Source organism: Bufo gargarizans, chromosome 3 (genome assembly GCF_014858855.1).
Source record: "Bufo gargarizans isolate SCDJY-AF-19 chromosome 3, ASM1485885v1, whole genome shotgun sequence".
NCBI lineage: Eukaryota > Metazoa > Chordata > Amphibia > Anura > Bufonidae > Bufo > Bufo gargarizans.
In genome coordinates this window covers 323,754,425-323,898,603 of record NC_058082.1, presented here as the reverse complement: position 1 = coordinate 323,898,603, position 144,179 = coordinate 323,754,425, and positions in this window count along the sequence as shown.

Sequence of the window (144,179 nt, the reverse complement as noted above, 5' to 3'; positions counted from 1 at the left end):
CCACATAGTGTTGAGGTGGCAGCAGCATGAGGAGACCACAGAGTGATGAGTTGGCCACAGCATGAGGAGACCACAGAGTGGCCCAGTGACAGAGTGGTGAGGTGCCAGCAGCATGAGAAGACAACAGAGTGTTGAGGTCGCAGCAGCATGAGGAGACCACAGAGTGGCCCAGTGACAGAGTGGTGAGGTGGAAGCAGCATCAGGAGACCACAGAGTGGTGAATTGGCAGCAGCATGAGGGGACCACAGAGTGGCCCAGTGACAGAGAGGTGAGGCGAAGCAGTAGGAGGAGACCACAGAGGGACCCAGTGAAAGAGAGGTGAGGCGAAGCAGTAGGAGGAGACCACAGAGTGGCCCAGTGAAAGAGTGGGGAGGTGGGGTGCAAAAGCCTAGCCAGTATCAGCACAAGATGTTGGGTGGCAGTAAGATCACCTGGCAGCAGATGTGTGGCATCAGGCAGGTGGAAGCATCAGAATAGTAGCTGAAGCAGATAGCCAGTTGAAACAGGTCTCTTCTGACAAAGTTTGGGCGTGGCACCATGGATGATGTAGTCTGATGCATCAGGCACTGGTTTGTGGGAATCCTGGCTGATCCACACCTGATTCATCTTCACAGAGGTCAGTTTCTCCACATCTTGGGTAGAAAGGTATAACAGAGACTGCTGTGCACCGCTGCTCCCCTGCTTACTGCCGAAGTCCCAGGTGCTGTGTTCAGTGGTGATCTGCTGCCAGTGCTTCCTTTCAGCCCTGGCCACAGCATGCTTGCTGCTTGTTTCCTGCAGGCACACGTCACTTCCTGTGCTTTATGGGTTGGATCATGTGACCTCGCTGACCAATCCTAACCCTCCTGCACATATATAAGTAGCTCAGCCCTCTTCCCAGATGCCTCAGTGTCAAGGTCCTTGTGTCCTGTTAAGGTTCCTGATATCTGCTTGTGTTCCTGACACATACTTGTATTCCTGGACTCTGCTACCTGTTTGATCTCTGCCTGCTTGCCATGACTCTCCTGTTGCCGAACCGGATTGCCTGACCTGTACCTGTGCCTCCTGCCCTGACCTGTTGCTTGTTTTACTTCGCTTTTGCTTCATCCTTCGGTTCTGCACTGTTGCTTCTGGTTACAACTCAGCCTGCTAACAACGCCTGCACCTCTGGTACCTTTCTCAGGTATCTGCTGGTCCGCCTGGACCAGCTGCCTTGTGTGCCAATCCTCCTCAAGAGGTAGCGACCTGGTGTTCCCCTCAGGAAAGTCTCTCCCCACCATCAGGGGTACTGTGAAGATGGAGGGGTTCACTTAGTCAACGCCCTTAGAGGAGGTAGGACACGTGGCAAAGTGGGTTCACACCCGCTGGTTCATAACAGAAGGCGAGTTCTCTTTGGGGTAATTATAGCCCCCACCACACTAAACACCTGCTCTGATGCCACACTACTGGCTGGGCAGGAAAGCTTGTCCATGGCAAACTCTGCCAGTTGTGGTCACAAATTTAGGTTTGCTGCCCAGTAGCCATGGGGATTTTTGATGTGGGGTGGCAGGCAGTGTTGATCACGAATATTCGAATTGCAAATTTTTATTGTGAATATAGGCACTTTGAAAATTTGCAAATATTTAGAATATAGTGATATATTATCGTAATTTTAAATATTCGTGATTTTTTATTGCAAATTTTTGGAAAAAACATGATTACTCCCTGCTTCTTGCTTGTGGGCCAATGACTCATTGGCCCACAAGCAAGAAGCAGGGAAAAATCATGACTTTAAATGGGAAAAATGATAAATATTCTAAAAAAAAATAATATATAGCACTATATTGAATATATTAGTTTTTTTTTTTAATATTCGTAATATTCTAAAACAAGAATATATAGCAATATAGAGAATATTCGGAAAAAAAGAACATAGAGCAATTTAGCTAATATAGTGCTATAATCTTCTTTGTCTAATAGTTGTAATTTTTTTTCCTCATCTGAAGTTCAGATTGGAAAAAAAATTACAACTATTAAAAAAAAAGATTATAGCACTATATATATAACACATTCTCACTCCATTGGTCGACAAGTGTGACAAGTGTGACAACGTCCGCCTCTTCCTCCTCATCCTTCACTAAATTGCTCTACGTTCTTTTTTTCAAATATTTGCTGTATTGCTATATATTCTTGCTTTAGAATATTACGAATATTCTAAAAAACTAATATATTCGATATAGTGCTATGACTCATTGGCCCACAAGCAAGAAGCATGGAGTAATCATGTTTTTGCTCGGCAATTAAAAAATTTGCATATTTCGCGATCATTAGCGTAGAATATAACGAATATTTGAATTTGCAAATATTCACCGAATATTCTACAAAATATTCGCAAAATGTTGTGAATTCGAATATGACCCCTGCCGCTCATCACTAGTGGCAGGGTGCAGTCCAAGTATGCCACCACCTGCTGGTTCAGGTTCTGCTCCATGACTAGCTGCTGCTGCTGGTGAGTACTTTCTTCACTATGCGGGTGAAGAAAGCTACTTATCAGAGACAATAGACTTAAGTTGCTGCTGATGGAGCTGGTACTGCTCCTGCCCCCCACCCCCCCAGCATCCATTGCAGTGGAACGTGAGTGCTGAGGGCTCCGGTCAGACCTTTGTGAGGTTTGGCGATGGCGCACATAGACAGCGGCTAACTGACTACATCGGATGTCTTTATAGTAGTTAAGTTTGTCCTCCCTCTCAGCGGGTGGAAAAAATTTTGGACCGATAGTGAGGGTCTAACATGGTGGAGAGCCAGTAGTCATCCCTCTGTCGAATGGTGACAATTCGGCTGTCACTACGCAAACAAGTAAGCATGCATCAGTTATTTGTGCGAGTGACCTGGACTCCCTGCCTCCATCTCCACTGCATACTGCCACAGTGTGTCTGGGTACTCTGCCACATCTTCCTCATCGCCCTGTAGCTCCTCTGGCTGCTCCTCCTCTCTTGTCACCTATGTAGAAAAACCACCTATTTCGCTACACATTGCTTTTGGTCCAATGTCCTCCTCCTCCTCCAGTTCAGCCCCCATATGGCTCATGTGGCCTTGAGATCTAGGCACCACGTCTCCAGTCCCTTGACCGTCGAGATTTACCAGCATCTGTTCCAGGACATAAAGCAGTGGAATGAAATTGTTCTTCCCGTAGTCCTGGTGACTGACAAATAATGTGGCCTCCTCAAAGGGCCTGAGCAAACTGCAGGTGTCACGCATGAGTTGCGACTGGCTGACTTCGAAGTTACACAGGGGAGTACTCCTGTCCACTTGGATCATCAAAAAATCATTTATTGCCTTTATCTGTTCGTATATTCAGTCCAACATATGGAGGGTGGAATTCCAACCGGTGTAAACGTCACATATCAGCCTTTGTTGGGGACGCCATTCTGCTGCTACAGCTCAAGGAGGGTGTGCTTTGCGGTACATGAGTGGCTGAAGTACATGCAAAGTTTCCTCGCCATTTTTAGGATGTCTTGTAGATGGGTGGAAGACTTCAGGAACTGCTTAACAACCAGATTGAACACGTGCAGGATGCAAGGCTCAGCCCTCCTCGATGCAGCGTTGACACCATGTTCTTCCCGTTGTCGGTCACCATGGTTCCGATTTTTGAGTTGTTGCGGAGAAAGCCAGGATTCGATTAATGGTAAAGGACAATTAGCAGTTCCTCCCCTGTGTGACTCAGTTCGTCCAGGCAAACGAGGTGCAGAACAGCATGACACCGCCGTGCCCTGCATATGTGGTATGCTGGAGGGGCACTATGAATTGTCCCTGCAGTGGAGGCTGAGGACACGGTGAAGGATGAGGAGGAAGAGGCGGACATTGTCGCACTTGTCAACCAATGGAGTGAGAATGTGGAGGCGGAAGCGGCGTCACCTGGCCAAGTTGCTTGTGTGGCTGTGCAAGAACCACATTCACCCAGTGGGCCATATGCATTGTATTGTCCCTGACCATAGTTACAGCTGCACACATCGGTGCTGCCGTGCAATTTCAAGGTTCAAGGACTGGCTTACCTTCTGTTCTACACATGTGTGCAGGGCTGGTACTGCCTTTTTGGCAAAGAAATGATGGCTTGGGACTCTCCACCTCGGCTCCGTACAAGCCATCAGTTCTCTGAAAGGTGCAGAGTCCACCACTTGGAAAGGGAGGGACTGCAACTTGGCCAGGGGCACATTCAGCTTCTGCGCTGTTGGATGAGTGCATGCATACTGTTGTCTCTTGGCAATCTCTTTGATGATCGATTGCTGATGAAATGACTGATGAGGCGTAGGAGGAGGAGAAGGAGCATCAGGACCAGCAGATGATGGGAAGGACAGACAGATTATTCTGCTCAGGTGGTGGAGCCTGCGGTTGCTGCGGCAGGCTGGACCACCACATTGGAGCCACTTCTCCGAGGCCACTTTATGATGATGCTGCATATGTTGATGCAGGGCCGTGGTGCCAACATTGGCACCCTGGCAACGCTTCACCTTCTGCCCACAGATTCTACAAATGGCCATGTTCACCTCCTCCAGCGGCTTAACAAAAAACTGCCACACAGCTGAGTAGATGATTTTACCCACAACACACTGCACTGACTGACTGCTACCGCCGCTGCTTCCGTGTACCGCTGCACCACTACTTTCCGGGCAAGTAGCCTCCTGCGAAGCGGCTGGTCAATTCCGGGCATGTTTGGCTCGTGACCTCCCACTGCTGCCACCCTGCTGACTCCCGGCCAAGCTAGCAACTTGCTGGTTCCGCCGCTGCCTCACGGGAAAGCTGCCACCCTCTTCTGATGATGAAGCCCCTAATTCACCCAGCTCCCAAGTGCTATCAGCTACATCATCATCATCGCGTACTGTCTGCACGTCACTGATGTCCTCCTCAGTGGTCTCTGGGTCAGGGCGGCTTGCAACACCAGCTCCCACGCCACTCTCCCATCATTGATGCAGGGGAAGAGAAAGAAAAGTCCTGGGTGGCACTGCTCGGTACTGTTACTGCCAAGCAAACATCCAGCAAACCTTATATATGCAGTGTGCGTGGTGCTCAGCTCAGGGACACACAAGATGAAACTTGATTGTAGGTACTCCCCACTGCAGTTAAAATGCTTCTTTTTTTTTCCATCCAACACACATGGACACAAAGTAAGGGCTCGGGCGGACATCAGATCAGAGTGCCGAAGTAGCGAAGGCCGGTCAGTAGCCAGAAGCGCAGCAGCGCAAAACGGACGTCGCTACTTTGGCACTCTGTGATCTGATGTCCGCCCCAGCCCTTACTTTGTGTCCATGTGTGTTGGATGAATAAAGAAGCATTTTAACTGCAGTGGTGAGTGCCGCCTGTCATTTCTTGTACGTACAATCAACTCTCCTCATCATTATTACTTGCCTGCCTACCGGAGAAAGCGGAGGATGTCTCCTCCACATCCTGGCTGCCCAGTCGCTGCTGACTGTCCTCTAGTAACTCGTCCTCGCTGTATAGTGGAGCTGAGCCCACAGCATATAATACTTCTCTGGCTGAACAGAAAGGGACAGAGGCAGGTTGAGGATAGGTGAGGGCACAGGGCCTGCTCCCGGGCCCTGCCAACTAAGAGTTGTGTCTGACTAACCCACAGACTCTTGGCTGGGGGTGTCTGATGTCACTTGGGACGAAGTGGATGACCGAGTCAACCATTCAAGAAAAGCTGGGTTTCTGGTCAAGACACAACTGCTAGATGACACTGGGAAATCAGGTCTCTTGCTGTGACTCCTGCCACCATGTCCCCTTACTCTGCTGTGACTCGTGCCTGCGCCAGAAACATTTTGGCATCTCGCACTCGCCTGTATAGGGCCTGGCACGTCTCTGTCTGATATACTGTTAGATCAAATAAATAAATAAAAAGGAAATTAAAACACCTTAAAAAAGTCTGTAATTTTCTCATTTCACCACACAATGGCTAATAAGCACTTTTTTTCCCACTAATACACGCCAAAGAAGGCTTTAGAACATATAACTGCACCGCTGAACGGCAAATAGGCTCTTACATTTTTCCATTTATACTCTCCACAAAAGGCTTTAGAACATATAACTGCACTGCTGAATGGCAAATAGGCTCTTACATTTTTCCACTTATACTCTCCACAAAAGCTTTAGAACATATAACTGCACTGCTGAATGGCAAATAGGCTCTTACATTTTTCCACTTACAGTGGAGGAAATAATTATTTGACCCCTCACTGATTTTGTAAGTTTGTCCAATGACAAAGAAATGAAAAGTCTCAGAACAGTATCATTTCAATGGTAGGTTTATTGTAACAGTGGCAGATAGCACATCAAAAGGAAAATCGAAAAAATAACTTTAAATAAAAGATAGCAACTGATTTGCATTTCATTGAGTGAAATAAGTATTTGAACCCTCTAACAAAAAAAGACTTAATACTTGGTGGAAAAACCCTTGTTTGCAAGCACAGAGGTCAAACGTTTCTTGTAATTGATGACCAAGTTTGCGCACATTTTAGGAGGAATGTTGGTCCACTCCTCTTTGCAGATCATCTCTAAATCCCTAAGGTTTCGAGGCTGTCTCTGTGCAACTCTGAGCTTGAGCTCCCTCCATAGGTTTTCGATTGGATTAAAGTCCGGAGACTGACTAGGCCACTCCATGACCTTAATGTGCTTCTTCTTGAGCCACTCCTTTGTTGCCTTTGCTGTATGTTTTGGGTCATTGTCGTGCTGGAACACCCATCCACGACCCATTTTCAGTTTCCTGGCAGAGGGAAGGAGGTTGTCGCTCAGGATTTCACGATACATGGCTCCGTCCATTTTCCCGTTTATGCGAATAAGTTGTCCTGTGCCCTTAGCAGAAAAACACCCCCAAAGCAAAATGTTTCCACCCCCATGCTTGACGGTGGGGACGGTGTTTTGGGGGTCATAGGCAGCATTTTTCTTCCTCCAAACACAGCGAGTTGAGTTAATGCCAAAGAGCTCTATTTTGGTCTCATCAGACCACAGCACCTTCTCCCAGTCACTCTCTGAATCATTCAGGTGTTCATTGGCAAACTTCAGACGGGCCTGCACATCTGCCTTCCTGAGCAGGGGGACCTTGCGAGCCTTGCAGGATTTTAATCCATTGCGGTGTAATGTGTTTCAAATGGTTTTCTTGGTGACTGTGGTCCCTGCTAATTTGAGGTCATTAACTAACTCCTCCCGTGTAGTTCTAGGATGCTTTTTCACCTTTCTCAGAACCATTGACACCCCACGAGGTGAGATCTTGCGTGGAGCCCCAGAGCGAGGTCGATTGATGGTCATTTTGTGCTCCTTCCATTTTCGAACAATCGCACCAACAGTTGTCACCTTCTCTCCCAGCTTCTTGCTAATGGTTTTGTAGCCCATTCCAGCCTTGTGCAGGTCTACAATTTTGTCTCTGACATCCTTGGACAGCTCTTTGGTCTTTCCCATGTTGGAGAGTTTGGAGTCTGCTTGATTGATTGATTCTGTGGACAGGTGTCTTTTATACAGGTGACTAGTTAAGACAGGTGTCCTTAATGAGGGTGACTAATTGAGTAGAAGTGTCTAACCACTCTGTGGGAGCCAGAACTCTTAATGGTTGGTAGGGGTTCAAATACTTATTTCACTCAATGAAATGCAAATCAGTTGCTATCTTTTATTTAAAGTTATTTTTTCGATTTTCCTTTTGATGTGCTATCTGCCACTGTTACAATAAACCTACCATTGAAATGATACTGTTCTGAGACTTTTCATTTCTTTGTCATTGGACAAACTTACAAAATCAGTGAGGGGTCAAATAATTATTTCCGCCACTGTATACACTCCACAAAAGCTTTAGAACATATAACTGCACCGCTGAACGGCAAATAGGCTCTTACATTTTTCCACTTATACTCTCCACAAAAGGCTTTAGAACATATAACTGCACTGCTGAATGGCAAATAATATATATTATTTTTTTGCCACTAATACATGCCAAAAAGGGCTTTAATTTTCTAATTTTGCCGCACAACGGCTAATAAGCCATTTTCCCACTAATACAACCCAAAAAAATGCTTTAGAACAGGCATGCTCAACCTGCGGCCCTCCAACTATTGTAAAACTACATCCCACAATGCCTGCTGTAGACTGATAGCTGTAGGCTGTTCGGGCATGCTGGTAGTTGTACTTTTACAACAGCTGGAGGGGCGCATGTTGAGCATGCCTGCTTTAGATAATTGCACCGCACAAGGGGAAATAAGGCTACTTTCACACTTGCATTCGGGGCTCCGCTTGTGAGTTCCGTTTGAAGGCTCTCACAAGCGGCCCCGAACGGATCCGTCCAGCCCTAATGCATTCGGAGTGGATGCGGATCCGCTCAGAATGCATCAGTCTGGCAACGTTTGTCCTCCGCTCCGCTCAGCAGGCGGACACCCGAACGCTGCTTGCAGCGTTGGGGTGTCCGCCTGGCCTTGCGGAGGCAAACGGATCCGTCCAGACTTACAATGGAAGTCAAAGGGGACGGATCCGTTTGAAGTTGACACAGTATGGCTCAATTTTCAAACGGATCCGTCCCCCATTGACTTTCAATGTAAAGTCAGAACGGATCAGTTTGCACTATCATGAACATCGGTTTGTTCATGGTAATGCAAACGGATCCGTTCTGAACGGATCTAAGCGTTTGCATTATAGGTGCGGATCCGTCTGTGCAGACACCAGATGGATCCACTCTGAACGCAAGTGTTAAAGTAGCCTAAGACGTAGAAATATTTCCTTGTAATAAACCCTGTTAATGGCTGTATCACACAACACTTGCACCCCAATAACAAGAACGGTTTGCCGGAATTACAGAGCTGTATAATGGCAATTTGGATCCGCAGTCAGTGCAGCAAGGTGTAATAGGATTGTTCCTATTACCCAGGCTGTAAACTCCCCTACTGAACCCTGTTCTGCTTCAATACTGTGGAATGATTCCTCCCTATCCTTTCCTTGAACTTCTATACAGCAAAATAAAAGTTTTAAAGTCTTTTCTAGCACTGTCCCTAGCGCCTTCTGACTTCTCTCCCTGCACTAAGTACACTGGAAAATGGCTTAATCCAAAATGGCTGAGGCTATTTATAGGGCTGTGACATCACAGAGGCTGGCTGCTGATTGGCTGCATGCATGGCATTGTGGGTGATCCCTCCACCCCAGAGTTCCTTGCTCCATGTCCTAACACGTGCAGAAGACATTTTAGGAAAAATGCGATTCATTACCACGAAGCTTTAGGAAATTCGGATTCAGAGCGAATTGATTTTTTTCTTGAAATTCTGATCAAATTCCACTTCGTCAACTTTGATTCGTTCATCTCTAATTATAGCATGTATTCCCATTGTAAACAATGAGTAAATGATGTAAGGCAGTTTTAGCCAGGGATGTAATGCCTTTTTTCATATATAACTTAACATCATCTTATTATTGGAGCTGAAAAAAAATGATCACCGTATTCAACCCATTTATTGCTTTTGTAAATTAAGCAATGACAAGACTTGACATGAAACAAAATATCCACCAAAAGTTGCTTAACTAACAAACTTGAAATTCAGCTTAGTTTAAGATCCATCTAAAACTTTAAGACTAAGTAGCTCAGAAATATTTAGGGCTGATACAACTGAGATTCAGTTCACAGAAGTACCCCAAGGGTACCCGGGTGCATTCAGTTTGTATTTACTCAAAAGGAAATTCTTATACTTTACATTGAAATGTATGCTACGAGGTTTCAATTAATTGATGGAGTGAGCTTCTGGACCACTGAAGGGAAAAATCTGCCAATCATTTTGGTATGAAAAGAGCAATAATCTTTTTTCTCTGCTCTTTTGCCACTAGAGATTTGGCAAGTTCTGTTCAAGAGATGCTTTTGATTTCAGCAGTCAAAGAGGTCAAAGTTCAGAGATATAGAAGAACCACTTTAGCAGGGTGAAGGGGGACTGAGGAGGGGTGCATTTACTAATTATATCTCGAATACACAGTATAAAGAAGCCTCGAGTTTAAAAGAGAATTGCAGTGCTTGTGGCTTAGCCCTTGTGCCCTTAGCTCTCGCTGACGCCTGCTCCGATACATTGCAAATATCATCTAGATAAACAAGAAAGCAGCTGTGATGTGCAGCATATAGCAATGTTAGATATAGCTAGTTATTCCACATGTCACCTGTGTCATCCAAGAAAATTTCAAAAGAATATCTAAGTACAATGAAATACATTTCTTTTGTTCTTGCTGAGCGACAGTCACTGGGATTCCCTCACCCACTGTAAATAAAACATTTATTTTATACTAGATTAGTTCTTTAAACCTTACTGCCTACATTCATACTACATCAAATGGGCAGCTGAGTCTGTCCATCTAACGTATAGGTGAAGAGAACTCCTCAATATACTTCAAAGTGTCCATTAACTCCATTAGCTGAAAGTACAGATGTACCATGGTTAGCACTCCCGCTGTTAACTCAAATTTCATAACTCATTTCATTATCTTGAGACAAAACCCATTGAAAAGCAATTTAAGGTGTTTGCTTAGATTAGATAACCAAACTCAGAAATCTCAGAAAAAAAGGAGTGCTAACCATGTTACATCGGTATATAAAAAGAGTGTCCTTTTCACATCAGGCACTGTCCTCACAATCTAAGGCTAGTTTCACATCTCCATTTACCTGATCCAGCATGTTGTTCTGGCAGAGGAACAGTCTGCTGGAGTTCACCGTATCCGTCATAGCTGGATACTGCTGTCCACCGCCAACCTCATTGACCTTAAAGGAATCCAGTGGGGATCTGTCCAGTTTGGGCCAAAGAAAAAAAGGTGCATGCACCAGTTTTTGTTTAGCAGTAAACCATCCGGTTAGAGCCAGATCTGAATATAGTCAATAGGGTCTGGCGGTATGGATGAGCAAAGCAAGCTACGGATCCTAGATCTGAAGTCGCTTTGCTCAAAACATTGTTTTAATGCTGTATGGAGATTAATCTCCATACAGCATTAAAATGTATGGTCTCCAGCGAGGCAAATTCGTTATCACCGAAGTCTCGCAGGACTTTGGTGAAAAACTTCAGGATTTGGCTTTTCAACTTGAAAAGCATTTTAAAACTTGGTTCCAAAGTCAGCTTTGGTATAGAGGCACCAGTTGGCACTGAAGCCAACCTGTTGTAAATGGATTTCAATTTTAATAATGAAATGCCAAAGTTATTATTTGTGGTTCCTTCAGTATATTTACAGTCTCCCATAAGGCACAGTCTTTTAATTATTTTCATTCCACATTTACAGTCAATCAGCTCAAAGGGGACTTACTTGATCCAGTCAGGATGGTACAGGTCTCTATGCCTCAAGTGCATTAGCTCAGAGTCTATCATTCTCCTATTGCAACCTATCTGAAGAGACTTCCTCTCCTCCCATGCTTGCTCCTCACAGCCTTCCTCTTCATTGCTGCACAGGAACTTCAGCCTCTATCACAGGCTTGCAGGGAGAGATATTCCCTCTCCTTTCATGCTATGTGTGCTACTACCACCATCTTCTAGACACTGCCTGTCAGCCTACCTAGCCAGAAACTTCCATTAGACCATTTAGGTCTTATCCCCAGTTTGAGCCACACCTTCATTTCATGCACCCAGCAAGGAGAAGCTTGTTGTTCCAGGTGTCAATGCATCAATTTTGTGGATTACACTTGCAGTAGGGAGACTCCCTTTCCTCTTGCTACCACAACTTCTTCAGCAGGAGTACAATATCCTCTCCTCTTCCAGGCTCTGCTCTTTTCTTACAGAGCATGTATGCAAGTATTAAATTAGTATTCGCTCCACCTAATGCCTCCCTGCGTGGGTGACATGCTAGCTTTTTACAGAAGGAAAGTGTAGGACAGTGATGGCTAACCTTGGCACTCCAGCTGTGGTAAAACTACAACTCCCAAGATGCCCCCCTTGCTTGGCTGCTCTCAGAACTCTATAGAAATAAATGGAGCATGCTGGGAGTCGTAGTTTCACCACAGCTGGAGTGCCAAGGTTAGCCATCACTGGTGTAGGATGTCCATATAAACTCCAGGCAGCTTTGAAACCAGCACCCCAGTGATACCTGGCAACAGTGCTAACCCCTGAGGAACTGTACTAAGTCGCAAATAAAGTCTGCAAAGAGATGGCCATTATAATAGAACAGTGCTCTCATAAGGCACTTGGTATTCAGCATAAAAAATATTACAACTATGAACTGCATAATCAAATGACAATATGATAGTAGAGTGACGCTGTCATGTGTCATCCAGAAGTTTCTATAGGAAATACTCCATGTATCACAACCATTACTGACCCTGTATATAAACAGTAACCAATGTGCCTACATTAAACAGGTATGCAGTGTCCCTATGTCTCAGGGGTGTCTTTGTAACCCCTGAAGAACCAGAGCCAGAGGGTGACGGCTTACTCTGCACCCCCTAGAGCCAGCCCCTGCATGCATGGTCCCCCTACTGTTTTACAAACAATGCTACCTTTTTCTTTTTACATACATTTCAGAGCATGAGCAATAAGAATGAATAAGGAACACTTCCTCCCCATTACAACAGCTGCATGTTTTTCTTCTATAAATGGACTCCTCAGAGGTTATATGTTAATTACACTCTTGGGCTCCATTTTTTGCAGCTAAAGATGGCAAGTCTTTGAATTGGAAGTGCTACAAATAGAAAGAAATGCAAGTTATAGGAAAGTAGAATTCCACAGTCCCTGAGGAATGTTCTTTTGCAAAGGTGAAAGAAGTCCTCTAGTGCCATCTTCTGGTGAATGTGCACTACAGCAAGAAGCACTGACCACAATCTCTCAATAACAGGGGTACTGAAAATGCTGTTTGACTCTGATGATGCTGTTTGAATTTTTTTTATTTTTGATAATAGCAATACATATTATTAAAGACAATAATGTAATTTGCTGCAATAAAACATGGTTTTCTGCTTATATTGCCCAGTTTGTACTTAATAAGGGACAGGAAGGCTGAATATAGAATTGTCCTACGTCCGTAAAAATAAAAAAACATTGGGAGAAATTTATCATGGCCAGTGTTCTGGAGTAAAAAAAAGGCAGATTTGCACAAAAACTCTGCTTTAGGTGTTTTTTACTCTCCTCATGACTCCTTTTAGGTTGGTGGGGCTTAGCATGAGGGGTGGGCTTCCCACATTCTTACAGATTTGCTATAATTTAAATGAGAACCTGACATAAAATATAACGCACATCCGTAGATTTCCTATTTATTTTCTCACAATCCAGGGCTGTTGTAATTTGCACTATAATTTATGGCAAATTCTTTCATAATAATAATTCTGTCAGACCAAAGGTGGCCCCACATCCTCCCGTTTAAAGGAGCTGCCTGACCCCTAACTCAAAATGAAATAATGGCCGGAATTTGTGTACAGCTAAAAAAGGAAGCCACTCAACTCTTCTGAGCAGCTCCATTCCAGCCCCAATGGTCTCTTCCTCTCTGCTTCCCTGTAGACATCTCGTCCGTTGTTACGTCCACTGCTAAAGCTACTCAATGGCCTTTATGATGATGTGTCCCTAATCAGCAAGGATGGGATTGTCCCTTTGTCTTTTTTTTATTACACATAGGTTTGAGCAAACCCGAACTGCAAAGTTTCGGTTTGTACCGAACTTTGCGAGTTCAGGTACCCAGACCCGGACTTTTTCACTGAAGTTCGGGTTCAGGTTCGGTGTTCAGCTGATTTTATTATTTTCTGTTATAACATGGTTATAACGGAAAATAATAGCATTCTTAAGACATAATGCTTGATAAAATGGCCATTGAGGGGTTAAAAATTGTAATTAAAAAAACCTCACCTCATCCACTTGATCGCACAGCCGGTATCCTCTTCTTTCTGCAGGATCTGCAAATGGACCTGCGATGACGTCACCTCGCTCACCATGTGGTGAGTGCGATGACGTCATCGCAGGTCCTGCTGAATGAAGAAAGAAGGACCTGCGGTGATGTCACCGTGCTCACCACATGGTGAGTACGGTGACATCATTGCAGGTCCTATTGCAGGTCCAGCAGAAAGAAGAGGATACCGGTGAGTTTTTTAAAATTATTTTTAACCCCTCAATGGCCTTTCTATTTAGCATTCTGTCTTAAGAATGCTATTATTTTCCATTATTGCAGGGTGGTAACCATGGAAATGTGCAGTGTATAATGTGATAGAAAATTGAATCCAGCCAGCAAAGGAAGCAATATGGATAATAACAATATATTAGTAAGTGGCTTGTATTAACTTTCTCTATATGATAAATGCCACTTACTGAAGTGAGAGACAACCCCTTTAAATGAAAATGAACTCAATGAACACAATGAAAATGAGTATGAAGTCTTGATGACTTTAATCACACAGGATTCTGCACCCCAAAAATATTTTCTCGCAGCTCTCATAATGTAAAACACAGTATCCATAAGTAATGAAAACAATATTTTCTTATACAATGTGTAATGCATAATGCCCATCCATAGTGCCCATACAGTATATACTGCCAGCTGTAGTGCCCAAATCTAGGCTGTGTAGGGGTATAATCATTAGAACACTATCTAGACGTTTTTCCTTGGTCTCACATCATATTTCTAATTATTAAAAATTGCAAATGGCAAATACACCTAAGGCCTTATTCACATTTGTACATTCTGGTCAATATTTGCTTTTGTATTTGTAAGGCAAAGCCATGTATAGATTGTACTGGAGAGACCCAAATATTTCTCTATTTCTTTTCTCTATTTATTCTTCACTCCTTGTTTGACTTATACTAATGCTTGACAAATACTCATAATACTGCTATACAGTACTTGAAAAATAGCAAAATTATGTTCATTATGGTGCAGATTTCACCCTTTGTAATACTCAGTTTGAAATCCTGGAGAAAAAATGCAACATAATGCATAAGCTACAAATTTGCTGTGGATTTATTACAAAACCCATGGCAAAAATGATCTGCTGTTTCTGGACCAGCCATATAAAGAAATAAAAATAATATCTGCTAAAGATATTGATCTATTTGCTTTAAAGGGGTTTTCCTGGCTTTTTTTTATCGATGATCTATCCTCAGGATAGGTCATCAGTATCAGATCGGCGGGGGTCCGACACCTGGCATCTCCGCCTATCAGCTGTATGAGGAGACGGCACTCGCAGGGCACACGTACAGTCTCCCTTCTCTCTTACTGTCCGGTGCTGTCCCATGGACATACAGTAGCAAGCAGAAAGAGAGAAGGCAGACAGCATGTGTGCACTGCTTGCCGTCTCCTCATACAGCTTATCGTCGGGGGCGCTGGGTGTCGGATCCCCGCAGATCTGATATTGATGACCTATCCTGAGGATAGATTATCAATAGAAAACGCCTGTAGAACCCCTTTTAAAGCTATTCCACCATGTGAAAAAAAAATTGAGTCCCTCCTCCGTGTCGGTCCTGTGGAGGGAAGCATACTACTCCTCGCCGCTTGGTTCCGGCTCCTTTTATTTTCTGTCCCCACTTGTTAACTTCTGGCATGTACAATGTTTGCCTTTGCAGCCAATGACTGGCTGCAGTGGTAAGTTTTTTCCCCAAAGCAGTATGTCACTAGGTCACATGCCGCTTGGTGGACACATCACAGCAAGACATTGACGGCAACAGTACACGTGACTCCCATCCATTCCAGAAGTTGATAAGCAGGAACCAGATCACCACAAATGGAATGAGCTGGACCTGAGAGGCATGGCGCAAGTAAGTTTGCTTCTCTCCACAGGTCTGGTGGGAATTAGTTCTAAAGGTGGAAAACCCCTTTAAGCTTTGCCTTTTTCTACTCTATTTTGGAGAAAGGTTTATTGGTTTCAGTGTCAGTCTTGCCAGGAGCTGATCAGAGTAGAGGCAAAAGTTTATATAAGAATTTATTCAAGAATGGATGGCAGACATGAGGATATTGACGTGGTCACTGCTGCTCAGTTTTATAATTATTGGACTGGGCAGGGCTTCCAAACCAGAGTTTCCTAGAACTAATGCAGGGGTTCACTAGCACACATTTACAGTATAGATGACAAACTGATTTCAGCTTGGTCAACACATAGCCAGAATACAGTAGTAACAAAACGTTTTGAGTGCTTTACAAACCTCAGCACCATACTTCATTGAGGCATTAATGGGTTTATGGGTTCCACAAGAGTGAAAAAAGTGTTCATGGTTACTTTCTGGTAAATGGCTTGGGAATAAGGGGCTCAAGGAATATGTAGCCTGATCCCTGGTGATCCTGAGGGGAGATTTATTCCATGGAAGTTCTGTATGATGTCCAGTAAATGCAATTTTTGGGATCCTGTAGATGTCAGCGCTCTGTACATCCCATATCTTTCCTTGGTCAACTAGGTCTGTGATGGCTAACCTCCGGCACTCCAGCTGTGGTAAAACTACTACTCCCAAGATGCACATTTGCTTGGCTGGTCTCAGAACTCCATAGAAATGAATGGAGAATGATGGGAGTCGTAGTTTCACCACAGCTGAAGTGCCGGAGGTTAGCCATCACTGTCCTAGGTCCATTCTAGAACTGTGAAGAATATCTCAGACTACTGGAGCAGTGCAAATAGGGCAGTCAGAGAATCTGAGGTGCATTTTAGGGCATCAAGAATCAGGAAATAAAAAAACAATATCATTTTAATATAATTCAGCATAAAAAACAGCTACTTTTGTCATTTCCTTTTTGTTACAAAATGCCTAGTTTTGAGCTATTCCCTTTATTATATTGGTCACCTTAGTATTAATCTGTATAGTAAAGTGCACATCCGTTTATTGAGCTGGAAAACACACATGCTCAATTCCATCCTTCACCTGCCACCAGCAATATCTACTGCTAGAAGTTGTGACAGTTACAGGGACACCCTACAGCAGAAAGAACGCCCCTCCCTGGGCTGTGATAAAGAGCGAGCTGTAGCAGAAAGTACACTGGGAAAGAACATGTCCCCTCAGCTTCCAGCCTAAAGAAAATCTAGCAGAGCAAATGGAGCAATGCATGGGCAAATCTGTGGAACTGTGAGGTACAAGGCTGGTTCTAGCTTTGTTAGAGAGAGAACGTCATTAACTACAGGGAGTGCAGAATTATTAGGCAAATGAGTATTTTGACCACATCATCCTCTTTATGCATGTTGTCTTACTCCAAGCTGTATAGGCTCGAAAGCCTACTACCAATTAAGCATATTAGGTGATGTGCATCTCTGTAATGAGAAGGGGTGTGGTCTAATGACATCAACACCCTATATCAGGTGTGCATAATTATTAGGCAACTTCCTTTCCTTTGGCAAAATGGGTCAAAAGAAGGACTTGACAGGCTCAGAAAAGTCAAAAATAGTGAGATATCTTGCAGAGGGATGCAGCACTCTTAAAATTGCAAAGCTTCTGAAGCGTGATCATCGAACAATCAAGCGTTTCATTCAAAATAGTCAACAGGGTCGCAAGAAGCGTGTGGAAAAACCAATGCGCAAAATAACTGCCCATGAACTGAGAAAAGTCAAGCGTGCAGCTGCCAAGATGCCACTTGCCACCAGTTTGGACATATTTCAGAGCTGCAACATCACTGGAGTGCCCAAAAGCACAAGGTGTGCAATACTCAGAGACATGGCCAAGGTAAGAAAGGCTGAAAGACGACCACCACTGAACAAGACACACAAGCTGAAACGTCAAGACTGGGCCAAGAAATATCTCAAGACTGATTTTTCTAAGGTTTTATGGACTGATGAAATGAGAGTGAGTCTTGATGGGCCAGATGGATGGGCCCGTGGCTGGATTGGTAAAGGGCAGAGAGCTCCGGTCCGACTCAGACGCCAGCAAGGTGGAGGTGGAGTACTGGTTTGGGCTGGTATCATCAAAGATGAGCTTGTGGGGCCTTTTCGGGTTGAGCTCAACTCCCAGTCCTACTGCCAGTTTCTGGAAGACACCTTCTTCAAGCAGTGGTACAGGAAGAAGTCTGCATCCTTCAAGAAAAACATGATTTTCATGCAGGACAATGCTCCATCACACGCGTCCAAGTACTCCACAGCGTGGCTGGCAAGAAAGGGTATAAAAGAAGAAAATCTAATGACATGGCCTCCTTGTTCACCTGATCTGAACCCCATTGAGAACCTGTGGTCCATCATCAAATGTGAGATTTACAAGGAGGGAAAACAGCACACCTCTCTGAACAGTGTCTGGGAGGCTGTGGTTGCTGCTGCACGCAATGTTGATGGTGAACAGATCAAAACACTGACAGAATCCATGGATGGCAGGCTTTTGAGTGTCCTTGCAAAGAAAGGTGGCTATATTGGTCACTGATTTGTTTTTGTTTTGTTTTTGAATGTCAGAAATGTATATTTGTGAATGTTGAGATGTTATATTGGTTTCACTGGTAAAAATAAATAATTGAAATGGGTATATATTTGTTTTTTGTTAAGTTGCCTAATAATTATGCACAGTAATAGTCACCTGCACACACAGATATCCCCCTAAAATAGCTAAAACTAAAAACAAACTAAAAACTACTTCCAAAAATATTCAGCTTTGATATTAATGAGTTTTTTGGGTTCATTGAGAACATGGTTGTTGTTCAATAATAAAATTAATCCTCAAAAATACAACTTGCCTAATAATTCTGCACTCCCTGTATATGATGTCTAATTTTCATTTGTTACATCGATCATGGCATAACCCCTTTTAACGCAAAGTTTCATGATGAACCAGAGGGTCGCTTCAAGTGTATACAAAGGACAGTAGCTGTTTTATGTATAGATGTAGCAGATTTCAGTGGTTATTTGGCACAACTCACTATAGTCCTTGTAATTTACTGTGGTCCTTGTGAGTTGTCTTAAAGGGCATGTCCAGCAGTATTAGTTTTTTTTTCCTCGAGAATTAAACTAGGACCAGGATGTATTGAACAGCAAGGACTAGAGCAGCTTTGGAACTTCAGCGGTGGAAGAGGTTGAGAGTGAGTTTAGCTTCTTTTTTTCTTTTATTTTTAACCCACTTTAAACCATACGTGACCAAAATGAATAGTGCTGACCAACTTCTTTAACTGAGTTCTTCTTGAGTTCTTCTTTATGGGACAGGCTTAGGCTACTTTCACGTCAGTGTTTTTGGTTCCCGGTTTTGAGTTCCAGCATAGGATCTCAAAACCAGGCCAAAATGGTTCAGTTTTATCCTCATTCATTGTCTATGGTGACAAAATTGATCGGGATGTATCAGTTCTGTTTTGTTCCGTTTAGTAACCGGACAGTCTGCGAAACTGAACAATCCGGATTCGGCAGGAAAATCAATGTAAGTCAATGGTGCTGGATCCGTTTTTCTTTTTGTTTTTTTTTGCCAGTGATTTTCATGCCAGATCCGGTTTATTCAGTTTCTATTTAATACAACCAAAATGGATTTATCCGGTTGTATTAAATTAAACAGAAGCGTTTTTTATTCAGGTTTAGAGATCCTGTGCCGAATCTAAAAACCTGAATAAAAACGCTGATGTGAAAGTAGCCTGAACTGGATGTATGTATGTCGCTTTTTAGCCTTACAAACTAACATCCAGGTCAATCAAACGTAATAGAAGAATATTGATGGAATGGTATATTCTTTTGTTCATGAAAATAAAACGCTATGCTAGATTCTTCCAGAATAAATAAGGGTTGCCAAGTTGGCTTGGTTTTGGAATAGTTTTCTGTTTGCCTCTTTTAGCATCAGCTCTCTATTAAAGAGCTATTGTTTCCATTGACAAGTAGAAATGGATTGCCTTCGAGTGGTGTGTGCTGGACAAGTGTTGGAGCTATGCTATGAGAAACGGACAAGATGAATGCAGTAGATATGTTAATTGAAAGCTTGCTTTTAGGTCAAAAAGAATCTCCATGTATAAAAGAGCAAGATTTCCCTCTCCCGATCTACTTTAGATCCAGAACAGATTGCAAATTGGAAATAATGAATCATTTTTGACAATGCCAGCTAGAGAGGAATTGCCAGCAACAATGCTTTCCTTTACTAGGTTTTAGCCACCATCTGAAAACTAATTTCCACCAGCTACACATTCAGTATACAGCTGCAATTAGAGAAAAGGGAGGAATTCCAGAGAGCCATTATTAATCCCGGCTGTCACAGCTATGAAAACTAATAATGACCCAGATGTAATTGAATCTGATTTTATATTCTGGATCAGGTTCTCCAGCTGGACTAGAACAATACCATATTATGGATGTGCAGCAAATGTCTAGGATCCTGAATAGTGCTTTATCACAAAAATACAGAATTATATATGGGGTAACCAGTCAGGATTTTAAGATACATTACATGCTGAGGTCATTTAACCCTTACATTGTTCACAGTGTTTTTTAGACTGTATATGCCTGTATACACTGAATGCAATAATATCTATTATATAGCACTTTTTTGCACTTCAATGAGTGATTTATTTTTATTTTTTCATCGTTGCCTTCCAAGAGCTATAACCTTTTTTTTATATATTTTTCTGTCTATGTAGCCGTATGAGGGTTAGTCTTTTGCAGAACACACCGTAGTTTGTAATGGTGCTGTTTTGGGGTACACATAACTTACTAATTAACTTTGATTAACTCTTTCTGGGAGGGGGTATAGGAAAAAACTGTAATAATTAAAGATGAGCAAATTTCTAAAAATTCGATTCGGCCGGGTTCACCGAATTCTCCGGAAAAATAAAAAAATGCATTAGAAACTGCTATTTCTGGGCTGCATAGAGCCTTTATATGGGTGTAGAACGCTGTGCCTTGCAGTAACACGCATAGGGAGTGCGTTGGGGTAGTGAAACAATAATGTCAGTCAGTATGACATGCAGATGACAGGCGTCGCTACACTCCACTTATTTGGGCAGTCACGTGGGCCAAAAGTGACCAAATAACTCACGTATGAACTCAGCTTTACAGGTCGATGTTAGCGCCAAGAAGAAGCCCATCCGTATTACACCGTCATCAGCTGATTCCACATAGATGTCTACAGAACATGTTCTATTAAACGCTTATACAAGTAGAGCCCCCCTGACATAGTGGAGAGGGTGTCAGCAGTAAGTTTGTGTTTCATTATTTTGCCCTTCCTCTGATCCGTCAGTGTCTATTTTTCTCGTATTGTACTGAACTGACAATAAATGTTTTTAGAGTAAATAACACCAAATGTGAACAGCGTGTATTTTTCTCGTACTGTACTATAATAGGGCACTAAACACTTTCACCATATGTAACTGCAGAAGTGAACAGAGTATATATTTATCTTTTTCCACAGATATAAGTCACTAAAGGCACTTGCACCACTACAACAAATTGCTGGAATGACAGAGCTGCATAATGGCTATTTGGATCCCCAAATAATCTTTCCCTCACTTGTAAATCATATTTTTTCCCCCAATGATGTCTTCTGTATGACTCGCAGTAGCCTCTGCGACGTCTGTCCCTGCACTTAGATGCTGTGAAATGATTCCTCCCTATCCTTATCGTGCACTTATAAAACGCTTTTTTTTTCACGATGAGGTTTTCTTTCACTCTCCCTAGCGCCTGCATAAATGTCTGTCCCTGAACAAAGTACGATGGTGAATGGCAGAATCTAAGATGGCTGGCGTACTTATCGGGCTGTGACATCACCGGGCTGGCTGGCTGCTGATTGGCTGCATGTATGGCATTATAGGTCATCCCGCCTTCCCAGAGTTCCTTACCCCATGTCCTCACACGTGTAGCCGCCATTTTAGCCGCCATTGTAGCCACCATGTTAGCAAAAATTGCGTTTCGTTACCACGAAGCGCGAGGAAATTCGCATTAGTTCAGAATCAAATTTTTCCTGAAATTCGGAGGGAATTCAACTTCATCAGCTTTGATTTGCTCATCTCTAGCAATAATGCCACTGAGTTTTTACTTTTCTTGCGGCATTAATTTTGCAACATAAATCCCATGATAACTTTATTCAATGGGTACAATTATAGCGATACCAAATACCTATGTTTTTTTTTTACAGTTTACTACTTTTGTGCAATAAAAATCCTTTTTTTAAAAAGAAGAAAATATTTTTGCTTCCCTGCATTCCAGGGCTTGATTTTTGCAGGATGCCTTGCAGTTTTCATTGGTATCATGTTTGGGCACATAACACTTTTTGATCTCTTTTTCTTCATTTTTTTTGGGGGGGGGGGGGGTAAAAGCAAAGAGCAGCAATTCTTAAATGTTTTTCTTTACGCGTTCACCATATAGGATAAATTACATCATAATTGCGTAGTGTAGGTCATTATTTACATGGCGATACCAAATATGTGGAGAGGTAGCAGAAGTCCACAGCTCATGTCTGCCACCAGCAGTAATTCTAATACGCTGAGTCTCTCAGAAGTGAACCAGCATATTAGAACTGCAGTTCCTATGTTGGTCAGCAAGTAGCAGGCCAACATAGGATTAAAGCAATTGGAGCTTTTACTGTGGTTCTATGGAAATACATTATAAGCTGTAAGAAATAAGTAGTGCATATTGTAGCCTCCTAATGGGGCTACAAAAAAGTTAAAAAAGTAAAAAATATAAAAAAAAATTAATCACCCCTTGAATAAATAAAATACATAAACAATAAAAAATATAAATATCGTGGACACCGCTGCACCTGAAAACGCCTGTACTATAAAAATATTTATCACAAATTGTGTAACTGAAAATAATATCAAAATAGCGAATTCACCATTTTCTGTGATAAAAAAGTCATACGCACTCCAAAATGGTATCAATAATAACTACAGATCGACCCGGGAAAAAAAGAGCTCCCACACAGCTCAGTAGATATAACTATAAAAAAGTTATGAGGGTCAGAATATGGCAATGTAAAAAAATAAATAAAAAATATTTGTATTAAAACGCTAGTCACAAAGCACATTTCTTTGTAAGTAGCGGGCACAATGACGGGGAACGGCGATTGCACCGCTCCCTGTCATTGAACCCCTCAGAAGCCACATTCATCACCGATTGTTGCATCTGAGATAAAAAATTAGGGTTTTCAGGGGTTAATCAGTTAAAAAAATAATACTCACCTTATCCATTTGAGCGCAAAGAGGCCACTGCAGTCATCTTGATTTAAGATCATGCATGATGACTTCATTACATTGGTCAGCGTGGTGACGTCATACATCACTGTGCACGAGATTTTGTTCAGGACCTTCAATCACGATGGCCACAGCAGGCCTCTACGCTTTTAAATGGATGAGGTGAGTATGATTTTTTTTTTTTACCACCAATTCTGGGTAAATTGATTTGTCGCCTCGAAGCACGAGGAATTTCCCTGAAATTCCGATTGAAGTCCACTTCGGATACTTCGATTTGCTCAACACTAGTTGTAATATTGGAACTACTGTAGTTATGTTTACACTGATATTTATTCATATGATTTTTAAAGAATAGTGTGAGATTAAACTTGACCATGGCCTCTGCTTGTCCATGGCTGTCACCTCTCCTGACATGTCTGTTGTAGTAACTTCTTGCATTTCCCATCTATTCCTATAACTCTATGATGTGCCATTCATTTATTATTTCTGCTAAAAGTTATGAATGAATTGCCAGCAGCTTGCAGTAAAGGTACAGAAGGGTGTTAGCAGTTGGGGGGTTGTCTGACTCTGTGTGGAGGTGGGGAAGCTAGCCACCAAGTGTGATCTGCTGAATTCAGAGAAAAAGAACTGTATAGGGTGTGAGAACTGGTCAGAAAGCAACAAGCTGAAGTCACATTGTAGAGCCAGACCACAACCTGTGTGCCTGCCCCATAATAGAGAAGTGAATTGTAATAGTGGAGCAGCGTGTAATCAGAGTAAGCACTGGATAGGAGCCCACAGTGAGTACAAGTCAAATGGGGACCTGGTGTAAGGACTGTTGAACTGTATCCTATAGAAGAATATTTATTGCTGTGCATTTCTGTGGCTGTCCCTGAGAACTGAATATTGTTTCTCGAGACTGTTCACAAATAAAAGTCTAAGAGATATTCCGGTTGTGTGCTGGTTGCACTTTTCACATAATTCGTTGTATCATAGTGTTATTCAGTAAAAAATTGCAAATTGCATTGCCTGCCTTAGTGCTGTTTTCGCCATCTGCCTGCAACATTATAGGCACAGAGTATATTCAGCTTTATGATGCAGACCAGTATGGACCAGGTGTGCTACTGTACAATACACTGGCACTTGACTTTACTAATAACCTATCCTCCTCTAGTTTTCCTGGAGAGAAAGCTGCAGTGATTATTCGAGCACCAGTGACTTCTAAAACTGCTGAACGGTGGCTGTCAGACCCCCAGGTGGGGGTCTGACAGCCACCGTTCAGCAGTTTTAGAAGTCACTGGTGCTCGAATTATCACTGCAGCTTTCTCTCCAGGAAAACTCTGGAGAAGGCCACTGTACTACTAGTGCCGCTGCCTTCTTAAACAGCTGATTGTGCGGGTCCTGTGTGTTAGACTCCCACCAATGAGATACTGATGACCTATCCAGAGTTAAATAAAATTGGAAAACCCCTTTAATACCTCCATAAAGTGTAGGTTAACCCTTGAACACCACTATCCAGTTAATATATAAATATAAGCATTACATAAAAATTTGTGCATGTCTATTGGTCAACAAAGTTATTGTCAGAACTGAGAACTGACAATAAACTTAAAGGGGTTCTGTACTTTGTTTAAACTGATGATCTATCCTCTAGATAGATCATCAGCATCTGATCGGCGGGGGTCCGACACCCGGGAACCCCCGCTGATCAGCTGTTTGAGAAGGCAGCGGCGCTATAACAGTGCCGCGGCCTTCTCACTGTTTACCAGCTCGCCCAGTGACGTCAGGACTAGTAGCAACTGGCCTGGGCGCCGCTAAGCTCTGTTCACTTGAATGGAACTTAGCCCAGCCCAGGCCAGTTGATACTACTTACTACTCGTCACTAGGCCAGCGGTAAACAGTGAGAAGGCCGCGGCACTGCTATAGCACCACTGCCTTCTCAAACAGCTGATCGGCGGAGGTCCCGGGTGTCGGACCATCGCCGGTCAGATGCTGATGATCTTTTCAGAGGATAGATCATCAGTTTAAACAAACTGCAGAACCCCTTTAAAATATCAGCATTTATTTCCTAACATTTCTGTACAATTCCAGAACATAAATCTTGAAGATTTCAGCTCTGAAGCTTGCATTATTGTGAACACCGCTCCTATGTAGCAACTCCTAAGCAGACAAATTCTATACATGAACTATGACTGGTCATCAATGATGGACCTACTTTCTAAAGTCTTTAATGAAACCCCATTAAGCTATTTGAGTTTGACATATTTCTTCAAAGGTCTATGCTTGTTTCTCACAATTCAATGAAACAGACTCTGTAGAAAGACCTCTAGCTAGCATCATAATAGCGTTAGTTCGCTTGGCATCTGCTGCAGTTGATTAATTTAAATTGATCTTATTGATCAGACGGTGCCCACTCTGCTTTAAATTGACGTTACCACATTACTATTGATCAGATTGGATTGCTTTGGCTAATTATCAGAAATTGGATGACCTGCTTTGTGTGTAATGAAGCACGCTGTTCTGCTGTCAAAAGACACGCTGGATGCTGGGTAATAGGTATCTAAGTAAACCGTGTTATAATCAGACTAATGTTGTCTATTGATTTGTGACGACTCCTGTTATGTGAGTTGATCACAACATAGGAATAACATAGAGTGCAAAATTATGGAGTCGTAATGTGTTCACCAGCTGACATACAGAATATACCTGCAAGGAATTGCAAAGACATCATGAAGCATTGAAAACCACTGAGGTAATGATTTTCAATGCAGTAATATTTGAGAAATAAAAAGTCAAGATTAGACATCTGTATTTCAGGACAGTATATATATATATATATATATATATATATATATATCAGGGGTATAGTTTATTCTTCTGGAGAGTGCCAGAGCCTGCATAGGGAGTCTTATAGGCTAGGCAATGCTCTCTAGGAATAAGTATATTAAGATTAGCTCACTTCCAAGAGAAATAAAACTGTCTCTGTAGTGGAGATAGCTACCCTATAGTCAGTGCCCTACCCTTTGCCTTGCAACATGACTAAGGATATTAGCCAAACCAAGTCCCTTCTCCAAAAGGCTTATGCAGGGTGTGAATCTCTTTAAAGAGACCGATCTTGTATGGAGAACTACTGGAAGTACTCCATGTATGAATACTTATTAACAGTACTCCAGGGGAAACAAATATGCAAAGAGGTAACTCCCAAAAATGAGAACAATCTTCCTAGTGCCACCTATTGGAAATGACTCACTCAAGTCAAGATTCGACTTTCCCAAAAGCCTTAGAAATTCCCAAGACGTGGTGGAAAGTGTGGTCTTGACTCATAGAGAGACACTTCTGATAGGTGGTGCTGGCAAGATGGTTGTCTTTCTTGGGAGATACCTTTTTGCATCTTCTCTAAAAGTAAAAGAGACCCAGCTGCAGATGGTATCATGGTTTTTGCCCTACATCAATACAAAGCAAAATGCTTGGTTGACAGAAAGTCCTTTGTTGTAGGGCTTGGGGGTACTGTTTCTCCAGAGCTGGCATAGTGAATTTTCAGTCCTTAAGCATATATATATTTATGGCTGAGACAAATGTATATATCATTCTGAGAATTACAAATGGTACTCTTTGCCAAAGATATGTCAACATTTCTGAGCCTCACTGTCGTATTATATAGTTATCCGTTTTATAAGACAGAAAGTGGCCTCTAGGAGTATGCTTGTCTGAAAGCTGCTGTAAATAAAAAGAAACCCTTGAAGTCTGAATGCTTGGTGTAAAATGAAAGATTTCTCAGACAGCATAAAGAAAAATAATATTGAGTCGAAAGGAGCCACCAATAGCAGTGGTAACAACAATTCTATCTCTTTAATGGCACCATAAGTAATCTGTGCTCAGTAAAAGAGGAACAGTCTTACCACAGTCTTTCAAAGTGGTGCCACCACTGGGGTCTCCATTATTACAGTTCTGGTTATCTGACCCTTATCTTACCCTACTTGACCTGGGCTTATACCTGTCAGAGAAGCACCATGATCACCCTACTAAGGGTGACCCCAGTGGATAAATAAAACTCACCTATCTGGGTATCCCTACCAATTCCCCTATGCAGCCTAGTGACTGCCCAGCTTCATCAATAGAGGTGGGGGAAGACCCCAGTGTCAGACCTGTTCATCCCTACGCCTTTCACTGGCCGTCACCAGATCATCAGGTGACCATAAATCCAGGCTGAGTCTAAGTAGTAAGAGCATGAGACGTGTAGTGCAGGATTTGGAAGCCGGCACCAGACATACACTTCTGCTAGTGACTCCAGGCAAACCTATGTCTGGAGCTGGCTTCCAAATCCTGCTCTATAGGTCTGATGCTCTTACTACTTAGACTCAGCCTGGATTGATGGTCCCCTGATGATATTGTGACGGACAGTTAAAAAGGGGAAGGGACGAACAGGTCTGACACTGGGGTCTCCCCCCACCTCTGTTGACGAAGCTGGGCAGTCACTAGGCTGCATAGGGGAATTGGTAGGGATACCCACATAGGTGAGTTTTATTTATCCACTGGGGTCACCCTCAATAGGGTGATCATGGTGCTTCTCTGACAGGTATAAGCCCAGGTCAAGTAGGGTAAGATAAGGGTCAGAGACCCAGCACTGGAATCATGGAGACTCCAGTGGTGGCACCACTTTGAAAGACTGTGGTAAGACTGTTCCTCTTTTACTGAGCACTGGTAATTTAGGCACATTTGTGCAGCACATATTCTTGTCTATTTTTGTATTTATGAGCTATTATTTTATATCTAGTGTTGATTAAAAGTTAAGCTTTAACAAGGTCATCCATTTTGTATATTCTGCTGAGAGGGTTGACCAACATTTATTACTTTTGACCCAGTAAGATAAGGTTTGTTTTCATCATCGCCATAAGTAATCCACTAGAATCACAAGTGGCAGATTTGTGGCAGACATATGGCTTGTAGAAATACATGCACATGTTGCAGAAACAACCCCATTCAGATGAATGTGTTGCAATTCCCAGACACATACATTGCTTCCATCTGTGAACCTGCTCTTTAAATGTGAAAAATGACTTGGATGATTTGCTTTACAGAAAGCTTTAAAATGATGCAATTATAATTAATTGGTAAATGCCAAAAATCAAACATAACGACACTCCAGTGAAAACATATCCTGTGTCATGTCTAGTACAGGATTGAGGAGTTGCTGCATGACACAGCACAAACTTTATTGAAATAGAAGCTGGTATGTGCGAACTGGGTGAAACTTAAAATGTATGGATCTTCTCCTTGGTGTTTTTTGAATCCATGTGTCATACACCCCTAAGACCCTGCACTAGTCAAAATCGGCACCGATTTACTAATAGTTAGACAGCACAAACATGTAGACAGGAAGTCTTTTAGTTTTCTTACTTTCAGATTGTTAAGGTAGAAATTTTGGTGTGTTTTGGTTCAGAAAGTTGCATTTTTAAACCACGTACCTTTCCTGATTATCCAACCACCTATCCAATACACCCCCTTATCGAGAGTGGTAGAAAAAAGATTTGACTTTTTATGCTAAATTGTTTAAAACATTTTGACAAAATCAAGACAGAGGCAATTGTGAACCTGATCTACAGTATATTTTGTATGGTTTATTTGGTAACAAGGCCATGTTCTGACACCAAACTAAGTAAAAATGCTGGGATTTGGTCAATATTTTTAAAGAGTTTTTGCAAACCAGAACACAGATGGGATACACATAGTTAATCTTTATAATTTTTCTGTGCTCTGGCTTGCCAACTCCGATCAAAGATACTGACCAAAATGTTGTCATGCCTTATGGTAATATATTTTTTTATTTAATTTCATACTGAGCTATAAACATACTCCATCAGACTTTGCACATACGAAGGTATTCTTAGCAAGAAGTGCACATTTACACATGTAGCCCAAAAAAGCTTAAACCTGATCCTATTCAACAAATCAGCAATATTAATAACAGAAACAATAAATATTTATGCCATGCAGGTTCATGTAACGGGAATGGGCGTGGACCCACTGTGAAAACTAGCAAGTTTGAATTTAGGCTAAACTTAATGTTGTCCTGGAAGTTCCCTGGTATCCACCCTTTATCCCCTGTACATGGATCTAGACTTTGCTGCAGGGAACCAACCTGGCCGCTACCTCCTGGAGTAGTCATTGTGTAGTTGACAGCTAACCCATGGGGGTCTGAGACACTTGTGTAAAGCACCAAGGACTCAGGCTAATGAACACAGTCCTAGGTCAGGGCAGGTGGCAAAAATCAGTAGACAGGCAGAGTACAGTACACAGGAAGTCAGAAAAGAGATCACACCTACACTGGGTACAAGAAACTAGAAAACCACAAACTTAGGCAAAGAGGTGAATCCATAACCTAGTTAAATAGGAAGGCTGATCAACATCTTAATCTGGACAGAGAGCAAGAGGAAAGGATTAACTCCCACGGTGCTGAAAGGAAGTTCACAGAGCATTGGTTCCAATACAGACAGGGGGAGAGGAGCAATGCCTGTGCCTGCCTAGGGTTCATGACATGCTATGACATAATCATAATTGTATATCATAAATATCTAGTTAATATTGGAAAAAAGTTGATGGTTCTACTTGTAGTTGGCTGGGAGCAGAACATGGCAGATTATGCAATTGTGGAGCTGTATGGATCTGTGATGTACGGATTGAGAGAAACTTCAGTCATGATGGTTACAGTTTTCCCAGTTAAAGTGTAATTGTTAGATTCTTTTTCATAAATGAACGCCTCTTATCAGGCTGCTTTCCTTTTCCCCTTCTCTTCTCTAAATGTCAATTCACTGCTCAGATATGTCTCCAGTGAAGTCCATTGAAGTTGGGTGACCTGCTCACTGACGGATCAGAATGCATCAAAGTCTATAGAGAGGGAGGAATAGGAGGAGCAGGGTTGGGGGGGTTGCTGCACGTAGGCACAGGCAAACAAGACTTGTACATGATTTACTCTCTTTTTTCACTGCTGGATTCACACCTTAACTAATTCTGCTGTATTATGTCCTACATTACTGCTTCTGCTTCTGAGAGTATGCTACACAGAGTATGCAGATTATCTTGTTTTTCCATATCCTGAGTATGGGCAAATATGATACCAGCTATTCTCCACCCTGAAGATCTGGGGAAAAAATGAGAATTACAGACAGATTGTAGAGAGAAAACATTCAAAAATTCCAGACACAAATTACAGACAAGTCATATAATGGCCACAAATATTGTTATTCCTCATGTAAAATTACCTGAAACAACAGTTACATTTTAAGCCGGAGGGCACACTTGAGCAACAGTTGCACAAAACGGTATGGTGGTTACCCCTTGTTCCAGAGTTCAAGCAACACGGAGCTCAACTGGTCCCAGCTTTTTTGAGTCCCTCATATTGCTCTGAACCTTCCACACCTCCTCTAGCTGGTGTTCCCTTCACTGACTGTACAAGGTGACAGTTGTCCAGGCCTTTTACTTTGGGCCAATCCTTCTCTCTACCATATCTTTCTGCAGGAACTTCATTTAGGGCTAACAAGTATGCTCTGCTACCTGGGCACCACTACATCAGCTACACTTTACAGCGCAACAACAACCCCATTTACGACAGACTCCTTTTAGCAGCTCCAATTTCCTGTTCTACTAGCTAGTTGCATCAATGCAAGCAGTTTTTGGCCACTTACAGTCTTCCTCTTCTATGCTACTGGCATATGAAGAACCACCATTATGTATTCCAGCAAAAGTTTAACATTTTTTCACAGTTAACCCACAGTTAACACTCGTTTATCCATATTTACACAGAAAAAAACTTATAAAAATAATGAAATTCATAGGTGACTGATCAATGAATCGTTAGAATTAAACAATATTATTATTTATTTTACCTAGTGGAATTGTTATAAATCATTCATATAGGCCAAGTGTTTCATTTCCATCATGCTGGAAAACATCATACATATTTGCTTATTTGCCTCACCTAATGTCAAATTAGTGAGAAAAGTATTTCGCCTTTTCAGCAGCAAGAAAAATATCTCCTTCTAGAAAATCTTGTTTACTGCGTTTTCCGACACCAAATGTTAATTGCTTTTTCATAGAAGAGTTTTACGCATCCCTGTTTAATCCGAAAATGCTGCACGCACAACAATTTAAAGTCTTGCTTGTTTTCTGCGTGCCATTGAAGCTCCATCTGCAGGAAACATACAAATACTCTTCTTATTAATTTCTTTGTGATGATAAAAGAAGAGAAAGGCTGAGATAAGACGTAGTTCAGAAATCCTATCCACATGAAAAGCTACACAGATAAATGTAATTTTTCCAAAGGCAACAGACTGCTTTGGTCTTGACTAAAAAGACTGCAGTGGAGATAATGCAATGAGGCATCACTATGTATTCTTCGCCGGCAGCTTTGCCTAAAATATGTTCAAAGAGGCAGCAGCATTATCACAATTCCCAGTATTAAGTGAGACAAAGGAGGGAGGATTTGAGGCCTGGGTAAATGGGTAAACATATTTGCTATTGTTTTTATTATTATAATTTTTTTTTGTGTTTAATACATTTTCTTAGGCTAACTAATCAGGAGGTATTTAACCGCTACTTATAGCTGTGCCGTCACAGGAATATGTTAATTAATTTTAGCAGTCACATTACAAAAGATCCATTCATTTAGAATGTTAAAATTATTAGTTTATCAATAGAAGGCTACTGTGCTAAAAGGTTTCATGTAGAAGGTATACTTTTTTTTTAGGTATTCCTCTCTATGTGAAAATTCATCGGTTTGCATTGGGTCATATCAGAGCTCAGGTTTTTTAGGTTTTTATAAATCTATCCCTGAGTTTAGAAATGTGTATATGCATTTTGCACATGGAAGTCAGTAGAATGGGACAAAAAATGAGGTTGCTATATCTGGAGCAGCCATTATATGTCATAAATAAAAATGAAATAGGAGTAGCACTCTGTTACCTTAAACAAGGTTCTAGTCCATTCATGTATAGCAATCCTCAAATGAGAGAGGTGGGTGCACGCGGCATCAGGCCTTGGCTTGATGGTCCTTGGCTTGAGATGAATCCTCAAATGATAGTTTCCAAGCAGTGAGAGTGTTTATTCACTAGGTAACATCATAAAAGAGCAACGTTTCAACTCAGAAGAGTCTTTTTCAAGCAAAAGACTGCTTGAAAAAGACTCTCCTGAGTCGAAACGTGGCTATGTTATGATGTTGCCTAGTGAATAAACAAACTCACTGCTTTGAAACTGTAAGGAGTGCTGTGGATAATTTGAGAAATAATTAAAAATGGACATATTGCTTTGCAGCACTGTCTGTATCCCAAATAATGTAAGTGAATGGGGTCATGTTGCGACCCACAAGTATCAACCCAGCAAGTAATCTGATAGTGTTGGATTTTTCACTAGCATTGGGTCGTGGTCACACTAACTTGAGGGTCCAATTCACAAATATTACTTGTGATTAGTGTTGATTACAAATATTCGAATTGCAAATTTTTATCGCAAATATCGGCACTTCGAGAATTTGCAAATATTTATAATATGGTGATATATATTCGTAATTTCGAATATTCAAGTTTTTTTTTAAATCAGTACATATGATCCCTCCCTGATTCTAGCTTGTGGGCCAATGAGAAGGCTGCAGTATCTTTGACTTAAGGAGTAGTGTTGATTGCGAATTTTCGTAATGTAAATTTTTATCGCAAATTATTCAATTGCCGATTTCCGCAATCAAGAAAATAATGACTAGAGATAACGAATTCTCGAATTTGCTAATATTTGGCGAATATTTGCTCAAATATTCACAAAATATCAGAAATTTGAATATTGCCCCTGCCGCTCATCACTACCTGTGATACAGGCATTGTTATACAGTGATCTTTGGTCAAGTGATGCTTGTCACGGTCAAACTCGGATGTAGCCCCAGTCTTACCTGATCTTCATTATTGAATTTCCCTCATTCCAGTTATTACTTTAGTTGCCTTCCTCTGAACCCTCTTCAGCTCTGCTATGTCTGCCTTGTTCACAGGAGACCAGAACTGCACACAGTACTCCATGTGTGGTCTATCTAGTGATTTGTAAAGTGGTAGGACTATGTTCTCATCACGGGCATCTATTCCCCTTTTGATGCAACCCATTATCTTATTGGCCATGGCAGCAGCTGCCTGACACTGGTTTTTACTGCTTAGTTTGCTGTTCACTAAAATTCTTAGGCCCCTTTTCATGTCAGTGTTACCCAGTGTTTTACCTTTTAGTATGTACGGGTGATTTGCATTATTCCTTCCCATGTACAGAACCTTACATTTGTCAGTGTTAAACCTCATCTGCCACTTCTCTGCTCAAGCCTCCAATCTATCCAGATCCCTCTGTAGTAGTATACTGTCCTCTTCAGTGTCAATTACTTTACACAGTTTAGTGTCATCTGCGAAAATTGATATTTTACTGTGCAAGCCTTCTACAAGATCATTAATAAATATATTGAAGAGGATAGGGCCCAATACTGACCCCTGAGGTACTCCACTAGTGATAGTGACCCAATCTGAGTCTGTACCATTAATAACCACCCTCTGTTTTCTATAATTGAGTCAGTTACTTATCCACATACAGACGTTTTCTCACAGTCCAGGCATTCTTATTTTATATACTAATCTTTTATGCGGTACAGTGTCAAATGCTTTGGAGAAGTCCAAATATACGACATCAATTGATTTGCCGCTGTCAAGCCTAGAACCTGCCTCCTCATAAAAACTGATTAAATTAATTTGACATGACCGATCCCTCGTGAAGCCATGCTGACATGGTGTTATTTGCTTATTTTCATTGAGGCTCTCCAAGATAGCATCTCTTAGAAAACCTTCAAACAGTTTACCCAAGACTGATGTTAAACTTACCGGCCTATAGTTTCCGGGCTCTGTTTTTGGACCCTTTTTGAATATTGGCACCACATTTGCTATGCGCCAATCCTGTGGAACACTATCTATCAGTATAGAGTCCTTAAATATCAGAAATAAGGGTCTGGCTATGTCATTACTTAATTCTCTTAGGATACGGGGGTGTATGCCATCTGGTCCTGGTAATTTGTCTATTTTAATCTTTTTAAGGCGCCGCTGTACTTCTTCCTGTGTCAGACAGGGCACTTTTAATGGGGAATTTACTTTTACATTCTGCATTTCATCTGACAGTTTTTTTTCTTCAGTGAATACAGTGGAGAAAAAAATATTTAGCAGCTTTGCTTTCTCCTTATTGCTCTCTGCAACTCCCCTCTCATCGCTCTGTAAAGGGCCGACACCTTCAGATTTATACTTTTTACCATTTATATAATTGAAGAACATTTTAGGGTTAGTTTTTCTCTATTTGGCAATTAATCTCTCTTTTTTTCCTTATAGTTTGTCAGTGCTTCATCTCTACACTCCTGTTTTAGTGATTTAAATGCTTTCTTTTTGTCATGTATTGCTTTCTTTACAGTTCTATTTATCCATATTGGTTTCTTCTTGTTCCTTAACCTTTTATTCCCATAAGGTATGTACCGCTCACAATTAGATTTTAGGATGCTTTTAAAAATATCCAAAATTTGTGGTTATGCTGTGATTATGGCCTTTTGAATTTCCTATAGATTTTTATCTGACACCTGGTACGAGTATTTTTACAGCAAAAATGCAACAAACACCAGAGTCTCAAAACACACAATTAGTCCTCATGCACACGTCCGTTGTTTTATTCCGCGCCGTTTTTCGTGATTTTCAGTGGACCCATTGATTTTCAATGGGTCTGTTGAAAACTCGGCTAATGCATCGTTTGCCATCCGCGTCCATGATCCGTGGTTCCAGTCCGTCAAAAAAATATAACCTGTCCTATTATTTTCACGGAAAACGGTTTGCAGACCCATTCAAGTCAATTGGACCGCTAAAAAACGCGGAGGCACACAAGATCGTCATCCGCGTCCGTGTCCGTTTTTTTCCTATCATTTGCATGGCAAACCTGTCTTAGACTTTTTTTTTACATTCCTTTATTTCTGGTGGTCCTCCAAAAATACAGGAAGACACACAGAAACAAAAAGGAAATGGATCATGGATCAACGGAACCCCGTTTTGCAGACCGATAAAAACAACTGTCATGTGCATGAGGCCTTAAAAATATACAAATGCTCAAAAACACCATTACAAACCTATAACCACCCTTAAAGCTGTACAATAAATAAGGGATAAATATTCCACAAAGAACTGCATATTTTTCATTTTGTTTATTTGGGTCCCGTTTGTTCTGATATCTACAGTATATGTTTTTTTTTTTTTTCAGATACTGTATTTAAATACAATGGTGTATTTAAATACAGTATCTGAAAAAACAAACAAACTTCTATTCTCATTGGGGGAGGGATAATTCCTCCTCTAAATGACATTTAACCTGTTAGGTGTCTAAATATCCTGCTTCTAAATAATACCACTGTCTATTACTAAATTACAAAAAATTCTGATGTAAAATACATGCTACAGCATGCTGGACAGAATATTTAGTGTCCACTACTTCTCAGGGTCCATTCACACGTCCACAAAATGGGTCCGCATCTGGGTGTGCAGCACGCCAGACCTGCGGGGTATAGCGACAGTGAGGTCACGGTATGGGCAATCGAGGGTTACTCACTTTTTGGAGGACCCTGGGCAGGCATGCAGCAGTGAATGAGAGGCAGACACTAGTTCCTCTGGGGCACACTCTGGGTGTAGAGACCTGGCCTGATGTTGGGTGAGGTGTCCTGGTTGTTGCAGGTGTTTAGAGTGCCTGAGGCAAGGTCCCTTTAAGGATCGTGACGCCACTGCCTGTAACAGTGGCACACCGGTTGGTAGGAATAGTAATTGAGGTACACAGATTGTATGGTAAACCAAACGTAGCTTTACTTGGAAAACAGTCCAACTTTGTACAGTCAATTACAGTGGTTAATGATGATGATGCAGTCCCTTGAACAATATGTCCCAAGCAGGCTTACTTCACAATGATGGCAGGTATTAATCATGCAAGATACTTGGAGGGCAAACAGTTAATGCTTTGCAGTGCAATGCTGCTCTATCCCCTCAGCTATTGTAGCTGGCTGGATCCCAAGGACCGGATGCCTAAGTGCTGGCTTAAATCCTTGGTATAAATTCCTTCCTCCAGTATAGACCCTTGCTCTTCACTTTATAGTGTTCTGCCCATCAGGTTACTTATCTGTACTTGGTTGTATTCTCCTCTCTTGGTACGGAAACTGCAGGTTTCCCCCAGGAGGTGCTCTCCTACTACTTGGGGTATCTCAACTGAGCTATGCTTAGCCTCAGGAGCTTCAGGCTGACGAGGTGACTCCTCTAGTCCCCTGGAATACACTGCCTCTCCCCTGTCTGGGCCGTCCTATATATAACTAGGGCTCTCTAGCTCCCTCTAACATCTGAGAGGCTAAACTGCGCCCTGACAGGCCTGACACCCAGTTAACACAGGGAAATGCATACACATGACATTCAATGCGATAAAACACATTAACCCCTTTTTGTGTAGTGCCCACCTTTACCTAGTGGGACACTACAGGTGCAGACCTATTCATTTTCAATGGGGCCAGAATGTGCTGTCCGCATCCGCATTTGCAGATCTGCACTTCCGCATCTGTGCTTCCGTTTCCGCAAAAAAATAGAACATGTCCTATTCTTGTCCGCAATTGCGGACAAGATTAGACATTTTCTATTATAGTGCCGGCGATGTGCAATCCGCAAATTGTGGAATGCACATTGCCAGTGTCTGTGTTTTGCAGATCTGCAATTTGCGGATCTGCAAAACACTTACGGATGTGTGAATGGACCCTCACAGTGGATTGTGGGAAAACTCAAAGGAAAAAAAATCTGAAGTCTGGTTTGAAGTTGTCTTAGAGCAGCACCTATATAAGCAGACAGAAATAAATATGAGTTTATGAGCGTTCACGTGTTTGATTGGAAGTGTTTTTGTATTAAGTGTGTGACTTAAGATTAACTGACTTTAGATTCCAGGACTAGATTCCCCATTAACAAGTATGTGTTCCACTATTGACAACGCACTCTAGTGCACATCTTGTCAAATGTATTCAGTCCTGGAACAGCAGATTTAGGATACACATCTTTGTTCAAAATGTGAGCAAATTGTACGTTTGTAATTGCACATTCTGTATGTAAGCTAAAAAAATTTGACACAGTGTTGACAATTTGGAAAAGAGTTTCAGCACTCTATAGGATAGACGCAGAGGAGAGTGGTAGTATGGAGGATCATGAAAGTGAGGTAGCTAGCTGGGTAACAGAAAGCAGGGTAGAGGGAAGAGTGCTATTGAGGTTATCCCTGATCCAACACACCCCAACAAGTTTGCAACGTTGGCAGATGAGTGGGGGTCAATTCAGGGAGCAAGACACTTCCTCTGCCAGTCAGGGAAATGCCAGCTCCAGTAAGCAGGGGATGAGTAGAGCAGGGCAGGCCAAACAGGTGCTGGTAGTGGGAGACTTGATTATTATGGGTAGGGCGATCTGTCACAAAGAGCGGGATCAGTGAACAGTTTGTTGTCTTCCTGGCACTCGAGTTTGACATGTACGCCACTGCCTGTACATTAACCAGCCAGTCATAGCTATCATCCAGCCATGTCTCTGTTATTCCCACTATGTCATAGTTATCCTCAGACATTACTACTTCCAGATCATCAGTTTTATTAGTTTGGCTTCTAGAATTAGTATACATACAATTAAAAAGTTTTTGTATATTTTTTATCCTACACCTTAGGCTACTTTCACACTAGCATTTTTGCTGGATCTGGCAGGGTTCAACAAGAACTCTTCCGTTACTGAAAATACAACCATCTGCATCCGTTATGAATGGATCCAGTTGTATTATCTGTAACATAGCCAAGAGGTTGGGGGGCCTGGCTAGTATTAGAGTCTTAGTTTACACAGCAGCAGAGGAAGGGAACATCAGTGGCGTACTGGAGGATGGGGAGGTGGGAGAAGTTCCGCCCCGGGTGCCGGCTCTCACTGAGGGTGCCAGAAGCAATGACCACTTCCATCAATACAGATGGAAGCGCTCATTGCTGGAGAGCTGGAAGCTGCGATCCTGTCACTGACCGCTCCGCTCCCAGCTCTCCTGTTCCCTCACTCCCTCTGTGAGGGAACTCCCTCACAGAGGTCCCTCATGACCTTGGACATAAACGGGGTCCTTTGGTCAGTCAGAACCTCCTTAGGCAGACCCACTCGAGAAAACATCTCCATTAACTCCTTAGCTATGAGTTTGGCTGATGTATGATGCAGCAGCACCGCCTCCGGGTACCAAGTGGCATAGTCGAATACGACTAAGATGTGTTGGTGCCCTCTAGCGGACTTTGGTACTGGGCCTATGAGATCCATAGCGATCTGCTCGAATGGAACCTCAATAATCGGGAGAGGGACCAGGGGACTACGGAAATGTGGCTGGGGGCTGGTTATCTGCCAAGTTGGGCAAGACTTGCAATACTCTTCCACCTCTTTGAACACACTGGGCCAATAGAACCGCTGTAGAATCCAGTCCTGCGTTTTCTGTTGGCCCAGGTGTCCCCCAAGAACATATTGGTGGGCTAAGTCCTTAGTCACCACCAGCTGTTCAATATGCTCACCCCGAAGTTGATTTACCCGGTACAGCATCTCCTGTTAAACCACAAAACGGGGGAACATAGACTCGGCCCCCGGTTGTTGCAGCTCACCCTCAACTACTACCACATTTTCCCAGGCTTGAGATAGAGTCGGGTCCTGGTGCTGTGCTGTACCAAAGTTATCTCCAGAGACGTTGAGGTCTGCCAACTTCGCACCCGGCGGCAAGTCCTACACGTCTACCACCAGTGGGGTTATCTCCCTCTTTTCCACCAAAGTGGCGGTCACCCCTACCGCTGACCCTTCGGAAAGATTATCAAAATTAGGGTTATTCACTTTAGAAAAAAGGGGAGATCGAATTACTATGTATAAATATATCAGGGGTCAGTACAGAGATCTCTCCCATCATCTATTCATCCCCAGGACTGTGACTGTGACGAGGGGAAATCCTGGAGGAAAGAAGGTTTGTACACAAACATAGAAGAGTATTCTTTACGGTAAGAGCAGTGAGACTATGGAGCTCTCTGTTTGAGGAGTGGGTGATGGACAATTCACTAAAAGAGTTTAAGAGGGGCCTGGATGTATTATTGAAGTGTAATAATATTAAAGGGTATAGTTGTTCAATTTTTGAAGAAGGGTCATTGATGCAGGTGGTTATTCTGACTGCCTGATTTTCCCCTAAAATGAGGAAAATTGGCTTTTAGCTTTTGCCTTACTCTGGAACAACTTGCAGGATAACAGGCTGAACTGGATGGACGGATGTCTTTTTTTTTCAGCCTTATAAACAATGTTACTATGTCCCTTTTAATCATGCTGATGCTCATGTGAACAAAGTACCAGATAAAAAAAAAAAAGTGTTTAATATAGAGAAAGGATACCAGGCTGAATGGATCCCTGACTAGGGATGAGCGAATCGACTTCGGATGAAACATCCAAAGTCGATTCGCATAAAACTTTGTTTCAATACTGTACTCCTTACAGTATTAGAATGTATTGCTCCGATGAGCCGAAGTTATTACTTAGCGAAGTCTTGTGAGACTTTGCATAATAACTTCAGAAACTAATTTATACTGTAAAAAACATTTCCCGAACTCTGGTTCAGCTGCAAGGAGTTTATGAAATAGTTTATTACAGTATAAATCAATTTCTGAAGTTATTATGCAATGTCTCGCGAGATTTCGCAAAACATTAACTTCGGCTCACCGGAGCCAATACATTCTAATACTGTACAGAGCGCTCTCTCTGTACAGTATTGAAATGAAGTTTAAGGGTCCATTAACATGTCCGTATGTGTTTTGCGGATCCGCAAAACACGAACACCAGCAATATGTGTTCTGCATTTTGCGGACCGCACATCGCCGGCACTCTCATAGAAAATGCCTTTTCTTGTCCGCAATTGCGGACAAGAATAGGACATGTTCTATTTTTTTGTGGTTCTATTTTTTTGTGGAACGGAATTGCGGATCCGGAAGTGCGGATCCGCAAATGCGGAAGTGGACAGCACATTCTGGCCCCATTGAAAATGAATGGGTCCGCACCTGTTCCGCAAAATTTCGGAACGGATGCGGATCCATTTTGCGGACGTGTGAATAGACCCTTATGCGAATCAACTTTGGATGTTTCATCCGAAGTCGATTCGCTCATCCCTATCCCTGACCAACAATTACCTATGATTGTAATGTTTGCGTTTTAGCACGCTTATTATGATCACCTTTATTTATTATAATGACAGAAAATTAAGATGATAGGATTTATTTTCAATACATGAATTCCTCAAATTACTTCTAATGTTCCAGTATATTTCAATAGTCAGTGAATGGGATGTGTACATGAACAAATCAGAGTGTTATCTATGGTGTAGCAGCAGTGTCACTTAGTGTACAATTATAGGTACTGCATGTTGCCTCATATAATGTAAGCCATTTGCTCCATTCTTGGTACAATATTTTAAAGGAAATGTGTCTTCAAAATGTTTCTCTGCCAGCTGAAACCAGATAGCAAAACATATTTTTTCCTAATTTGTTTTTATTTTCTAATTACAGAATTTTCTATACTATTTCTGATCATGATTATAGGGCCTGCCACCTTTCCTAAGCTGTTCTAAGTAGCTATTCTGCAAATAAGTAGTCGGGTCTTGACTCATAGGGGGCCACTTCCAAGAGATGGCGCTAGTGAGTTGGTTCTCTTTCTTGGGATACCTCTTTGTATATTAGTTTCCCAAGGATCATTGTCAATAAGTATCCATACCCTGGAATACTTTGAGTACGTTTCTATACAGGACTGGTATTTTTAAGGAGATCCAGCAACCTACCTAACCCTCTTCCAAAGCCAGCCAGAATTCTTCTCTGTGCTGATTAGTGACAAGCACCCTGAAATAGCTGAATGTGGATGGATATGGATGGAAGGCTTGTTAGAAAATTGCACCCTGAGTCTCCATACCCTGGAGTACCTCTAGTAAGTCTCCATATAGAACTGGTCTCTTTAAGGAGCTTCAGAACCCTGCCTAAGCTGTTAACATTTAGAAAGCATTTAAAGAATTGCTTTATGTGGGCCATAGACACAATGGTCAGAAGGGGACCTCCTTGACTTCTATGGGACAGTCTTCTAGGCTTTGTCTGTTACCTGTGCAGCAGTCATTGTACAATCAGGAAGTAGATAACCTTTGACAATTATCTACTGAAAATGGAGGATCCTTTGTTATCTATAGGAAAGAAAAACAAACGAACCAGCACCTCCATAGTTAGAAGCTCTTTGCGCATATAATTGATTAAAAATATGTAGGGCCCATCTACCGAACGACAAGGTGGCTTCTCATCAGATGGGGCCTTCTCTAACATGCCTCTCCTGGGCTTACAGCCTACAATCTGGGCACCAGATGGGTTCGACATATTTTTGATCAATTATATGCGCAAAGAGCTTCTAACTGCCTTTGCAGTAAGTATGGCCACAAAGCAGTTTATTTTTCATTTAGTATTTGCTTAAAGGGGTTGTCCCACTTCATAAAATAGCTTTTATCTAATCTATTTACCCCCAAACAACAAATCTTCCTATTCATGTTATAAACCAAAAGCTACCTTTCCTGCAAAAAATCATGAAAAGCGATTCCTTTGTTGTTTTCTGTCTCCCTGGGATACGGCCACTTTCCTCCGGCCGAATCGCTGTGCCGCGCCTGCGCACAACGGCCCTACAAATTATCGTGCCGCCTCTCCCTTCCTCTGAGTACGCGCACGTTCGCGCATGCGCTGTTTATCCCGTGTGTCGGAGATAGCGCAGCGCATGCGCGAACATCCGAACAGTTCGGGCGAGTCTGCGGAGCGAGAGGACGGACGTCGGAGGCTCTGGATATTTCATAAAAGGTAAGTATAAGATCTAGTGGCCCACTCACCACCGAATATTGAGTATTGGACAATAAAGGGGGCATTTTTAGTGACACTGTGGGCAACAATATAGGGTTTTTAGTGACACTGGGGGCAACTATCTGAATTTTAGGGACACAGGGGGCAACTCTATGAATTCTAGGGACACTGGGGGCAACAATATAGGGTTTTTAGTGACACTGGGGGCAACTATCTGAATTTTAGGGACACAGGGGGCAACTCTATGAATTCTAGGGACACTGGGGGCAACAATATAGGGTTTTTAGTGACACTGGGGGCAACTATCTGAATTTTAGGGACACAGGGGGCAACTCTATGAATTCTAGGGACACTGGGGGCAACAATATAGGGTTTTTAGTGACACTGGGGGCAACTATCTGAATTTTAGGGACACAGGGGGCAACTATATGAATTCTAGAGACACTGGGGGCAACAATATAGGAATTTTAGTGACACTGGGGGCAACTATATGATTATCAATATATGTCATATAAAGAATGGTGGAGAGATATTACAGGTGTAGGACTGACATAAAATGGATATGTAGCAGAGCTAGGTATGCGCTGGTACATTCTCAGTGATTGGTGAGGTGGGGATTATCAATATATGTCATATAAAGAATGGTGGAGAGATATTACAGGTGTAGGACTGACATAACAGGGATATGTAGCAGAGCTAGGTATGCGCTGGTACATTCTCAGTGATTGGTGAGGTGGGGATTATCAATATATGGCATATAAAGAATGGTGGAGAGATAGTACAGGTGTAGGACTGACATAAAATGGATATGTAGCAGAGCTAGGTATGCGCTGGTACATTCTCAGTGATTGGTGAGGTGGGGATTATCAATATATGTCATATAAGGAATGGTGAAGAGATAGGGTAATACACTGATATGTGGCCGAGTTCCATATAAGCTGGGTAATAGGTCAGTGATAATATCAGACACCGGGAAAGCTGGGTAATAAGTCTATAAGACTTATTACCCAGCTTTCCCGGTATCAGATATTATCACTGACTTATTACCCAGCTTTCCCGGTATCAGATATTATCACTGACTTATTACCCAGCTTTCCCGGTATCAGATATTATCACTGACTTATTACCCAGCTTTCCCGGTATCAGATATTATCACTGACTTCTGACTTATTACCCAGCTTTCCCGGTGTACAATATTATTACAGACTTATTACCCAGCTTTCCCGGTGTACAATATTATCACTGACTTATTACCCAGCTTTCCCGGTATCAGATATTATCACTGACTTATTACCCAGCTTTCCCGGTGTACAATATTATCACTGACTTATTACCCAGCTTTCCCGGTGTACAATAATATTGTACACTGGGAAAGCTGGGTAATAAGTCAGTGATAATATTGTACACCGGGAAAGCTGGGTAATAAGTCAGTTGTACACCGGGAAAGCTGGGTAATAAGTCAGTGATAATATTGTACACCGGGAAAGCTGGGTAATAAGTCAGTGATAATATCTGATACCGGGAAAGCTGGGTAATAAGTCAGTGATAATATCTGATACCGGGAAAGCTGGGTAATAAGTCTGTAATAATATTGTACACCGGGAAAGCTGGGTAATAAGTCAGTGATAATATTGTACACCGGGAAAGCTGGGTAATAAGTCAGTGATAATATCTGATACCGGGAAAGCTGGGTAATAAGTCAGTGATAATATCTGATACCGGGAAAGCTGGGTAATAAGTCAGTGATAATATCTGATACCGGGAAAGCTGCGTAATAAGTCTGTAATAATATTGTACATCGGGAAAGCTGGGTAATAAGTCAGTGATAATATTGTACACCGGGAAAGCTGGGTAATAAGTCTGTAATAATATTGTACACCGGGAAAGCTGGGTAATAAGTCAGTGAATATATCTATCTATATCTAGCACAGATCATATGGCTACTAGCTAACATGCATTTGGGCTGTAGTGATTTATTGTTTTTGCTGCACAGAATGGGTTTGTAACAGGTTTTATGTGTAAAAGTGTATTAGAATGCAGGACAGCCACAAGTTACTCCATTAGTTCACTAGCATTGGTCAGTGGTCACTGAGTGATTCCCCAGCAGGGGGATGGGCTTTACATACTCTGCAGGCTGCCAAACTGATGACTCATCCACATGAACGAGCACGCAAGGACTGAGCTCTGAGGGTGAGTCATTAGGAGGCGTGGCCTTCACTCAACTGCCTGAGAACCAGGAAGTTATCAGGACATTTACTGCTGGTAAGATTGAAACAGCAAAGTGGGACAACCCCTTTAAATCTTCTTGCAATTGACGAGCAGTGTGCTGTTACTTGTAGTTCTACTAATCACCTTTGTTATCTATAGTCAGAGGGGATATATGCTATTCTAAATCTGCTTATAATGATGAGAAGATACCTGCAATAAAGTGATCCATACAGACCAGAAGTGGTGCCTATTAGTAATCCTAGTAACCAGTGTGAAAACTGCAGGATTTTATGGTTTTTGGTTAAATATAGATATTAACATGGAAAATTAAAAATAAAATCAACAAAAATTAAAAATAAGTGTTTTAACCTGTTGTGGACCCATGACGTACTTAAGGACACATGACGCACCAGTACGTCATGTGTATTTCTGATCACCGCCGCGCGGCAGGTGGTGATCGGAACTGGGTGCCTGCTGGAATCTATCAGCAGGCACCCTGGGACAATGCGCAGGGGGGAAGGGTCCCAAACAAAACTCAATATTTATGGCCCTGATTCTGTAGTTTACAGAAACACCCCATATGTGGTCATAAACTGCTGTACGGGCACACGGCAGGGCGCAGAAGGAAAGGAATGCCATACGGTTTTTGGAAGGCAGATTTTGCTGGACTGTTTTTTTGATACCATGTCCCATTTGAAGCCTCCCTGATGCACCCCTAGAGTAGAAACTCCAAAAAAGTGACCCCATTTTAGAAACTACACCCCTTAAGGTATTCCAAACTGATTTTTACAAATGTTGTTAACCCTTTAGGTGTTCCACAAGAATTAATGGAATATAGGGATACAATTTAAGAATTTCACTTTTTTGGCAGATTTTCCATTTTAATAATTTTTTTCCAGTTACAAAGCAATGGTTAATAGCCAAACAAAACTCAATATTTATGGCCCTGATTCTGTAGTTTACAGAAACACCCCATATGTGGTCATAAACTGCTGTACGGGCACACGGCAGGGCGCAGAAGGAAAGGAATGCCATACGGTTTTTGGAAGGCAGATTTTGCTGGACAGTTTTTTTGACACCATGTCCCATTTGAAGCCCCCCTGATGCACTCCTAAAGTAGAAACTCCCAAAAAGTGACCCCATTTTAGAAACTACGGGATAGGGTGGCAGTTTTGTTGGTAGTAGATTAGGGTACATATGATTTTTGGTTGCTCTATAGTACACTTTTTGTGAGGCAAGGTAACAAGAAATAGCTGTTTTGGCACTTTTTTTTCAACACGTATGACTTTTTGATCGCTTGCTATTACACTTTTTGTGATGTAAGGTGACAAAAAATGCCTTTTTTTACACCGTTTTTATTTTTCATTTTTATGGTGTTCATCTGAGGGGTTAGGTCATGTAATATTTTTATAGAGCAGGTAATTACAGACGCGGCGATACCTAATATGTATACTTTTGTAAAGTTTTACACAATAACAGCTTTTTTAAAACTAAAAAAATTATGTTTTAGTGTCTCCATATTCTGAGCCATAGTTGTTTTTATTTTTTGGGCGATTGTCTTAGGTAGGGGCTCATTTTTTGCGGGATGAGGTGACTGTTAGATTGGTACTATTTTGGTGTGCATAGGCCTTTTTGATCGCTTACTGTTGTACCTTTTGTGATGTAAGGTGACAAAAAAATGGTTTATTTAGCACAGTTTTTATTTTTATTTTTTTACAGTGTTCATCTGAGGGGTTAGGTCATGTGATTTGTTTATAGAGCCGGTCGATAAAGATGCAGCGATACCTAATATGTCAACCTTTTTTTTTTCCCTTATTTTTTACCACATTATTTTTTACTTTATTTGGGGGAAATTAAGTTTTTGTTTTTTTTACTTGAAACTTTTATTTTGGGGGGGGGGAACTTTTTTAAAAAACTTTTTTTTAATTAAATTTTTTGTCTCATTTTGGGACTTCAACTTTTGGGGTCTGATCCCCTTTACAATGCATGTATTGGAATGCATTGGCTGTATGAGTAATACAGTGTGTATTGCTCATACAGCCTCCGCCTGTGAGATCTAGGGGGCTGGATCTCACAGGCTCGTCACAGGAATGCAGCACCGATGCCTAAGGAATGCACCGCACTGCCTTTCATACCATCGGGTCCCCCCTGCAGCCCCACGGGGACCCGATGGCACCGCCACCCGCCGCAACCTGTAAAAGCCGCAAACTGCAGGTCTGAATTGTCCCCAGGTGCCTGCTCAATGATTTGAGCAGGCACTCAGTTCCGATCACCACCCGCAACGTGGTGGTGATCGGAAATTAATAGGATGTACAGGTACGCTCTATGTCGTTAAGTACCAGGATCAGAACTTCACTTTTTTGGCAAATTTTCCATTTTAATCCATTTTTTTCAGTAACCAAGCAAGGGTTAAAAGCCAAACAAAACTTAATATTTATTACCCTGATTCTATAGTTTACAGAAGCACCCCATATGTGGTCATAAACTGCTGTACGGGCACACGGCAGGGAGCAGAAAGAAAAAAATGCCATTTGGTTTTTGGAAGGCAGATTTCACTGGGATATTTTAAGTTGCCATGTCACATTTGAAGACACACTGATGCACCACTGAGTAGAAAGTCCCAAAAAATACCCCATTTTGAAAACTACGAGACAAGGTGGCAGTTTTGTTGCTACCATTTTAGGGTACATATGATTTTTGGTTGCTCTATAGTACACTTTTTGTGATGTATGGTAACAAAAAATTGCTGTTTTGGCACCGTTTTTATTTTTTGTTTTGACAGGTTAGATCATGTGGTATTTGTATAGAGCAGGGTGTTACGAACGTGACAATACCAAATATGACTTTTTTTGGTTGTTTGTTTCAGTTTTACATAATAAAGCATTTTTGAAAAAAAAAATTTTTTTAGTGTCTCCATATTCTGAAAGCCATAGTTTTTATTTTATTATTCTTTTTGCGACTGTCTCAAGTAGGGGTTCACTTTTTTCGTTATGAGATTTCGATTTGATTGGTACTATTTTAGGGTGCATATGACTTTTTGATCACTTGGTATTACACTTTTTGTGATGTAAGGTGACAAAAAATTGCTTTTTTTACACCCTTTTTTATTTTTATTTTTTAAGGTATTCCCCTAAGGGGTTAGGTCATGTGGTATTTATTTTTATAGAGCAGGTTGTTACAAAAATAAAATCATGTTTTAGTGTGTTCATAATCTGAGAGCCATAGTTTTTTTATTTTTTTGGCGATTCTTTTAGTTAGGGTCTAAATTTTTGCTGGATGAGATGATGGTTTGATTGGTACAATTTTGTGGTGCGTATGACTTTTTGATCGCTTGGTACTACACTTTTTGTGATGTAAGGTGACAAAAAATTGCTGTTTTGAATTTTATTTTTTATGGTGTTCACCCGAGCTGTTAGTTCATGTGATATTTTTATATAGCAGGTTCTTACAGATGCGGAGATACCTAATATGTATACTTTTTTATTTATTTGTTTAACACAATAACAGATTTTTTTTAAACAAAAAAAAATCATGTTTTAGGGTACTTTCACACTAGCGGCACAAAACTTAAATTTTTTTATTGTTAAAAACTCTTATTTTTACTTTTATTATTTTTTATTTTTGTCCCACTGTGGTACTTCAACATTACAGGGTCTGATCCCTGTTTCAATGCAGTGTAATACACTGATAGTGGGCCTCATAGGCCTCCATACATGCTGGGCCCCAAGGCCTTGGAATGGCTTCGGGCTGCCATGGCAACCATTGGGTCCCCTCCACCATACTGAACACTCAGTATGTTCTAGCATGAGTCAGACATGGCCAGAGTTAACAATCTAGAGCTTAGGGTGTGGGCTGACCCCACTTCTTATTTCCAGAAGAATCCAGTAAGTCTATCTGTAGAGAAGTAGGAGGAAGGGGGCAGTCCTCCATGTGCCTCTCTCCCCCATACTCAAGCTTCAAGTCCTGAACCATCTGTCATCTCCATGAGCCCTAGAAGATGAAAGCAAGTAAGAACTAAAGGAGAAGGATTTTTTTTAAACACAGCCTGTATATTACACCCCAAACAATCATTTCTGTACTTTAGGGTAATAACAGGTATGGAGAGGCAGTGTTAACTCTGCTCGCAGTAGGTAAATTGTTCCGGCTACCATTATCAGGTGCCGTGCTGTACAACACAAGGGTCTCAGCTTCAGGCTGGAGTGTATGTAACTTTATTTCATGCTAACTGTATTTTAGAGCTGTAGGTTATATTGCTGTGTTTCAGTAAATACGTTTTTGTTTGCAAAAAAAACGCTGTCTGTGTCGCTTTCCTCGACTGTGACTTCACTGTATCCTTGGGAGCCCACCCTGTTACACAGCTTACAACAGTAAACAGACTCTTGTTAAATCCAATCTGGCTTGGTCTCTGGCTACTGTATTTTTTGCCCCATAAGATGCACTTTTCCCCCAAAAAAGTGGGGGGGAAATGGTAGTGCGTCTTATGAGGCGAATGCTGCAATTTTTATATCGCTAACACTGATACATCGCCGGCTGCAATGCTGCACATAGCAGCCTGCAATATATCAGGAGAAGAGAGGAGGGGCTGGAGGCCGGCAACTGTTGGAATCATGGCGGGTCCCAGTGGAGTCACTGTTCTCTATTACACCGGGCCTTCTCCTCAAAAACCTAGGTGCGTCTTATGGGCAAGGGAGTCTTATAGGGTGAAAAACACGGTATCCTAAACATTAGCACTGGTACCTTGCAGCGCTGGGGTCCTAGGTTCAAATCCAACCAAAGACAACATTTGCATGGAGGTTGCATGTTCTCCCTGTGTTTGCGGGTTTCTTCTGGGACATACTGATAGGGAACTTACATTGTAAGCCCTATTGGGGACAGCTTGATGCTAATCTCTGTAAAGCGCTGTGGAATATAAGTGGCTTATGGAACAGTGGTTGGTGAGACTGGCACCATATTTTATTGGAGAAGCCTAGCTGGCATATAGCCACATGAATATACAGAATGCAAATAACTGACATGGTTAAGGAGACCATTTTAAGGCGATATGACATCAGTGAAGAAACCTACAGACAAAGGTTCAGAGAACTGAAGTATTACCACACAGATAGTCCAAAAGAGGTGTTACACGGTGTGATGAATACCGCACCTCGAGGCCCCTCCTGATGTCAACGACCTTGAGCTCACGTAAGCTCAGCTTAATACAGTTTACACAGACACCTCCTGTCCACGTGGGAAAGAAATGCGGGGGGGGGGGGGTGGTGAGAGATGGTGGTCCACGAGGCCTCTGGGGTTACTCCACACTCGCACACAACCCTGACAAGCTGAGAGAGCCTTTTCACTGATCCAGTGAAACAGAGCTTTCTCAGCCTGATAGACTGCCACCAGTTCCTCGTTTGATATAAGCCCGGTCCGCTAACGGGATTATATAGGGTGAGAAACCAACCTGCAGTAGCTTATAACTATGCCAAAAAACGAACAAGGGCATTCGTGGACCGAGATACAAGAACAGCACAAGATTAAATTATATATTTAATTGCCTTAAGGGTGCACTAGACAATACACGATACACACTTAGAATATATATATATATATATATATATATATATATATATATGTATATGTCACGGTAGGTGAGGGAAGGGAAGCAAACCAAATACAACAAAAGCAACACACACCAAGATAGGCCCCAAAGCTAGGGAACAGGGAAAGGTCACCACCTGACAACCCTTGAGCCTTTCCCTGACTGCTGACAACCTGAGCAAATCCTTAAGGTGGAAGTGCTCATGCGCTGGAACCGAAGGCCTGCTGAAACTAAAACAAACCCTCAGCTAGAGAGCTGGAAATAAGACAACCGATTTCTAGCACGTGGTGCAGGAACCAGCGTCTTCCTGAGGCCAAGCCAGAACACACAACAAAGGGGAAGGAGTAGGACTTAGATTAAGACGGATGGGGAGCAGGAGATCCACCAAACACCAGCTGAGAGCTCCAGAAGAAAATATAAACCGCAAGTGCTATAGTGAGAGGCTGGTATAAATAGCACCACTAAATAGCTAATGAGCAGAACCTGAGGGGAGGTGGGATCCTGCCCAAAACCATAACAAAGAGAAACAGAACAATCTGTCAGACAGACTCAAGTCTGTCAGATCTTCTCAGGCCTCTCACAGGGTAGGGTATGACAATGTACAGTGGTCGGATGTGCAAATACAGGTGGTATGATACAACAGAGTTAAGCAGAGGAAGGGGCAGTTACCAGATGGATGAGTTGTCCTTTGGGTTATGATGAGTTCTGGGTTGCTATAGTGCTTGGCTGTAGTCACATGGGGCCAGTGATGTCAGCAATTTGTCCACTGTCCCTCCAAACACATTACTCGATGTGACCCCCTTCAGAGGAAGACGCTGACCGTTGGCCTGCATGGGGCTTTTCACCTGTAGTCGGTCACACCCCTCCCTCCCTCTGAGAGGAATCCACCCTTCCTTCCTTGTCCTGGTAGCCAAAGACTCACAACATCCATTATGGCCCATAGCTCCAGACCGGAAGGTCACAGGGAGATGGTTCTGTCCGCCCCCGGGTTCTGGCTACAGATGGAGACCAAACATGGTGCCGGTATTAAGTTCCTGCTGAGAGATCTCTGTATCTCCCCTTCCCAGCACCCAACCCCCAAACTATAACCAGGGGCTAGTCCGTCTTGGGCCCCAGGGTCGCAGATATATAACTGGTTTATGCCTGGGATGGACGGGCAATTCATAATTCCTTTTGAATCCCCGATTTCATGATGTCTGATGGATTTGAGTGATCTGGTTAATAGCTGAGACCCGCTACATTTTTTTTTTCCTGTAGGATAAGTTGGCCTCCGTGCTGGCTGAGTCAGGTGTGAATTGTACACATGTGGCCTGCTTGAAGCCAGGACCCCTGCAGAGTTCACTCCCTCTGCAATCTGACAGCAAATGGCTGGAATTAGATCATGGCTGGCATTAGATCATAATTCCACATTCCTCACACATGCCTACAAGAGTTAGATATTATAAAATGGATGAAATCAAACATAAAAACAACTGAATAAATCAGGGAAGTAATCATACTTGAACAGTTTCTACAGATTCTTCCAGTGGATGTTCTTGCCTGGGCAAAGAAAAATCCACCCAAAAATGCTGACAAAACTATTTCTCTGGCAGATGACTTTGCTTGCAAAAATAGACATAAGCAGATCTGTTAATTAAGAATACTACAAAAGGAAGCATATTGGATATTTCGCTTTAATACGATATAGCTACATGGTTTGAACATGACATAGGAATGAATTTTCCATTATTAAATGGGTTTTCCCTCCTTGTCATTTTTAAAAAAAATTGTTTGTCTGCTTATATATACATGGTAGTCCTGGCTTGCTCTACCCATGTATTCACTCACATGTTGTATTTCTTCCAGCTGTATTTTTTGCAATGTTACTGCAGTTTCTTGCTGCTTTTAGTATGTATGGTATTCATACGGTTTTTCCATGAGATAAATTGGTCTTGTATAACAACTTTATTGTTGCTAAATATTGATATAATATTCAGAATGACATTGTCCAATAATAGATCTTGTCTTGAAATACCCCAATTATGTCATTATTATGTTTTAACTGTGTATACACTATGGTGTATTTCCTTCTGGGTTTTCCTGATTTAAATGTCCAGATTTTGTATTTTGCCTCTTGATTAGAGTTGAGCGGACACTTGGATGTTCGGGTTCGGCCGAACTTCAAAAAAAAGTTCGAGTTCGGGACCCGAACTTGACCCCAAACCCGAACCCCATTGAAGTCAATGGGGACCCGAACTTTTGAGCATTAAAATAGTTGTAAAAACGTAATGGAAAGGGCTAGAGGGCTGCAAATGGCATCAAAATGTGGCTAAGAGCATGGCAAGTGCTCTGCAAACAAATGTGGATAGGGAAATGACTTTAAATAACATATAATATGTACAATAAAAAAATAATAATCTTAATCTAGGAGGATGAGGTCCATATGGAGTAAGAGGTTTAGGAGGCGGTGGATGTAGCGGTGTATGTGGAAGCGGCAGGGGAGAAGGTAGCCTACACTGCTTTTTTTGTTTTAAGTGTTAAGCAAAGAACTTTGCTGAATTTGTGGGAGGGGAGGCTGATTATAAGGCTACTTACATGCACCTATGGGCCCAGGCTGGCTGGTTACTAGGCTATTTATAGGCTCCTGTGGGCCCAGGCTGACGCTGATTCAACTACCTCTGGGACAGCTCTAGGATACAGCAGCATGGTGTGGAGGCTCCTTACGGCTGGGCGATGGCAGGATCGGAGTGGTTTGCACGGGACCAACGCTGTGGTCTGCGACATGGAGCGCTCTGGGATGTAGCAGAGTCGGGCGCTAAATGGTTGAGCGATGGTTGTTAGTTGGTTCAAGATATGCATGCTGTGTTTTGCGTATCAATGGTTGATTAAAAAAAAAAAATATGCTGTAGAATTGCACTTGTTGGCACGGGACCCACAGTGCGGTATGCGATTCGCAGTACTCCGGTTCAAAGCAGAGTTGGGTGCTAATAGTCAAGTGACCGTTGTTATTTATTTATTTATTTTTTGGTCCGGCTGTTTAGGGGCTTGTTGGGGGCTATTGCATATAGTTATTGGTGTAGCATGCGCCTAGAGTAAGTATGGTCGCATGTTTTCTGATATCTGCTTAAAAAAAAAAAAAAGTGTGTGTTTTGTTACCTGTTTTACATGTGGGGCACATCCGCAGTTAACACCAGACATGCAAGGTGTTGGGGAATGTATATCAGTGGTCTGTATATGGGGACTCAAGCAGATCAGTCTAGGCGCCTGTATTTGAGTTCTGATGCTCTTGTATGTAAGTGTATTTAATCTATAAACTGTATGTTATGGGCACGCATGTGTCAGCGGTTCTGTGCCAGGTTATAGGTGCACTATATGTTGATTAATTGGCGTTGCATCAGGGTTTATGTTCAAACACGTTTATGTTTCTTAGGTGGTGTTGTGGCGACCATCTTAAAAAACAAAACAAAAAAAACTGCAGCATTATGTGGAGGTTTGTTCACACCTGGGTAATGGCAGAAGGTGCATTGGCATTCATGGTAGGATCGGACTTGGATACACCATTAGTGACTTGTAGTGCTCTGGGGTGAGGGGGGTGGGGCGCTAATGGTCGAATGATCATGGTTAGGTTCGTTACCTTCAAAAGCTACGTCCATGTGTCTGCATTTACAATTTTATACTCCATTTACTACCAGAGCTGCATTCATGCGTTGCTGTTGCATCACATTAATACCCTGTCACTTCAGATTGCATTCATACAGCCGCGTTATACCTTGCTCTTCATGCTCAGAGCTGGGCCCATACCATGTTTTAGGCACTACTCACATCTAGACCTGCATTCACCCACCTGTTCTTACATCAGTTGTTACATTCGGCTTCCACGTAAGGCTGCTTTTTCATTTCGTTGCTACATCATGGTTACTCAGTATTTCTCTAGGGCAGTCAGCGCACCGCTCCGATACTGTTCTCCCGATAAACATAGCTGCTTTCTTTCAGGTTACGTTTCTCTCCTCGCTGGTGGTTACATTATAGGCCTACTTTTTCTGTTTCACTTCGGGGAAAAAAAAATGATTGTGCTGTTCTTTAGTCCTGGTTCGCATTCACTCCCCAGTTCACCATGCAGTCCTCAGCGGTCAGTGGGCTAATAGGAGTAAGTCTACTACTATGTTTCACAAGTAGTTCTTTCGTTATCACGATAAGGGTCTTCTCTTAGCGAACTGTAATGCCTCTGGCTCTTTTCTCCCATCTGTTTATTTCACGGTTGGTTAATGTTTTATTTAGGCACGTGGTTCGGTTCACTAACGTTGATGCATATCCCATCAGGTCTAGCTCACATTTAATTACTTATCGTCACTGCAATGTCATCTAGTTCAGTCGTGGCTGCGGGGGCCCGATGACCTCTCCAGCCTCATGGCCCCGTGGGGCCTATGACCGTTCTTCATGTTGTTTGTTAGGGGTACAATATAGCTGTAAGCTGGTTAATGTCCTAGGTTTACTGTCGCAGGGGGTCATGGTTATGCGAGTGGTTTAAAAAATATAAATAAATAAAAAATATATATAAAAAAATAATAATAAATCGCCATTAGTTTCGCATTCATGGCTACGCCATTAGAGTCTCTGACGCATTGCTTCTCAGTTTAAGTTTGACGCGCATGGCCCCGCCATTAGTGTCTCTCGCGCATGGCCCCGCCATTAGTGTCTCGTCTCTCACGCATGGCTTCTCAGTTTACATTTTACACACAACTCCGCCATTCGAGGTCGGCTGCGTGGTCCCGCCACAGTAGATTTCATCTCTTTTCTGCATTCAGGCCCGCTCGCATGGCTCAGTCAGCTGTGGCTCGCGTTACAATTCTTCTCATGGTTGCTCGTATGCGTGGCTTTGCCATTAGAACCTCACTCACTTTATTTGTTGTAGGTCATTGGGTCTTCATTGTGTTCTTTTCAAGCAGTCATCCTAAGCCTTCCTTTCGGACATCACCTTCTCCCAGGTTCGCATTTTCTCACATTTACCCTCTCTAGGTTCTTGCTTCCCTCGCTCCCCGACTGTTCCTTTCTATTGCCTGTCCTTGTATTATAGACTTATTCTCCCAGCAAGCTGACCCTGTGGTCTCATTTTATTTTTTTTATTTTTTCACGTTTCTCAAATTTCCGCTTCTCAAGGGGTCGTTCAGTAAAAAAAAAGGAAACAACTATACTATGACATCAGGTTCGTCCACAGGGAGTCCTGTCACGACTACAGGCGATTTACGAAGTCTGTCACGACTACAGGCGATTTACGAAGTCTGGCACGTTTACTGACACGATAACTCCTAGCACGACTACAGGCGCAGCATACGTAGTCTATCATGACCTTAAGCTCGTCCTGTCATAGCGGTAGGCATTGTGTGTACATTATGTCTTCATCTTCAAACTCGGGCTGTGGGTGTTGGTGTCGCACCTTGTTCCGGGTACCGGTCCATCTTCCAGTGGGAGGTATAATAATAAGGCACAATATATGTAGTCTGTCACGCCTACGGACACGACAAGTCCTATCACTATTACAGGCGCAGCATACATAGTTTATCACAATCTTAAGCTTATTTCCTGTCGCAACTGCTAGTATAGTGGGTACGTTTTTGTCCTCATTGCAGGCAACATTAGCTCGTTAATTTCGACCAGCCATGTATTCGTGCTTATGGTCCTCCAGGCCTGGTGAGTCTACACATTTCACTTGATCCATTACTAGAGTTAAACGGCATACGCCATCTTCTAATTTTAAGGTCCTTTATAAAATTAATAATTAAAGCGGTGGCCTGGGGAATTAGTATAGGTGAAGTATTTTGCTACCAGTAACAGTCGGTGTCCGAGCAGGGCCCTTAGCGAATGGTTGGACTTCATTTAAGCCCTTCCATCAGATTGACCATTGTTGTTTCAGTCTGCAGCTCTTGGGATTCAGACCTTCTCGTAATATTTTCATATGTTGGTCAACATAGGAGTAAATGGTTTCTGATCACCGACCACTCTTTCAAAAGCATCAACTTTAGCTACCTCCAAGAACAATGTGCCGTCGCACGTGACAAAGAGGTAAGGTACATAGAAGTCTCTGATATGTATGGTATATTCCGCACCTTCATCGCGTAGTGTCTTTTGCGTTCAAAGCGGGTGCCGCATGATATGTATATGTTTTACTCTAAACTAAGGTCTACGCTTTTTGGCCCCTTTAGGCTGCCCTACCGCAGCAGTTATGGCAAAATTCTACTGCTTGGTGTAGATGGGTTAGATAGGTTAGGTACACCTTTCTGATAGCCGATCCGACCACAAGTGTTAAGCAAAGAACTTTGCTGAATTTGTGGGAGGGGAGGCTGATTATAAGGCTACTTACATGCACCTGTGGGCCCAGGCTGGCTGGTTACTAGGCTATTTATAGGCTCCTGTGGGCCCAGGCTGACGCTGATTCAGCTGATTTCACCCACCCTGCCACACCATCTTACAGTCACTTCATATTAGGGTGGCCCCCTTTAGGCTGCCCTACCGCAGCAGTTATGGCACAATTCTACTGCTTGGTGTAGATAGGGTTAGATAGGTTAGGTACACCTTTCTGATAGCCGATCCGACCACAAATTTATTCATATTTTTTAAATTAGGGTACACCCCAAAACATTGGGAAATATAACCTGTGATAACCCACTCCAGTTGTGCTAAACACACGTTCAGACAATACACTGGCTACAGGGTAGGCCAGCACCTCCAGGGCATAAATGGCAAGCTCAGGCCATTTGCCCAATTTGGAGACCCAGAAGTTGAAGGGGGCAAACCCATCATTCAGTACGTGTAGGCGTGTGCACACATAATGCTCCACCATATCACACGTCCCTGTGATGTCCACGATCCAATTGGATATCTTCTCTATCAACTTTCAATGTTCTTTTATGCGCCTACCATGGTGATCACGGGTGGTGGGGAATCAGTGTTCCAGGCCGAAGAGGGAGCCTGAGAAAAAGATACCACATCCAAGGGATGACAATGGATGAAATTAAATGTAATCGACCGAAAAATGTGGGACAAAGTATTGAAGCATAAGCTTCCAAGTTAAGGAGGGGTCGAGCAGTAATTGCCCACTCCCGACTCGGGGAGGTAGTGATGATAAATAACAATACAGGACTCTTAAGATGCCATGTTATTTAAATGTTTAATAAAAAAATATAGGGAATGTCACTGGGGTATTTTGGATTTGGAAACGTTAGCCAGGAGAGGCCCTGCTGCCGCTTTGTTGACTCTAGATAACTTCGACCATCCATTTGGATATCATCTCTCTTAACATTCAATGCTCTTTTCTGAGCCTGCCATGTTGATCACGGTTATCGGCGAATCGGCAAATCAGGGTTCCATGCCAGAGAGGGAGCATGAGAAAGGGAGTCCTCATCCAAGGGATGTCAATGGCTGCAATGGGATGAAGCAGAAATGTGGGACAAATTATTAAAACAGAAGGATCGAATGAAAGATGAATTTTAGAAATTTAAGTCCCTGTCACCTATGCAGAGCAGGGTTTTTTTATCGCCAGAAATGGGTTAATGTTACCCACCAATGGAACAAATTATTTTAAAAAATTTTGGTCACCTATGCAGAGCAGGGGGTTATTCATGGCAAAAATTGCAAAATGTCAACCCAAGAATGTAAATGTAAAATTTGTGAAATTTATTAACCTGTCTACTAGGTAGAGCAGATGTCTCTCACAGCCAAATATTGTTGAATGTCACCCGGAAATGTAAAAGAAAAATTAGGTGAAAAAATAAGCTGTCAACTAGGTAGAGCAGGGGTATCTCACAGCTAAAAATTATTGACTTTCACCCAAAAATTTAACACACAAATTAGTGATTTTTTTTTTTTAACATGTCTACTAGGTATAGCAGTGGTATATTACACCCAAACATTTTTTTTTTTTTTACCGGTCTACTAGGTATAGAAGTGGCATATCACACCCAAAAATTGGGGAATTTCACCCGAAAATTTAACAGAAAAATTTGAAATGACATATAATAAAATCCGAAAAAAAAATTGATTTATGAGGTGGAGATCCATATGGAGTAGGAGTTTGAGGAGGCGGTGGACATAGTGGTGTAGGTGGAAGCAGCGGTGGAGGAGAATGAGGTAGCCAACACATTTATTTATTAGGGTACACTCTAAAAGAGTGTCACCCTAATAAATCCAAATATCCAAAATACAAGAATGAGCAATTGTGCTGTAGTATAACAAGGACTGGTTAAAGCCTATATACATGTCTATTCTGCACAAGGTAAGGGCATGTCCTGAGGGATCCATGCCTGGTTCATTTTAATGAACGTGAGCTTGTCAACTTTGGCGGTGGAAAGGTGGCTGCGCTTGTCTGTGATGATGCCCCCTGCCGTGTTAAACACACGTTCAGATAATACACTGGCTGCAGGGCAGACCAGCACCACCAAGGCGTAAAGGGCAAGCTCAGGCCATGTGCCCAATTTGGAGACCCGTCATTCAGTATGTGTAGGCGTGTGCACACATACTGCTCCACCATGTTGGTTAAATGCTGCCTCCTGCTAAGACGTTCCATATCAGTTGATGGTGCTGGTTGTAGTGTGCTGACAATGCTTTTCCACATTTCGGCCATGCTAACCCTGCCTTCTGAGGTGCTGGCGGTGCCCCAGCTGCATTGGCGACCTCTTCCTCCTTCTCTGCCTTCACCTTGTGCTTCCACTGTGCCCCAGCTGTCAGGTGGGAATGCCACCAGCAGCGCATCTACCAGCGTGCGCTTGTACTCGTGCATCTTACGATCACGCTCCAGTGAGGGAATTAAGGACCGTACGTTGTCCTTGTAACGGGGATCCAGCAGCGTGGCCACCCAGTGATCAGCACAAGTTAGAATGTGGGCAACTCGGCGGTCATTGTGGAGACACTGCAGCATGTAATCGCTCCTGTGTGTGCCAGGCTGCCCAGAGGCAACGAAAAGCTGTCCTCTGAGGGAGGTGTATCGTCTGTGTCCTCTGTATCCCCCCAGCCACGCACCAGTGATGGCCATGAGCTGGTCTGGGTGCCACCCTGCTGTGAATATGGTTCCTCCTCCTCCAACTCCTCCTCCTCATCCTCCACCTCCTCATCCTCCAGAACTGTGCCCTGGCTGGACAATTGTGTACCTGGCTTTTGTGGGTGCAGGAACCCACCCTCGGAGCCAAAAATTTGTGTTTTTTCAAAGCCAGAAAAATATTGAAGTATTTCAAGCTTGTTTTTAACAATCACAGATGCAGCAAAGGCTGCAATATTAAGTATTTTGCCCAGAAAGGGTGTTTTTTAATAGAAGAATATGACAGCTGTATATAACGCTTGAATTTCACACGTGCAGATGCAGCAAAGGCTGTAAATTTGTATATTTTGCCCAGAATTTGTGTTTTTTTAACCACTTCAGCCCCCCTAGCTTAAACCCCCTTAATGACCAGACCACTTTTTTCAATTCTGCACTACACTACTTTCACGGTTTATTGCTCAGTCAACTTACCACCCAAATAAATTTTGCCTCCTTTTCTTCTCACTAATAGAGCTTTCATTTGGTGGTATTTCATTGCTGCTGACATTTTTACTTTTTTTTTATATTAATCGAAATTGACCGAAATTGTTGCAAAAAAAGACATTTCAATTAAAACTACATTTCTATATAAATTTTTCTCTAAATTTATTGTTCTACATGTCTTTGATAAAAAAAAAATCAATAAGTGTATATTTATTGGTTTGGGTAAAAGTTATAGCGTTTACAAACTATGGTGTAAAAATATGAATATACGCACTTTGACTTTCTGAGCACCTGTCATGTTTCCTGAGGTTCTACAATGCCCAGACAGTAGAAACAAATGACCCCATTTCAGAAAGTAGACATCCTAAGGTATTCGCTGATGGGCATAGTGAGTTCATGGAAGTTTTTATTTTTTGTCACAAGTTAGCGGAAATGTATTTATTTATTTTTTCTTACAAAGTCTCATATTCCACTAATTTGTGACAAAAAATTAAATTTTACATGAACTCACCATACCCCTCATGGAATATCTTGGGGTGTCTTCTTTCCAAAATGGGGTCACTTGTGGGCTATTTATACTGCCCAGGCATTTTAGGGGACCTAAAGCGTGAGAAGTAGTTTGGAATCCAAATGCGTAAAAAATGCCCTGTGAAATCCTAAAGGTGCTCTTTAGAATTTGGGCCCCTTTGTGCACCTAGGCTGCAAAAAAGTGTCACACATGTGGTATCGCCGTACTCAGAAGAAGTATGGCAATGTGTTTTGGGGTGTATTTTTACATATACCCATGCTAGGTGAGAGAAATATCTCTGTAAAAGACAACTTTTCACATTTTTTTCATACAAAGTTGTCATTTTACAGAGATATTTCTCTCACCCAGCATGGGTATATGTAAAAATACACCCCAAAACACATTGTTCTATGTCTCCTGAGTACGGTGATACCACATGTGTGACACTTCTTTGCAGCCTAGGTGCGCAAAGGGGCCCAAATTCAAATGAGTATCTTTTAGGAGGGCATTTGTAGGCATTTGGATTCTCATGCTATAGGGCCCCTAAAATGCCAGGGGCCTTTTTTTTGTTTTTCTCACATGTGGTATCTCCGTACTCAGGAGAAGTAGGGCAATGTGTTTTGGGGTGTATTTTTGCATATACTCATGCTGGGTGAGATAAATATATCTGTAAATTGACAACTTTGTATAAAAAAAAATAAAAGTTGTCATTTACAGAGATATTTCGCACACACAGTATGGGTATATGTAAAAATACACCCCAAAACACATTGCTCTACTTCTCCTGAGTACGGTAATACCACATGTGTGACACTTTTTTGCAGCCTAGGTGCGCAAAGTGGTCCAAGTTCCAATGAGTACCTTTTAGGAGGGCATTTTTAGTAATTTGGATTCCAGACTTCTTCTCACGCTTTAGGGCCCCTAAAATACCAGGGCAGTATAAATACCCCACATGTGACCCCATTTTGGAAAGAAGACACCCCAAGGTATTCCGTGAGGGGCATGGCGAGTTCCTAGAATATTATTATTATTTTTTTTGGCACAAGTTAGCAGAAAATGATTTTGTAAGAGAAAAAAAAACATTTTCCGCTAACTTGTGCCCAAAAAAAAAATTGAGGAACTCGCCATGCCCCTCATGGAATACCTTGGGGTGTCTTATTTCCAAAATGGGGTCACTTATGGGGTATTTATACTGCCCTGGCATTTTAGGGGCCCTAATGTCACGACTATGGTTGTGGTCGTGACTCCTTGGTTTGCATGCTGTTGTCAGCGGTTTGTCTCAGGTTGTCTTCCACAGGTGCGGGCTCTGTATCTTGCCTCACGTGTGGTTACCGCTGGCAACATAAGGTTGTTGGCAGTGGAGTGGCCTGAGCGGTTGCTAGGCGCTCGCTGTCACGGCATGCGGTTGCCTATGGCAACGTGTGGTATTAGTGTTCACTTTTTATGTTTGGTGAAAGGGAGTTTGATGTCTGTACACTTCCCCTTTAAGTGACACTTACCTGGTTTGGTGATGGAAGGGTTCAACTCCTTTCCTAGTGTGTGGGTGTGGCCACTTGGGCTATTTAGCTTCCTGCTAGATGGCAGAAGCTGGAGTGGTACTCCAGGCATGTTGCTGGAGTCGTTCTCCTGGTATCCTGTTACCATGTTACCATCCTTCCAGTAAGGGCCTCCCTTGCGGTCATAAAACTTTGTCTGGTGTTAGATTATGTCTTTATGGTCTATCTGTTTATTGCAACTATGGATGTTCTGGTTACCTGTGTGATATGTGTTGTGTGCTGTGTCCCTTAGTGTTTTGTGGACATCAGTAGTCATGCACGGGTTCCAGTCAGCGTGGCTGTGGCAGGTAGATTTTGAACTGCTTTAGTTCTCCTGCCATATCTATATGTTGTATTTGTTCCCCTTTCATTGCAGCTTGGCCTGTGAGACTCCTGTTCGTCCGCACCTAGGAGGAACAGGTCGTCTTACCCTGCTCCTAGTTCAGGGCCACCCTGAGGGCTAGTAGGGACCCCAAGGTTTCCGGTGTATGAGCCCTCCCACCATCAGGGTTGGCTCATACGGCTAGGAGTCAGAGTCAGCATTAGGGACGCGATAGGAGGTGACCTGATCCTGTGGTCCTGGCCAAGCAGCGACCAAGCATCTTCTGATACAGCACGGCTGAGGGTTTCCCTCATCCTCAGCCGTGACACCTAAAGCGTGAGAAGAAGTCTGGAATAAAAAAGTCTAAAAAAATTTGCGCATTTGGATTCCGTGAGGGGTATGGTGAGTTCATGTGAAATTTTTTTTTTGGTCACAAGTTAGTGGAATATGAGACTTTGTAAGAAAAAAAGAAAAATATAAATTCTGCTAACGTGTGCCAAAAAAAAAATCTTCTATGAACTCGCCATGCCCCTCAAAAGAGATCTTTATAGCACTGCAACAATTTTACGGTGTTTTTGCAGTGATCAGCAAAAAAAATATTCTGTCACTGCGGTGGGGCGGACTGAACGTGTTCACACAAGATCAGGCCTGATCGGGCAAATACTGCGTTTTTTGTATAGCCTATAGAACATGTCCTATTCTTGTCTGCAATTGCGGCCAAGAAAAGGCATTTTCTATATAGTTCTAGCAATGTGCAGATCCACAAAATGCGGAAGCACATTGCCGGTGTCCGTGTTTTGCAGATCCGCGGTGTCCGTGTTTTGCGGATCCGTGGATCCACGGATCCACAAAACACATACGGACGTCTGAATGGAGCCTTACAGGGGGGTGATCAATTACAGGGAGGTGATTAGGGGTTAATAAGGGGTTAATAAGTGACAGGGGGAGTGTAGTGTAGTGTGGTGCTTGGTGCTACTTATTACAGAGCTGCCTGTGTCCTCTGGTGGTCGATCCAAGCAAAAGGGACCACCAGAGGACCAGGTAGCAGGTATATCAGATGCTGTTAACAAAACAGCGTCTGATATACCTTTCAAGGGTTAAAAAAAAATCGCATCTACAGCCTGTGTCACAACCAGACATCTGAGAAGCTCTGACAGATGCCTTTCAGAACCTCCTCCTTGAGCTTTCTTTGTTTTGGTTTTCAGTTCCTCATCTCGTTAGCCTCTCTCAGCTGTCTTGTAGTTGGACTGATTGCATCCCTTTAAATTCCTCCCCATAATGCATTAGTGTGCGGTTTATACAACTTCCTGGAGTGTGTGTGCATGCTGATCCTATTTCCCAGTCTTCTACAAGATAAGTGTTGTACATTCATTTGTGATTTTATGTTTGCTGGATCCCAGGTGACCCTGACTCCCTCCGTGTCTAGCGTAGGGAGCCAGTGGTCGTGTCCCCTCACTATTGTAGGGTGTTCAGGTGTTATATAGTCGAGGTACGAGGATATGCGATCATCCACCATTGGGGTGTTCGCATAGGCTGAGCAGAGTCAGGGAGAGTGCCAGGTCTTATGCAGGGGTCTCCCTTTTGTTCCTTAGTTTTGGATCCAGTGAGTCATATATTCATTTTGCATTGTCTTGTTTCCTGTACACCTTCGGTGACAGCCTGCCAGCGAATGATCGCCGCTGGCAGGCTGTAGATCCACTGGTTTACCGTCCGATCCCGTGAATGCGCGCTCCTGTGTGCGCGCGTTCACAGGAAATCTCGGCTCTCGTGAGAGGACACATCAGCGCGTCCAGGAGGAACAACAGGGACGCCGCCAGGACGCAATCCTGCGTTTGGCGGTCCTGAGATGGTTAAAACCCAGAAAATTATAGCTGTATTTTTAGCTGCAATTGCACACTGACTAATGCGGCAGAGGCCCAAAAAGAAGGTTATTGCCAAAAATTGATGCTTTTTCAAAGCCAGAAATGTATTGAAGTATTTCAAGCTTGTTTGTAACAATCACAGATGCAGCAAAGGCTGCAATATTAAGTATTTTGCCTAAAAAGGGTCATTTTGTTTTACTAACAGAATATGACATAAAAAAATAAAAAAAAAACTTTTTGGACTGTAATATAATTGCAGTTAGTTGCCTGCAAGCGTGTGTGTCAGGCCTACAGTGTGTACTGTGCCAACCACTGCCAGTGCACAGTGCCACCTGTGCCACTCATATCTGGTGTCACAGTAGCTTTCATTTAAATAAAAAAACAAAACAATTTTGACTGTAATATAATAGCAGTTAGTTGTCTGCAAGCATGTCTGTCAGGCCTACAGCGTCTTCTCTGCCAACTTCTGCCAGTATCACCAGTGCATTTCATATCTGGTGTCATAGTAGATTGCATTTAAAAAATAAAAATAAAATTTTGACTGTAATATAATAGCAGTTAGTTGTCTGCAAGCGTGTGTGTCAGGCCTACAGTGTCTACTCTGCCAACTACTGCCAGTGCACAGTGCCACCCCTATCTGGTGTCACTGTAGATTGCACGCATAGTACAACTAAACTAATAAAAAAAAAATGACAGGCAGAGGCAGGCCACCCCGCAGGGGCCGTCGTGGTCGTGGTGCTGTGATTCCCTTTGGCCCTAGAATAATGCCCAGTGTTCAGAGGCCACGTACCCTGAACTCGAAAAGTTCCGAGGACATAGTTGACTGGCTAGCACAGGACACCCAATCTTCTACAGCTTCCGCTCGGAACTTTGACGCACCATCCTCCTCCAGCTCAGCTTCAGGCACCTCTAGTTAACACTCGCCTGCCCGCCGCCACCACCAAAACTAGGACCACAGCTGCCTAACTTGATCTGTCAGGAGTTATTTACACATCAGTTGGAAGAAATGAGTGATGCGCAACCATTATTGCCAGAGGATGTAGATAACAGAGATATGTCTCAGTCAGGCAGCATTACACACATGGACGTACAGTGTGATGATGATGATGATGTTGTACCCGCTGCTGCTTCCTTTGCTGAGTTGTCAGATACAAGTGAAGCGGTTGATGATGATGATGATGATGTGTCCGTGGATGTCATGTGGGTGCCCGCTCGAAGAGAAGAAGAACAGGCGGAAAGTTCAGATGGGGAGACAGAGAGGAGGAGGAGACGAGTTGGAAGCAGGGGGAGGTCGTCGCAAGGAGCTAGTGGCACAGTCAGACAGCATGTATCGGCACCCGGGGTCAGCCAGACAGCACGCCAATCAACGCATGCTGTTGCCACCACCAGAATACCGTCATTGCAAAGCCCAGCAGTGTGGCTTTGCAATCCAACACCCACCTAGGTACAACTGCTTTGCGAAGGCACATTGTAAAGGGAGAATATTAATCACCAATATTATGCGAATATCGATAATTAATATTCCTAAATAGGAGGAGCCGTCTAGTGATGACTCCGCCTATTTGTGCCTTTATATAATAATAATAATACTTTCGCTATGCTTTACACTAATCACTACGCTAGCTGCATGCGCCTTACTCACTACCGCTAACAAGTACACACTACACAAAGGGTACAAATATAACGGTATTTATTACTTACAATACACTACGCACGCAATACACTAACAGTACAGCACTAAATATACAATCCTAAACTACACGTTCCCAAATTCCACCCACAAACTAACTATACAATAGCAGGGGTTGCCACCAGGGGTTAATCAGGGAACAGGAAGGGGTTAATGCTAGCAGGGGATCAGGGAAGAAGGGGTTAATGCTAGCAGGGGGTCAGGGAAGGAGTTTTGGGCAGGACAGGGGAACAGGGCACTGAAGGGGTTAATGGGGCAGTGCTACTTAGCCATCCAGATTCTCTTTTCTCTGGAGCAGGTCGACTGCTCGGTCTTCCCCTCCTCTGGTCTGGTGGAGAATGCAGAGCAGCTAGTGTGGACTGCCTGCATTCCTCTTTATGTCCGGAAGCGCTCTCTCTCTCTCAGGAGGGGGGGGTCGGGGTTCCCGTGTCCCAGCGCAGCGAAGACTCCTGAGCGCAGAGCACAGCGCTTTGCTGGGATGTGCTCTCCTTCAGGGGGGAAGGGGGATCCGGTCTCCTGAGCGCAGGATGCGCTCTCCTTTAAGGTGGGGGGTCCCGATCCTCCCTCCTGAGTGCTGGGGCCGCCGGATATTTATCCCCGGCGGCCCGCACTCCCGCGCGCGCCCCCATCATCCACGTGGGCCGGCGCAGTGATATGACGTCACTGCGCCGGCCAGCACATCGGGGACGCGCTGCAGACAGGCGGGAGACGCCTTAGATCTCCCGCCTGCAGCACCTAGCATTCCGGACAGTGCGATAGTAATCACACTGTCGGAATGCGCATAATAGGAGGAGGGGAGGCTTCTCCCCTTCTTCTATCATGCGTAATTATCTCCAGCGGCGCTGAAGATAATTACAACAAAGGGCTCAGATTCTGTTGAATCTGAGCTCTTTGTATCCATCAGGATGACCGGACCCTTGTCTGGTCATTCTGATGCAGTTAGCCAGATTGCATTGGTGCGAATGCTTGGGGCACATTCACACCGATGCACCTGGTTTCAGGTGTATGAGGGGGGAATATATATAATATACATGCGTATGGATGCTTGGGGCACATCCATACACATGTATACATTAATATTAGGAACATGGGGATATATATCTAAAGGGGGCACATATGATAATATAAGGAGGCACAAGCCCCTACATTATAAAGGGGGCACAGCACATATATCCCACAGGGGCCACTATGAGCCCCTGGGGATCACCATGGGCAGACGTGCGCAGATGTTGGGCACATCTGCGCACATCATCCCATGATGCTGTGGTTAATGTATGCATATATACCATACATGCCCGCACGTGGTTGCAGGCATGCATGGATATATATGCATACGTCTCAACCCTTCCTCAACACACATGATCTCACATCACAAACGCCTATGAGATTAACACATGATGACGAGTACAAGCAGCACACAAGCTCAAAGCCACCATCCTCCTCCTGGTCCAGCATCTTCAGCCACGTCAACCACTGCTGTCCTCCTTGCCCCCTCTCAACCATCCGCCACTCCGTCTCTCGCCTTGAGCAGTTCCTGCTTATCTGCCCACAGTCAGGTGTCTGTCAAGGAAATGTTTGAACGTAAGAAGCCAATGTCACAGTCAACTCCTTGCCCGGCGTCTGACAGCTGGCTTGTCGGAACTCTTAGCCCGCCAGCTTTTTCCATACAAGCTGGTGGAGTCTGAGGCCTTCAAAAAAAAAATTGCTATTGGGACACAGCAGTGGAAGGTGGAATTTCTTTATACAAAAAGGCAATCCCCAACCTGTACTCGATTGTGCAAACGGAAGTCATGGCATGTCTGGCACACAGTGTTGGGGCAAGGGTCCATCTGACCACTGATACCTGGTCTGCAAAGCACGGTCAGGGCAGGTAGATCACCTACACTGCACATTGGGTAAACCTGCCCACGGCTGCCAAGCATGGAATGCGTGGCTCTGCAGAGGAGTTGGTGACCCTGCCACAACTTGCAGGCAGGCCTGCTGCCACCTCCTCTACTCCTCCTACTCCATCCTCTTCCATAACCACCTCGGCTGAGTCCTCTTCTGCTGCTCGTCTTGCTCCACATCAACGGCACTCCCCCAGCTCCCCAAGGGTAATTCCACATCCCAGATACCACAGTGTCACGCTGTCTTGGGTTGACTTGCCTGAAAGAAGAGAGTCACACCGGACCAGCACTCCTGTCCATCCTGAACGCACAGGTGGATCAGTGGCTGACTCCGCACCAACTGGAGAACGGCAAAGTGGTGTGTGACAACAGAAACAATTTTTTGGCGGCATTGAATTTGGGTAAGTTGACACATGTGCCGTGCATAGCACATGTGTTGAATCTGATTGTACAATGCTTTGTGCATAAGTACCCAGGCTTACAGGACGTCCTCAAGCAGGCCAGGAAGGTGTGTGGCCATTTCAGGCGTTCCTACACGGCCATGGCGCACTTTTCAGACATTCAGCGCCGAAACATGCCAGTGAGGCACTTGATTTGCGACAGCCCGACATGTTGGAATTCAACACTCTTAATGTTCGACTGCCTGCTCCAACAAGAAAAAGCCGTCAACGAGTATTTGTATGACCGGGGTGCTAGGAGAGCCTCTGCGGAGCTGGGAATTTTTTTGCCATGTTACTGGACGCTCATGCGCAATGCCTGTAGGCTCATGCGTCCTTTTGAGGAGGTGACAAACCTAGTCAGTCGCACTGAAGGCACCATGAGCAAAATCATCCCATTTGTTTTCTTCCTGGAGCGTGCCCTGCGAAGAGTGCTGAATCAGGCCGTAGATGAGCGTAAAGAGGAATAGGAAGAGTTGTGGTCACCATCACCAGCAGAAACAGCCTTATCAGTATTGCTTGCTGGACCTGCGGCAACGCTGCAAGAGGAGTCTGAGGAAGAGGAGTCAGAGGAGGAATGTGGCTTTAAGGAGGACGACCAACCACAGCAGGCATCTCAGGGTGCTCGTTGTCACCTATCTGGTACCCGTGGTGTTGTACGTGGCTGGGGGGAAGAACAGACCTTCAGTGAGATCAGTGAGGATGAGGAACGGGTCATGAGTAGCTTGACATCCAACCTTGTGCAAATGGGGTCTTTCATGCTGTCGTGCCTGTTGAGGGAACCTCATATAAAAAGGCTAAAGGAGAACGACCTGTACTGGGTGGCCACGCTACTAGACCCCCGGTATAAGCAGAAAGTGCCTGAAATGTTACCGAATTACCGGAAGTCGGAAAGGATGCAACAGTTCCAAAATAATTTAAAAAGTATGCTTTACACAGTGTATAAGGGTGATGTCACAGCACAACGGGAATCTAACAGGGGAAGAGGTGAAAGTAATCCTCCTCCTACCACGACCACGCCAGCAAGGACAGTCCTCCATCCGCTTTACAGACGTGTTGTTGATGGAGAACATGCAGAGCTTTATAAGTCCTACGCATCGCCACAGCCCTTCGGGGTCCACCCTCAGCGAACGACTCGACCGACAGGTAGCAGACTACCTCGCCTTAACTGCAGATATCGACACTTTGAGGAGCGATGAACCCCTTGACTACTGGGTGTGCAGGCTTGACCTGTGGCCTGAGCTATCCCTACTTCTGGCCTGCCCCGCTTCAAGTGTCCTGTCAGAAAGGACCTTCAGTGCAGCAGGATGTATTGTCTGAGAAGACTGAGAAGCAGGGGCGTAACTATCAGGGAAGCAGGGGAAGCAGTTGCTTCGGGTTGCATACAGGGTTGCATGTACTATGATGTAAACTTCTGGCCTCACAGGCAGCGTATAGTGGAGGGCCGCACTGAAGATAACAGCAGCTCTTGTCAGCAGCAGCTTATGCTGCTACCTTAAACAATCTCCCTGGAGCTTCCTTAAGACCCCCCCCCCCCCTTTTGCTCCTCTTCACTTAGGCTGCTTTCACACTAGCGTTCGTCGGTCCGCTCGTGAGCTCCGTTTGAAGGAGCTCACGAGCGGACCCGAACGCAGCCGTCCAGCCCTGATGCAGTCTGAATGGAGCGGATCCGCTCAGACTGCATCAGTCTGGCGGCGTTCAGCCTCCGCTCCGCTCGCCTCCGCACGGACAGGCGGACAGCTGAACGCTGCTTGCAGCGTTCGGGTGTCCGCCTGGCCGTGCGGAGGCGTGCGGATCCGTTCAGACTTACAATGTAAGTCAATGGGAACGGATCCGCTTGAAGATGTCACCATATGGCTCAATCTTCAAGCGGATCCGTCCCCCATTGACTTTACATTGAAAGTCTGAACGGATCCGCGCAGGCTACTTGCGCACTTGCGAATTTTTTTAAAGTTATTAATGCAGACGGATCCGTACTGAACGGAGCCTCCGTCTGCATTAATATGAGCGGATCCGTTCAGAACGGATCCGCCCGAACGCTAGTGTGAAAGTAGCCTTACTGTCATATTACGGCAGGGCAGTAGTGCTCTTTGCTCTGCTGTCAGTGTCGGGACAGAGTGGGGGGGCTGCACTGCTCTCTGAGGAGGAGACACCCAGCCATGTGCTCGGGGGGTTAGAAACTCTTCTGGATCCTCCACAGCCTGACAAATCCATCTAGCCTGCATAAAAGGCAAGTGTATGTATGTGAAAGGTGTGTGTGATTATCTATCATCTATCTAATATACTGTATGTATATATATATATATATATATATATATATATATATAAAATTTCAATGCATAAAATGCATATGTGAAATGAGAAACAGGCATAAGACTATATAATGAATGTCTGTGTGTATTTATACAGTCAGCCCCATACTGAGGAGGCATAGGGGAAATGCACTGCCCAGTGGATGCTATTCCTGTACTTGCTTGAAATTGGTTATGCTATTTTATTCTTTGTATTCAAGTAAGCAAGAGTTCACATCTCCATTTCATTTTCGGTTCTTCTGATCCGTCAGAAGAACAGAAAAAAGGATCCTGTAAACAAATGGATCCTGTTGCATCCGTTTGAGCCATTTCTACCTGAGATCCGTTTTTTAGACAGAAAGAAAACTCCTGTACGCAGTACTTTTTTCTGTCTGATAGAACAGATCTCAGAAATGGCTCAAACGGATGCCAAATGTGCATAACGGATGCAACAGGATCCATTTGACACATCAGAAGAACGGAAATGTAAACTCTCCCTATTTATATTTGTTTTGAGTACTTTTTTTTGCATTTTTCTTGTAATTATGGTAACAGACCTTTTATTGGCATTGTATAGTGTGTATAGCTGTAATATTGTGAAAGGCAGGAGCGCACCTAAAGTGGAAGCAGGGGACGCAGCTACTGTGGGGCCTGAACTCAAAAGGGGCCCACCTGAGATGAGGACTAAATTGTAAAAGGGCCCCCACAATAGTATTATATACAGTGACATGATATGCAGTATATGTGTGGGAAACGGACGAAGTCACAGCCGGGCTTGGTCTGAATTAGTGATTTTGACTAGCTGCAGGACTGGGGCTTGCATGGGGGGGGGGGGGGTTTGAAGAAGTTGCCCATGAGGGGGGGGCCCATTCAATAATTTGGTGTGGGGCCCAGTCAGTTCTAGTTACGCCACTGCTGAGAAGAAAAGTTGCCTAGGTCAAAAAAGTCTAGATTACCTCACCTTTATTAAGAAGAATGAGGCATGGATCCCGAAGGGACTGACAGTGGGAGATACATTTGACTAAAAAAGGCCTGATGAGATGAGATGCCTTGGGCTAAAAATGGGCCACACGCTGCTGTATTTAATCTCTGTGTAAGGGGGGAATATTAATCACCAATATTATGCGAATATCGATAATTAATATTCCTAAATAGGAGGAGCCGTCTAGTGATGACTCCGCCTATTTATACCTTTATATAACAATAACACAATACTTTTGCTATACTTTACACTAATCACTATACTAGCTGCATGCGCCTAACTAACTCACTACCGCTAACAAGTACATACTACACAAAGGGTACAAATATAACAGTATTTATTAACACCTGACGCACACAATATACAGTAAATACACAGCACTACAAATATACAATCCTAAACTACACTACATGTGCAACACGCCAGACCTGCAGGGTATGCCGAAGTGAGGTCACAGTTATGGGCAATCGAGGGTACTCACTATATTTGAAGAACCCTGGGCAGGCGCGTGGCAGTGAAGGTGAGGTAGACACGGTTCCTCTGGGGCACGCTCTGTAGATAGGGACCAGGCCTGATGGTAGTTGAGGTGCCCTGGATGTTACAGGTATTTTGGGTGCCTGGGGCAAGGTCCCTGTGGTATTCGTGACGCCAGTGCCTTTGGACGGTGGCACGCCGGTTGGTGGTTGGAATGACGAAGGTACACAAGTATGCAGTGAACCAAACGTAAACTTTACTGGACAATCCAACTTTGTACAGCAGGTGTAGCACAGTCTCTGTATTACAGTTCCACAAAAGGGGCTTATTCACAAATATGGCAGGCAATAGTCATGCAAGTTACACTGAGGGTAAATTCCACAAGCACTCAGCAGCAGGTTGTACTTTTCCTAGAATCACTGTACACTGTCCTTTATAGAACTCCCACTCTGGCTTGATAACTCCCAAGGCCCGGATGCCTAAAAGGGTGGCTTATATCCTTGGTTACCTCCTTCCTCAGGTATTATACTGCTTGCTATGATTCCTAAGATCTTCTGCCTATCAGGGTCACTTCACTTACCCTGGGACGCCTCCTCTTATCAGGTAGATAACTAAGTTTCTCCCAGGAGGTTGGATCCTTCAACTGGGGTGTCTCTACTGAGCTGATCCTAGCCTCAGGAGCTTCAGGTGGACGAGCTGACTCCTCTAGTCCCCTGGAATGAACTAACTCTTCCCTGTCTGGGCCTTCCTATATGTAACTAGGGCTCTCTAGCTCCCTCTAACGTCTGGGAGGCTAAACTACACCCTGACAGGCCTGACACCCAGATAATACAGGGAAAAACAAGCACATGACATTTAATGCAATGCAACACATTAACCTGTGCAGTGCCCACCTTTACCTAGTGGGACACTACATACCCCCACGCTATAACGTTGCCCGTCCTCGGCGCAACATGGAGGGTCCGCCCATCTGGAAGCGGCAACCTGAAAGATAGCAGAGAACATACATAGGCAATATTCACCACATTTAACAACACAACAGTGGGCAATATGGATCACTGGAAGGAGTGGTGACAAGGGGCGTCGTTCTCTTCTCTCAGGATAATGTGAGGGAACAGGGGCGCTGACCTGGCACAGCGTATCAATAAACCAGGATAGTCCATATAAAATGTAGGTAAACATAAGTCCTTGGAGGCTCAAAGAACAACATGAGTCCGTACCCAGGCTCGCAATGGTTAAACAGGGGTTTCCCGTGAGGGGCTACCTGGGCCCATAACGTAGTCCACAAACCTCACAGGTCGGTGCCCCCTGGTAGAACGGGTAGACCTCCTTACTGGCAGGGATTCTTCCTGCCTGGCTTCAGGAATGTCAGAGGAGCCCATTGCCTCTGGAGCTTCTTCAGGAGGCTGAGGGCTAACAGGAACAGGAGCAGGAACCAATAGATTCAACCAAGGCGTGAGGGCCCAGTGGAGCGGCTCTTTATCATGGATTAAGTTCTCCACAGCCTGCATGGGGTCCATAGGTGGAGCCGGCAACTCTTCCTCAGTAGGTTCAGGTTCCATCTCCTCCGCCGCTGGTTCTCCTTCTATACAGGGCTTGAGGCGGTTCCTGTGAACAACTTGGGGACCTTTTCCTTCCCTGGAGATCTGGTAAATGTGGGCCGCAGCATTAGGTATGGCAGTGATAAGATAGGGAATCCTTTCCCATTTGCTGTCCAACTTGCTGGTCCGGTGGTTGTTTTTCAACCATACCTTGTCTCCCAGAGCCAGGGGTCCCGCATGGGCAGTCTGGTCAAAGTCTTTCTGCTGCCTTTCTCGGACAATCTCCATCCGTTCCTGGACAATCTCCTTAGCATTAAGAAGACGCCTTTGGTGCTCCACTACCCAGTCAGTCTTGGGCAGTGGGTTGATCTCATCCGGCACTTGTACCCCTAGGGAGTGGTCCGCAGGCAATCTCCCTTGTCGGCCGAACATCAAATAGAACGGGGTATAACCGGTGGAACAGTGGATGGTGTTATTGTAAGTGTACATAAGCTGCGGCAACAAAGTAGGCCAATCTCCCCTCGTCTCAGGGGGTACTGCTCTCAGCATTTCAATGAGAGTCTTATTCATTTTCTCACAGAGTCCGTTACCTTGCGGATGATAGGCGGTGGTCCGGACCTTCTGGCAGTTGTGTAGCAGGCACATCTCATGGAACAGCTGTGACTCAAATGCGGACCCTTGATCAGTGAGGATCCTTTCTGGGCAACCGTAGGGCAGCAGGAAATGCTTCCAGAACGCCTCCGCTGTGGTCTTTGCTGTCAGGTCTTTCACAGGCACTGCTACGACAAACTTAGTGAAATGATCAATTATAGTCATGGCATATGTATACCCTGAGCGACTCGGCTCTAACTTTACATGATCAATGGCAACAAGTTCTAAAGGAGCCTTACTTACGATGGGATGGAGAGGCGCCCTCTGGTCATGGCGTTCAGTTCGCCCCACAGCACAGGCAGTGCATTCTCGGCACCATTTCTCGATATCTTCTCTCATCCCGATCCAATAGAATCTTCTGCGAATGGTGGCCTCAGTCTTTTGCACACCGAAGTGTCCGGACTGGTTGTGATACATATCCAGCACCAGGCTGGCATCCCGACGTGGCAGGAGAATTTGATACACTCTATCATAGGACACTGGATCCAGACTCCTCCTGAGCAACAGGCCCTTTTGAAGGAATAGTTGATGGCGATGTCTCCACAGTCTCACTAGCTCTGGGTCTGCACTCTTCCTGCGGATCCTCTCAGGGACTTTTCCACTGGTAAGGAAGTCGAGCAGTTCACCGAGGACTCTACTTTCGGACTGGAGCTTAATCCATCTTTCTTGATCGCCTCTGGACTCAGGACCATCTGATGAGGAAGGATCAGCAGCAGGGGAAACTTCAGTACGTATGTTATCCTGCTGGGTAAATTTGTTATAAAACGCTGGCATCTCCACCTCTTCCCAGGCATCCTTCGGTTCATCTGGGGCTTCTGTAGTGGGGAGTCGTGACAGAGCATCAGCGTTCACATTGGAGCGGCCTGCCCGGTACTTCACGGTAAAATCATAGTTGGCCAGGCGGGAGGCCCACCTTTGCTCCAGTGCCCCTAATTTGGCTGTATTCAGATGTGCCAGGGGATTATTATCTGTGAAGGCAACAAACGGTGTGGCAGCGAGATAGTCCTTAAACTTTTCGGTCACAGCCCACACTAAGGCAAGAAACTCCAGCTTGAAGGAACTGTAATTCTGGTTGTTCTTCTCAGCTCCCTTCAGGGATCTGCTGGCATAGGCAATCACCCTTTCTTTGTTATCTTGCACTTGAGCCAACACGGCCCCCAGGCCTCTTTTACTGGCATCTGTGTAGAGGTGGAATGGCTTCTGATAGTCTGGGTAACCCAGAACAGGGGGTTCAGTCAACTTCTGCTTTAGGAGTTGGAAGGCAATTTCCCGCTCTTCATTCCATTCAACAGGAATAGGAGTCTTTGGGCTCTTTTTTGGATGCCCCCTCAAGAGTTCCTGGATGGGATCCGCAATTTGTGCGAAATGCGGGATGAATCGCCTATAGTACCCTGCAAAACTGAGAAAGCTTCTCACCTCTTTCACGGTCGTAGGAGTAGGCCAGTTACGGACAGCAGCAAGTTTGTCAGGGTCAGGCTGTACTCCTTCGGCACTGATAATGTGCCCGAGATATCTGACGGCTGGTTTCAGCAGGTGGCACTTGGATGGCTTGATTTTGAGGCCATATTTAGAAAGAACTTGAAACACCTCACCCAGGTGCTTTAGATGGTCCTCATACGTCTTGGAGTATATAATGACGTCATCCATTTATAATAGCACCGTCTCAAAATTCCTATGGCCTAAACAACGTTCCATCAGCCTCTGCAACGTTCCTGGAGCATTACACAGTCCAAACGGCATATAATTAAATTCAAACAGGCCCATAGGTGTAGTAAAAGCAGTCTTTTCTTGATCTTCTGGGGCCATGGGTACTTGCCAGTACCCGCTGGTTAAGTCCAAGGTGGAGAAATAGGCTGATGACCCCAGGGCAGTCAAGGACTCCTCGATGCGTGGCAATGGATATGCATGCTTGTGGGTGATTTGATTAATTTTCCTGTAATCCACGCAGAACCTTATGCCGCCATCTTTTTTTCGAACAAGTACTAGGGGCGCAGCCCAGGGACTATGGCTGTCCCGGATTATGTTAGAGTCTTTCATCTCTTGTATCATCTCTTTCACAGACTGATAGGTAGTAGGTGGTATGGGTCTGTGCCTCTCCTTAATAGGAGGGTGAGAGCCAGTGGGTATGGTATGTTTGATCACACTGACCTCTCCATAGTCTGTAGAGTGTTTGCTGAAAGCCTGGTGGTGCTCCTTCACCAGCTTCAGGACCCCCTCTATTTGCTCCTTTGGGGTGGATTCGTTCCCCACATGTAGTTCTTCCCACCAGGATGCCGTAGGGGTGCTGCTGTTCTGCGCGGTCTGGAATGCCTCCGCTGCAGGCAGACGGATCACATCCTGGAAAGACACCTGTAAAAGCTGAGCAACGGGGCAATGTTTAAAGAGGGTAACGGGATGATCACCAAAGTTGATTAAACGAACAGGCACTTTACCTTGGGACACGGTCACCATGCTCTTGGCTGTCCGTACGAAAGGATGATCCTTAATAGGAATAGGTTCCACTAGGGCTTGATAGTCCTGGCCCTGGATCCCTAATACAGCACGGCACCACAGGATGATCTGGGAATTTGGAGGCAAAACCACCGGCCGGTTATCCCGGATCCGGACAGTGCAAATTTCTCCTTTCTTGTTGGCGAACCTTTGTTGAGCGCACAGCACGCTAATAGTTTTCTGAATAACTCTTCTGGAAGCAGGTGAGGCGGATGATATGGTTTGGTTCAATGCTTCAAGCACTTCGGAGTAACAATTTTTAAGAACATTAGTCCCTAAGATCACGGGGTGTCCTCCTTTACCTCCGGCTTGTACCACAATCACGCCTTGCTGTGGCAGGGTGGCTTCTCCCACCTGAAGAGTAGGTTCCCAATACCCATGCACTTTCACTGGCTTACCGTTGCTAGCGATAATATCTAGCCAGGACTCTGGTGGCTGGGTGAGGAGACTTGGATCCCAGAACTTGTCAAAGGCAGGCCGTTGAATGGTGGTGACCTGTGACCCGGTGTCCAACAGGGCTTCACAGGGTATCCCGTTGATACATATATTAATTTTCGGACGGGACCCAACATACTTAGGCATCCAGTTTGGATCCTTTGGACCTTCTGTTCTACCTCCCGAGGGGCGGTCCTCTGCCTCAGGGGTTAGTCGTTTAACTGCCAGCACATGGATTCGGTATGTCCATATTTCTTGCAATGCTGGCAGACAGGCTGTTTTCTACTTCTGGGCCGGTACTTCAGTCGCCCATCAGGCTCTTTTGGATACACATCTCCATATGCAGGTGGGAGCCTGGGAGGAAGGGGATCCTTATCTTCTAGTAACAATGGTCTCTCCCACTCCTCTATCTTCTTGCACACCTTCTCTAGACTCAGAGTAAGATAGTTCACTTGCTCCATTAATGCTGCCACTACATCCGTGACTGGAGCTTGGGTGGCTTGACTGACTCCTGCGGACCCCACATTAATAGTCTTTGGCTGACAAGCCTGGGGTTCAGGGAAGGTTGCTGGCCCTGGAGCAGGGTTCTGGCCCAGTATGCTGATGGCCAACTCTTTAAAATCCAAGAATGTACAGTGAGGGTGTTGAGCTGACAACATCCGTAGCTGGCCCTTTAAATGTTCAGTACTTATGCCTGCAATTAATTGCTCTCTAAGAGTCCGGTCCTGGTCCTCAGCTTCTTTAGGATCCACTTGGACTACAGCTCTCAGCGTCTCCTGTAAGGACAGGGCAAAATCACGGAGCGACTCTCCAGGCTGCTGTTTTCTGCTGAAGAAACGCATTTTAACTTCTGACACTTCCCGGCGGGCAGCCCCTTCTAATTGAGCTAAGAGGATCTCCATTTGCTGCTCAGCATTGATGGGATAAAGCCGGAACAGAGCCAGTATTTGTTCCTTAAAGTCTTTTAACTTATGGGCTTCCCCTGAATAACGTGGGAACCAGGGGGGCACCATGGTTAGCGGCATCAGGCTTGGCGGTGCCGCGGCGGCAGGGGCCCCAGAGTCGGCTGCGGGTACTTCGGCAGGCGCGACTGGGGCTGCCTGTGCGATTTCCTCAACCGCGGACATGGCGTTGCTAGGTGGGTATGGCCTTTTAAATGTAGCGGAGCGGACCGGAGCGGCTATGGCAGTAACTTAAACTTTTTTTTTTTTTAGACAAGTCTTTCACGACTAGCGGGGATCCCTCCGGTGCCTTGGCAGGGGTCGGGGAGCTTCCGGACAGGTAAGCGGAGAAGCCGGTAAAAGTTTTTAAAGTCAGTACTCACTCCGGTGGTGCTCGCTCCAAGTCTCGCGAGATGCGCAGCTACGGGTGTCGGACGTCTTGCGTACCACGTCAGCAGGTAGGCGTGGCCGCTCGTAGCTCCGGGACTCAGGTAGGCGGGGTTCTTCTTCCTGGTTGGCTGGGCGATGGCTCCGCCTGATTCTTTTCTCGCCAAAGTCCTCTTTTTCGCGCCAAACAGCTCCACGAGGCGCACTTGTAATCCGATCAGGTTAAATGAGCAATATGGCTGTCTATTCACTGACAGCAAGCGGTGACTCAAATCGGCAGAAAATAGTCCATACACTGCAATTTTCACACCGCAAATATTACAGTTCACTTTGGCCCAGTAATTTGCAATAAAATAATTAGGGCTTGTCACTTTAAGACAATTTTCAGCACACAGTTTTTATATCCGCTATGGCGCAGGAATATTCATATCCTGTTCGTGACGCCAATTTATGCAACACGCCAGACCTGCAGGGTATGCCGAAGTGAGGTCACAGTTATGGGCAATCGAGGGTACTCACTATATTTGAAGAACCCTGGGCAGGCGCGTGGCAGTGAAGGTGAGGTAGACACGGTTCCTCTGGGGCACGCTCTGTAGATAGGGACCAGGCCTGATGGTAGTTGAGGTGCCCTGGATGTTACAGGTATTTTGGGTGCCTGGGCAAGGTCCCTGTGGTATTCGTGACGCCAGTGCCTTTGGACGGTGGCACGCCGGTTGGTGGTTGGAATGACGAAGGTACACAAGTATGCAGTGAACCAAACGTAAACTTTACTGGACAATCCAACTTTGTACAGCAGGTGTAGCACAGTCTCTGTATTACAGTTCCACAAAAGGGGCTTATTCACAAATATGGCAGGCAATAGTCATGCAAGTTACACTGAGGGTAAATTCCACAAGCACTCAGCAGCAGGTTGCACTTTTACACTGTCCTTTATAGAACTCCCACTCTGGCTTGATAACTCCCAAGGCCCGGATGCCTAAAAGGGTGGCTTATATCCTTGGTTACCTCCTTCCTCAGGTATTATACTGCTTGCTATGATTCCTAAGATCTTCTGCCTATCAGGGTCACTTCACTTACCCTGGGACGCCTCCTCTTATCAGGTAGATAACTGTAAGTTTCTCCCAGGAGGTTGGATCCTTCAACTGGGGTGTCTCTACTGAGCTGATCCTAGCCTCAGGAGCTTCAGGTGGACGAGCTGACTCCTCTAGTCCCCTGGAATGAACTAACTCTTCCCTGTCTGGGCCTTCCTATATGTAACTAGGGCTCTCTAGCTCCCTCTAACGTCTGGGAGGCTAAACTACACCCTGACAGGCCTGACACCCAGATAATACAGGGAAAAACAAGCACATGACATTTAATGCAATGCAACACATTAACCTGTGCAGTGCCCACCTTTACCTAGTGGGACACTACACATGTTCCCAAATTCCACCCATAAACTAACTATACAGTTTACACATACAAGTATCTTAACAGCCCACCCACCTGACTACTTTCTGTCCCTATGGGGGGTTAACAGTGGTGCTGCAGGGGTGAGTGCAGGCCACAGACACAATAGCTGACAGCGATGCAAGGGTTAATAAGGTTCAGCACAGCAAGGGTTACTTGCAAGTGAGTGCTGAGGTTATATCAAGGGTGGGTAAACCAGGGGGCACTATAATACAAGGGTTAACAGGGTGGCGTAACCAGGCGTTAAAGCACAGCAAGGGTATCAGGGCAGGGACTAGGGTTAATCAGGGGTGGTAGTCAGAGGCAAGGGTATCAGGGACACAGCAGGGACCAGGGTAAACCAGGGGTTATATCAGGGAGCAGGGATCAGGCATTACTAATATTTGATAGCAGCACACAACAATATAAGTACACACACTATAACAATATAGTTGGTGGGATAGGGGATAAAAGGGGGGTAGATCAGGGGTTATAGGGTTGATACTTAATCCTTCCAGAGTTAGTAGGCCTTTTCCAGATGGTCATCATGGATCTGCTCTCTCCCATGTGTGTCTGATTCTATCCTGGTTGCAAGAGACCCCTGTTCCTGGTTTCAGGCTCCTATATCAGCCTCAGAAACAGCCCACCTCCCCCCTCCTCAGGGATGTGACATCATAGTGTGACTGTGACGTATGCCTGCCAGTTGGCCCCCTGAGGCTAGCAGCACCATACGCCCAGCCATGTCACAAACATAAGGAGGGGCCGAGCATAGTAAAGAGGCTGATAAACTCAACAAAGTGCCTCACATCAATTGATCCCTTAGCCTTTGAAGTCACCAGTCACCTGGAGACATATCCAACCCCCTGCAGGAACTGGCTGAACGCCGTACCTATAGGGGAAATTTAAGTGTGTATGTATGTGTGTATATATATATATATATATATATATATATATACATACATATATATATATATTAGATAGATACTTGGGGCGCATCTATATACATATATATACTCATTATTATAAACCTGGGCATACATGGGCAGTTATAGGCCCATATATATATATATATATATATATATATATACCTGGGGGAGAGCCATGGCAGATACACATATATGTCCTCCTGATATATAAGGGGCATAATGTATTCTAAGGGGGATTATAGAGAGAGAGAGAGAGAGAGAGAGAGATAGATATGTGTGTTATAAGGGGCCACAGCCATATATATATTATAAGGGGCACGGTCTAAAGGAGGCACATATTTCCCACAGGGGCCACCATGAGCCCCTGGGGATCACCATGGGCAGACGTGCGCAGATGCTGGGCACATCTGCGCACATCGTCCCATGATGCTGTGGTTAATATATGCACATATATACCATACATGCCCGCATGTGTTTGCAGGCATGCATGGATATATATGCATACGTCTCAACCCTTCCTCAACACTCTGCATGCCGGATGACTTGCGGGACTTATCCGCCACCAACTAGGCTTCAAGCCGCAATGTTTTAGTGCACTTTCTGCCTGGAAAACATAAATTTTTCTGGCCGCTGCTACAGCAGTGGCTGCAACAATACCTCATTTTTCAGGCATGTGTACATGCCTAGTTTTTCTGGCCTCTGGTGCTGCACTGTGGCTGCAAAAACAAAAAAAAAGGCACATACATGTGTCAATTCCCCTTCGTGATCGTTACCTTGTTGTGGTGAAGGGGCTTGCGTATCACAATGAAGCGACACACTCTATGAGTGTGTTGGCAATGGCAATGTTGGCACACCCCAGATGATAAGGTTGTTGCTTCATTGTGAACAGACCAAAAGCGATTGGCTGGATAATTTTGCATTAAAAAAACATACATTTTCTTTGTGATCATCTAAGGTGATCATTAAAGCCTACTAGGTTAACAATAGGCCCACATTGCAGAATCATTGTTTTCTGGGTCACTTGACTGTCACTGAACTACCTCAGCACGACCATAGGCTTTGAAAAAAAAAAACATCGCCTGCAATCTCCCAAACGTGCGCACGAGCACAGTCATCAATACACCAAGATTGACGCATAGAGGAATAACATTTATGTCATGAGTGTGTCAACTATTGACAACGCCTTGCGGTTGTCTAAAATCTATTCCATAGACCGGCCCCCTGATAGGGGACGTAACAGGGATTAAACTGATAGGAATAGTAATACTTAACACACCACTCATATCTGGTGGCACAGTACATTGCAAGGCGTACGTGCAGTGCCCCAAAAGTAGCAGGACCAAACAAGCATTTTTTTCCATCTCCCGGTTCCTAAAATCTATTCCATACATGTCCCCTGATAGGGGACATAACAGGGATTAAACTGATAGGAATAGTACTACTTAACATACCACTCATTTTGGGATTGCACAGTACATTGCATGGCGCACGCACAGTGCCCCAAATTGGAAGTAAGAGGACCGACCAAGCATCTTTTTCCATCTCCCGGTTCCTAAAATCTATTCCATACACCGGCCCCTGATAGGGCACAAAACAGAGATTAAACTGTTAAGAACAGATTTTTTGTTATTTAAAAAAAGAGGACAGCCTCTGCGGAGCTGGGTATTTTTCTTTTGCGGAGGTGACAAACCTGGTCAGTCAAACCTAAGGCAACATCATCGACCTCATCCCATATGCGTTTTTTCTGGAGCGTGCCCTGCGAAGAGTGCTGGATCAGGCCATAGATGAGCATGAAGAGTTGTGGTCACTATCACCACCAGAAGCAGCCTTGTCGTCGTTGATTGCTGGACCTGCGGCAACGCAGAGAGAGGAATCTGAAGAAGAGGAGTCAGAGGAGGAAGGTGGCTTTGAGGAGGTGGAAGACCAACCACAGCAGGCGTCCCAGGGGGCTTGTTGTCACCTTTCAGGGACCCTTGGTGTTGTACGTGGCTGGGTGGAGGAAGAAACCTTCAATGACGTCAGTGAGGACAAGGAACGGGACATGGCTAGCTTGGTATTCAACCTTGTGCAAATGGGGAGTTTGCGGTGAGTTAAATAGGGTCTGTCAGAGTTTGGTTCGCAAACATTTGCAACAATTTGCGTTCACCGTTCGCGAACGGAAAATTAACAGATGCCTCAGACTGATGCCGTACAGTGGCCTCCTGTCACCATAAAGTTCCATTGCAAAAAAAAAACATACGTTAACGTATGCATTTTTTACTGGACTCAGGATACAAAAACGTGGAGTGCTGCACATTTGTATACATCAAACCGATAGGAAAAACATGATGTGAACCCACTGGGGGGGGGGGGGGGGGGGGGGGCGTACTAAAATTTGATGTGGGGCCCAGTCAGTTCTAGCTACATCACTGCACATCTCCTTCTCCCCTCTAGGCTTGGCCCAGAGGTGACGTCATGATGTGTGTCTCACTGCTGCAGAGGGCCGGAGGAGAGAAGGAGTACAAGGTGATGAGATGCAGTTAGTGAATGACAGGACCACCGGCTCCCCTGCGCTCTAGCAATGATAGGTATGTGAGGGGGCCAAATGGGGTTCATTAGACTGTGAGGGCCCCTTACACAATATAATGATCCCCAATGACCCTCCATTCAGTATAATAACCCCCAGTGCCCACCATGCAGTATAATGACCCCCAGTGCCCCCTCCATACAGTATTCCCCCAGTGTGGGGGCTACTGGGGGTCATTATTCCGAATGGAAGGCCGCTGTGTGGTCATTATACTGTGTGTGGGGCCACCAGGGGTCATACAGTGTGGGGGGGGGGGCTTTGGGGGATCATTATACTGTGTGAAGGGCCACTAGTGGTCATTTTACTGTATAGGGGCAACTGAGGGTCATTATACTGTGTGGGGGCCACAGGGGGACATGTAAATGTAAATAAAATGCCTCAAGGGGGCCCACTTGGATTTATCGTCCAAGGGCCCACATGAACCTGGAGCCGGCCCTGATAGAACCCATTTGATTCATAAGGCTTGGATGGCACATGAGTATCACTCCACTTACTCCACACATGCACGAGGTGTTAGTATTCTGGTGCATAGATCCCTTCCCTTTGTAGCTAGAGAAACTTCTGTTGATAGCGAAGGAAGATTTGTATGCGTTGACTGCTCTGCATCTCAAGTTAGATTGATTTTAGTAGCAGTATATATTCCCCCACCATACTCGAGTGAGATTATAAAATGAATTCTGACGTTTATAGCTAAATTTCCCAATATACCCACTTTGATTGCGGGGGACTTTTATATGTACTTAGATGGGTCCCTTGACAATTTTCATGCAGAGGCCGGAGGGGTAAATTGTTCCCCAACTTCTATGGCCAGGTTATTTGCAGAGGTCGATCTGTGTGACCTGTGGAGGACTAAGCATCCAGGAAAACTGCAGTATTCGTGCTATTCTGCCTCACACGACTCATTGTCTAGAATAGACCTGATGATTGGCTCACCATCTTTGCTGGCTCTGACTCAGGAGATTGCATATCTTCCCCGCAGCATCTCTGATTATTCTCCGCTTCTGATCCAGTTGAGAATGGGGAATTTGAATCCATTTTGGCTCAACTTGTCTAGTTACAAGGAACAATGATATTTTGTGGGAATTCTACACTCACTTCCAAGGGGTATATCAATCTCAATTGACTGCTACCATATCAGATAGGGTTAACAATTTAACAGATATATCCATGCCTACTCTCTCTGTGGAACATAGACAGGTGCTTGATGAAGACATTTCACTGGAGGAGTTGGAGATAGCGCTGGGATCATTCCCTAACAAAGAAGCACCCGGTGGGGATGGGTTGCCAGGGGAGTTCTATAAGAAACATCAAGAGATCTTACTCCCTCAGCTTCTTAATGTATTTAATGATGCTCTTAAAGCTGGTATTTTACCCATCTCGATGAGAGAAGCGATAGTGGTAGTGCTCCTGAAACCGGGCAAAGACCCTACACAAGTTGACTCCTATAAGCCCATTTCCCTACTAACAGTAGATATATACATTTTGGCCAAGGTACTGGCTAACAGGCTATTGAAGGTCATCCACAATGTTATCCATGAGGATCAATCAGGCTTCATGCCTGGAAAATCTACATCCTTGAATCTCAGGCGTCTGTTTCTCAACCTCCAGATGGGAGGGGTGAGGGCTGTAGTGCAGTGCTTTCACTCGACGCTGCCAAAGTATTTGACAGCGTTGAGTTGGAATATCTCTGGGCGGTCATTGATAAGGTCAGATTTGGCCAGGGCTTCCCAAATTGGGTGAAATTACTATACAATGAACCCAGAGCTAGAATCCTGGTTAATGGAGGCTTGTCTCCGGCGATAACATTAGAGAGGGGGACGAGGCAAGGCTGTCCTCTGTCCCCTCTTCTGTTTGCCCTGGCTATTGAGCCACCGGCATGCCTGTTTCGGACCACACCACTCATGCAGGGTTTTAAGAGAGGAGATTTGGAGGAACAAGTCGCTCTATACGCAGACAATTTGCTGTTATATGTAGGAGATCTAGCTTCATCAATTGACCCTGTTTTATCTATGATTTCCAAATTTGGCAGGCAATCTGGGCTGCTTATTAACTGGAGCAAGTCAGTGATGCTCCCATTGTCCTTGCCTCCACAGAGTTTGCGTCTAAGGCATACCAAACTGAAAATAGTATCCTCCTTAAAATATTTGGGAGTTGAGGTATCCACTGACTTGAACAGGTATATACAATATAACGTAATGCCTTTTAATAGCTAAGTTCAAGCTTAAAGCAGATTCTTGTCATAAGTTGCCCCTATCCTTAGTAGGTAGGGGTAATCTTATAAAAATGGTGTTAATGCCACAGCTCTTATATATACTGTATAATGTACTGATATGGATTCCTATGCACCATTTTAGTAAAATACAACAAATCTTCCACTTTCTACTATGGAAGAATAAAAAGAGCAGAATTTGGTATGAAATGCAAAGAAACAAAGATGCAGGTGGATTAGCACTACCTAACTGTCTGATATATTTTATATCAGCCCAACTGCAGCATTTTAGGGGGTGGAGTGCTGCTGGAGGGGCAGGAAGAAGTGGTAGATTAATGGAGTGGGCAGCGAGACGCTCACCACCGTTAACGGCAATAGAAGGAGGAATAGATTTAAGAATAGGGGCACAGTCTGACAGTGTTGTGGCAGATACTTGGGTCAGTATGCTAGATTTTCTGCCAACTATATGATATCTTGTTATGGCAGTGTGTTTGATAGTGTCCGTGGGATCCAGGGTCGGAAGTCTGACTCTGTGACCATATACTGTGGATAGGATAACACGTTTTGTATGCACTGATTGTATCTTCCCATATATACTGTTGCACTTGCACTTTATATTTATGAATTGCAATTGCCATACACCTGAAGTCTGATTAGTATTTTTAAATGTTCTTAATTTATGTGCAGCCAGAAATGGTTGTAACTCTGTGAGTACTAATAAAATTCATGATTATTTAAAATGCAATTGTTGATTGAGTTATAATTTGAGATTTGGTTTCAAGAATAGGGTCTGTTCCAACCTTTAAACTGATGAGGAAGATGTGATCTAAAGCTAAGACACTTCTAGGGGTTTCAGGACTAATAAGTATTTTGCCCATTTGGAATAACCCTGATTTGCCAGAACTTGCTCATCTAGAAGGGTTTTCTCAGTGGGAAAAGAAAGGAATCTGGAATATTGGAAATCTGTATTATCAAGGTCTCCTGAAACCATTCCAATAATTGTGTTCTGAATTCGGCTTATCCTCCAGCCACTTTTATAAGTACAGTGATACCTCGGTTCACGAACGCTTCTGTTCACGAACAGAAAAGTTCATAAAAATATGCTCCGGTTCACAAACTCCGCCTCGGTTCACGAACAGGAGCCGCGGCCATTTTAATGCTATTTCCAGGCTGTCACATGGTCGTGACTTCCTGTAGGAAGACCGTGGAGAGAAGAAGAGACACAGAAAGAAGTACTGTGAGTACTCTGCAAACATTTTAAGTGATTTTTTGATTTTTGGTGTGCTTTTTAGCACATACAGTACTGTACAGTGCCCTGGATACCCAATATGGCTCCCAAGAAGCATAGTGGAAAGAAGAAAGTGCGGAGCAGCAATGAAGGTGACAAGAACAGCAATGCAGGTGACAATGTGCAACGTGGAAATGCAAGTGACAATGTGCAAAGTGGAAACGCAGGTGACAAGAAGAAAGTGCAGAGCAGTAGTAAAGGTGACAGCAAGGTTGTGAAGAAAATAACCATTGAGCTGAAGAAGGAAATTATAGAAAAGCATGACCATGGTATTCATGTGACTGATCTGGCCTCGGAGTACAAGATGGCAAAGTCAACAATCTCGACTATTCTGAAAAACAAAGCCGCCATCAAAGGAGCTGATGTTGCAAAATGAGTAACAATGTTAACCAAGCAGAGGACGCAAGTGCTGGAAGAGGTGGAAAAACTTTTGTTGGTGTGGTTGAATGAGAAACAGCTGGCAGGTGATAGCGTTAGTGAAGCTATGATCTGTGAGAAAGCCAGGAAATTGCACAGTGATTTACTGCAAAGAAGCCCCTCTACAAGTGCAGCAAGTGACGAATTTAAAGCCAGTAGGGGGTGGTTTGAAAAATTCCGCAGGAGAAGTGGCATCCACAATGTGATTAGACATGGTGAGGCTTCCAGTTCTGACAAGGCCGCAGCAGAAGCCTACAAGTTAGACTTTGCGGAATTCATGAAGACAGAAGGATACGTCCCTCAACAAGTGTTCAACTGTGATGAAACAGGGCTCTTCTGGAAAAAAAATGCCGAACAGAACCTATATCACGCAGGAGGAAAAGGCACTACCAGGGCACAAGCCCATGAAGGACAGATTGACCCTTTTGCTGTGTGCCAACGCAAGCGCCGATCTGAAAATTAAACCACTACTGGTGTACCATTCTCAGACCCCTCATGCATTTAGGGAACAAAATGTGAACAAGACCAGACTGCCCGTCATGTGGAGAGCCAATGTCAAAGCTTGGGTCACAAGGCAATTGTTTATGGAATGGCTGCACAAGGTGTTTGCACCCACCGTCAGAAAATATCTTTCTGATAACCAGCTGCCTGAAAGGTGCCTTCTTCTGATGGACAATGCCCCGGCACACCCCCCAGCCTTGGTGGATGATATGGATGCTGAGTATGACTTCATCAAGGTAAAGTTCCTCCCCCCCAACACAACACCACTTCTGCAGCCCATGGACCAGCAAGTCATCTGCAACTTCAAGAAGCTGTACACAAAGGCGCTCTTCACTAGGTGTTTTAATGTCACTGAAGAGACGTCCTTGACTTTGAAAGACTTCTGGAAGAAACATTTCAATGTTGTCCACTGCATTAACCTCATTGACAAAGCCTGGGAAGAGGTCACTCCACGAACCCTAAATTCAGCCTGGAGGAAACTGTGGCCAGAATGTGTCGCTGAACGTGAACATGACTTTGAAGGGTCTGATGCAGAGGTAGTGGAGGAAATTGTGTCCATGGGCAAGAGTATGGGTCTGGACGTTGATGGTGCTGATGTGGAAGAGCTTGTTGAGGAACATAGAGAGGAGCTGACCACGGAAGAACTTTCTGAACTCCACAGTGAGCAGCAGAAGGCACTTCTTGAGGAGCATTCCACTGAGGAAGAGGAAGAAAGGGAGGAGGTTAGCAGTGATGCCATAAAATCCATTATGCAAAAATGGAATGAGTGCCATGATTTTTTTGAAAAGCACCACCCCAACATAACTGTCGTGAACAGAGTGCTAAATCTCATGAATGATAATGTGGTCTCTCATTTCCGGAGGGTTATGCAGCGAAGGAAGAGACAAGTGACACTGGACAGATTTTTCAGACAAACTGGGTTAGTGTCCTCTCTTTATACATTACTATACTGTACTAATGTGTATTGTAATTTGTTTCATATTTTTGTGCTTCAAAACCCCCCCAAAAAAGGTCAGCATGGATTAACCGGATTTACATTGAACCCTATGGGAAAATGTGCCTCGGTTCGCGACCAATTCGGTTCGCGACCAGAGTCAGTTCACGAATTAAGTTTGTGAACCGAGGTATCACTGTATCTACAGTTAAGGCCTTGGATGTTCAGTCTAAATTGCGTCTGTTGCAATATGATTCCAATTGGACGTTGATTTCTGTGGTAGGGACAGGATCTGCAAAGGGATTTATCAAAAAAATCTACCCCCTTAAAGTTAAAACACAGTGGGAAAAAGATGTTAGGATTATTACAGACACTCAGTGGGAAGAATTGTTGGCACTCACCCCGAGCCTGTCCCTAAGTTAAGCTGCCAGGTTATCCCAACTGTATTTAGTCCATAGAGTATACAAGACTTCTTTGTTACTATCAAAAATTGGGTGCATGGATAGCTCCAAATGTCCAAAATGTGAGAAGTCAGAGGCAGATTTGCTACATATGTTATGGAGGTGTAAGTCATTGACAACATACTGGAGGGATATAATACCGTTAATTAATAAAGTGTACAGTGCGAATTTCTCTCCTAACGCCAATATGTGTTTACTTGGTATTTTTGACTCAGAACAATTACAGACAACCATTAGTATAGGAATAAATAGGATGCTGTACCAGGCATGCAAAACGTTTGCGGCAAGATGGATACAGTTGGTACCTCCTGTTATTACGGACTATGTAACTAGACTGAACACAATAGTTAGATTGGAAAGATCTCAGGGTCTATCTGAAGCGTAACAATTTTATCACGATCGGCGTGACTATCACATACGTGACACAGAGGGAGGGAAAGAGGAAGGCCCTGCCCAAGTGAGAGGGAAGGTGGTGACCCCTGACTCACCTTGCGGCTGGCACCTGGCTGCCCTGACATCCCTAGACGGGTTCCTCACCCGTACGCCGATCACGTGCCTAAAACCCTGGCTTTCCCTAAGATGAGCCCTAGATAGTGAACAGGGCGGTGGGAACACTAGTCCGCACCACTAGCTCTAAAGGAAAACACCAAGGGGAGGACAGACAATACAGACTCAACATATAATCCCAGGTGGGCGACAACAGGAGACAACAAAAAGCCCAACAGGGATCCGGAGGGTAGCACTCTGGAACAACAACCAGGATTCACAGCTCCAGTGGGTCAGTATAGAAGTCCAGGCAGGAAGCTCTATAACTGGCAACTAGAGAAGTGTGAGAGGAGAATATAAGGAGGTTGGGAGTGGCAGACAAGAAACAGCTGAGGAGGAGAAGCTACGGATCCCTGAGTGAGACAAAAAGGATAGCAAGGCAAACACAGAAAACAATCACTAAGAAACAATGTGATCTTTAGACATAGAGCGCGCAGCCACCCGCTGCGACTTCCTGACCCCGGGTATAACGGAGTCAGACGTGGCTCTTGACACCCTCGTGACAAATTTATTAAAGTTTGAATCTATTTGGGGACCCTAGATTGATAACTCTGGCCTTTGCAGTCCATGGCTGGCACTTACCAGGGGTGTCATGCACCTTCCTTAGTAAAGGCTTCTGACAGTGGAAGTGGAGGGGAGAAGATACGAAATCTACAAGTTGATAGATGCTGTGCCGCTGCCCCAGAGGAATAATATATGCCCAATTGTTGCTCTTCTTGTATAAGGAACTAATTTTGGAACGTACCTCTCAATGCTATAGTCTCATGGGGGAGGGAGTGGGTGGGTACAGGTTAGGGTGTTATGTTTGACTATAATACAAAGGTCAATTACCATAAATCTGTTATGATCATTTCAAAATAATGCTTTATTATATGTAAATTGATTTTGACATTGTGAACATTCTGTATATCGTGTATGCTTATGTGTGAGATTTTTTTTTAAATAAAAACACATTTGATAAAAAAAAAGTGGGGGATACATTTGGGGACACACAGGGTACACTTAACTTTCCTATAAAAATCAATATAAACCATAACGTGGAGTATGTTGTGTACATCATCTTCAGTGAGGCATGCAATAAATATTACATTGGGTGTATATCTGAAGATAAGAATTCTTGAACATCTCAGCGATATCGCTAACCAAACAAGCAAAAATGAATGTAGTATTTCCTAACATGTTATTGTTGTGCATAATGCATCTGTGAAATATTGCAAAGTTCAGGTTATAATTTTGGATTTCCATCAGGAAGTCTGTTTAGATCAGGGGCGGAATGGAAGCTTAATATGGCCCCAGAAAAAAAACAAAAACTAAGAGGCCCCATGTTGTAGGCAGGTCCAAATTGACAGAAGAAGGGACAACACAAGTAGGCAGGGAGAGCACAAATAGTCAGGGACAGCAGAAGTAGGTTGGCCAGCAATACCATAGTGCAGCACAGATTGCCACTCCAGCAGAACCAAATGCCACAGAGTAAAAAATACCACTTTTCCTACATGTGGAGTCCTTATGTGCAGTTGGTTTTATGGTTCTAGGCCTCATGCACATGACACACATTTTGTGTGGGTTGCATGCGGACCCATTCACTTCTATGGTGCCGCAAAAGATGCGGAGAGCACTCCGTTTGCTGTCTGCATCCGCACACCCATTCCGCAGCCCCACAAAAAAAAATAGATATCCTCCCATCACTGAGCACCAAAGTCTACTAATATGTGGAGTGCCAGCCATCTGGTTGCTGTATAATCCACAAAAAAATAGAGCATGTCCAATTCTTGTCCATAACATGGACAAGTATAGGACTGCTTTATTGAGGGCCGAATGTTTAGTTTCGCAAGATGCAGAACATACACATCCGCCATCCGTGTTTTGCAGACCGCAAAAAGGACACGGTGGTGTGCATGAAGCCTTAACTGAATTGTATTTTATATGCCATACATACATATGAATTTCCTTTCAGTCTTGAAGTGGCTATGGACACGATTGAACTGTGATATACAGTTGCAAGAAAAAGTATGTGAACCCTTTGGAATGATATAGATTCAGCACAAATTGGTCATAAAATGTGATCTGATCTTCATCTAAGTCACAACAATAGACAATCACAGTCTGCTTAAACTAATAACACACAAAGAATTAAATGTTACCATGTTTTTATTGAACACACCATGTAAACATTCACAGTGCAGGTGGAAAAAGTATGTGAACCCCTAGACTAATGACATCTCCAAGAGCTAATTGGAGTGAGGTGTCAGCCAACTGGAGTCCAATCAATGAGATGAGATTGGAGGTGTAGGTTATGGCTGCCCTGCCCAATAAAAAACACACACCAGTTCTGGGTTTGCGTTTCACAAGAAGCATTGCCTGATGTGAATGATGCCTCGCACAAAAGAGCTCTCAGAAGACCTACGATTAAGAATTGTTGATTTATATAAAGCTGGAAAGGGTTATAAAAGTATCTCCAAAAGCCTTGCTGTTCATCAGTCCATGGTAGGTCAAATGTCTATAAATGGAGAAAGTTTAGCACTACTGCTACTCTCCCTAGGAGTGGCCGTCCTGTAAAGATGACTGTAAGAGCACAGCACAGACTGCTCTATAAGGTGAAGAAGAATCCTAGAGTGTAAGCTAAAGACTTACAAAAGTCTCTGGCATATGCTAACATCCCTGTTAGCAAATATATGATACGTAAAACACTAAACAAGAATGGATTTCATGGGAGGCTACCACAGAGGAAGCCACTGCTGTCCAAAATAAAACATTGCTGCACGTTTACAGTTTGCACAAGAGCGCCTGGATGTTCCACAGCAGTATTGGCAAAATATTCTGTGGACAGATGAAACCAAAGTTGAGTTGTTTGGAAGAAACACACAACACTATGTGTTGAGAAAAAGAGGCACGGCACAACAACATCAAAACCTCATCCCAGCTGTGAAGTATGGTTTGGAGCTGCTTTGCTGAGTCAGGGCCTGGATGGATTGCTATCATCAAAGGAAAAATGAATTCCCAAGTTTATCAAGACATTTTGAAGGAGAACTTAAGGCCATCTGTCCACCAGCTGAAGCTCAACAGAAGATGGGTGTTGCAACAGGACAAAGACCCAAAGCATAGAAGTAAATCAACAACAGAATGGCTTAAACAGAAGAAAATGTGCCTACTGGAGTGTCCCAGTCAGAGTCCTGACCTCAACCCAATTGAGATGCTGTGGCATGACCTCAAGAAAGCGATTCACACCAAACATCCCAAGAATATTGCTGAACTGAAACGGTTCTGTAAAGAGGAATGGTCAAGAATTAATCTGCAACTACAGGAAACGTTTGGTTGAAGTTATTGCTGCCAAAGGAGGTTCAACCAGTTATTAAAGCCAAGGGTTCACATACTTTTTCCACCTGCACTGTGAATGTTTACATGGTGTGTTCAATAAGAACACGGTAACATTTAATTCTTTGTGTGTTATTAGTTTAAGCAGATTGTTGTGACTTAGGTGAAGATCAGATCACATTTTATGACCAATTGGTGCAGAAATCCATATTATTCCAAAGGGTTCACATACTTTTTCTTGCAACTGTAGATCATTTATAGCATTAGAGATTATATCACCCGTAGGTGATAAAAGACACAAGCGCTGGTGCACAGTAACAATCAGCTAGTCCTTTGAGTTTGCACTATTATCTGGTATCCGTCTGAATCACCAGGTAATGTGCTGCTACGATGGTAAAGGTAATAGTGGTAAAGGTGATTAATCAATGGTTAATGCTGCTGTGGTCCCTACCCTCTGTACCTTGCTCGTTCTTTGCTCCAAAATGATCCCGCCGTCGATGCTGAGCTGTGCTGTATCTTCTAGGTTCCTTTTGTGTAGATGTTAGTGTCCTTTTGGGATTGCGGCACTGTTCTTGTTCTCCTGTTCTTGTTCTCCCGTCAAACGGCAGCGCGGCCCCGGCCGGAAGCACGCGCGGCGTGAGGGAGCTTGGTCCGTTACTCGGGAAACCTGCCTGCGGTGACGTCACCTAGTACGAGTATAGTGGCCTCCGTAGGACAAAAGACCTTAACCTACGCGTTTCAGAGCCAAAGCGGGCTCCTTCGTCAGGGTTAGTCTGCGTATTGTTCGTAGGAGGTTTAAATAGCTCGTCTGGTTTCCTATGGCAACGGATAAACACAGTTCTTGGAGTAGAAATGGTGCCGATATATGCGTATTTAAATGGATTAATGTCTTGATTATGGTTATTGTCCCTATGAGTTCTGGTAGGAATTTATTGTTTATTCAGATGCATGTTTATTAATTAGATTATAGAAAAGCAGTACTTACAGTTTATTTAAACTGCATGTACTGCTATATGGGGCACCACCAATCAGTTAATTGTTATTAGTGTTTTGTAGTGTAGTCCTTTATTATGTAATTGCTTTGCGGGGTGTCAATCTGGAATGTCGGTTTAACTTGATGTCTCAAGATTTTGCAATTAGAGCACAGTCTGCAGGGGTGAAAACCTTTTTTGGCACATATTTTTGGGTTTATTTTCTCATTCTTGATGGAAGGGGCCACTAAATTGGTATCCCCCTGCCAAATTTTTATTTGGCAGAGGGATACCACATCCCTTGACAACTTTTTAACTAATTTAAATAAAAACGACTTTTATCTAGAATTTACCTCATCTTACGACAAAACACAAATTAACTTCCTTGATCTTAATATATTTGTTGAGAACGGCCAACTACATACAAAAACATACCATAAACCCACAGACACTAATGGATTCATTCCTCTGGACAGTTGTCACCTACCAATATGGCTCAATAACATCCCTTACAGCCAGTATATAAGAGCACGTAGAAATTGCACCACCCAAACCAATTACCAAGAAGAGGCGAAAATGCTAAATGCTAAATTTACGGAAAAAGGATACAAATTAGAAACACTTACCCCAATCATCAGAATTGTAGAACGTCTAGACCGCCATACTCTACTAGAAGAAAAAAAACCTGAGACAAAAGAAGAAATGAATGACCCCCAGCATAATGAAGATTTAAAAATTCCTATCATCACAACGTACAGCACAGGGGTCAATAAATTCAAAAAAAATTATATACAAATACTGGGACATTTTGAAATATGATAAAACTATTGGTAATAAGATCCCCAATAAACCCACCTTCATTTTCAAAAAAGCCCCAAACCTGGCCAATTTAGTGGCCCCTTCCATCAAGAATGAGAAAATAAACCCAAAAATATGTGCCAAAAAAGGTTTTCACCCCTGCAGACTGTGCTCTAATTGCAAAATCTTGAGACATCAAGTTAAACCGACATTCCAGATTGACACCCCGCAAAGCAATTACATAATAAAGGACTACACTACAAAACACTAATAACAATTAACTGATTGGTGGTGCCCCATATAGCAGTACATGCAGTTTAAATAAACTGTAAGTACTGCTTTTCTATAATCTAATTAATAAACATGCATCTGAATAAACAATAAATTCCTACCAGAACTCATAGGGACAATAACCATAATCAAGACATTAATCCATTTAAATACGCATATATCGGCACCATTTCTACTCCAAGAACTGTGTTTATCCGTTGCCATAGGAAACCAGACGAGCTATTTAAACCTCCTACGAACAATACGCAGACTAACCCTGACGAAGGAGCCCGCTTTGGCTCTGAAACGCGTAGGTTAAGGTCTTTTGTCCTACGGAGGCCACTATACTCGTACTAGGTGACGTCACCGCAGGCAGGTTTCCCGAGTAACGGACCAAGCTCCCTCACGCCGCGCGTGCTTCCGGCCGGGGCCGCGCTGCCGTTTGACGGGAGAACAAGAACAGGAGAACAAGAACAGTGCCGCAATCCCAAAAGGACACTAACATCTACACAAAAGGAACCTAGAAGATACAGCACAGCTCAGCATCGACGGCGGGATCATTTTGGAGCAAAGAACGAGCAAGGTACAGAGGGTAGGGACCACAGCAGCATTAACCATTGATTAATCACCTTTACCACTATTACCTTTACCATCGTAGCAGCACATTACCTGGTGATTCAGACGGATACCAGATAATAGTGCAAACTCAAAGGACTAGCTGATTGTTACTGTGCACCAGCGCTTGTGTCTTATCACCTACGGGTGATATAATCTCTTTTTATATATTAAATTAGGGAGAACGGTAGCTCCCTCTCAGACACCCAGCAGCAGGTTCTCCTCATACAGGCAGACTGACACATAGCAATCTAATAGGAGAGCAGGGGGATCCTCTTTTTATCTTTAACATTTATAGCATTATTTGATCTCATAGCATGGACATGAGGAACAATTTTTCCCATGAATTTAATTACCTCTAATTGCTTTGGCTAATGATAAGTAACCTGGGTGCTAGATATCTACCAGCTAGAGCAACTCTGCCAACAATTTGAATGGAGAAGAGAAAGTGTATTAAAAAAAAAAAAAAAAAAAAAAAAATTCCCAAGACAAATACTGACTTGCTTCCTTATGATTGGGGTGTGGTAGTTTGAATCAGTGAAATGTCATATACTAGAGTCAATAGATGATTAAAGTAAGGTCAGATGAATGCATGTATTTCTGACAAATGGAAAAATGCAGCTATAAATGTGTAAATTTAAAAGAATACTCTGGTTAAACTGAGGATTCTCTCAATGTTACTCTTCATATTTAGTAATGTAATGATCCCCTACGAACAATATGTATAAGCGTTTTCGGTTGCGGTGATACCCAGGATGTTTTTTATTTATTCTTTAGTTGTTTTTTTTATTATACGGAAAGGGGGGTGATTTAAACTTTAATATCATTTTTATTTTTTTATATTTTGTAACTTTTTTAAAATTTGTTATCATTTTAAAGCTCATAAATGACCTTATAAATGTTTTTTCATTTTGACCTATCAGGGATTTTAAAATTGATAATTTCTTAGCATTTTGTTCATTTCTTATTTTTGGCCTGCCATCTAGTATCAAAAATAAGAATTGCAGAATTAATGCTCTGAGTCTCTTCATAGAGACTTGGAGCATTCAGTGCAGGTACTGAAGTCCCGATGTGCCGCACAGGGCTTTAGTACTAAGCCTGGAAGCGTGAGCTTACGGTTTTTGTGCATTTAGGTGCCGTGATCTCACTTGATCACAGCATCTAAAGCATTTTTAGTTACCATGATCTGCATTATTGCCAGTTGCTGTAATTAGCTGCAGGTCTCTGCTGTTTGAAACAGCAAAGAATTGCCGGCCATGATGCTCGCTACACGCGCGAGCGGGCATCATGCTTACACAGCGCTACCAGCGCCGCAAATGTACGGCTCTGGTATGAAAGGGTTAATGAGAGCACTAAACTAGTTTTCTACTGGCTAACATGGTACCACATTGTTTCCTTTTTCTTTCCACTAAATGGAGGAAACTAGAGATGAGCGAGGTTTACCAAATTTTTTGAAAACATTTGGTTCAGACTTGAATCATTTTGGGCCAAATCAAAGTTGCTCCAGTTACCCTGAAAGTTGGTATCTAACCCCCTCTAGCCTTTTAGGACTTAGAACCTTTAGGAAAGATGGCGGCAGAAGCAGAAGCCATACAGAATGTGATGATAGGCAGGTCGCAGGAGTGGCATGATGGAGGCAGCAGCAACCATACAGAGCGTGATGGTAAGCAGGTCGCAATAGTGGCATAATGGCAGCAGCAGCAACAGCACTACAGAACTTGATGGTAGGCAGGTCGCAGCAATGGCATTATGGCAGCAGGCAAACAGCAACAATGGCAAAATAGAGCACCACCAGCAAGGCTAAATCTATTCATCGGAATCAGCCAAAGGAGTGTGAAAATCCTCCTGAATCCAGGTTTGGTTCAATTAAAAAAATATATATTTGTTTTCGACGCTGGAGGACAGCTTGGTGCATTTTGGTGTCACCACTAAACATGGGTGAATCAGACGAAGGGGAATTCAATCCGAATTTAAGGAAAAATTTGATTAGTAACGAATGCAAATTTCCTCACGCTTTGTGGTAACAAATCAATCACAATTTTTCCTAAATTGGCAGCTACATATGTGAGGATATCGATCAAGGAACTCTGGGAAGGCGGGATCCATGCAGCCAATCAATAGCCAGCCGTATAAATACGGTGGCCATCTTAGAGTCAGACATTTTCAAGCGTTCTGAGTACAGGGACAGACGTGAGAAGGCGCTAGGGACAGCAATTAGAAAAATCTGATTGTGAAAACAAATCTGAAAAGAGCAGGGAAAGGATAGGGAGGAATCATTAGTTCAGGGAGAGATGTCAGAAAAGCGCTAGGAACAGTGCCATAAAAGCTGATTTACAACTGCAGGGGAAGGATGGGGAAGGATAGGGAGGAATCATTTCACAGCATCTTAGTGTAGGGAGAGACGTCAGAAGGTGCTAGGGACAGTGCTAGAAAAGCGATTTACAAGTGCAGGGCAAGATTATTTGGGGATCCAAATAGCCATTATACAGCTGTCATTCCAGCAATTTGTTCTTGGGGTGCAAATGCTATGTTGAAAAGCCTTTAGTGGCTTATATCTTTTCAAACAAGAAAAATATATATGAAGTTCACTTCTGCAGTTATGTGTTGAAAGCGTACAGAAAGAAAAAAATATACGCACTTCAATGGTGCACTTATTTGTGGCAAAAGCGTTTAGTGGCCTATTTCATTATAGAAAGAAAAATATATATGCACTTCACTGGTGCATTTATTTCTGCTGAAAGCGTTTACTTGCCTATTTCAGTACAAAAAGAAAAATATATTCTCAGTTCACGACGGCAGTTATATGTGTTTGAAAGCATGGCTGCGTGTCAGCAGGTTGGCAGCAATGGGAGGTCAGGAGCCAAACGTGACCGGGGTAGACCACCTGCTTTGCAGCACCCTACCTACCTGGGAAGTAATTGTGCAGGGGTTCACGTAAGAAGCGGTGGTAGCAGTCAGTCAGTGCGGCGGTTATATGCGTTATTTAGTATTTCAGTACAAAAAGAAAAATGCATTCTCAGTTCACGTCGATCGAGGGTTATATGTCTTGAAGTGTTTAGTGGCCTTTTTCAGTACAAAAAGAAAAATACATTCTCAGTTCACATCGGCGGGGGTTATATGTCTTGAAAACGTTTAGTGGACTATTTCAGTACAAAATAAAAAATATATTCTCAGTTCACGTTGGTGCCGGTTATATGTCTTGATAGCGTTTAGTGGCCTATTTCAGTACAAAAAGAAAAATATATACGCATTTCAAGTCTGCAGTTATTATTAATTCAGTACAAAAGCAAAATATATAACTTTTGCAGTTATATTTGGTAAAACCTTTGGTGATATATTTCGGTAGTAAAAATATATATATATTCAGCGTTCAGCGCGGCAGTAATGTGTGGTAAAATCTTTATTGAAATATTTTGTCGAAAAACAAATTGTATTCAGCGGTTAGAGCTGAGGTTATATGCGGTAAAACCTTAAGTGACGTATCTTGATGAACTTCGTGACTCTTCCGGGCTCAAAACTATCTTGACGCTTTGTCTTCTCATTATCTGTAGCTACTAGAGGCCTGTTCATGCCAGGCAGGTTCCCCCAGAAGTATCTAGGTCGATGAGCACCCGATACCGCGCTTCCATCAATCTTGACAGGATTCGTCTCCAGGTGGAGAGAAATCGTTTTTTGGAATGCTTTCTCCATTGTAACCACATCATTGTATAAACAGAAGACTGGTGGATTCTCTCCTTTCTTAGCCAACACTTAATTTTTATTAAATTTATTAAATATTGAATATTAATTTGAACCAAAACTTCATTAAAATTATAAGTAAACTTAAATTCACCAATATATTATCCCAATCTTCGAGGGAAATTCAGACAATCAATTTGCCAAGCCTTTTGTGCCGGAGAACGTGTATTATTAAATCGTGTTTTAAGCAATACTTTATAATGTTGAGAAAGAGGCTTCTGTTCTGTTCCATATTCCCTATAAATGAATAGATGAAGCGGCCACTCTGTGGCCTCCTCAAGCTGCTGCCACCTCCACAATCTCTCGTCGTCGTACAACTCTCTGGCCCCCTCATGCTGCTGCCACTTCCGCAATCTCTCTTTGTTGTGCCACTCTGTTGCCTCCTCATGCTATGGCCTCCTCATGCTGCTGCCACCTACACAGTCACCTTGCCACTCTGTGGTCCCCTGATGCTGCTGCCACCTCCACATTCGGTAATTGTGCCACTCTGTGGCCACCTGTGTGAAGTTGGCACCCCATGTTCTTAAATTTCAAAAAGAAATACACCATTCGTTTGTGCTGCGTTTGTGCCGGTTTGTGCCACAAAAATGAACGTTTGTGCGGTTCGGTTCCTGAGATATTGCGTGTTAGATTTTTATGAAGCCCCGCCCATTTTCCACCCCATGTTCTTAAATTTCAAAAAGAAATACACCATTCGTTTGTGCTGCGTTTGTGCAGCAAAAATTAACGTTTGCGCCGCTTTGGTTTCCGAGATATTGCGCTCGATTTGCTAAAAACCCCGCCCACTTTCCACCCCATGTTCTTAAATTTCAAAAATAAATACACCATTTGTTTGTGCTGGTTTGTGCTGCAAAAATAAACGTTTGCGCCGCTTTGGTTTCCGAGATATTGCGCACTTGATTTGCTGAAACCCCGCCCACTTTCCACCCCATGTTTTTAAATTTAAAAAAGAAATACATCATTCGTTTGTGCTGCGTTTGTGCTGGTTTGTGCCGCAAAAATGAACGTTTGTGCCGGTTCGGTTCCTGAGATATTGCGCGTTAGATTTTTATGAAGCCCCGCCCATTTTCCACCCCATGTTCTTAAATTTTAAAAATAAATACACAATTCATTTGTGCTGCGTTTGTGCTGGTTTGTGCCACAAAAATTAACGTTTGCGCCGCTTTGGTTTCCGAGATATTGCGCTCGATTTGCTGAAACCCCGCCCACTTTCCACCCCATGTTCTTAAATTTCAAAAATAAATACACCATTCGTTTGTGCTGGTTTGTGCTGCAAAAATAAACGTTTGCGCCGCTTTGGTTTCCGAGATATTGCGCACTTGATTTGCTGAAACCCCGCCCACTTTCCACCCCATGTTTTTAAATTTAAAAAAGAAATACATCATTCGTTTGTGCTGCGTTTGTGCTGGTTTGTGCCGCAAAAATGAACGTTTGTGCCGGTTCGGTTCCTGAGATATTGCGCGTTAGATTTTTATGAAGCCCCGCCCATTTTCCACCCCATGTTCTTAAATTTCAAAAAGAAATACACCATTCATTTGTGCTGCGTTTGTGCTGGTTTGTGCTGCAAAAATGAACGTTTGCGTGCTTTGGTTTCCAAGATATTGCGCTTGATTTGCTGAAACCCCACGCACTTTCCACCCCATGTTCTTAAATTTCAAAAAGAAATACACTAATCGTTTGTCCTGCGTTTGTGCTGCAAAAATGAACGTTTGCGCCGCTTTGGTTTCCGAGATATTGCAAGCATGCCACCCCATGTTTTTAACCCTGACTCTAGACCCCACCAGGTGTGCTGCAGCTTGCCTCCCTCCCCCCCCCCACAACTTTTTTGGGGGCACAAGCATATTATATTTTTTTTTTCTGCGTACGCTGACTGTTAGCGCATCGCACGCCCCACCGCTGATCAACTTCGGACGGTTGATCAGCGAGTTTGAATTAAAAAAAATATCACATTTTTGGGCCTTTTTTAATTTTTTTGTCTGTTAGGTTTAGGGTAAGTTCCCGAACACCCGTCCCCCCACACACACGCACACCAAATAAATTTTATCACACACACACACACTCCCCTATGGCCCGCCGGATGTTCTAGGCGGCATATGCCCAGCTTGCCTCCGAGTCCAAGAGCCCCAGTGAGGACGAGGATGACTCCACTTTCCTTTTGTCATCCGCGTCCTCCTCATCATCTAGCGATGATGATGAGACCACAAGGCGGCGGAGACGCCGCCAGGTGGAGCAAGGAGACCGCCATGCTAGGGACCCTGTGGCCCACACTAGTACAAGAAGCTCTGGGGCTCGTACTAGTTTTCCGGCCCACCAGTTAAGTCCACCGGAGCCCCCTACCGGTGAACTTGTCTGGTATACCCCAGAGCGTTTTGAGCCCGTGATTCCTGATTTTGTAGGCCAACCAGGAATCCAGATTTCCACAGTGGGCTTCACTGAATGCGACTACTTTAGTCTTTTTTTCAGTTACCCCTTTGTGAATCTGATGTTGGAGCAGACGAACCTGTACGCCCCACAGTTCATTGCTCAACATCCGGGCTCCTTTTTGGCTAGGCCCGGTGGCTGGACTCCGGTCTGTGCAGCCAAGATGAGGACGTTTTGGGGCTTCGTGCTGCATATGGGCCTAGTCAAGAAACCTAGTGTCAGGCATTACTGGAGTGGGGATGTCCTCTACCAGACCCCACTTTACAATTATGCAGATAATGCAGCATGTCCCCCCCCCAAGGTGATCCTGCCTATGACCGCCTGTACAAAATCAGGCCGGTCATCGATCACTTTGGGGCCAAATTTGTGCAGGTCTATGTACCTGGAAGGGAAGTCGCGGTTGATGAGTCTCTCATTTCTTTCAAGGGAAGACTCATTATCCGCCAGTATGTTCCCTCTAAGCGGGGGAGGTATGGCGTGAAGCTGTACAAACTTTGTGAGAGTACCTCAGGGTGCACTTACAAGTTTTGTGTGTACGAGGGGCGAGATTCCCGTATTCAACCCCCAGAATGTTCCCCCACTCTGGGTGTTAGCGGGAAACTTGTGTGGGACCTTATGCACCCACTGCTAGATAAGGCTTACCACCTGTTCGTGGATAACTTTTATACTAGTATCCCCATAGTTTTATATCCGATTATCAGTGGCTAAAATGGGGAAGGGGAACATAAATTTAGTACTCCATGGAAGTGTGGTACTCCCTGAAGCAACCAATAATGCAGAGGCCCGGATGATCGGGGCACGTGTAACACTGAGTAGTGGTGTCTTTCCGTATCCCCCTCCTGTGACACACTCTGCACCTTTTTTGGGTCCGCCCTTCTTTCCAGTATGAGGGACCACACCTGGAAAATGTTGGCCAGGGACGATCCGGGCGCCTCCAGTTCCCGAGGTACTCTGGCCTGCTCTTTCCCGGTCAGAAAAGATCAGGTCCTTGAGGACTGCCTCATAGAACTGAAGGAATGTCCCTGTGTTGCCAGCACTCTGGGACAGCACAAAAGAGTTGTACAAGGCAACCTGCACCAAGCAGACCGCAACTTTTTTATACCATGCCCGGGTTTTGTGCATGGCGTTATATGGCTCGAGGACTTGATCAGGGAGATCAACTCCTCCCATATATCGATTCTAGTCGACGATGCAATCAGGCTTGAGGACCGTTGCTGCGGTACCTCGCACAGGGACAGGGGTGATGCCGTTACCGTGAATTGTGGACAGTACAAGGACATCCCTCTTGTCTTATATCTGACCAGCAACAGGTTTCCACTGGTAAGTGCACGGGTCGCACCCCTAGGGATAGGTACCTGGAAGGGGTGGGTGGGGAGGCTGCGTTGATTTTTCCGCACGGTCCCACAAGCGAACGTGGATCTGGCGGCGAGAGACTGGAACAAGGGGATACTAGTATAAAAGTTATCCACGCAAAGGTGGTAGCCCTTATCTAGCAGTGGGTGCATAAGGTCCCACACAAGTTTCCCGCTAACACCCAGAGTGGGGGAACATTCTGGGGGTTGAATACGGGAATCTCGCCCCTCGTACACACGAAACTTGTAAGTGCACCCTGAGGTACTCTCACAAAATTTGTACAGCTTCACGCCATACCTCCCCCGCTTAGAGGGAACATACTGGCGGATAATGAGTCTCCCCTTGAAAGAAATGAGAGACTCATCAACCGCGACTTCCCTTCCAGGTACATAGACCTGCACAAATTTGGCCCCAAAGTGATCGATGACCGGCCTGATTTTGTACAGGCGGTCATAGGCAGGATCACCTTGGGGGGGACATGCTGCATTATCTGCATAATTGTAAATTGGGGTCTGGTAGAGGACGTCCCCACTCCAGTAATGCCTGACACTAGGTTTCTTGACTAGGCCCATATGCAGCACGAGGCCCCAAAACGTCCTCATCTTGGCTGCACAGACCGGAGTCCAGCCACCGGGCCTAGCCAAAAAGGAGCCCGGATGTTGAGCAATGAACTGTGGGGCGTACAGGTTCGTCTGCTCCAACATCAGATTCACAAAGGAGTCACTGAAAAAAAGACTAAAGTAGTCGCATTCAGTGAAGCCCACTGTGGAAATCTGGATTCCTGGTTGGCCTACAAAATCAGGAATCACGGGCTCAAAACGCTCTGGGGTATACCAGACAAGTTCACCGGTAGGGGGCTCCGGTGGACTTAACTGGTGGGCTGGAAAACTAGTACGAGCCCCAGAGCTTCTCGTACTAGTGTGGGCCACAGGGTCCCTAGCATGGCGGTCTCCTTGCTCCACCTGGCGGCGTCTCCGCAACCTTGTGGTCTCATCATCATCGCTAGATGATGAGGAGGACGCGGATGAGAAAAGGAAAGTGGGGTCATCCTCGTCCTCACTGGGGCTCTTGGACTCGGAGGCAAGCTGGGCATATGCCGCCTAGAACATCCGGCGGGCCATAGGGGAGTGTGTGTGTGTGATAAACTTTATTTGGTGTGCGTGTGTGTGGGGGGACGGGTGTTCGGGAACTTACCCTAAACCTAACAGACAAAAAAATAAAAAAAAGGCCCAAAAATTTGATTCTTTAAAAAATTCAAACTCGCTGATCAACCGTCTGAAGTTGATCAGCGGTGGGGTGTGCGATGCGCTAACAGTGGCCGGGCGCTAAGAGTCCCGGCCACTGAAGGATCTTACAGCCACAGTCAGCGTACGCAGAAAAAAAATATATAATATGTTTGTGCCCCAAAAAAGTTGTGGGGGGGGGGGGGCAAGCTGCAGCACACCTGGGGGGGTTTAGAGTCAGGGTTAAAAACATGGGGTGGAAAGTGGGAGGGGTTTCAGCAAATCAAGCACGCAATATCTCGGAAACCAAAGCGGCGCAAACGTTCATTTTTGCAGCACAAACCAGCACAAATGCAGCACAAACGAATGGTGTATTTCTTTTTGAAATTTAAAAACATGGGGTGGAAAGTGGGCGGGGTTTCAGCCAATCAAGCGCGCAATATCTCGGAAACCAAAGCGGCGCAAACGTTCATTTTTGCAGCAAAAACCAGCACAAACGCAGCACAAACGAATGGTGTATTTATTTTTGAAATTTAAGAACATGGAGTGGAAAATGGGCGGGGCTTCATAAAAATCTAACGCGCAATATCTCAGGAACCGAACCGGCACAAACGTTCATTTTTGCGGCACAAACCAGCACAAACGCAGGACAAACGAATGGTTTATTTATTTTAGAAATTTAAGAACATGGGGTGGAAAATGGGCGGGGTTTCAGCAAATCGAGCGCAATATCTCGGAAACCAAAGCGGCGCAAACGTTAATTTTTGCTGCACAAACCAGCACAAACGAATGGTGTATTTCTTTTTGAAATTTAAAAACATGGGGTGAAAAGTGGGCGGGGTTTCAGCAAATCAAGCGCAATATCTCGGAAACCAAAGCGACGCAAACGTTAATTTTTGCGGCACAAACCAGCACAAACGCAGCACAAACGAATGGTGTATTTATTTTTGAAATTTAAGAACATGGGGTGGAAATTGGGCGGGATTTCAGAAAATCAAGTGTGCAATATCTTGGAAACCAAAGCGGCGCAAACGTTCATTTTTGCAGCACAAACCAGCACAAACGCAGCACAAACGAATGGTGTATTTATTTTAGAAATGTAAGAACATGGGGTGGAAAATGGGCGGGGCTTCATAAAAATCTAACGCGCAATATCTCAGGAACCGAACCGGCACAAACGTTCATTTTTGCAGCACAAACTAGCACAAACACAGCACAAACGAATGGTGTATTTATTTTTGAAATTTAAGAACATGGGGTGCCAACTTCACACAGGTTCTGTGGCCTCCTCCTGATGCTGCTGCCACCTCGAGATAGTGTTGATCACGAATATTCAAATTTTTATCGCGAATATAGGTACTTTGAAAATTTGCGAATATTTTGAATATAGTGATATGTATTCTTAATTTTGAATATTCTTACTTTTTTTTTTTTTTTATCACCACACATGATCCCTCCCTGCTTCTAGCTTGTGGGCCAATGAGAAGGCTGCAGTATATTTGACTTTAGGCGTAGTGTTTGCGAATTTTCGTAATGGAATTTTTATTGCGAATTTTTAACTTACAACTATTAGACAAAGAAGATCATAGCACTATTAGCTAAATTGCTCTATATTCGTTATTTTTCCGAATATTCGCTTTATTGCTATAACTTCGTTTTTCCAAATATTCGTAATATTCTAAAACAAGAATATATAGCAATATAGCGAATATTTGAAAAAAAAACGAATATAGAGCAATTTAGCCTATATAGTGTTATGATCTTCTTTGTCTAATAGTTGTAAATTTTTTTCTCATCTGAAGTTCAGATTTGAGAAAAATTACAACTATAAAAAAAAATGGCACTATATTAGCTAAATTGCTCTATATTAGTTTGTTTTTTTTGAATATTCGCTATATTGCTATATATTCTTGTTTTAGAAAATTACGAATATCTGAAAAAAGAAGTTATAGCAATATAGTGAATATTCGGGAAAAAAAACAATATAGAGAAATGTAGCTAATATAGTGCTATAATATTTTTTTTTATAGTTGTAATTTTTTTCCAATCTGAACTTCAGATGAGAAAAAAATTGCAACTATTAGACAAAGAAGACTATAGCACTATATTAGCTAAATTGCTCTATATTAGTTTTTTTTTAGTTTTTATTATTCGCTATATTGCTATATATTCTTGTTTTAGAATATTACGAATATTCGAAAAAACAAAGTTATAGCAATATAGCGAATATTTGTGTCTGCGGGTCCCACCACTGCCTTCTCTTACCCGGGGTTACGTGCTGGTCAATCCCCTGTCGAAGGCGCAGGCCCGGATGCCTCCCGCCCTGCACCTGGACCTTCGCAAGCACCATCAGCGACCACATCCACTTCCGTATCCCAGCACAACGTACAAATGTCCTTACCCCAGGCATTTGAACGCAAGCACAAATACCCAGCCACCCACCCACAAGCCATAGCACTAAATGCGCAGCTTTCCAAATTACTGGCCCTGGAAATGTTGCCATTTAGGCTTGTGGACACTGAGGCCTTCCACAGCCTCATGTCGGCGGCAGTCCCACGTTACGCAGTCCCCAGCCGCCACTATTTTTCAAGGTGTGCCATGTCCGCCTTACACCAACATGTGTCCCGTAACATCACACGTGCCCTGACCAGCGCAGTTACTGGGAAGATCCTAACCTGGGATGGCACAGGTGCTACCGACACTAAGGATTGCGGGCCCTACGTCAACCGGGGTTTCCGCCAGTACCTACGTTAGTGGCTCCAACTCCACTTCTCCTACTTCACTTCCCCCTTCGATTTATCCGCGTGCAGCACCATTCAGTCATCAGTCGGTAGCTGGAAGCTGTGTAGCACTGCAGTGGGGAAGCGGCAACAGGCCACACTGAAGCTGATATGCTTAGGGGACAAACAGCACACCGCCACAGAGCTGTGGCAGGGGATAAGAGTCCAGACTGAGCTGTGGCTCTCGCCACTCAACCTACAACCAGGCATGGTTGTGTCTGATAATGGCCGTAACAATACAGATTACTGGTTGTTCACCCTTCTCAATCCCCACTACAAAGAGAACTTCTCATCTCTCATTCCTCTCGTGGAGAGGACAAGCAAAATGGTGCAATCAGAAGATCCTTGTTGAAAAATTGTTCCAAAAATGTCCATCTGACAATGCTGGTGGCAGAGTCCATACTTCCTTGGCCAACCGAGGAGGGGAGACAAGGGGAACACACAGCAGTTCTAACAGAGTCAGGGAAGCACTCTCCAAAGCCTGGGACAGTTTTATGACACCCCGCAAGCACCCTCACCCTGATGCGGGGCCTAGTGTCACAAGGAGGAAAAACTTTTGAAAGATGGTGAAGGAGTACATAGCAGACCGTGTCAGCATCCTCAATGATTCCTCAGTGCCTTACAACTACTGGGTGTCCAAGCAGGACACGTGGCACGAACTGGTGCTCTATGCCTTGGAGGTTCTGGCCTGCCCTGCCACCAGCGTTTTGTCTGAGCAGGTATTTAGTGCTGCTGGTGGCATTATAACAGAAAAGCGTATCCGCCTATCAACTGAAAATGCTGGTTGACTCTTATAAAAATTAACAAGGCCCGGATTGACCATGACTTCTCTACTCCACCAGAGTCTTGTACTAATGGAACAAAGTCCTCAATCCCAGACAACCCCTTTAAGTTTTCAACCATACTCCTCCCCCAGAACCCAAAGACTTTGGTTTCCCGGAAGCTACTCGGTGGGTCATGGGAATAACGCAGCCGGTCGTCATTGTTTATGGTCGGAATTACAACGGTATCTGATCGTCTTCGAACCTCTGACTTTCATTTTTGATTAATTAAAACATTCTTAGCAAATGCTTTCACTTTGATTCGTCTTGCACCGGTCCAAGAATTTCACCTCTAGCAGCGCAATACGGATGTCCCCGGCTGTTCCTCTTAATCATGGCCCCAGTTTCCAAAAACCAATAAAAACAAAAACCTATTCCATTATTCCTAGCTGAAGTATTCAGGTGACCCGGCCTGCTTTGAACACTATAAATTTTTCAATGGTCAGCTCACCAGCAGGCCCTCAACCATATGGTTTTAGACGGTCAACTCAGCAGCAGGCCCTCGCATATAATTTTTTATAGGGTCAGCTCACCAGCAGGCCCTCGCCTACAATCTTTTACAGGGTCAGCTCACCTGTAGGCCCTCACCTAATTATACCTAATAGGTAATTTCCTTGCATGCTGCTTTGCTTGGAAGTGGTAGCCGTATCTGTTTCTCAGGCTCCCTCTCTGGAATCAAACCCTGATTCCCCGTTACCTGTGGTTGCTAGGGCAGACATTCGATTGGATTGTTGCCATCACGGGGACGTGTGATCAGGCCCAGGTTATCTATGGTCACTAAAGCAGCAGCAGGCCATTGCACATAATGTTTTAGATAGTCATATCAGCAGGCCCTTGCTCCAAATGTTTTTGAGGGTCACCAGTAGGTCATCAATCATAATTTTTCAAGGCTGTGTATGATTCCCTCTTTATGTGTAACAAAGTGTGTATTGTAGTGCCGGTTCCTTGTAATTTGTGGCAGCCCTTTCACTTAGTGCATAGGCTTTATGAGTGTAGGAGTCCCACTGCCTGAACAATTGTACCACAATGTGAATGAGACCCTCCTTTATGTGATATACAGGTTGTATCGGAGTGCCTCTTCCTTGTAATTTTTGGCAGCGCTTGCACTTTATATACTGTACAAGTAAATATACAGACAAGAATGTTTCCTAACAATCTTTCCTCTAAAATTGATTTTATCTTTGTTTTGTGCGTATTAGTGTCAGTCTGTAAAAGTGGCATACTACTCGGACAACATTATTCTCAGCAGTGACCTGGCAGTCCAAGATACATCCATACATCCTCCCCATGCTGTTCCCAAACCATTTCGGTGGTGTTTCCATCAATTTCTGACCTTTTGCTATGAACCAGGCACTCTCCCCTCTTCAGAGCAGAAGGGGCCTGTTTAATGCTCGGGTTCTCCTATTGACTTCCATTATACTCGGGTGCTTGGTAGAGCACCGGAGCATCCCTATGTGTTCGGCCCGAGCAACCAAGCACTATGGTGCTCGATCAACACTAGTAATTATGTGTATATATACTGGTTTTATTAAATTGGACAATCCCTCAAAAAATTTAACTCCAACCGTGTGGCTATAGAATAAGCGGAAACAGAAGATTGAGGCCTGATGCTCAAATTTCCATTAACACTCACAGGTAATTTGCTGCCACAGGCTGTGTATTATTGTAGTATTCATGTCTATATGCTATTTTTCTGTTCTGTAGTGTTGATCATGAATATTCGAATCGCAAATATTTTTTGCGAATATCAGCACTTCGAGAATTTGCGACTATTTAGAATATAGTGATATATATTCCTAATTTCGAATATTTTAGATTTTTTTTTTCATCAGTAACCCCCCTTCTTGCTTGTGGGCCAAAGAGAAGGCTGCAATGTCTTTGTCTGAGCTGAGCAAAATCCCTCGCAACCAATAGGAAAGTTGCCTACCCCTTACTATATAAGAACCTACCCAGCAGCCCTTGTATGCAGTATTTTGCAGATCTGAGAGACAGCAGTGTTATTTCTGTGCTCTCTGCTTTCCGGTGTCATTACATTAGTTAGTTAGTTAGTTAGCTCATATATATAATACAGATAGTTAGTGGGAGATAGTATACGTTAGATAGTGATATAGTGTAGCTGATAGGTTCTGCTGTCCATACATACATACATGCTACATACAGCACTATGTATGTAGCATGTATGGACAGCAGAACCTATGTATGTATGCTACATACAGTACATACATACAGTTGCAAGAAAAAGTATGTGAACTCTTTGGAATGATATGGATTTCTGCACAAATTGGTCATAAAATGTGATCTGATCTTCATCTAAGTCACAACAATAGACAATCACAGTCTGCTTAAACTAATAACACACAAAGAATTAAATGTTACCATGTTTTTATTTAACACACCATGTAAACATTCACAGTGCAGGTGGAAAAAGTATGTGAACCCCTAGACTAATGACATCTCCAAGAGCTAATTAGAGTGAGGTGTCAGCCAACTGGAGTCCAATCAATGAGATTGGAGGTGTTGGTTACAGCTGCCCTGCCCTATAAAAAACACACACCAGTTCTGGGTTTGCTTTTCACAAGAAGCATTGCCTGATGTGAATGATGCCTCGCACAAAAGACCTACGATTAAGAATTGTTGACTTGCATAAAGCTGGAAAGGGTTATAAAAATATCTCCAAAAGCCTTGCTGTTCATCAGTCCACGGTAAGACAAATTGTCTATAAATGGAGAAAGTTCAGCACTGCTGCTACTCTCCCTAGGAGTGGCCGTCCTGTAAAGATGACTGCAAGAGCACAGTGCAGACTGCTCAATGAGGTGAAGAAGAATCCTAGAGTGTCAGCTAAACACTTACAAAAGTCTCTGGCATATGCTAACATCCCTGTTAGCAAATCTACGATACGTAAAACACTAAACAAGAATGGATTTCATGGGAGGATACCACAGAGGAAGCCACTGTTGTCCAAAAGAAACATTGCTGCACGTTTACAGTTTGCACAAGAGCACCTGGATGTTCCACAGCAGCACTGGCAAAATATTCTGTGGACAGATGAAACCAAAGTTGAGTTGTTTGGAAGAAACACACAACACTATGTGTGGAGAAAAAGAGGCACAGCACACCAACATCAAAGCCTCATCCCAGCTGTGAAGTATGATGGTGGGGGCATCATGGTTTGAGGCTGTTTTGCTGCGTCAGGGCCTGGACGGATTGCTATCATCGAAGGAAAAATGAATTCCCAAGTTTATCAAGACATTTTGCAGGAGAACTTAAGGCCATCTGTCCACCAGCTGAAGCGCAACAGAAGATGGGTGTTGCAACAGGACAACGACCCAAAACATAGAAGTAATTCAACAACAGAATGGCTTAAACAGAAGAAAATATGCCTTCTGGAGTGGCCCAGTTAGAGTCCTGACCTCAACCCGATTGAGATGCTGTGGCATGACCTCAAGAAAGCGATTCCCACCAGACATCCCAAGAATATTGCTGAACTGAAACAGTTCTGTAAAGAGGAATGGTCAAGAATTACTCCTGCACATCTGATCTGCAACTACAGGAAACGTTTGGTTGAAGTTATTGCTGCCAAAGGAGGTTCAACCAGTTATTAAATCCAAGGGTTCACATACTTTTTCCACCTGCACTGTGAATGTTTACATGGTGTGTTCAATAAAAACATGGTAACATGTAATTCTTTGCGTGTTATTAGTTTAAGCAGACTGTGATTGTTTATTGTTGCGACTTAGATGAAGATCAGATCACATTTTATGACCAATTTGTGCAGAAATCCATATCATTCCAAAGGGTTCACATTAGGGCTGCAACGATTAATCGATGTAATCGATTATATTCGATAACTGGATTCGTTGTCGACGAATCCAGTTATCGAATAATCGCCGATTTGTTGCTATGCGGGCGGGCGGGCGCTGCATCTTTATTTTACCTTTTTACAATGACGCTCCTGTAACAGGCAGAGCGGACGGCGGCGTAACGTCACTCACTCACGTGACACGCCTGCTCCGCCTCCTTCATTCATGAAGTGGGCGGAGCAGGTGCGTCACGTGATTGAGTGACGTTACGCCGCCGTCCGCTCTGCCTGGCTGTTACAGGAGCGTCATTGTAAAAAGGTTAAATAAAGATGCAGTGATTAGTCCGACTTATAAGCATCGGGCCGGGGCTGTTATGGGGAGGGGGGAGGATCTGTCTATGGCACTGCTATGGGGAGGGAGGTCTGTGTATAGCACTGCTATGGGGAGGGGGGAGGATCTGTCTATGGCACTGCTATGGGGAGGGGGGTCTGTGTATAGCACTGCTATGGGGAGGAGGGGGGGTCTGTGTATGGCACTGCTATGGGAAGGGGGATCTGTGCACTGTTATGCCCATAACAGTGCACATATCCCCCTCTCCATAACAGCGCCACCCACAGATCCCCCTCTCCATAACTGCGCCACCCACAGATCCCCCTCTCCATAACTGCGCCACCCACAGATCCCCCTCTCCATAACAGCGCCATCCACAGATCCCCCTCTCCATAACTGCGCCGCCCACAGATCCCCCTCTCCATAACTGTGCCACCCACAGATCCCCCTCTCCATAACTGCGCCACCCACAGATCCCCCTCTCCATAGCAGCGCCACCCACAGATCCCCCTCTCCATAGCAGCGCCACCCACAGATCCCCCTCTCCATAACTGCGCCACCCACAGATCCCCCTCTCCATAACTGCGCCACCCACAGATCCCCCTCTCCATAACTACGCCGTCCACAGATCCCCCTCTCCATAACTACGCCGTCCACAGATCCCCCTCTCCATAACTACGCCGTCCACAGATCCCCCTCTCCATAACTACACCGTCCACAGATCCCCCTCTCCATAACTGCGCCGTCCACAGATCCCCCATAATAGTGTCGTCCACAGATCCCCCATAATAGTGTCGTCCACAGATCCCCCATATTAGTGTCGTCCACAGATCCCCCATAATAGTGTCGTCCACAGATCCCCCATAAGTGTCGTCCACAGATCCCCCATAAGTGTCGTCCACAGATCCCCCATAATAGTGTCGTCCACAGATCCCCCATAATAGTGTCCACAGATCCCCCATAATAGTGTCCACAGATCCCCCATAATAGTGTCGTCCACAATTTGTTTTAATATGGCCTTTGAACATAATTTTTCAAGTAAGATCATATAAACCTCTCTGTTTTGTAATTTTGTCGTTTTTCCCGATTAATCGATTAATCGTAGAAATTAATCGGCAACTAATCGATTATTCAAATAATCGTTAGCTGCAGCCCTAGTTCACATACTTTTTCTTGCAACTGTACATAGTGCTGTGATGTCACAAGTTCACAATAATACTTAGTGCACCAATCACTAATAAGTAGTCAGACCTGTTAAAATGTGAAGTTGCACGTATTGCGCCAAAATATTCACATCATTAGTGCTGATTTTGCAATCGAGAACATATTGGAGCACTCTATCTACATATAAAGCTATTGTAATGTTCTGCCGTGCCAACCATTTTCTCTAGTCTCAGGAAACTTCTAGCAGCTTGAAAAATATAGCTATAGTGACCCACACCTGTATTTCGAGCACATTAAGCATATATTACATTGCTGACTTTTCGCAATCAAGAAAATAATCTCGAATATATGACAAATATGCTACCAAATATTTGCGAAATATTGCGAATTTGAATATTGCCCCTTCCGCTCATCACTAGTGTTCAGCGAATCGAAGTCCATGAAGTGGAATTCGATCAGAATTTCTGGGAAAATTTAATTTGCTGCAAAGCCGAATTTCCTCATTCTTCATGGTAACAAATCGATTTTCTCTGGCAGTAAAAAAATATAAAATAATCATACTTACCTCATCTATTTGAGCACAAAGCTATCTTTAATTAAAGATCCCGTGCAAAATCCCATGCGTGGTGACTAGGGATGAGCGAACCCGAACTGTATAGTTCGGGTTCGTACCGAATTTTGGGGTGTCCGTGACACGGACCCGAACCCGGACATTTTCGTAAAAGTCCGGGTTCGTGTTCGTCGCTTTCTTGGCGCTTTTTGAAAGGCTGCAAAGCAGCCAATCAACAAGCGTCATACTACTTGCCCCAAGAGGCCATCACAGCCATGCCTACTATTGGCATGGCTGTGATTGGCCAGAGCACCATGTGACCCAGCCTCTATTTAAGCTGGAGTCACATAGCGCCGCCCGTCACTCTGCTCTGTTTAGCGTAGGGAGAGGTTGCGGCTGCGACAGTAGGGAGAGATTAGGCAGATTAACTCCTCCAAAGGACTTGATTAATCGATCGATCTGCAGCTGTGCATCATTGAGCTGCTGAAATTCAATTGCTCACTGTTTTTAGGCTGCCCAGACCGTTTGTCAGTCACTTTTTTCTGGGGTGATCGGCGGCCATTTTGTGTCTTGTGGTGTGCCAGCACAAGCTGCCACCAAGTGCATTTAACCCTCAATGGTGTGGTTGTTTATTGGCTAAAGCCTACATCAGGGTGAAGCTGTCACACCAAGTGCATTTAACCAGCAATAGTCTGTTTATTTTTTGGCCATATACTACATCAGGGGCAAGCTGCGCCCGTCACCAAGTGCATTTAACCCTCAATGGTGTGGTTGTTTTTTGGCTAAAGCCTACATCAGGGTGAGGCTGTCACACCAAGTGCATTTAACCAGCAATAGTCTGTTCATTTTTTGGCCATATACTACATCAGGGGCAAGCTGCGCCCGTCACCAAGTGCATTTAACCCTCAGTAGTGTGGTTGGTCAAGCTGTGACACCAAGTGCATTTAACCAGCAATAGTCTGTTTATTTTTTGGCCATATACTACATCAGGGGCAAGCTGCGCCTGTCACCAAGTGCATTTAACCCTCAGTAGTGTGGTTGGTCAAGCTGTCACACCAAGTGCATTTAACCATCAATAGTGTGGTTATTTTTTGGCCATATCCCAGTCTAATTCTGTCAGAAAACGTATACCTGTCACCCAGCGCCTAAATACTAGGCCTCAAGTTTATATCCAGCTAAATCTGTCGTTACTGGTGTGGCTGGGCAAGTTATTTAGTGTCCGTCAAAGCACATTTTTTGTTCTGGGTTGAAATACAATTCCCAATTTAGCAATTTCCTGATTTAGTGGTTTCTGCTGTATCAGAGCTATTTGAAATCTATCCCTAAAAGGGTATATCAGATTCAAGGTGCACATAGGGTCATTCAGAATAACTTCACACACACGCTACTGTGCATTTCCAAGTCTAATTCTGTCAGTAAATCTATACCTGTCACCCAGCGCCTAAATACTAGGCCTCAAATTTATATCCTGCTAAATCTGTCGTTACTGCTGTACTGTTGTGGCTGGGCAAGTTATTTAGTGTCCGTCAAAGCACATTTTTTGTTCTGGGTTGAAATACAATTCCAAATTTAGCAATTTCCTAATTTAGTGGTTTCTGCTGTATCAGGCCTACTTTAAATACATCCCTAAAAGGGTATATAATATTCAAGGTGCACATAGGGTCATTCAGAATAACTTCACACACACGCTACTGTGCATTTCCAAGTCTAATTCTGTCAGTAAATCTATACCTGTCACCCAGTGCCTAAATACTAGGCCTCAAATTTATATCCAGCTAAATCTGTCGTTACTGCTGTAGGTAGGCAAGTTATTTAGTGTCCGTTCAAGCACATTTTTTGTTCTGGGTTGAAATACAATTCCCAATTCAGCAATTTCATAATTTAGTGGTTTCTGCTGTATCAGAGCTATTTGAAATCTATCCCTAAAAGGGTATATCATATTGAAGGTGCACATAGGGTCATTCAGAATAACTTCACACACACGCTACTGTGCATTTCCAAGTCTAATTCTGTCAGTAAACCTATACCTGTCACCCAGCGCCTAAATACTAGGCCTCAAATTTATATCCTGCTAAATTGCTGTGGCTGGGCAAGTTATTTAATGTCCCTCCAAGCACAGTTTTTGTTCTGGGTTGAAATACAATTCCCAATTTAGCAATTTCATAATTTAGTGGTTTCTGCTGTATCAGAGCTATTTGAAATCTATCCCTAAAAGGGTATATAATATTCAAGGTGCACATAGGGTCATTCAGAATAACTTCACACACACGCTACTGTGCATTTCCAAGTCTAATTTTGTCAGTAAATCTATACCTGTCACCCAGCGCCTAAATACTAGGCCTCAAATTTATATCCAGCTAAATCTGTCTATACTGCTGTAGCTGGGCAAGTTATTTAGTGTCTGTTCAAGCACATTTTTTGTTCTGGGTTGAAATACAATTCCCAATTCAGCAATTTCATAATTTAGTGGTTTCTGCTGTATCAGAGCTATTTGAAATCTATCCCTAAAAGGGTATATCATATTAAAGGTGCACATAGGGTCATTCAGAATAACTTCACACACCCACTACTGTGCATTTCCAAGTCTAATTCTGTCAGTAAACCCATACCTGTCACCCAGCGCCTAAATACTAGGCCTCAAATTTATATCCAGCTAAATCTGTCGTTACTGCTGTAGCTGGGCAAGTTATTTAGTGTCCGTTCAAGCACATTTTTTGTTCTGGGTTGAAATACAATTCCCAATGTAGCAATTTCAAAATTTAGTGGTTTCTGCTGTATCAGAGCTATTTGAAATCTATCCCTAAAAGGGTATATAATATTCAAGGTGCACATAGGGTCATTCTGAATAACTTCACACACACGCTACTGTGCATTTCCAAGTCTAATTCTGTCAGTAAACCTATATCTGTCACCCAGCGCCTAAATACTAGGCCTCAAATTTATATTCAGCTGAATTTGAATACAATACATTGGGCCAAATAATATTTTTGTTGTTGTGGTGAACGATAACAATGAGGAAAACATCTAGTAAGGGACGCGGACGTGGACATGGTCGTGGTGGTGTGAGTGGACCCTCTGGTGCTGGGAGAGGACGTGGCCGTTCTGCCACATCCACACGTCCTAGTGTACCAACTACCTCAGGTCCCAGTAGCCGCCAGAATTTACAGCGATATATGGTGGGGCCCAATGCCGTTCTAAGGATGGTAAGGCCTGAGTAGGTACAGGCATTAGTCAATTGGGTAGCCGACAGTGGATCCAGCACGTTCACATTATCTCCCACCCAGTCTTCTGCAGAAAGCGCACAGATGGCGCCTGAAAACCAACCCCATCAGTCTGTCACATCACCCCCATGCATATCAGGGAAACTGTCTGAGCCTCAAGTTATGCAGCAGTCTCTTATGCTGTTTGAAGACTCTGCTGGCAGGGTTTCCCAAGGGCATCCACCTAGCCCTTCCCCAGCGGTGGAAGACATAGAATGCACTGACGCACAACCACTTATGTTTCCTGATGATGAGGACATGGGAATAACACCTTAGCAAGTCTCTGATGATGACGAAACACAGGTGCCAACTGCTGCGTCTTTCTGCAGTGTGCAGACTGAACAGGAGGTCAGGGATCAAGACTGGGTGGAAGACGATGCAAGGGACGATGCGGTCCTAGACCCCACATGAAATGAAGGTCGTGCCACTGACTTTTTTACAGTTCGGAGGAAGAGGCAGTGGTGAGACCGAGCCAACAGCGTAGTAAAAGAGGGAGCAGTGGGCAAAAGCAGAACAGCCGCCGCCAAGAGACTCCGCCTGCTAATGACCGCCGCCATCTGGGACCGAGCACCCCAAAGGCAGCTTCAAGGAGTTCCCTGGCATGGCACTTCTTCAAACAATGTGCTGACGACAAGACCCGAGTGGTTTGCACGCTGTGCCATCAGAGCCTGAAGCGAGGCATTAACGTTCTGAACCTTAGCACAACCTGCATGACCAGGCACCTGCATGCAAAGCATGAACTGCAGTGGAGTAAACACCTTAAAACCAAGGAAGTCACTCAGGCTCCCCCTGCTACCTCTTCTGCTGCTGCCGCCTCGGCCTCTTCTGCTGCTGCCGCCTCGGCCTCTTCCTCCGCCTCTGGAGGAACGTTGGCACCTGCCGCCCAGCAAACAGGGGATGTACCACCAACACCACCACCACCTCCGTCACCAAGCATCTCAACCATGTCACACGGCAGCGTTCAGCTCTCCATCTCACAAACATTTGAGAGAAAGCGTAAATTCCCACCTAGCCACCCTCGATCCCTGGCCCTGAATGCCAGCATTTCTAAACTACTGGCCTATGAAATGCTGTCATTTAGGCTGGTGGACACAGACAGCTTCAAACAGCTCATGTCGCTTGCTGTCCCACAGTATGTTGTTCCCAGCCGCCACTACTTCTCCAAGAGAGCCGTGCCTTCCCTGCACAACCAAGTATCCGATAAAATCAAGTGTGCACTGCGCAACGCCATCTGTAGCAAGGTCCACCTAACCACAGATACGTGGACCAGTAAGCACGGCCAGGGACGCTATATCTCACTAACTGCACACTGGGTAAATGTAGTGGCAGCTGGGCCCCAGGCGGAGAGCTGTTTGGCGCACGTCCTTCCGCCGCCAAGGATCGCAGGGCAACATTCTTTGCCTCCTGTTGCCACCTCCTCCTTCATGGCTTCCTCCTCCTCTTCTTCCACCTGCTCATCCAGTCAGCCACACACCTTCACCACCAACTTCAGCACAGCCCGGGGTAAACGTCAGCAGGCCATTCTGAAACTCATATGTTTGGGGGACAGGCCCCACACCGCACAGGAGTTGTGGCGTGGTATAGAACAACAGACCGACGAGTGGTTGCTGCCGGTGAGCCTCAAGCCCGGCCTGGTGGTGTGCAATAATGGGCGATATCTCTAGGAACAGCCGGTTTGACGCACATCCCTTGCCTGGCGCATGTGCTGAATTTGGTGGTGCAGAAGTTCATTCACAACTACCCAGACATGTCAGAGCTGCTGCATAAAGTGCGGGCCGTCTGTTCGCGCTTCCAGCGTTCACATCCTCCCGCTGCTCGCCTGTCTGCGCTACAGCGTAACTTCGGCCTTCCCGCTCACCGCCTCATATGCGACGTGCCCACCAGGTGGAACTCCACCTTGCACATGCTGGACAGACTGTGCGAGCAGCAGCAGGCCATAGTGGAGTTTCAGCTGCAGCACGCACGGGTCAGTCGCACTGCGGAACAGCACCACTTCACCACCAATGACTGGGCCTCCATGCAAGACCTGTGTGCCCTGTTGCGCTGTTTAGAGTACTCCACCAACATGGCCAGTGGCGATGACGCCGTTATCAGCGTTACAATACCACTTCTATGTCTCCTTGAGAAAACACTTAGGGTGATGATGGAAGAGGAGGTGGCCCAGGAGGAGGAGGAGGAGGAAGAGGGGTCATTTTTAGCACTTTCAGGCCAGTCTCTTCGAAGTGACTCAGAGGGAGGTTTTTTGCAACAGCAGAGGCCAGGTACAAATGTGGCCAGCCAGGGCCCACTACTGGAGGACGAGGATGAGGAGGAGGTGGAGGAGGATGAGGATGAAGCATGTTCACAGCGGGGTGGCACCCAACGCAGCTCGGGCCCATCACTGGTGCGTGGCTGGGGGGAAAGGCAGGACGATGACGATACGCCTCCCACAGAGGACAGCTTGTCCTTACCCCTGGGCAGCCTGGCACACATGAGCGACTACATGCTGCAGTGCCTGCGCAACGACAGCAGAGTTGCCCATATTTTAACGTGTGCGGACTACTGGGTTGCCACCCTGCTGGATCCACGCTACAAAGACAATGTGCCCACCTTACTTCCTGCACTGGAGGGTGATAGGAAGATGCGCGAGTACAAGCGCACGTTGGTAGACGCGCTACTGAGAGCATTCCCAAATGTCACAGGGAAACAAGTGGAAGCCCAAGGCCAAGGCAGAGGAGGAGCAAGAGGTCGCCAAGGCAGCTGTGTCACGGCCAGCTCCTCTGAGCGCAGGGTTAGCATGGCAGAGATGTGGAAAAGTTTTGTCAACACGCCACAGCTAACTGCACCACCACCTGATATGCAACGTGTTAGCAGGAGGCAACATTTCACTAACATGGTGGAACAGTACGTGTGCACACCCCTCCACGTACTGACTGATGGTTCGGCCCCATTCAACTTCTGGGTCTCTAAATTGTCCACGTGGCCAGAGCTAGCCTTTTATGCCTTGGAGGTGCTGGCCTGCCCGGCGGCCAGCGTTTTGTCTGAACGTATATTCAGCACGGCAGGGGGCGTCATTACAGACAAACGCAACCGCCTGTCTACAGCCAATGTGGACAAGCTGACGTTCATAAAAATGAACCAGGCATGGATCCCACAGGCCCTGTCCGTCCCTTGTCCAGATTACACATTAACTACCTCCCCTTAACTATATATTATTGTACTCCAGGGCACTTCCTCATTCAATCCTATTTTTATTTTCATTTTACCATTATATTGCGAGGCTACCCAAAGTTGAATGAACCTCTCCTCTGCCTGGGTGCCGGGGCCTAAATATATGCCAATGGACTGTTCCAATGTTGGGTGACGTGAAGCCTGATTCTCTGCTATGACATGCAGACTGATTCTCTGCTGACATGAAGCCAGATTCTCTGTTACGGGACCTCTCTCCTCTGCCTGGGTGCTGGGCCTAAATATCTGACAATGGACTGTTGCAGTGGTGGCTGACATGAAGCCTGATTCTCTGCTATGACATGCAGACTAATTCTCTGCTGACATGAAGCCAGATTCTCTGTTACGGGACCTCTCTCCTCTGCCTGGGTGCTGGGCCTAAATATCTGACAATGGACTGTTGCAGTAGTGGCTGACATGAAGCCTGATTCTCTGCTATGACATGCAGACTGATTCTCTGCTGACATGAAGACAGATTCTCTGTTACGGGACCTCTCTCCTCTGCCTGTGTGCTGTGCCTAAATATATGCCAATGGACTGTTGCAGTGGTGGCTGACGTGAAGCCTGATTCTCTGCTATGACATGCAGACTGATTCTCTGCTGACATGAAGCCAGATTCTCTGTTACGGGACCTCTCTCCTCTGCCTGTGTGCTGGGCCTAAATATATGCCAATGGACTGTTGCAGTGGTGGCTGACGTGAAGCCTGATTCTCTGCTATTACATGCAGACTAATTCTCTGGTGACATGAAGACAGATTCTCTGTTACGGGACCTCTCTCCTCTGCCTGTGTGCTGGGCCTAAATATATGCCAATGGACTGTTCCAATGTTGGGTGACGTGAAGCCTGAATCTCTGCTATGACATGCAGACTAATTCTCTGCTGACATGAAGCCAGATCCTCTGTTACGGGACCTCTCTCCTCTGCCTGGGTGCTGGGCCTAAATATCTGACAATGGACTGTTGCAGTGGTGGCTGACGTGAAGCCTGATTTTCTGCTATGACATGCAGACTAATTCTCTGCTGACATGAAGACAGATTCTCTGTTACGGGACCTCTCTCCTCTGCCTGTGTGCTGGGCCTAAATATATGCCAATGGACTGTTGCAGTGGTGGCTGACGTGAAGCCTCATTCTCTGCTATGACATGCAGACTGATTCTCTGCTGACATGAAGCTAGATCCTCTGTTACGGGACCTCTCTCCTCTGCCTGGGTGCTGGGCCTAAATATATGCCAATGGACTGTTGCACTGGTGGCTGACGTGAAGCCTGATTCTCTGCTATGACATGCAGACTAATTCTCTGCTGACATGAAGACAGATTCTCTGTTACGGGACCTCTCTCCTCTGCTTGTGTGCTGGGCCTAAATATATGACAATGGACTGTTGCAGTGGTGGCTGACGTGAAGCCTGATTCTCTGCTATGACATGCAGACTGATTCTCTGCTGACATGAAGCCAGATTATCTGTTACGGGACCTCTCTCCTCTGCCTGTGTGCTGGGCCTAAATATATGCCAATGGACTGTTGCACTGGTGGCTGACGTGAAGCCTGATTCTCTGCTATGACATGCAGACTAATTCTCTGCTGACATGAAGACAGATTCTCTGTTACGGGACCTCTCTCCTCTGCCTGGGTGCTGGGCCTAAATATATGACAATGGACTGTTGCAGTGGTGGCTGACGTGAAGCCTGATTCTCTGTTATGACATGCAGACTGATTCTCTGCCGACATGAAGCCAGAATCTCTGTTACGGGACCTCTCTCCTCTGCCTGGGTGCCGGGGCCTAAATATCTGACAATGGACTGTTCCAGTGTTGGGTGACATGAAGCATGATTCTCTGCTATGACATGAAGACTAATTCTCTGCTGACATGAAGACAGATTCTCTGTTACGGGACCTCTCTCCTCTGCCTGTGTGCTGGGCCTAAATATATGCCAATGGACTGTTGCACTGGTGGCTGACGTGAAGCCTGATTCTCTGCTATGACATGCAGACTAATTCTCTGCTGACATGAAGACAGATTCTCTGTTACGGGACCTCTCTCCTCTGCCTGGGTGCTGGGCCTAAATATATGACAATGGACTGTTGCAGTGGTGGCTGACGTGAAGCCTGATTCTCTGCTATGACATGCAGACTGATTCTCTGCTGACATGAAGCCAGAATCTCTGTTACGGGACCTCTCTCCTCTGCCTGGGTGCCGGGGCCTAAATATCTGACAATGGACTGTTCCAGTGTTGGGTGACATGAAGCATGATTCTCTGCTATGACATGAAGACTGATTCTCTGCTGACATGAAGCCGGATTCTCTGTTAAGGGACCTCTCTCCTCTGCTTGGGTGCCTGGGACTAAATATCTGACAATGGACTGTTACAGTGGTGGGTGACGTGAAGCCAGATTCTCTGCTATGGGACCTCTCTCCAATTGATATTGGTTAATTTTTATTTTTTATTTTTATTTTTATTCATTTCCCTATCCACATTTGTTTGCAGGGGATTTACCTACATGTTGCTGCCTTTTGCAGCCCTCTAGCTCTTTCCTGGGCTTTTTTATAGCCTTTTTAGTGCCGAAAAGTTCGGGTCCCCATTGACTTCTAACCCGATCCGAACTTCGTCCCGAACCCGAACATTTCCGGGAAGTTCGGCCCAACTTCTCGAACCCGAACATCCAGGTGTTCGCTCAACTCTAGTGGTGACATGACGTCAACAAACTGGCCAATGCGATGACTTCATCAGGGGCTGCACGAGATTTTGCACTCGATCTCCAATCAAGATGACGGCAGCAGACTCTTTGCGATCAAATGGATCAGGGTAAGTATGATTTTTATTATTACTTTTTTTATTTTACACTGTTATATTGATGTCAGATATCAGCTATGAACACGGAATCTGAGGGATACAATGACGGGGAGAAGCACAATCGCCGCTCCCTGTCATTGCACCCACTACTAACAAAGAAATGTGCTTCGCGACAAAGTAATTTCCGAAGCAAATTTTTTGTTAAAATTCGGGAAAACTGCATAATGGAATTTTCCAATACTTCACTCAGCACTAGCTGGTTTGATTGAATTGAACAATCCTCCAAAAATATTAAATTTTCACCATGTGGAAAAGGAATTCACGGAGACAGATGATTGCCAGAATTACACCGACTTTTGTGTAATCTGACAGCAGCGCAATGCTTCTGTCAGAATGCACATTAGTGTTGCAGCTGGTCGGTCGGTTGGTCCACCTAGAAAGTAAAAAAACAAAAAAAAACAGGCCACAACGCAATAAATTTATTAACATTAACTTTATATAACATTTGAACAGAACATTAACTTTTATAAACTTTATTGAATTTTGGAACATTTTTTGCTTACCTGTGATTTTTTTTTTTACCTTTATAGGACAAACCTCTCCTTCCCCATGGGACAATGTGCAAATCGCAAATAGCCCAGAGATGTGGTGAAGTACATTATGGACTTTGTCCCAGGTGAAAGGAGAGGTTTGCAGCAGCTCTGTGTGAAAGGGCCCTAATAGCCCTGTGTGCCTGTCCTGTGTCACGCAATCCCTATACTAAGTGTACCTGTGTGTGGTACTTTGGGAAACACTCCCCTAAGCATAGGGCAGGGTGGTCAGGGCAGTCAGGACAGAAATAGCAGGTGTCACGCCTTATTCCACTCCTGCTACAGACACAACATCTTTTTCGGGGTGAAGTACCAGCAACGACATTGGGGAAATGTCACTCGTGTAGACGGCTCACTACACTGGTGGTTGGGGCCACGGAACCTCCTGTATCCAGGAGGTTCTCGATGATCTCTTCCTGAAATTTGAGGAAGGATCCTGTTCTCCCAGCCTTACTGTAGAGAACAAAACTATTATATACAGCCAATTGAATCAAATATACAGACACCTTCTTATACCAGCGTCTGGTGCGTCGGGAAACTAAATAAGGAGCCAACATCTGGTCATTGAAGTCCACCCCTCCCATGAGCGAATAATAGTCGTGGACACATAGGGGCTTTTCAATGACACTGGTTGCTCGTTCTATTTGTATTGCCGTGTCTGCGTGAATGGAGGAGAGCATGTAAACGTCACGCTTGTCTCTCCATTTCACCGCGAGCAGTTCTTCGGTACACAAGGCAGCCCTCTCCCCCCTTGCAAGTCGGGTGGTAACGAGCCGTTGGGGGAAGCCCTAGCGACTAGTTCACGCGGTGCCACAGCAGCCAATCTGTTCTAAAAACAAAAGCCTGAAGAGGGGCACACTTGTGTAGAAATTGTCCACATAAAGATGGTACCCCTTGCTAAATAAGGGCGACACCAAGTCCCAGACTGTCTTCCCACTGCTCCCCAGGTAGTCAGGGCAACTGACCGGCTCCAGGGTCTGATCTTTACTAGTGTTGAGCGCGAATATTCGAAAAGCGAATTTTTTTCGCGAATATCGCAACTTTTGCGATTTCACGAATATTTCGAATATAGTGCTATATATTCGTAAAAACGAATATTCGTTTTTTTGTTTTTTGTTTTTTTTTCACAAAATTACAGTACACATATAATTGATTGTTTCCCAAAGGTCCAACAGCTCAGATCTTACTCACATTGCCTAGAAAGTGATTGAGGCGCGAATCTTCGTAAGGCGATTTTATTAGCGCACATGCGAATATCGGCACGTCCCAGAACAGAGGCAAAGGGCTTTGCATTCATACATTAGTGATTGAGTTGCGAATCTTCGTAAGGCGATTTTATTAGCGCACATGCGAATATCTACACTTGTCCCAGAACAGAGGCAAAGGGCTTTGCATTCATACATTAGTGATTGAATTGAGTTGCGAATCTTTGTGAGGCGATTTTATTAACGCACATGCGAATATCTACACTTGTCCCCAGAACAGAGAGGCAAAGGCCTGTGCATTCATATAGTATAGCACCATATTCGCGAATACTTCGAACTTCGTAAAATTCGATTTACGAATATTCGTATTTTTTATTTTAGTTTCCACCTTACAGATTACATTGATCTGTTCTCTGTCAACTACTGTCATCACCCCCCACTGTATCTCGATTGATTCCCAAAAGTCCAAAAGCTCAGATCTTACTCACATTGCCTAGAAAGTGATTGAGGCGCGAATCTTTGTAAGGCGATTTTATTAGCGCACAGGCGAATATCGGCACTTGTCCCAGAACAGAGGCAAAGGGCTTTGCATTCTTACATTAGTGATTGAATTGAGTTGCGAATCTTCGTAAGGCGATTTCATTAGCGCACATGCGAATTTTGCATCTCATAATATGTATTATGCGATGCGAAAATTCGAATTATCGCATATGCGAAATAATAACGAATTCGAATATTCGCGAATATTTTACGAATATTCTTTCGAATATTCGCGAAATTTCGCGAATTCGAATATGGGACATGCCGCTCAACACTAATCTTTACCCTCATAGACACGAAATTTGTGCGTATAGCCTGTGGCCCTTTCACAGAGCTTATACAATTTGACCCCATACCGGGCACGCTTGCTTGGGATGTATTGTTTGAAGCCAAGGCGCCCGGTAAAATGTATCAGGGACTCGTCTATGCAGATGTTTTGCTCAGGGGTATACAAATCAGCAAATTTGGTGTTAAAGTGGTCTATGAGGGGCTGAATTTTGTGGAGCCGGTCAAAAGCTGGGTGGCCTCTGGGACGAGAGGTGCTGTTGTCACTAAAGTGCAGGAAACGCAGGATGGTCTCAAATCGTGTCCTGGACATGGCAGCAGAGAACATGGGCATGTGATGAATTGGGTTTGTGGATCAATATGACCCCAATTCATGCTTTTTTGTCAGGCCCATGTTGAGAAGAAGGCCCAGAAAAGTTTTAAATTCGGAAACTTGGATGGGTTTCCACTGGAAAAACTGGGCATAAAAGCTTCCCGGGTTGGCGGCTATAAATTGAGTGGCATACCGTTTTGTTTCTGCCATGACTAAGTCAAAGAGCTCCGCAGTAAAGAACAGCTCAAAAACCCCAGTGCCGATCCGATCTAAGCTGTCTCTACCCGAACTCCAGACTGGGCGGTGAAAGGGGAACTACTGGTGCGGCTGAAGATGGGTGCTGCCAATTAGGGTTTGTCAGCACCTCAGGGACTCTAGGGGCTCTACGGGCCTGTCTGTGCGGTGGCTGCGATGGGGGAACTACTGCACGCGCCACCGTACCAGCTTCAACTGCCCTTCTGGTGCTCGCCACTTCACCATGTTCTAGGGCAGTGCTGGTACTAGGTCCAGGATGGGCTGCGCTGCTGGCGTATGCCTCACCACGTAATCCGACAGCGCCAGCCCCACTCTGCTGCCCTTGAAGCGGATCCTGTGCAACCTGTGGTCTAGCAACACGGGGCCGGGTACGCCTGGTGGTATCATGGACCTCAACCTCATCGTCCGAACTTTAGGTCAGACTTCCACTGCTTTCTACAGGTTCGTATTCTGACCCGCTGGATTCGTCAGATGAGGGTTCCTACAGGTTCCTCATCCGACTGGGTCAGAAGCCTGTAGGCCTCTTCAGAAGAATACCCCTTACTTGCAATTTGGTCAACTGGTCAACTAAATTTAGGGGGTATTCCCTGAGACTACCCAAGAAAAAAAGCAAGCCTGTCTTACAAATGGGAGGCTAGCTAAGTACAGGAAGCTGCTGCGATTGCTAAAAAATATTAAAATTGTTTTTTTTTTTATCGCCGCAGAGCTTGTGTAGTGATTGTGCAGTGATAAAAAAAGAAATACAATTTTTTGTCACTGCGGTTGAGCGGGCATGGGTGAACGCACGTGTGGGCGACCGATCAGGCCTGATCGCACAAACACAGCGTTTTGGGTGGAGGGCGAGCTAAGGTGACACTAATACTTTTATAGCTCTGACTGTGATCAGTTCTGATCACTTACAGATACTATAAAAGTACCAATGCTGATTAGCGATACACTAATCAGCGAAACTGCGGTGGGCTGGGCGCTAAACGATCGCAGTTTACACTGATCACTTTTTTCCCTTTCACTAGTGATTGACAGGGGTGATCAAGGGGTTAATTGGGGTGATGGGGGGTGATCTGGGGCTAAATGTGTTGTGTTTGGTGTACTTACAGTGATCTGTGCTCTCTGCTGGGACCAACCGATGAAAATGAACCAGCAGAGAGCACAGAAGCCATTTAACACATTACATTTATAAAGATAATGTGTTACATGGCTTGTGATTCGATTTAACAGTAACCTCTACAGCATTCTGCCCCCCTTAACGGTGACCTCCACAGCGGCCCACACCTTTAACAGTAATATTCACAGCAGCTGCCTCTTTATTAGTGACCTCCTGTGATGGAACGCACCTGCCGCAGGGCTGTCTAATGGCGCCGCCCACTCACGCTTCGGCCAATAAATAGGAGTCAGGGGCTGTACAGGGTGTTCCACTAATGGAGTGCGCACCCTGTCAGCTCCATTTGCACAAGAGGACGGAATCGTTGATGCGGGTCTGGAACCCTGCAGCTCAGGGAGGACTCACCACCATCTGCTACGGACTTCTACATGGCTGCCTTCCTCTTGGAGGATTCACCACCATCTGCTACGGCTCCCCCACTGCTGGTTCCCTCTCGGAGGACTCCTAAACAGCAAGTACATGCCTGCTAACAGGCTCCGCTGGTTATGTGGAAGTTAATCTGAAGAATTGCTGCCACACGGTGGTGAGAGTTGATATTGCAGTTACATACTAACCTGCAGAATTGCTGCCACCCGGTGGTGAGAGTTTATATTGCAGTTACATACTAATCTGAAGAATTGCTGCCACCCGGTGGTGAGAGTTGATATTGCAGTTACATACTAACCTGTAGAATTGCTGCCACCCGGTGGTGAGAGTTGATATTGCAGTTATATATATTCCTGAGGAATTGCTATAAAAATACCTCCTGACCTTCGCAACTAAGAGGAGATCTTCCTCCCCATTAATTAATCTGTTTATGTGTATTGCGGTACATGATTTTGGTAACCCCAAACTCTCCGCCTAAGACTGAGAGAGCCGCCTAGGGTTCAAATTGAGCAGCCGCAAAACACACAGCCAGCACTTAGGCAGTGTGGTAAATAGTTGATGTCCATTGACTCTGCAGTTGAGATCCTAACTAATCAACTTGGTGCGTTACATATTAGTGGAACCCTAATAGATCCAGCAGAGCTCGCTGGACACCTGGTCGCCCTCACAGAGAGAGTGGGGACCCTCAATGAGACCGTACAAACCCTCCAGTTGGAAAATCAGACCCTACGGGAACTCGTCACTCACGGCACGGGTCACCCCCGAGATGGACCAGAACCCAAGGTCAGCCCACCTGAAATATTCTCGGGAGACCGGAAGCAGTTCCGTGATTTCCTAAATGCGTGCAAACTAATGTTTGAATTACGGCCCCGGACCTATCCAACAGACAGAACAAAAGTACTTACAATGATCTCGTACCTCAGGGGGGAGCCCAGAGCATGGGCCAATACATATTTAGAAAAAGAAGACCCGGTCCTGGATTCCTTTCCCCTGTTCCTTGAAACAATGGCCCTCCTCTACGAGGACCATAGCAAACAGCTGACCGCAGAGACCGCCATCCGCAGTCTAAAGCAAGGAAGACGACCCGTAGAAGACTTCATTGCGGAATACACTCGTTGGGCCTGAGAGACTGAATGGAATGATCTCACTCTTAGGAATCAGTTTCGTCTCGGTCTCTCTGAGGCCCTCAAGGACAAATTAGCCCGAGGAGAGTTACCACATACTCTTGACGCCTTGATGCGTAAGGCCACCACCATTGACAGACGTTTGAGGGAACGCAGGGCCGAGAGACTCTCAGGGTTCATACTCACCCCGAGACAGTCCAGTCCGGGTCCTGCAGCAGAGATGATGGAGATCGGGGCGATTCGGGGTCCTCTGACTGAGAGGGAGAAAGCCAGGAGACGTAACCTCAACCTCTGTTTATACTGTGCGTCTGCCGACCATACAGTTGATGGATGTCCCCTCATACGAAAGAAACACGAAGGTAAGAGGATGACGTCTTGTACCTTAGGCAATAGGATTAATAGCACAGGTGGTTACATCTACAAGTCTCTCACCTTACAGTGGGACCAAAACCGAATTATCGTTGAAGCCATGGTGGACACGGGAGCTTGTGGGAATTTTATCGATATGCATCTGATAGAGCGAAATAAAATTCCCCACACGAGAAAAAACGTTCCGATATCCGTGAGTTTAATTGACGGTACCACTTCTAGACCTGTCCACAGTCAGACTGAACCCCTCCTGGTGACATGCGAAAATAACCACACAGAATTCTTATCCTTTGATATCATACACTCTCCTTTGTTCCCCGTGATTTTAGGGTTGCCATGGCTGCGGTTACATCAGCCGGCCATCCTGTGGGAACAGGGGAGAGTTGGGTTTACCTCACCCTATTGCGTGGAGACCGCTTCCCTCTCAAGACCCTCATGCATGTGGGAGTGAATCAGGTCCCCACCCAATACGCAGAGTTTGCGGAGGTATTTTGTGCAAAGAAGGCGGAATCCCTTCCGCCCCATAGATCTTACGATTGCCCCATTGACTTGTTGCCGGGCAGTGAGATACCCACAGGAAGAATCTACCCCTTGGCACAACCAGAACTTGTTCACCTCAAACAGTACCTGGAAGAAAACTTACAGAAGGGTTTCATTTGGCCTTTAACCTCCCCGGCAGCCGCAGGGATGTTCTTCGTAAGAAACAAAGATTCAAGCCTAAGGCCCATCATCGATTACAGAGCGTTGAACAAAGTAACAATCAAAAATCGGTATCCCCTGCCGCTAATATCCGAACTCATAGAAAGACTTCAAACATCCACAATCTACACCAAGTTGGACCTAAGAGGTGCATACAACTTGATTAGGATCAGGAAGGGCGACGAATGGAAGACAGCTTTCCGCACCCGGTACGGACTCTTCAAGTATACTGTGATGCCCTTCGGATTGTGCAACGCTCCTGCCACATTCCAAAACTTTATAAATGACATCTTTAGGGACCTACTGGACGTATGCGTAATCATCTATCTAGATGATATACTAGTGTATTCCGACACCTTATACGACCACCGGAGACATGTCCGTTGGGTACTTGCACTATTAAGCGATCATCGCTTATACGTCAAACCGGAAAAATGCATATTTGAGACTACTTCCCTTCCGTTCCTCGGATACATAATCTCTCCTCAGGGTATCCAGATGGATCACTCAAAGATCACTTGCATTCAAAACTGGCCGATCCCGACCTCCAGGAAAGCCCTTCAGCGATTCCTGGGGTTCTAAAACTTCTATAGGAAATTTATCAAGGATTTCTCCGCTACCACTAAACCGCTAACCCGGTTAACTAGTGTCAACACAAAATTTGTTTGGTCCATCGAGGCACAATCAGCGTTTGATTTACTAAAGAACAGATTTACTACGGCACCGATACTGACCCTTCCGAATCTGAACCATCATTACGTGCTGGAAGTAGACGCTTCCCAGGCAGCCATAGGAGCGGTCCTGTCCCAGCGAAGCTCCTTCTCATCCCAGTTACATCCTATCGGGTTCTACTCCCGGACGCTAAATAACACCGAACTTAACTACCCCATAGGGGAAAAGGAACTCCTCGCCATAAAATGTTCTCTGGAAAACTGGAGGCATTTACTTGAAGGTTCAACACACCCCATGACAATATACACGGATCACCGTAACTTACAGTATCTGAAAACCAGTAAAACACTGTCAGGCCATCAAGTACGGTGGAGTTTCTTTTTTGACAGATTCAATTTTCAAATTACATACCGACCAGGCTCAGGCCGATGCCCTATCACTCCTAGCTGAATTTTGCGCCGCGGACACGGCCCCACATGGATCATACCACCAAAGAAACTCGTCCTCGCCACTGTCGGGTTGGAAACCCAGCTTAAGGATGCTTTGAATATGGACCATGCCAACACACCCCCAGGTCTTCTACAGAACCAACAAGGTTTCCTCTACAAGGATAACCAACTGTACATACCACCCTCCCTCACCACCCAGGTGATCAAACTCTGCCATGACTCACCCCTCGCGGGGCACCCTGGCATAGCCAAAACCATAAACTTGATACGGAGGAACTTCTGGTGGCCAAAAATGTCCAAAGAGATTGAGGTATACGTTTCCACCTGCGAGACCTGTGCCTCATGCAAAAGTGACAGGAATCGACCATATGGTCTACTAATGAATCTTCCCATCGCCAACAGACCCTGGGAATGGGTTTCGATGGACTTCATCATAGAACTCCCCCTTTCCAGAGGAAACAACACCATCATGGTGGTAGTAGATATGCTGACTAAGATGGCACACTTCGTGGCCCTCAAAAAGTTACCCTCCTCCAGGGAAACAGCCGAGGCCTTCCTGTCCAATATCATAAGGTTACATGGAGTTCCTTGCCAGGTCATATCAGACAGGGGTTCGCAATTTATATCCGAATTCTGGAGAGCGCTCTGTTCCAGACTCCAAATCGACCACAGGATATCTAGCGCCTATCACCCCCAAACTAACGGGCAGACAGAAAGGGTGAATCAGTGCCTGGAACAGTTCCTCAGATGTCACTGCTCATTTCTCCAAGATGACTGGGAAGGCCTACTTCCCCTCGCCGAATTCGCCTATAACAATTCCACGAATTCCTCCACTTTACATAGTCCATTTTTTGCTAATTATGGATTCCACCCCAGGTCTCTTCCTCAAACCAGTCTTCCCACAAATGTTCCAGCCACAGACGATTATCTAACTACTCTGCAAACTACCCTCAAGACGCTGAAAGACAACCTCCAACGGGCAAAGGAAAGACAAAAGACCTACTACGACCGCCGCAGAAGAGGAAATCCTTCCTACCAGGTCGGGGACTTGGTATGGCTGTCGACGAGAAACCTTCGGTTGGGGGTACCTTCCAAGAAATTGGGAAAACAATTCTTGGGTCCCTTTCCGATTGAAAGGGTTATCAACCCCAACACGGTGAGACTCACCCTTCCCCCTCGACTACAGGTACATCCCACATTCCATGTGTCACTGTTGAAGCTGTTTAGACCTAGCCCGTTCCCATCACGGGATCCTCGACCCTCGCACCCGATAGACGTCCAAGGTGAAGAGGAATTTGAAGTCGAACAGCTCCTCGATTCCAGGAGAAGACGGGGGAGGATCCAGTACCTCGTTAGATGGAAGGGGTATGGCTTCCAGGATGACTCTTGGGAAGATGTGCAAGACGTTCATGCTCCCAGGCTCCAAAAGTTGTTCCACCGGAGGTTCCCCGACTGACCCTCCCCTATTGGGGTACCCCGGAGGGGCCCCCTTAGGGGGGGGTACTGTGATGGAACGCACCTGCCGCTGGGCTGTCTAATGGCGCCGCCCACTCACGCTCCGGCCAATAAATAGGAGTCAGGGGCTGTACAGGGTGTTCCACTAATGGAGTGCGCACCCTGTCAGCTCCATTTGCACAAGAGGACGGAATCGTTGATGCGGGTCTGGAACCCTGCAGCTCAAGGAGGACTCACCACCATCTGCTACGGACTTCTACACGGCTGCCTTCCTCTTGGAGGATTCACCACCATCTGCTACGGCTCCCCCACTGCTGGTTCCCTCTCGGAAGACTCCTAAACAGCAAGTACATGCCTGCTAACAGGCTCCGCTGGTTATGTGGAAGTTAATCTGAAGAATTGCTGCCACACGGTGGTGAGAGTTGATATTGCAGTTACATACTAATCTGAAGAATTGCTGCCACACGGTGGTGAGAGTTGATATTGCAGTTACATACTAATCTGAAGAATTGCTGCCACATGGTGGTGAGAGTTGGTATTGCAGTTACATACTAATCTAAAGAATTGCTGCCACCCGGTGGTGAGAGTTGATATTGCAGTTATATATATTCCTGAGGAATTGCTATAAAAATACCTCCTGACCTTCGCAACTAAGAGGAGATCTTCCTCCCCATAAATTAATCTGTTTATGTGTATTGCGGTACATGATTTTGGTAACCCCAAACTCTCCGCCTAAGACTGAGAGAGCCGTCTGGGGTTCAAATTGAGCAGCCGCAAAACACACAGCCAGCACTTAGGCAGTGTGGTAAATAGTTGATGTCTATTGACTCTGCAGTTGAGATCCTAACTAATCAACTTGGTGCGTTACACCTCCACAGTGCCCTGTCTCCTTAACAGTGATTTTTACAACACCTCGCCCCCTTAACAGTGGCCTCTACAGCAATCTGCCCCTTAACACTGACCTCCATAGCTCAATGTCTCCTTAACTGTGACCTCCACAGCAGCCTGCCCCTAGGGTGGCCAGAGGTCCGGTTTTAGGCTGGACAGTTCGGTTTTAGGCCGGACAGTCCGGCTTTCAGACTTCCTGTCTGGCGCAGGGGCTGGACGGACACTGTGCTGTCTGAGCATGAGCTGCAGGGAGAAAGTCACCCTTCCTCCCACCCCTGCAGCTGAAAGAAGTCTATTTTTACCTTCATTTTTTCAATTCCTGTCGGCTGAGTATTCGGAGCGGGTGTGGCATAACCGGGTCAGGGCGTGGCTTAGCGGGACTGGGGATGGGGTTTTAAAATCTGTCTTTTGAGGGTGGCCTGAATTGCCACCCTACCTGCCCCTGAACTGTGACCTCCACATCACTCCGCTCCCTTAACAGTTTCATCCACAGCACCCTGCCCCTTTAAAGCTGACCTACAGCAGTGAAGAAATATGGCTCGGTTGTTATGGAAACCTGGTTTAAAACTGTGTGTATGTGGAGACGAAGAGCTTGCGAGTTTCTATTGGCTGCAGACGATTGAGGCCTGACTCTCAAATTCATGTTAACACTCGCAGCTATCACCCAAAAACGTACATTCCAACCATGTGGACAAAGAATAAATGGAAACGGATGATTGAGGTCTGACGCTCAAGTTTAAGTTTACACTCACAGGTAAATTGTTGATGGTGTATTGTTGTAGTATTTATGTATATATGCTGGTTTCATTAAATTGAACAATCCTCAAAAATAAAATGACATTCCAATTGGGTGGAAAAGGAATTCACGGGAATGGACAATTGAGGCCTGACACTCAAATTCACGTTAACACTCATAGGTAAATTGCTACCCTAGGCAATGCATTGTTGCAGTAATTATCCAGCTGTGTGGAAAAGGAATTCACGGAAACGGACGATTGAAGCCTGAGGTTCAATTCACTTTAAAACTCACAGGTAAAGTGCTTCCCTAGGCTGTGTATTTTTGTAGTATTCACGTGTATATATGGTGGTTTCATTAGATTGAACAATCACTGAAATTAATTAAATTTCCAACGATGTGGAAAAGAAATTCACGAAAACAGACGATTGAGGCCTAAGGCTCAAATTCACATTAGCACTCATAGGTAGAGATGGCCCTGCAGTACGCCTGGCGGTCGTTTGGCGGCAAACTTTGCTTGTTTGCGGTTCGCTGAACTGTCGAACATATGGTAATGTCCACCGACATGATATTCTTTTACATTGTGAATAACTTTGACCGATGACACATCCATCAGGTGGTACAGGACAGCCAATTGAGAAGTTTCAGCACATGGAAATACCCCCTACCTTATAAATAAACCTGATCTGGCCACGATTTTACATACAGATGTTGCTGTGTGGAGCAGAGGCAAACTGTTAGGGACACCAAATGCTAGCTAATAGGGCCACAAAAGTCCTTTTAAGGACTGGTATAGGTGTGCTATCAATTAGTGTGACTTACTGAGGGAAGTAATATACTTTCTAACATAGAAAGTATATTATAGTGCATTTGTATTGTGCAGCAGTTGTGTGCGGTTCTGCTGCGATTCTGCAGCTAAATAGAGTGCCAAACGCTATTGGAAAATATAATTTCTACTGGTGAGATATACCATTTGGCCCCCCCAAAAAATTATTGAAGCAGGGGTGTTATATACCAATTATATACTTTCTATATAGTGCATTTGGGTAGTGCAGCATTTGTTTCTGGTTTTGCTGCGTTACCTCAGCTAAACACAGTGACAAATGACATTGGAACAAATAATTTCTACTGCTGTGATATATCAGTTGCCCCCCAAAAAAACAGATTGAAGCAGGGGTGTTATATACCAATAATATACTTTCTATATAGTGCATATGGGTAGTGCAGCATTTGTTTCTGGTTTTGCTGCGTTATCTTAGCTACAGATAGTGACAAACAACATTGGAACAAATAATTTCTACTGGTGTGATACCAGTTTCCCCCCCAAAAAAAACTTATTGAAGCAGGGGTGTTATATGGCAATAATATACTTTATATATAATGCATTTGGGTAGTGCAGCATTTGTTTGCGGTTTTGCTGCTGTAAAATTGATATCCAATGACCGTGTAATCTACTTCCAGCCATATACTTACTTGCTCTTTTCTGTACGGTGAGTGCCTAATAGTTGAGGCCTCAGAGGAATTCAACACCAGTGACGACCACGTGTTATCGAATTTCAACTATTATCAGTTTTTGTTTCAAGAGGGGGGATTTCATTAGCCATGTTTTTAATTGAAATTTATATTTTTAGTTATTTTAAACATACAGTTCTCATTCAAAAAGTTTTCTTTATTTTCATGACTATGAAAATTGTAGATTCACACTAAAGGTATCAAAGCTATGAATTAACACATGTGGAATTATATACATAACAAAAAAGTGTGAAACAACTGAAAATATGTCATATTCTAGGTTCTTCAAAGTAGCCACCTTTTTGCTTTGATTACTGCTTTGCACACTCTTGGCATTCTCTTGATGAGCTTCAAGAGGAAGTCACCTGAAATGGTCTTCCAACAGTCTTGAAGGAGTTCCCAGAGATGCTTAGCACTTGTTGGCCCTTTTGCCTTCACTCTGCGGTCCAGCTCACCCCAAACCATCTCGATTGGGTTCAGGTCCGGTGACTGTGGAGGCCAGGTCATCTGGCGCAGCACCCCATCACTCTCCTTCATGATCAAATAGCCCTTACACAGCCTGGAGGTGTGTTTGGAGTCATTGTCCTGTTGAAAAATAAATGATGGTCCAACTAAACACAAACCGGATGGAATAGCATGCCGCTGCAAGATGCTGTGGTAGCCATGCTAGTTCAGTATGCCTTCAATTTTGAATACATCCCCAACAGTGTCACCAGCAAAGCACCCCCACACCATCACAACTCCTCCTCCATGCTTCACGGTGGGAACTACTACTAGGCATGTAGAGTCAATCCGTTCACCTTTTCTGCGTCGCACAAAGACACGGTGGTTGGAACCAAAGATCTCAAATTTGGACTCGTCAGACCAAAGCACAGATTTCCACTGGTCTAATGTCCATTCCTTGTGTTCTTTAGCCCAAACAAGTCTCTTCTGCTTGATGCCTGTCCTTAGCAGTGGTTTCCTAGCAGATATTCTACCATGAAGGCCTGATTCACACAGTCTCCTCTTAACAGTTGTTCTAGAGATGTGTCTGCTGCTAGAACTCTGTGTGGCATTGACCTGGTCTCTAATCTGAGCTGCTGTTAACCTGCGATTTCTGAGGCTGGTGACTCGGATGAACTTACCCTCCGCAGCAGAGGTGACTTTTGGTCTTCCTTTCCTGGGGCGGTCCGCATGTGAGCCAGTTTCTTTGTAGCGCTTGATGGTTTTTGTGACTGCACTTGGGGACACTTTCAAAGTTTTCCCAATTTTTCGTACTGACTGACCTTCATTTCTTAAAGTAATGATGGCCACTCGTTTTTCTTTACTTAGCTGCTTTTTTCTTGCCATAATACAAATTCTAACAGTCTATTCAGTAGGACTATCAGCTGTGTATCCACCTGACTTCTCCACAACACAACTGATGGTCCCAACCCCATTTATAAGGCAAGAAATCCCACTTATTAAACCTGACTGGGCACACCTGTGAAGTGAAAACCATTTCAGGTGTCTACCTCTTCAAGCTCATCAAGAGAATGCCAAGAGTGTGCAAAGCAGTAATCAAAGCAAAAGATGGCTACTTTGAAGAACCTAGAATATGACATATTTTCAGTTGTTTCACACTTTTTTGTTATGTATATAATTCCACATGTGTTAATTCATAGTTTTGATGCCTTCAGTGTGAATGTACAATTTTCATAGTAATGAAAATAAAGAAAACTCTTTGAATGAGAAGGTGTGTCCCCAAAAAAATAAAAAATAAATATATATATATATATATATATATATATAACAGGGGGTCTGAATGGGCAGCAATAAGCCCACCTACACATATATATTATATACATAGAGATATATGCTGACAAGGAGGCATACATACATCTCTATGTATACACCTACCACCTGGACTGGCCCATGCAAAAGGGCCAATATATATGCATATATGTAAGGGCATATATACATATGTATTTAATCTAACACTTCCCTCAACAAACTGCAATACAATAAATAGGTTTTCAAATATGATAAAACAATATCATATTTGAGCAAACACCAAGGTTATAACAGAGTTAGATCACAGGTATATAACGCAAACATATTGTCAAGAATGATCCTTTTTCATCTCAGATTTATTTAGTAATAAAGTCAGTACATAGGAATTTTCCAGGTTATTGGATTGCATTATGTGTAAGAAATCCTAATAAAATACTTTCATTGGTTTTCAACAAGTAAAAGGTACAACAACAAGCCTAGAGGGTGACTTAGTTAACTAAATTCAGAAACCAATCACTGTACTTCCTTCAGGCTACCACTTTACTGAAAACCTGAGATGCTTTAAAATGAGTTTTAGAGTAAAGCTTAAAAGAGCAATGGTGTGACAACTTGCCTAGGAAAGAATTATTATGAATGAACTAAGATATTTACTATATAAAAAGGAGTGATTTTTATAACTACAGTTAATAATCTCACTTGCATTCAAATTGTATTGACATGTTATGCTTTTGACTATGTATAGGTGGTAGTCTTCAAAAGTGATTTTAAAACATTAAATAATTGCTACCAGATCTGGGTTTTGTTAGTGTTGTGGCCTGTGCCTGCCACTGCTCCTCTCTCCTGGCAGATACAGATATAGGCACTGTCTCACTCACCCCTCTCGTCCTGGCTGGTGGCCAAGTCCCACTGCCTCTCCTCTACCTCACCAACAGTGGACTCTGCTACTGGTGTCTTGGTCCCTGACCCCGGACCAGTTTCATGGATATGCACAAATTGTACCTGCCCCGAACTTGGCCTGTTTCCTGGCTACAAGTATTGTCTTTTCCCCGTGGTGCTTTGGACCAGTGTCTCTGCCAGCTACACTAGGACTATTCCAAGAGGTTGTGGCCTGGTGGGTCCCCCGCAGTGAACGCTGGATCCCTGTATAGAGATTAAAGGGTGAAAACCACTTAGGACTAGCCAAAAGTTGCAATGGTAATTTATAGTTTGGGACCACACCCACTGTCCATTACAGCTTGTAAGGAAAGTATCTGGAGCATTTATCCTAGAGCCACCACCACCAAGGGAGAAGGTAAGGTCTCCACCAAAGCCCAGCAACACTATCAGCTCAACCTTAGGTGAAGATTGAATAGAGTCAGGACCCTATATGCAGTGTTGCCTGGAGCAGAAGAGCTGTGAGCACTAATTCACAATGCAATACAAAAAGATGGGCTAAGCAAAAGAAGGGGGACATTTGCCCTAAGTGGGCCGCGTGATGGCATCATGCGTCACTTCGCACAGGATTTCATGCAAGATCTTCAAACAAGAGCGCTGTGGCCGGTCCATCACGAGCAAATGGATCAGGTAAGTATGATATATTTTTTTAACACTATTTCAGGTTCATTTAATTCGCTACCACGATGCACAAGGAAATTTGGCTTCACAGTGAATCGAATTTATCATGAAACTCGGATCGAAATCTACTTTGTGGACTTCGATTCGCTCAACACTAGCCATCACTCATCCCCATATAGACTCGTTGTTTGTCGGCAGTAGAGCTTGTTTAGACAGTATGATCTGCTGCTGGCAAATGACTATTTGCCAGCACAAATTATTAAATTACCTAATGAACTAGCATTTTGTTCATTTATCGGGTAATCAAAGGCACCTTTACACCACCAGATAATCACTAATGAGCTTTCTTATGAACACTCATTACTAATTATCTAAAGGATTCTCAGCCCGTGTAAAGTGCCCTTTAGAGGATCTACTGCTGCCCACTACACCAAAACACAAAGGAGAGAATGGGGAGCAGTCTGCGTAATATTACTTATAGCACTATTACTGCAATTAGGTACTTGGTGGCACTGTTGTTTTGTGGGGCCCAAAGAGTTATTTTTTCTGTATGGGGTACAAAAGATAGCACTTTTACTGTGTTGTACACTATCCATGACTAATACTTATGGCATTATACCTATGGGTCTCTATCTGTTTGTCACTATTATTTCTGGGTGTACTATCTATCTGGCGTGTATTCCCCTTTTCAGCCATTGACTGGCTGAGTGGGCATTTCCAGCAATTTCCTGTGTGTGTCAAACTAAGGCTAGGAAATGGAAAGCAGCCAGGTTCTGACCAGCATTGGAATGCCAATGGTGGGGGATGGCTTATCTTTTTATATGCCATCCATTTTGGACCTTTCTAAAGCAAATCATATTCCCCTGGAAAACCCTTTTAATGTTTATTATAGATTTGATATTGGATATCCTCATCAGCATCTCTGATATAATTGTAAAATGGCAACCCAGCCATGTTCTACTGTAAAATTCCTTTAATAGATTATCTGGACAGTCATAGGAAAGTAAATAAAACTTGAAAAGTCTATGTCCATACTGCAATTACTTCACTCTTATGATTTAAGAAACTCATGGTTGGTAGTTTCTACTCAGTTTTTTTGGAATTCAAGATTATTGTTAAAGGGGTTGTCCACTTTTTTTTTTTTTTTATATTGATGACCTATAGGATAGGTCATCAATTTCAAATCGGTGGGGGTCCGAGTCCCGACACCCTGCAGATCAGCTGTTTGAAGAGAAAGCAGCACTCGTGTGAGCGCAGCCTTCTCTTCCCTGTTTACATGCTCTTCATCGACAATGCAGGTTAGCAGATGTAATTACAGTACATCTCAGCCGTCTCATTCACTTCTATGGGACGGCTCTTTCCTGTTCAAGTGAATAGGAGGGGGTTCCGGGACTCGGACCCCCTCAGATTTGATATTGATTACCTATCCTAAGGGTATGTCATCAAAATTAAAAAAGTGGACTACCCTTATAAAGGAAATGTGTCCTAACCAAATGAATTAAAGTTTAAACCACATTTTTACATTAAACTATTTTTTTTTAAGAATGGTTGGCAAGTTTTTTCGACATTTTTCTATATTAATATCTATATTTAAAAAAATAATGTATAAAATACTACAGTTTTCACACTGACCACAAGACTTAACATATAGTAACATAGGGAGTAATTCATTAACACTCCTGACATGCCTTTTTTCATAGCTTCATGTATTTCCCATATCATATTATGGCTCTATGTTGTGCCATTCCTTTATTATTTCAACTAGAAGTTCTGAATTAATTGCTAGCAGTCAACAGAAAGGGTACAGAGATGCCTTTTTTCATAGCTTCATGTATTTCCCATATCATATTATGGCTCTATGTTGTGCCATTCCTTTATTATTTCAACTAGAAGTTCTGAATTAATTGCTAGCAGTCAACAGAAAGGGTACAGAGAGATGTTACCCAGTTGGGGGGGGGGGGGTGTTCCTGCACAGTCTGACTCTATCCAATCAGTGCTTCCATTTTCAGACTGTGCAAGTACACCTCCACCCCCAACTGGTTACTACACCTCTATATGTACCCTTAATGCAGACTGCTAGCAATTCATTCATAATGTCTAGTAGAAATAACACAGGAATGACACAACATAGAGACATAATAATAGGTGCTCCAGAATTGTCATTACATGGGGAATGCAAAAAGGTATTAAAACAGACATGTCAGGAGTGGTGACCGGTCTTAATAACCCCTATATCTGGCATTGGATCCACCGAAGTTATGAAGAGGCTCACTTGCTGACTTGCATTTAGACCATTTTCTACTCCTAAAACAGGCATCAAATGATCTAGTAGCCACCTTTTGCTTTGATTACTGCTTTGCACACTCTTGGCATTCTCTCGATGAGCTTCAATAGGTAGTCACCCGAAATGTTTTTCACTTCACAGGTGTGCCCTGTCAGGTTTAATAAGTGGGATTTCTTGCCTTATAAATGGGGTTGGGACCATCAGTTGCGTTGTGGAGAAGTGGAGACTGTGCATTATAGTGCAATTTGCATTATGGCAAGAAAAACGAATGGCCATCATTACTTTAAGAAATAAAGGTCAGTCAGTCTGAAAAATTGGGAAAACTTTGAAAGTGTCCCCAAGTGCAGTCACAAAAACCATCAAGCGCTACAAAGAAACTGGCTCACATGCGGACCGCCCCAGGAAAGGAAGACCAAGAGTCACATCTGCTGCAGAGGATAAGTTCATCCGAGTCACCAGCCTCAGAAATCGCAGGTTAACAGCAGCTCAGATTAGAGACCAGGTCAATGCCACACAGAGTTCTAGCAGCAGACACATCTCTAGAACAACTGTTAAGAGGAGAATCAGGCCTTCATGGTAGAATATCTGCTAGGAAACCACTGCTAAGGACAGGCAACAAGCAGAAGAGACTTGTTTGGGCTAAAGAACACAAGGAATGGACATTAGACCAGTGGAAATCTGTGCTTTGGTCTGATGAGTCCAAATTTGAGATCTTTGGTTCCAACCACTGTGTCTTTGTGCGACACAGAAAAGGTGAACAGATGGACTCTACATGCCTGGTTCCCACCGTGAAGCATGGAGAAGGAGGAGGTGTGATGGTGTGGGGGTGCTTTGCTGGTGACACTGTTGGGGATGTATTCAAAATTGAAGGCATACTGAACCAGCATGGCTACCACAGCATCTTGCAGCGGCATGCTATTCCATCCAGTTTGCGTTTAGTTGGACCATCATATATTTTTCAACAGGACAATGACCTCAAACACACCTCCAAGCTGCGTAAGGGCTATTTGACCATGAAGGAAAGTGATGGGGTGCTGCTCCAGATGACCTGTCCTCCACAATCACCGGACCTGAACCCAATCGAGATGGTTTGGGGTGAGCTGGACCGCAGAGTGAAGGAAAAAGGGCCAACAAGTGCTAAGCATCTCTGGGAACTCCTTCAAGACTGTTGGAAGACCATTTTAGGTGACCTACCTCTTGAAGCTCATCAAGAGAATGCCAAGAGTGTGCAAAGCAGTAATCAAAGCAAAAGGTGGCCACTTTGAAGAACCTAGAATATGACGTATTTTCAGTTGTTTCACACTTTTTTGTTATGTATATAATTCCACATGTGTTAATTCATAGTTTTGATGCCTTCAGTGTGAATCTACAATTTTTATAGTCATGAAAATAAAGAAAACTTTTTGAATGAGAAGGTGTGTCCAAACTTTTGGTCTGTACTGTATATATGCTAACTATTACAGATAGTTAATGGGAGATAGTCAGTGTAGGTTAGATAGTGATATAGCGTAGCTGATAGGTTCTAGTGCAGTGTGTTAGGTAGTGTGATAGGTTCTGCTGTCCATACATACATACATACTACAGACATAGTGCTGTGATGTCACAACAATAGTTAATGCCCCAATCAATTATATCTACTCAGACCTGATAAAATGGGAAGTTGCATGTATTCCAACAAAAATATGTGCATCATTAGTGCCGATTTGCTCAATTTCGAATAAATTGAAGCACTCTATCAGGAGTTCTTCCTCAGTCACGAAAGTTGCTGCCAACCATTTTCTCCAGTCAGGAAACTTCTAGCAGCTTGACAAATATAGCAATAGTGAGCCATGCCTGTATTGCGCTCGCAATATGCGCAAATTACATTGTCAATTTTCACTATAAAGAAAATAATGACTGGAGATCGCAAATTCTAGAACTCACAAATTTATGGCGAATATTAGGCCATAAATTGGCGAAATATTGCAAAAACGAACATTGCCTATGCTGCTTATCACTACTATCAAATATAAACCATCTCTTAATTGACTCCTGTTGAGATTCCACCACATCCAATATTCCCCTATATGAATAGTGCAGTTGGTTTGTGATATAAATCACTTCTACCTTCATTTCTCCAAGGGTCTGTTCCTTTGATAGTCCAGCTATGGTAAAAGGTCTAATGGCTTGGCTCAATCTCTGAGTCATTTAGAGGCAAATTAGTTCATTCTTTCAGATGGAAGCATGTCACAGCCAGCAGCACACCTCCTGTTTGATGCTCACACTCCGGTATGGAGCGGGGTTATGTCACCTGAGCATAGCTACGAGAGCTGAAATGGGGGAAAAAATGCAACGCGTTTCGAAAAGTATCACTTCTCTTCCTCAGGGATACAATTCTCCAATTAATACTCCTATATATAAGTCCTAAGCGGGGTTTCTGGGTGGAGTTATGCAAATCCATGTCAGTTGTCTGGGTATACACATATGTGACCCTTTTAGTTGTCAAAAGCAAGCAATTCAACTTTACTATTGAGACCCCAAGAAGCTAGAGTATTAGGATTAAAAATCCACCTAGTCTCCGCTCTCAATTGATATTTAATTAAATATCCTCTTTTTATATTCACTGTAACCTTCTCTATACTGCATACAGAAGACCCTTTCTATTTCCCCCCACTTACATCAGAATAATGTCTCGATACAGGTGTCCTTCATATGTTTGCTTTATATCATATATGTGCTCCCTTACACATTCTTTTAGGGGTCTTTTTGTTCTACCTACGTTAAATTTCTTACACAGGCATGTTATTAAATACATGACCTCTTTAGTATGACGTATAGTATGTTGTTTTATTGTCTCTTTGTAAAGGCCCTCTTTATCTTTTATTTTATAGACTGGTTTTGTATAACCCATTTTACAGCAGCTCATACATTTTTTTTAAAAGGAAAAAAGTATTTTGGCATCCCTATATTGCTATTAGCTGTTTTTAGTATTTTAGCAGTTGGTGCGATTATATTGCCTATATTTGAAGCTTTTTTATATAGGAATCTGGGGTTTTCTGGAATCCGTCCTCCTGTTAATTTGATACTGACAGAGGATGTCCCAGTAATTTTTACCTATATTTCTAAGTATGCTGGACTGATTATTGAAACCAGAAATAATTGCAGGAATTATTGTTGTCTTATCACTATTAATTTGTTTATTCATTTTATTACTGTCTACATCATGCTCAATTAGTACTTGTCTGTCCGTGATTCCTACTACTACTATTTGTTTATTGAGGAGGTCACAGGTGTATTCTTTTCAAATTTATTTTCTAGTATTTTTGCTTCCCGTTCAAAATCCTCTTTTTTGCTACAATTTCTATATAGGCGCATGAACTGACTTCTGGGTACATTTAATAGCGATTGTGGCAAATGACAACTAGTCATAGCGATAAAGCCATTAGTGTCAGTGGGCTTGCTATATGTCTTAGCATGTATGGTCCCTTCTCAATAAAAATTGTTAAATTCCCCAAAAATATTTCTGATTTACTGTATGTAGGGATACATTCTAAAAAGTATTTATTTTTATTTATAACCTCAAAAAAATTAAAATAGATTCTTCTCCTCCCTTCCAAATGAAAATAATTTCACCAATAAAACGGTGCAAGAGGACAACATACAATCAGGTCCATAAATATTGGGACATCGACACAATTCTAAAAATTTTGGCTCT